General features: G+C 33.8%; 10 protein-coding genes, 1 long non-coding RNA gene and 1 other non-coding gene across 13 annotated transcripts; 5 read left to right on the forward strand and 7 right to left on the reverse strand.

The window, feature by feature from the left end:
• Positions 1-14,344: 14,344 nt before the first annotated feature.
• LOC133790486 (uncharacterized) lies at positions 14,345-17,962 on the reverse strand. 2 transcript variants are annotated; one of them, XM_062228142.1, is made up of 3 exons: positions 17,765-17,962; positions 15,165-17,134; positions 14,345-14,667 (listed from the first exon to the last, which is right to left on the reverse strand). In XM_062228142.1, the coding sequence occupies exon 2, from the start codon at positions 17,127-17,129 to the stop codon at positions 15,192-15,194; it is 1,938 nt and encodes a 645-aa protein (XP_062084126.1). In that variant the 5' UTR covers positions 17,130-17,134; positions 17,765-17,962; the 3' UTR covers positions 14,345-14,667; positions 15,165-15,191. The 2 variants fall into 2 exon arrangements, with proteins under 2 accessions (XP_062084126.1, XP_062084125.1); XM_062228141.1 differs by having other exon boundaries at positions 15,165-17,196.
• Positions 17,963-21,018: 3,056 nt separating this feature from the next.
• On the reverse strand, positions 21,019-26,015 carry LOC133790487 (glutamine--fructose-6-phosphate aminotransferase [isomerizing] 1). Its single transcript, XM_062228143.1, has 11 exons — positions 25,613-26,015; positions 24,603-24,775; positions 24,330-24,438; positions 23,922-24,067; positions 23,299-23,463; positions 22,714-23,074; positions 22,371-22,621; positions 22,181-22,295; positions 21,772-22,027; positions 21,497-21,665; positions 21,019-21,304 (listed from the first exon to the last, which is right to left on the reverse strand). The coding sequence occupies exons 1-11, from the start codon at positions 25,857-25,859 to the stop codon at positions 21,221-21,223; spliced, it is 2,076 nt and encodes a 691-aa protein (XP_062084127.1). The 5' UTR covers positions 25,860-26,015; the 3' UTR covers positions 21,019-21,220.
• A 3,857-nt stretch (positions 26,016-29,872) lies between these two features.
• Positions 29,873-33,024, forward strand: LOC133790488 (uncharacterized). Its single transcript, XR_009874016.1, has 2 exons — positions 29,873-31,724; positions 32,870-33,024. It is a non-coding gene; the product is annotated as an uncharacterized LOC133790488 (long non-coding RNA).
• Positions 33,025-35,522: 2,498 nt separating this feature from the next.
• Positions 35,523-37,171, reverse strand: LOC133790489 (thioredoxin F-type, chloroplastic-like). The gene is made up of 3 exons (XM_062228144.1): positions 36,794-37,171; positions 35,963-36,062; positions 35,523-35,867 (listed from the first exon to the last, which is right to left on the reverse strand). The coding sequence occupies exons 1-3, from the start codon at positions 37,087-37,089 to the stop codon at positions 35,733-35,735; spliced, it is 531 nt and encodes a 176-aa protein (XP_062084128.1). The 5' UTR covers positions 37,090-37,171; the 3' UTR covers positions 35,523-35,732.
• A 4,510-nt stretch (positions 37,172-41,681) lies between these two features.
• On the forward strand, positions 41,682-45,649 carry LOC133790491 (aspartic proteinase 36-like). The gene is made up of 10 exons (XM_062228146.1): positions 41,682-42,238; positions 43,084-43,213; positions 43,388-43,635; positions 43,712-43,936; positions 44,228-44,390; positions 44,492-44,565; positions 44,787-44,877; positions 44,983-45,058; positions 45,233-45,304; positions 45,408-45,649. Exons 1-10 carry the CDS (start codon positions 42,021-42,023, stop codon positions 45,557-45,559), a joined length of 1,449 nt encoding a protein of 482 aa, XP_062084130.1. The 5' UTR covers positions 41,682-42,020; the 3' UTR covers positions 45,560-45,649.
• A 1,042-nt stretch (positions 45,650-46,691) lies between these two features.
• LOC133790493 (uncharacterized) lies at positions 46,692-49,227 on the reverse strand. The gene is made up of 5 exons (XM_062228147.1): positions 49,008-49,227; positions 48,210-48,439; positions 47,975-48,055; positions 47,045-47,395; positions 46,692-46,949 (listed from the first exon to the last, which is right to left on the reverse strand). Exons 1-5 carry the CDS (start codon positions 49,195-49,197, stop codon positions 46,848-46,850), a joined length of 954 nt encoding a protein of 317 aa, XP_062084131.1. The 5' UTR covers positions 49,198-49,227; the 3' UTR covers positions 46,692-46,847.
• A 1,077-nt stretch (positions 49,228-50,304) lies between these two features.
• On the forward strand, positions 50,305-55,108 carry LOC133790490 (serine carboxypeptidase-like 20). Its single transcript, XM_062228145.1, has 14 exons — positions 50,305-50,496; positions 50,830-50,978; positions 51,087-51,163; positions 51,265-51,387; positions 51,506-51,608; positions 51,685-51,725; positions 51,827-51,928; positions 52,046-52,126; positions 52,216-52,458; positions 52,546-52,611; positions 52,722-52,843; positions 52,937-53,053; positions 53,168-53,213; positions 54,855-55,108. Exons 1-14 carry the CDS (start codon positions 50,357-50,359, stop codon positions 54,936-54,938), a joined length of 1,494 nt encoding a protein of 497 aa, XP_062084129.1. The 5' UTR covers positions 50,305-50,356; the 3' UTR covers positions 54,939-55,108.
• Positions 55,109-59,764: 4,656 nt separating this feature from the next.
• On the forward strand, positions 59,765-66,561 carry LOC133790494 (serine carboxypeptidase-like 20). The gene is made up of 14 exons (XM_062228148.1): positions 59,765-60,315; positions 60,417-60,565; positions 61,304-61,380; positions 61,481-61,603; positions 61,713-61,815; positions 61,895-61,932; positions 62,029-62,130; positions 62,530-62,613; positions 62,746-63,012; positions 63,400-63,465; positions 63,580-63,701; positions 64,203-64,316; positions 66,023-66,068; positions 66,206-66,561. Exons 1-14 carry the CDS (start codon positions 60,167-60,169, stop codon positions 66,287-66,289), a joined length of 1,524 nt encoding a protein of 507 aa, XP_062084132.1. The 5' UTR covers positions 59,765-60,166; the 3' UTR covers positions 66,290-66,561.
• A 795-nt stretch (positions 66,562-67,356) lies between these two features.
• Positions 67,357-71,174, reverse strand: LOC133790495 (probable protein phosphatase 2C 33). Its single transcript, XM_062228149.1, has 5 exons — positions 69,769-71,174; positions 68,950-69,342; positions 68,738-68,855; positions 68,188-68,411; positions 67,357-68,080 (listed from the first exon to the last, which is right to left on the reverse strand). The coding sequence occupies exons 1-5, from the start codon at positions 70,021-70,023 to the stop codon at positions 67,619-67,621; spliced, it is 1,452 nt and encodes a 483-aa protein (XP_062084133.1). The 5' UTR covers positions 70,024-71,174; the 3' UTR covers positions 67,357-67,618.
• A 34,246-nt stretch (positions 71,175-105,420) lies between these two features.
• On the forward strand, positions 105,421-105,492 carry TRNAE-UUC (transfer RNA glutamic acid (anticodon UUC)). The gene has a single exon. It is a non-coding gene; the product is annotated as a tRNA-Glu (tRNA).
• A 4,225-nt stretch (positions 105,493-109,717) lies between these two features.
• LOC133790496 (riboflavin biosynthesis protein PYRR, chloroplastic) lies at positions 109,718-114,427 on the reverse strand. Its single transcript, XM_062228150.1, has 9 exons — positions 113,969-114,427; positions 113,751-113,885; positions 112,126-112,225; positions 111,918-112,043; positions 111,532-111,845; positions 111,280-111,399; positions 110,944-111,189; positions 110,734-110,859; positions 109,718-110,376 (listed from the first exon to the last, which is right to left on the reverse strand). Exons 1-9 carry the CDS (start codon positions 114,353-114,355, stop codon positions 110,113-110,115), a joined length of 1,818 nt encoding a protein of 605 aa, XP_062084134.1. The 5' UTR covers positions 114,356-114,427; the 3' UTR covers positions 109,718-110,112.
• Positions 114,428-116,136: 1,709 nt separating this feature from the next.
• LOC133790497 (uncharacterized) lies at positions 116,137-119,476 on the reverse strand. The gene is made up of 8 exons (XM_062228151.1): positions 119,318-119,476; positions 118,685-118,708; positions 118,472-118,577; positions 118,291-118,359; positions 117,388-117,881; positions 116,861-117,122; positions 116,533-116,741; positions 116,137-116,434 (listed from the first exon to the last, which is right to left on the reverse strand). Exons 1-8 carry the CDS (start codon positions 119,320-119,322, stop codon positions 116,368-116,370), a joined length of 1,236 nt encoding a protein of 411 aa, XP_062084135.1. The 5' UTR covers positions 119,323-119,476; the 3' UTR covers positions 116,137-116,367.
• Positions 119,477-144,179: the final 24,703 nt, after the last annotated feature.

A 144,179-nucleotide genomic window follows, 5' to 3' on the forward strand; every position in this document is an offset into this window, starting at 1 on the left:
GGGTGATCACCAACTCGATTGTCCCTATCTCTGCCGACCCTTCTTCGGAGAATCCATACAGCATCAAGGAGGTGACTTTCAACTCGGTCACAGACAAACCCATCTTTTCTAGCGTAGACTGGAACAGCAGGTTCACCAAGCTCCCATTATCGACCAGTATTCTTCTAAGTCGCGTAGACTGGCTTAAATTTTTCTACGGACTTATTCTTCTTTGGGTCGTGCTGGTCGCCTTCGCTGTTCCCATTCCTCTTGACTCCACCCCACTGGTTATTCTATGCAACAGTTTGAGCCGTGTTTACGACGTTCGTTCCCACTCCAGCGGACTGATCAGGGACTTGGCTGGTTCCTGCTACCGATGCTCGCGCCTCCTTCAAGTTTATCCATCCCTGGGCCATATTTAAGAATTCGTTCACGGTGCTGACACCTACTCTCTGTATTTCTTCCCAGAGTCCGCCTCCGACGAGGATCCCAGTCCTTAAAGCCATAAGTTTGGAACTGTCATCTGCGTCTCTGGCCCGAGCAGCAACATTTGGAAATCTGCTCAAGTAAGTTTTTAAAGGCTCGTCGGGCAGTTGCTTTACGTTTGTTAGGGTGCGGCTTTGACGCGAGCGGCCTGAGAAGCTCGGAAGGCCCTTTTGAAGTCGATTGAGAAGGTTTTCCACGAGCTGATGGACTGTTTTTTATTCTGCTTGAACCATTGTCTGGCTGGCCCAGTCAAGGTGGAAGGAAAAATTAAACATCTCAGCTCGGGACCGATGTTGTGGGCCATCATCAGGGTGTTGAACATACCCAGATGATCTGAAGGGTCTCCATCTCCGTTGAACTTGGACAAATGAGGCATACGGAAACCAGGTGGATACGCCGTCGCTGCTATGCTGGGGGCGAAAAGCTCGAGTTCGTCCCCTGAATCATACTCATCTTTTTCTTTTTCCGACAAGAGCTTCTTCATCAGCTCCTCCATCTGAGCCAGACTGTGACGCCCCACGTCACTATGGCTGCTTTGTGGAATGACGACTGGCCCTACAAACCAAGACAAGTCCTTCCAGTGTGCTTTGTCCTCACTCGCACACTTCCTGGGAAAACTTCACAGGAGGTCACCCATCCCTAGATTACTCCAGGCCAAGCACGCTTAACCATGGAGTTCTCAAGTGATGGGCTACCGAAAAGAAGATGCACCTTCCTGATATAGGTAGTACCCATCAATCCATTTAAGCCCTCTTCAACTGTGTAGTCCCATACCTACACAGTCTTAGAATCATTACACTTGACCTTCCCCAGGCGGTGTGGGATTGCACAGCTTACCCGGTCTTTCCCCTTACGGATCACGGGATTCTGACTGTCACAATCACCCCCCCCTTACGGGCCCGACGTCCCCGTCGGCCACACTTTCGGCTGGGTCAAGGCTCTGATACCATTATGTGACGCCCCATGTCACTATGGCTGCTTTGTGGAATGACGACTGGCCCTACAAACCAAGACAAGTCTTTCCAGTGTGCTTTGTCCTCACTCGCACACTTCCTGGGAAAACTTCCCAGGAGGTCACCCATCCCTAGATTACTCCAGGCCAAGCACGCTTAACCATGGAGTTCTCAAGTGATGGGCTACCGAAAAGAAGATGCACCTTCCTGATATAGGTAGTACCCATCAATCCATTTAAGCCCTCTTCAACTGTGTAGTCCCATACCTACACAGTCTTAGAATCATTACACTTGACCTTCCCCAGGCGGTGTGGGATTGCACATCTTACCCGGTCTTTCCCCTTACGGATCACGGGATTCTGACTGTCACACAGATGCTCAAGGGTTTTGTCCTGACTTCCTTGGTTGTTCCAGGGCTGTTCAACAGCTCTGGATCCATTGTACACATTAGGCAGGTTATTGTCCCTCCTATCTTGAGATATGTTATATGGGACGTTCCCGCTGTCACGTACTTCGGACATGTCTTCTCTTTGGCGAGCACGGCTGCCGTTTCCAACTGGGTCTCCTCTCTGAGAGTTTAGGCGATCTCGGAGGTCGCCCCTCGTAGCAGCCTGAGGAATTTGCGCCGAGCTCAAGCGTTGGTGTAGGTCTCCGCCGGAGATGTCACTTTGATGACTCCCGGTCCAGTAGCTTCCATTCGATAAGCTCGGAGCCCGCCACTGGGGATGAGGATCCGGGGCTTCTCTGGGCGCCCGACTAAGATGGGAATGTCCGGTGGAGGGAGGATTTCTCCTTCTGCTCCCGTGAGCCGGAATGTCTCGGACTGGCCGAGAAGGAGACGGGTATCTTATTGGTGAAGGAGGATGTCTGACCGGTGATGCAATCCTAGTCCCGTCAGGGCGGATCAAATTAGGTCGCGGCCGCTCAGTTCTATCATCATCCGCGTCCTGTGCTCAGCGGTCTGAGCGGGGCGCACTTTCGTCGCGAGCCTTCCCCGGATCTTCTTCGCGAGCTTCCTCGAGCCCTCCTGGGTGCATTCGAGGGTGGAAGTGAGCTGGGAGTTGACGTCCGGACCGATCGACTGAATTCCTGCTAGGCCCTAAGGGGCTCCTCAAATGCGGTTGCCTGGTGGTGCGACGTAGGAGTAGAATTGGATGCTGAGGGTCTGATCGTCCGACTAGGCCTGGACCGGTTACCCCGGCGGGACTTATGAGTCTCACCGTGCCTCTTTCCGACGTTATCGTCGGTTGTAAGAGGGGGTAGTCGAGCCAACACCCCTTGAATCTGCTTGTTTGCTTTCGTCAGCTGACTCCTTAACTGTGCATTCTCTATTTCTACCGCTGTGTAGAAATCCGGGTTTAGATTGGGCGACCGGGGAGCCGAGCTTCTAGTGTCATCTTAGCCTATTGGCTGCTTGCCCGGCCGCTGCTGAACCTCAAGGTTCTGTTCATCAGACATGGCGGCATGGTGGGCCTCATGCCCATCATGTTGGTCCGCCTCGATACCATGTCTCGAGCGAGTGACTACCATGGTTGAGTATTTTCGATAACACCAATCTAACAGCTCTCAATGAAAGCACCAAACTGTTGACGCGGTTCTTTGGCAACAGATAATTATACGAATAAGGAGAGGGATTAGTGCTAAATAATGAACCGTAATAGATGAATGATCTCAAAGGAAAATTGTAACACGAATACTTTTTTTAGGTGGTTCAAAGGTTAAAATCCTTCTAGTCCACCAGTCGATATTATTGATATCTCTCTGATATTCTTTACAGGGTGTTTTTTTACAAACTAGAAGCCAACCCCTTGCAACTCCCAAGGTCTCCATATTTATAGGGAGAGGACACCTGGGTGTTGGCAAGGGAGGTCATCCCGTGACCATCCTACCCATCATGTCACTTCTGAGACATTCATGATTAAATCCTAAAACCTGACACTGAAGTGTGGTCTAATCAATAGGTAAGGGGGATAATGGGTCGCATGGCCCAGACTAGTCATGGGACGCCTGAACACGCACGTTTATGCTGCGTGTTCGAGAATTCAAGAATAGGACAGACACGTGATGTCTGATATATGCACGTTTACATTGCGTGGTTGACTTTATAAAATGTCAAAAGTGCCAACTCATACTCGTGCCCCGAGCTTGATGTAGCCTCAGCTCGTGGTGCCCACTCTGCTGACTCGATGCCTTGACAATCGCGATAAACCTTTTGTTACCTCGAGCTGAAAGAGGTAGGACCTTGTAACATCAGCTCCGGGTAGGTGTCTTCCACGTGGCTGATATAATCACGCCCCTTCTCAGCTCACCCATAACCCGTGGATATTTAGGGTGTACATGTACAAAAAAATGCCACAGAAGAATGCTAACAACAACCTCCTATTTCAACCTCTTAGTCAACCTCCGCCTTCGAAAATATGTGCTAGAGTAATTTTTTCCAAATTTTTCTTACGGTGGTGTTTGTTATAGTTATTGTAATGCCCCAAAATCCCTAATAAGGTTTAATGGTTGGATTAGTAGGCCGGGAGGACCATAATTGATTTATTATGCCATTAAATGATTATATGCATGTTTATGTGAATTATATTATTATATGATGATAAATGTATGAATGTGGGTCCATATTTCATTATAAGGGTATTTTTGGTAACTTGGCTTGTTGATGGCATATTTGTATATTTTCATGCATGTTGGTGGATTATTGAATAAGGCCACATTATAATGTGGATTTGTTCGAGCCATTCGGCGTGAGACGATCTTTGAATACTAGTAAGCGGTTTGGTCATAAGAGGTTAATTTCGGGACTCGGGGTGAGTCTCGGGGTAATTTGGTGATTAGAACATTACTGGTAATTAAATGGTAATGAAATATGATTTATTAGTATTTGAGAATAACGGGAATTTGAGGGCGTTGATTATGATTAATGAGATAGGCGAGAAAGGACAATTTTACCCTTTGAAGCCTTAAGAGCTAATTAAATGACCCAGGGGCAATAATGTCTTTTGACCTAAGGATATATATGAACCATTGAAGCTGTAGAAAGCTTAAGAAAATATAGCATAGTTTATTCTTCCCCCGTTCATCTTTTCTCCATCTTTTTTCTTTGAATTTTTTAGCTCCATTTGAAGAATCAAGCTAGGGAAGTGAGCCTTGAGGGTCTAGGGTTGTGTTCCACCATTGAAGTGGGTTCCATACTGAGCTTGAGGTAAGTTTTTAACCATAGAAACTTTGGTTTATGCTCTGTTTTCCTTTTAATGTTCAGTTGGGATTTTGATTAGGATAATGTGAATTGATGGGAGATTTTGGCAATGATTGATTGGGTTATGATGCTTAGGACTTGTAGAGTGGATATTTGGGTTCATTTGGGAGTTTGAATGAAGTTTGGAATCAGGTTTTGAAGCTTGGAAATTGAGAAGTCGAAGGAGGGAAAAATCAGGGCTGAAAAACCCCGGCTGTAGCGCTATGGCGCTAGGGGGGCAGCGCTACCCTGTTTTTCCTAGTTACTATTTTGGGAATTTTTGAGGGTTTTTGGCTCGGGGTTTCAATTTCTAAGGCTCGGGATCGAATCTACTAACCGTTTGGGTACGATTCGAGGTCCCGGGAGTGTGGTTTAGGTCAAGAACCTTTTATTGCTCATTTTCATTGATGGGAGTTATGTTTGGTTATGACTAGGTGACCGCTAAGGGATTGAATGATCGATCGTTCTCAAGGGTCGCTCTTTTAACTTTTTTCTCGCTCGAACCAGAGGTAAGAAAAATACACCCAGTGTGTGATTAGAGGTGAAAAATGCACATTTGTTGATTTTAATTGTCAAAATAAATTAAGTTTTGATTAATATTTTCATGAAATTAATATGATATATTTTATAAATGAAAAGATTTAATTATGATTTAATTTATTGTTATATTGTAGGAAATAAAGTGTATTTTGGCATTTGGAAACAAAGAAAACAAGAAAGCAAGAAGGAAAGAATTAGAATTGGAAATATAGTGGAAATTGTGGCATTTTTTAAGAAACTTGGCCCACATATTCAGCCCAAATCAGCCCAGGCCTGTCCTTCCCCAAGCCCATCGAAGCCCAGGTTCATTTCACCCCAGTGTGCCACGTGGAGCACCCCTGAAGCGCCACTTGTCCGCATCCTTCAGCTCCCCTTCAGCCAAAGGCCCAAGCCATTTTCAATTTCCTCATCAGCTGAAACCCACCTGAAGCCCAACATGACCATCTTCAATCAAGTCTCCAACGTGGCCAGCAAGCCCAACGTGGCCAACCGAAGCACCCAACGTAACCCTCTCCCAGCTAGCACCACGTGGCGCGATCCCATTGGCTGGGAGTGGGTCAAAACCCTCCTCTGCCACAGCCACCTTTCAGCCCATGTTTTGTGCATTTTGGGCTTTGCAAATTACCACTTTGAGCTTTAAAGCTCTTTTTTTTTTTGGTGTTTTTGAAAAAGGGCAATTTGACCATACACCAAAATAACTAGGTTAATATTTATAATAAGATTTGATTTTTTTTCAAAATCATATTTTATTATTAATATTTCAGATTTATTTTGTAAACCCCAAATTATTGTTTAATTTCTTTTTAGTCCTTTTCTCTATCTATAAATAGGGACACTTTCTTCACATTTTCAATGTAATTTTTAGAGTAGAGAAATTATAGCAAAATTTCCACTCACTTTCTTCCCATATTTTCTTCTTAGAATTTTGTGAGAATCATGAGCATAATGGCCTAATCTTCCTAGGAAGGTTATGGATGATTCCATATGCTAGTGATGTTATTTTGCTACTTTGATTTACTAAGTTCTTAATGTAATATATTTGAGTTATTTATGTTCTTTCATCTCTATTTTTATTTTGTTATCTTTATTTGCTTATGCTAATAGTATATAGGATTAGTCATGCTCTTTCTATGTGCTTCTAATTAGTAAAAGTAATATTGATACATAATTTTATGTCTAATCTTCTATTGCATTATTGCCCTTGGGTATTTTGTCATTTTTAGATTTTTCATAAGATCAACATTGTGCTTTTAAAATAAATAACTTTATAACTCAAATGGACTTTTGTTAGAAAAAATATATGGACTTTAATGTTAGATTTTCCAAGTAAATGTTGAGATGTGAACTATTTACTTGTGTATTTTTGTAAATCAAGTAACCAAGTAACTAAACAAGCATATGGATGATTCTTGAAACCTTTCCTTTTCTCAAACTCTTGATTACATCTTACCTTTATTTCACTTATCTCATTTTATCACTTTATCAAAAAGACAATACCAAAATCTCAAACATCTTTTCATTTCCATCTTTTTATTTATTTCTTGTTACTAATTTTTTTTTTTGTGTTATTTTCTAATAATATTTTGATTTTAGGTTACCTCCTTGTGGATTGACCGCCCGATCTTACTACAACTACCGCTTAGTGGTAATCACATTTTGGACGTTAAACAGTGTGTGACATGCATGGTCATTAATGAGGCATGTTGAATGTTATATATGTGGACATTGATTGCATATTAAATGCTTAACAATCTTGCTTATCTGTGAATGGCACTGACCTATGAGTCAGGAATCGGCAATGGTGTTAGTATTGACTGTGAAGTTGTGACGTAATAGTCAAGTTCGGCAGTAGTACCGAGTACTGGTCGTATGGTATTGACTTATAAGTCAAGAACGGTATTTGCGTGCTTAATGCAAGCCGAAAAGATTAGATCTAATTGACATAAGCACTATCGTCATGTTATCGTCATAAGCATGAAATGCTTGACCGAACTTAAGTTCGATGAAAAACAAAAGCGCTTGTCTAGTATAATGGCTAGTTACTTAGAGCCAGGGTCAGAAAGTCCAAGTGACTGCATCGTCACATGGCTTAGGGAGCGAATCCCAGAGATGGACTTATTAGCCATCCATTTAAGGAGCATAACTGATAACTCTACAAAATAGAGTTATTTTACCACTTTTTATGTGCTAATTGTTGCTTAATTCTTGAGTTTTTAATTGATTTATTAAGTTTTTAAGTAATTTTAAATTTATTAGTCTTATCATGATTTATATGTTTTTGTGTGTTTTTATAGTTATTTTGTTGTAGTTTAATTATTTAAATTATTGTGTTTAGTTAGAAGTAAAAAAAATGTGTGTTTTATTGAAACTAAATGTTAAATTAAATTAAGTTTTAATTAATATTTTCAATGAATTAATATGATTTATTTTATAATTGAAAATAGTTGATTTTGATTTAATTTATGTTTATTTTGTAGGGAGTATGTTGTATTTTATTTGCTCTTGAAAAGCAAGAAAAATGATGAAAAAAATGTGGCATTTTTGTGAAAAAAGCAAAGGAAATTGGCATTTTCCCAGCTGTGGGCCTGCCCAGCCTTCAGGCCCGAAGCCTCCCTCTCCAGCTGCTCCCAGACCCAACGCCTGCCTCTCCTAGAGCTGCTCCTTCCAGCCACACGGGCCCAGGCCCAATCCTGCCCACTTCCAGCAGTCGCACACAACCGCACCTCCTGCTCCACGCCAAGCCAGCCAACCAAAGACACACCTGCCACCAAGCCCAGTAGCCTCTAGCCCACGCCAAACCAAGCCTGCCACCAACAGCCACCAAGCCATTTTTTCCTTGTTTTTCTTGAGCCCATAAATTGCACCTTGTCTCCTTGTCCATTTTCTTTAAAAATACCAACTTTTTACCCAAACTTTTCCACACATTTTACCCCAAAATCATTATTACACCTAAAATTTACCCATATTATTATTAATTTAATTAACTTAAATTTATTATTTTAATACTCTCATTTTGACTATAAATGGGGAAATTTCGAGACCATTTAGGGGTGCTTATTTTAGGAGAGGTCATACCACAAAGTTTCTACACTTTCAAACCTCTCTATTCTCTTCATCATCTTCTTCTTTTAGGTTAATTTTCTATGTATTTTTAGAGGAACAATTTGGGGGTTTTCCTCCAAATTTTCTTAAGTTATGTTTGTAATGTTTTTTTTGTATTTTATATTCTAGTTATGAGTTTCTAATCTTTTTAAGATTATAAAGATGATGATGAAACAATATGTAACCAGATAGTATTTATTTTGTATGTTGATTTCCCATTTTGTGCAACAAAGTTTATGGATTTTTTTTTTCCAAATATCTTCTTTCATCTTAAATATCATGTATTTTTTATTGTTAGCGCATTTTACACTTTGTTCTTCATTAATGCAAAAACATAATATTCTTTGTGTAAGATGTGTTATTAAATTGTACACATTCAATGCTTAGAACAAAAATATTATGTTTTGCCTTATAAATAATGTTATTTGATTTTTTTTTTGTTTCATTAGGTTGATTCACATTAAATACTTTGGCATTATACTTTTTGAAAAGTGAAGAAAAATCATATCTTTTTAGAAGTAATTTGTGCTTAAAATTATAAATCTATTTGGAAAATGATAGTTTAATTTATTTTAACTATCACTAAAACTTGGGAATCAATGTACTTATAAATATTATTGAACTTAAATTTTGTGGATTCTAATACCTTAATAATCTTCTTTTACCATCTTGATTTCTACTATTAATTTATTTTTATTCATTATCTTTAATTTCTTTATTATTATTTTTTATTTTATTTTCATGCTACAAAAATCTCATCAATCTTTGGAGCTAGGTTAGAATTTATTAATTTTGGTTTAAAATAGTTTTTTTTTTTCGATTTTAGACAACTCCATTGGGTTCGACATCCTTGCTTACACGATCACTATTCTATATGAACGATTCGTGCGCTTGTGATATAAATATTCAAAACATACCCGTTTTAGGTTCATTAATAACCCTAAAGATGGACTTATTAGCCATCTATACAGGGAACAGATCCTTAGAGATTGATTTATTAGTCACCTGCCCAAGGTTGTGACTCCATAGTTACTCATCTGATTAGGGTGCAGATGTAATGCCCCAAATTTCCTAATAAGGTTTAGGACCTTGATTAGGAGGCCGGGAGGGCCATAATTGATTTATTGTATTATTAAATGATAATATGCATGTTTAGGTGTATTAAATATGCATGTGAACCCATTTGTGATTAATTGGGTGATTTTCATATTCTGGCCATTTCTGGCATTTTTGGCATATATGTGAAATGGGCGTGGTGTTTTGTTATTATTTGGTTATGCCAGGGTTACCCAGCACAAGACGATCCTAGGAGGTAAGCTAGTGGGAAAGTCACAACGGGATTTAAGCTTGACTTGGAATAAGTCAAGGGGTATTTAGAGCATTACCGGGTTATTGGGTAATGAGAATTAATATTTGGTGATAAATTGGGAGTTAGTAAGATCAGGGAGAAATTCATGAGGTTTTGGCTATTTTGTCCCTGGGGGTGTTTTCGGGACCCCGAGTATTAGGATTTGGTTGAGGATACTTAAGCTTGAAGTAACCTTTTAAAAGAATAAAAAGAACGTTCTATACGTTCTCTCTCCCTAAAAGTTCCCTTTTTGTCTCCCGATCGCTTTTTCGAAGATAACTTGAGTTCTAGGACTCGGATTCAAGCGAGGATCGAGGCATAGCGATCCTAGGAAAGATTAGAAGCTTATTAGCCGGAGGATTTAGTTGGAAACAACTCAATCAGAGGTAATTCAAGTTTTGAGTTCTAAGTTTTTAAAGTTTTTAAGCTTGAATTGGATTTTGTGTTTTGATGTGTTTTTGGGTGATTTGAGACTTGGGTTTTATGGATTTTGGATCATGGGGATGTTTGGGAACTTTGATTTTTGAGTTTGGATATATTTGGATATGTTTATGAAAGGATTTTAGATGAAGAAATGGAGGATTCTTGGTTGGGTTCGAGGTTGAGCCGCGGCTCAGTTCTTGGGCGCTGCGACTCAAGCTTGAAGAAGCTGCTGAAAAGGTGCTGATGGGCTATTTGAGCTGCGGCTCTATGGGGTAGAGCTGAGGCTCTAATTGCTGTCAGAGAGTATTTTTGGGCCTGATTTGGGTGGGGCTGCAGCTCTAATGGATGGGGCCGCGGCTCAAAAGAGGAAAAGTGACCAAAATGGGTTTTTAGTCATGGGAACTCAAACCTTAAGCCTCGGGATCATTCCTACTACCCGGATTAGTGAGGATTGATGTCTTGGAGGCTAAGTTTTAGTTCAAGGATTGGTTTTAGAACTTGAACTCATTGGATCACCGTTTGTGATTGTGACTAGGTTATCACTAGAGGCTTGGAATCAGGATCGTGCTTGTTGCTCGTTTGTTGGTAACCTGTGCTTGGACCAAAGGTAAGAAAACTGCACCCTGTGTATATGTGACATGCATGGCTATTAATGATGCATGTTGGTTGATTATTGAGTATGACATGCATGACTATTATTGATGCATGTTGGTTGATTATTATGTATGACATGCATGGCTATTCTTGATGCATGTTGGTTGACTATTAAACGTGACATGCATGGCTGTTATTGGTGCATGTTGGATTGCTGGATATATTGCATATGATGCATGAGAAACATGTGATTAGGACATGCTTTGTATACCGTGAATGATATCGTTCAGAGCTTGAGCCTCTGTGTTTATGCATAGTCCTAATTGTACTAATACCTATTAAGTAAGCATGTTGAATACCTTGTTTATGGATAATAGACATGTGATATATGTTTGGTGGCATGGCTTACCTGTGTATGGCGCTGACTTATTAGTCAGAATCGACAATGGTGTCAAATCCGTCTGTGAAGCTGTGACTTATTAGTTAAGTTCACAACGGGCTGAGCACTGGTCGTGTTGCACTGACCCAAGGGTCAAAAGTGGCAGTGCGTTGTAAACGCCGGGCCAAGTGGAGATTAGATCTAATCGAGGTCGGCATTGAATGACTCATATGGGGTATTAATGCTAGACCGACTGGAAGTCAATGAAAACTATAAGCGCTTGCCTGGTCTACGACCAGATGACTATAGCCAAGGTATATGACCCCGGTGACCATTTGTCACATGGCTAAGGGGCGTTGTCCACAGTTTCGACTCTAGAGTCGTGAGGAAGGTTATGTTGGTGACTAATCACCTTGCACCTGTCCTAATCAAACTTAAGAAAGAATCACTTATCGGTTAAGCCCTGGTGACCCTATCGTCACATGGCTAGAAGGAGCGATGCTCATTATTGTGACTTTTGGCTATTGTCACCTATTTGCTTGGACTGATAGTCCTGAATGGTTACTATGGTTATTGTTGATATTATATCATGTTATTCTGTGTTTTCTTGCTGGGCTTCGGCTCACGGGTGCTACGTGGTGTAGGTAAAGGCAAGAGGAAGCTGAACCATCCATGAGTTGAAGAGCTTAGGTGATGATGTGTACATATGCAGCTGCTCGTCCACCACGGCCGAGGTTTAAAATGGAACTAGGGTTGAACCCTGTTTTGCCGCTTAGAACGGCCTGTTGTAAATATTTTCTGTAATAAACTTTGAAATTATATTTTCGGGATCCCAATGTATATACTAAATGTTTTAGTGAAACGTTACACCCTTACCAAAATGTTTAATCCCTAAACCGCTAATCATACTTAGTTACACATTTTTGGCCAAATGACTCGATTAGCAAGTTTAGCACTGTTTACAAGGCACACCGTAACGGTCCCTGGAGTTTGGGGCGTTACAATAGAGCCCTAGAGATAAACTTATTAGGCATCTATTCAGAGTATGATTTAATAGTCACTTATCTGATTGGGCTGCAAGCCCCAACATGATAATTAGAATTTCGACATTAACGGTTTAGGGCTATAAGCCCAGTATGATTATCATGATCATCAATTGATATTGTATACATGCAGTAATGAGTTTTCTTGCTGAGTCTTGGCTCACGAGTGCTATGTGGTGCAGATAAAGGAAAAGAAAAGCTCACCCAACCTTGAGTGGAGAGCTTAGGTGGCGATATGTACATAGGCGGCCGCTTGACCACCACGGCCAAGGTGTTTCTCAGAGGAACTAGGGGTTAACCCTATTGTTGTCGCTTAGGTTGGCGGGTTGTGATTTTTGCACTGTAATGACCATTTTTTATTGTAAATAACTTGTAAACGCTTTCATGGGCCCATGTACAGTTTTATGTTTTAAATAAAATATATCATTTCCTTTTGATCGAGATTTTCACCTTAGTCTACTAATAACACCTAGATGCACGTTTATAACCAAATAACTCAGTTAGCGAGTTAAGCACGGTTCAAAGTTCACAGTAACAGTCTTGGAGTAACTAGGGCGTTATAGTTACAATATATATTCTGCAAATTTTTAATTAGTTTATAGTGTCCAAAACATGTTAGTATTTTTTTCGAACACGCGTGGTAAACCAGAATATTAAGAAATATTAGGAACTCTGTTTTCAACACTATTTACTATTTGGAATGTTTCGAAAATTTGCAGGAAGGATGTTGTAACTACAACGAACACCGCCATAAAATAAATTGGAAAAAAAAAACTCCAGCATGTATTTTTGGAGGCAAAGGTTGAGTAAGTAGTTGAAATATGAGGTTGATCATGTCACTCATCAACATATTAAAAGAAAAATTAAATCAAAACATTGCCTGTGGTTTTTTTTTTTATATAAATAATAATATAATAACTTTTTAGATCACAAACAATCATATTAATTCAAAGTATAAACACATTTATGATATTATTCAAATCACAATTCAACGATTGAAAAAGTAACTTTGTTCTTGAGAGAAGAGAAATACTATTATATTTCTTATGTAGTTACAGAGTCATACTATTTGTACACACATGACACTTATATATAATATATTTATAATATTTGTTGTTATTTTAATACGAATATATATATTTATATAAGTTAGATTTTTTTCTTTTTAAATATAAATAATATTTTTATAACATTTAAATTTTAATTAATACAATTATTAAATATATAGTCTTGTATTAATTATTATTATAATATTAGAATTTATATTAATATAAATATTAAATATTTATTCCATCAAAATTTTATAAAAATTAAGATTATGCATTATATAATATTGTAATAATAATATTTTATAACATTTTAATTTATATTAATATAATTATTAAATATTTAATTTTATATTATATATTATTATAATAATGACCGTTTATAACATTTAAATTTATATTAATATAATTATTAAATATTTAATTTTATATTAAATATTATTATTATTATAATAATATTTTATAATATTTGAATTTATATTAATATAAATACTAAATATATATTCTTCCATATTTTGTATATTTCTTAAATATTTGTAATATTCCTTTAAAGCTAACAGAAAAAATCGTTAAAACCTAGAATACACACTTTTTATATAAAAGAGATATATAACCCATACATTTTAAGTTGTATGATCATAAATAACGACATATATTGTGTGCATATTTTATGACTACTGTTTCTATATCATTTACACATATTGTTGAGTTTTACGTTTATAGTATCTGAAACTTTAGCTAAAACTAGTCAAATTGACAGTCTAAAATGACTTGGAAGTAGATTTTATGGTGTAACTAATCACAATAAATAGTCAAATTTAATCGGATGTGCTTGTCACTACTCATTGACATTCAAACACTAATTAGTTAAGGCATCAATACTACGTTTTCCACCTAAATTTGAAACTTGTTTTTTTCCCTCTTTAAAAAAAATAATCAAATCATGTCCTTTGCATTAAAAAAAATGACTTGTTATTGTCGTTAGTGTGTTGACCATGTTTCCTTTCCTCGAATTCAAAAATATATACTCAAACAAATAATAATAGTAATTAGATACAAGTGAAAAAGAAACAAAAAAAATAGTTTGGGCATGAAACGACACGTCGTTGACAAAAAAACGACGTGTGGCCAGAAATGTCATAGCATGATCCGATGAAGAACTTGCTTGGTCCAACTAAAGGTTTAGTGTAGAAAATAAATGATGAAAGTCCAATAGTCAACAGAACAAAATTCATTTGGAAATTCTCAGTTTATTTTTGGGTGAAGAATGAAGGAGAAATACACCATCTCCTAGAATCCAAATTATACATATATAAATAAAACCATTAGCACTACATAGTAATACAAGTACAAAATTTTGAAGATAGAGTATGTGCATGCATATCTCAAATAGCTTGTTTAGTTCATTAAGCACTCCCTTGATGGGACTCATCTTCTCAACTCAAGTCATATTTGTAACCTACCTAAGCTTAAACCCCACCAGATGACCAGAAGCTCTTCAACTCCATGTTGATCATTATACCCCAAAAGAAGGACCTGTTGAAGAAACAATATTGAAATATTACAAGAATGTCAAGTCAATGTTGACTACAACTCAACAATATGCTTGTATCATAACAACGGTAATCTATTTCTATAAATGAAAAGCAAAATAAATCTACCAGCACCATTCCACTATAGATAAGGGGCAAGCAAAGACTGTCATAGTTAGCCTAAGCAAGCATCATTTATAAACCCAATTGTCGATTATAGAAAATAAGTGGATGAAAAACATTATTCAAATCCCAAATGTCCAAATCAGTCAACATTAAATGTATGCTTGTTACGCCAATATATTTTCTTCAGGATCAAAAGAAAGTTCAACTATGGTTATTTAGGATAAGAATCAATTAGGTTCCAACTTCACTCTATGATCAGCAGAAACACACGAGTTTAGTTCAGTCACTAGGAAACAGACCAGAAAAAGAATATAAAAGTGTGACAAGACAAGTTAGTCTGGAAAATAAAGGAAAGGAAGTTCATGAAAGAATTACATTTCTTATGCGGTGCCAAAATTGCTGCTAATTTTCAGTGCTTTGCTTCCTCTTAGGCTTTGACTCCCGCTTTTGGTACGCCCCGAGTCGGGTGTTTTCTAGTTTAAATTTAGATTGTTTATGCCTTCTCCTAGCTTGCCTAGACAAATTGCTCTCATCACCAGCAGATTGTTCTAATTCCACTTTACTATCTTCGACTGCAGCCCCTGAAGAAGTTGGCTTGTTAGCATCATCCTTCACTCTCTTCGATTTACCATGTTTTTTCCGATCAAGTTTTCCTCCTCCTCGGAGAAGCTCTTGGGTCATAAGCTTAAACTGGTGTCTCTTACTATTGGGTACCTTCCACTCTTTATCTTTATACGGAGCCATCTGTTTCAGTGACACATACTTATTTAACTCTTTGTCATCTGTAACAAATATCTCAGCAGCACTCAACCCAAACCTATTAGGTTTTATTTTGGAATACTTGAACCTTGTTTTCAAGTCTCCAATTGTATCTTCATAGTCTAATTTATAGTATTCCTCCAACATTGCCTCTTTAGCCTTCTCCAAAAGAGCTGATTTTCGCTTCCTCTTTCGCTTTCCTTCCTTACTAACTTCTTTTGCCTCTCCCTCTTCCTGGTCACTATCACTCTCTACACTCTCTATCTTATGCTTCAAACTTCTTTCCCTTGCAGCTAAGAACCCATCACCAGTCTCACAACTATCCCAATCTTTGGGAAGTCCAAGCAACTCATCTTCTTTGTCAAAATTTGGTTTCTCCTCATCAGCATCACTACCAAAATCTGGTTCAGCATCCTCCGCCTCATAGTACTTGTTGTCAAACGCTTTCTTCATCATTCTATCGTACTCCTCAGGGTCAAACTCATCCTCTAATTCTTTGGCACTCAAGGGGACAACCTCGTCATCTCCAATTCCAGCAGTCTCCATAATTTTCTTAACTCTTTCATCCATCTCCTTCTTCTTCAAATTCTTTAAATGTCTCAACTCCTCCTCCCTCTCCAACCTTGCAATCTCCATCCTCTCCTCCTTATGCTTCCTCTGCTCTTTCCTGGCCTTCACTTTCTTCCTGACCGAGCCCTCCACTTCCCTAGCATGGCCCAAAACTCGATCCCCAGGATTTTCTTGAAATCTATACTCATACTCCTCTTGCTTCTCAATCTCCTTCTCATCTTCTGACAGCAGTTCCAAGTCCTCACCCCCACCAGCCTCATCCGCATCATTATTGTTCTTGTCAAGCCACATCTTATTCATAAAGTACTCCTTCAAAAACACGGCATTTTCGTCTACATCCTCACTACGACCTTCGCCAAAATACTCATCCAATTTCTTCTGAAACTCCTCATTATCACTCTCATCCTGATCCCCTCCACTCTTTTCCTTTAATTTCAACAAATCTCCTTCATCCTCTTCAACCTCACTTCCTTCTACCGCCTCTAGAAAAGCCTTACGTATCTCCTCTTGCTCCTCATTATAAGCAAGTTTTTTCTTGTTATTCCTGTCATCCTTATCAGAGAATTCAGCTCCTTCTTCAATCAAATGCTTAGCTACCACATCCTTCAAATACATAGCCTTCTTCTTCTTTTTCTTCCCCTCTTCTCCTTCTTCCCCATCCTCACCATCAGACTCAGATTCGGACTCAAACAACTTGACATCCTTCTCCTTTAAACTAGGGTCCTGCTTCCTGACCTTGATCAGAGCATCAAAGAATTCCAAATCCTTCTTCTTTAAAACAACATCGTCATCCTCATCAGATGAGGATGATTCTTCAGAAGATTTCTCATCTCCTTCAGCTTCTGGACGTGCTCGTCGAGGAATAAGGCCCTTCTTGTTCAACTCCTCATACCGCTGAAGATCCTCACGCTTCTTGTTGTGCTCGTACCTTCTAGCAAACTCCTTGTCAACCTCAATATTCTCTAAGTCTTCGTTATCTGAATCACTGCCGTCAAACAGCTGCATACCCATTGTTCCTAAAAAAATCACTGAATTAAAATTTAAACCCACTTCTCTAGTTCTAGTTCGCAATGGCGATCTGCAAAAAGTTTCAATACATAAATATGTAAGCATGAACAACAGAAAGAGGCAATAAAATTAATAAGCAAGGATGTAGAACAAATATGATGTTCTAAGTACATGTATAGTTTCATATATATGCGCGTGTGTGTATAAATGTGAGAAAATCTCTTCAACTTCGTTTTTCATTGACCTTTTGTTATTAAGAACAAAACTGAACAGAACAGAGAGAATTGCCTGAAAAAAAAAGCTCTTTATATAATGCAAAAACCAGACAAAGTTTCACATCAAATATACACATGTACGTATAAATGTGTGAAAATTTCTTCAATTTCGTTTTTCATTGATCTTTGTTATTAAGAACAAAGCTGAGCAGAGCAGAAGAGAATTGCCTGAAAAAAAACTCTTTCTATAATGCAAAAACCAGACAAAGTCCATCAATTCATTTACCACCGCCATATTTAAATAACAAAGCAAAGCTTTTACATATACAAAATTCAGAGTGAAATCAAGATTTTACACAGACGTATTCAGAACAGATTTTACATAAAGACTAGAGCAGATTCAAATATAAAGTTCAGTGATACCTTATATGTGGCTTATGGCAACGAACACAAGACAGTCGACGGCGCAGTTGGGAGCGGCGGCGAGTCGACGGAGATGGTCTTGTGAGGTGCGCAGGAAGGGCGGCTACTCTTCTGTCTGTCTTTCACAAATGGTGGAAGTGGGAGAGGAGCAGAGAGAAAGAGAAGATTGGGATTTTGATTTTAGGGTTTTTGTCTATGGATTTTAAGTATTTTTTTATTTATTATTATTATTTTTATGATAAAATTGTATCAAGGACGAGTCTAAGAACACTACATGGAGGAAATGCCTTATTCTAAAAAATAGATAAATATTGATATTAAATTGAGACAATTTTTTTTATAGGAGTTTATTTAAATCTTAACGGTGGTACTTTTAGTGTTTCTCAATCCCTGAACAGTTTTCGGTGTGATTTTTTTTTATGACCGTATATATTGTAGTTGTTTAGAGCATCCTACAAATTTTCAGAAAATTCTGAATAGTTTACTATACCGAAAACTATGTTCAAATATGTTGCTTTCCACGTACATAAAAAAAAAATTAGTCACGCATACAACAACATGTTTAAATTTAGTTTTTGGTATTGTAAATTATTCGGAATTTTCTGAAAATTTGCAACATACTATAAATAGCTACAATATACACAGTCATAAAAAAAATCACGCTGAAAAATATTCACGGATCGAGAACACTGAGAGTCCCACCAATAGTACTTAAAGTGAAGCCCCTATAGGAGAATTCCCCTATAAACTTATATTTTTTTTTATCTAAATAAATAATATTTATCGTGAAAAATTATTTATCAAGCTATAAATATTTTATTATATTTTTACAAACTTTTGTATATATATATAAGTGTGATACTATTATATTTAATTATTTTATTTTTTAACATGAATAAAATATTTAAAAATATATATAATATTTAAATGATGTAGAGAAAAAATAGAAAAGTTGATCTATGATATAATGTAAAAGTTTGAGGTAAATTATAAAAAGGGTTGGTAACCATTTGGTACTCTGTGTTTTTGCAATGTATCATTTTTGTACCCTCTGTTTTCAATAATGCTGATATGGTACCCTGTATTTCACAATCGTACATATTTGGTACCCTAAACTCAAATTTAATTAATAAAATTTTACCAATTTAATCAAACTGCTGTCAATTATGTAAGTTCTAAATTTAAATTTAATTACTTAATTATATATAATTGATGACATTTTGATCATATTAACAAATTTTTATCATTCAAATCTGAGTCTAGGGTATCAAATATGTATAATTTTAAAATACAGGGTACCATATGAGCATTATTGAAAACAGATGGTACCAAAATGATACTTTACAAAAATATAGGGTATCAAATGAGTAAATTCTCTTATAAAAAAAGTATGTTTTGGTGATGTATTTTGTAATATAGAGTAGAACACTCATTGTGAGTACTCTAAGGGGTGTTTGTTTTGAGTAATTGAGTTGTCTTGGAAAGTGTAGCGGGACTTATGATGGATGAAGACAATATTAAACTCTTGTGTACAAAATGATTTACTTTACCTTTAAAATACATGTGGGACCCACATAAATTATTAACTTTACCTCATTAAAATTTGAATCAAACATAAAAAGGCTTTTAGATTCTCATTCTCACATTTACTTTACCACATACTGGGAGTACTAAAGAAAATCTATATTACACATTCTTTTACATTTTTTTCATTCGTACATAATATGTGTATATTATTCAATATTTTATATTTTAATAAATTTTAAAATTATTAGTGGAATACACATGTCATTAATTTATTAAAGAAAGTAAAAAAGAGAATATAATATAGACAAAAAAGAATGTAATATAAAGTGTATTTAATATTTCTCCTGTATCAAGATACACAACCATTCAAGGTAGTGCTTTTTTTTTATACTTTCTAGTCTCACCAATATCCAATTTTGTTTGTTTTACAAACACCCAATGAATAGATTTTTTTACAAGTTAATTTATAGAATACATAGTATTTTTTATCAAAATTATTAAGTTTCTTTAAAAATTCTCTCAAATTATTCATGTTAATAAGTTATATGACTTTTATTAAGTTTCATTCTATTTGGTTAGAATAATGTTATGCTGCGATTTAGATGTTGATGTGTCATTGTCAAATATATAATTTAAAATAAATTAATTACTAAAAATTAATAAATTAAGTTTAACTTATCAATTCTAATGGGCTAAAATTTTTATATTTTTTTGTTCAAAATTGCTCAATTACTGAGTTGGATGTTCTTAAGCTGTATTGTCTAAATATTTGGAATACTTTTGTTGGGAAATTAATTCAATAATACAAATCAGACAAATCTTGATATATAAAGAATTATATTCAAAGTTTGAAGGCAAATTATGATAATCAAATATTAATAAAAAAATTTAAAGATAAAAAATAGAATGACCATAACATAATTTTATCACATGTAATCATCAATATTATGATGAATAAAGACCAAATGAAAGATGAAACACAAAGTTAAGACTATAATTATAAACCCCTTGTAAGTAAAATCTTAAAGCTTGCACAAGAAGGATCTTCATTGTCCAAAATCTCTAACTCCCTTTTAGTTATAATTATCCTAATGTCACAATGAAGATCCTTTCATGTGCAAACTTTAGGGTTCTACTTATTAGGGTTTTTCTTTGTAAGTGTTTTGATTAATTAATTTAATTGTGTTTTCATCTCTCAATTGGTGCTTATTCATCATAATATTGATGATAAAATTATGTTATGATCATTCTATTCTTTTATCACTAATTTTCTCTTTGAATATAATTCTTTAAATAATAAGATTTACCAATATACTATAAGATTAGCTAGGATTTATATTATTGAATCAATTTCTTTAGCCATTGTTAATATATGTTTTCGTAAGCCTTAATTTCCCCAAAACTTTGTCTAATATCAGTTGCTCATATTTTGACTTTGTATACATTTTGGCTATACAATTAACTTGTTGGATGGAATTAATCATTCACTTCTTTTTTTTCCTTAATGTGATTTATCCACTTGTAAAAAAAAGAAAGAAAAAACTCTTGTTTCTTTCTATAGCCATATCTGAATTGACTTAATCAAATTATGAAAGGGAAAGTCTTGGCCAATGTCCAAAGAGGGTATGAAGTGAATCATAAACCTCTGCCAAAGAAACTCCAAAACACAATTTTTTTGACATATTTCTTGGTCTAAATAATGTATTGATTTAGAATCAAACCAAAGGTTAACAAAACAAAAAAGGCATACTCAATATCACAACTTCACTCTGAATAGAGGAAAGCAAAGGACTAGTTAGTAGTGATGTGCCTAATCATTTACAATGGCTCAAATCAAAGGGGTCAAGAATCAACAACGATTAATAACGATGTACAATACTGTTAAAACACGCCATATCTCAAGATGAGCTGTGTAACAATTTAACTTCTCTACTGTGTTGTCACACTCTTTGCAAGATTCCGGGGCTGATCGACGTTGAAACCTCTTAAAACAGTGAGATGATAGGCCAACAACTGCAGCAAAGAAGAACAAATAGTTTGCTAAGTAGAAGGTATCTCAACCACGTCTAGCCCTAGATGGAATGTTCAACAATTCTCATCAAGCAACACATATCAAATGAAAGAAACTAAAGACAAGACATAATACACAGCAACACAAGCACATATTATGTGATGGAATATATCACATTGTAGTGTCAATATTACCTGTAGTGGTACTATATTAACTACTGGTTGAAGACAATCCTCAACTTGTGGAACTTCAATCACTCGGCAAGACCCACCAGGGCACACAGATTCAGCATCTCCTCTTGAACACATCACTATCAAGCGGCCTTTGCGAGCACGAAGCTGCTGGATGACAGACTGTTGCTTGCTGTCAGAGATCAAAATTGTTAGTAACAAAGTAGGCAACTTACTTCAGACCTTGATATGTAATGTAACTACTCCTACTCCTATACAATGTCAATGAGGGAACCAACCTGAAACAAGCATCTCGATTAGCTATGACAACAATGGGAAGATTTTCATCAACTAAAGCCAATGGACCGTGTTTCATTTCACCAGCAAGTATTCCTTCACTATGCATAAGTGCCACTTCCTTTACTTTCAGAGCACCTTCCAGGGCTGTTGCATAATTGTATCCTCTCCCAAAAACGAGAAGTGACTGTTCGGCAATTAGTTGTTTTGCGAGATCTCTCATTTCCTCATCGAGCTTCAGGACCTCTCTGACTTTGTCTGCAAAAATATAACATAAAAAGGAACAGTTGTCAACCAGTTGCCTGTTTGAAAACAGAAAATGTGATTTTGATATTAATTTTTTGCTGAAAAAAACATAAAAATTGACTTGATTGTACCGAAGGTTATGATGATAGATTAATTAGAACTTACTTGGCAAGTCGAATAGACCTTCTATTATAGCCTCTCTTCTTGCTTGATTTGACATTGTGTCACCACCTATTGCTAGTGCTACCATGGCCATCACAACTATTTGACTTGTGTATGCCTAATAATGAGATAAGTAATGATTAAGCAAGTAAATGAAAGACCAAATAAAGACAATATTGCTATAATTGTTTACCTTGGTACTGGCAACACCAATCTCGCAACCCGCATTTATATGCACACCACAGTGTGTGTTCCTGGCTATTATACTACCAACAGTATTTGTAATACCAACACATAATGCACCATTTTCCAAAGCATATTCTAATGCTTGCAGTGTATCTGCTGTTTCACCAGATTGACTAACAAAGACAGCTGTATCTTCTCTGTATATCGGTCCCTGTCGATCCAATAGATCACTAGCGATTTCCATAGTAACAGGGATACCTACATGGTTCGAATGATATAAACAAGATAGAATGAGCTACACATTATCTGGAAACAGCAAAACCAGTCACCAAAATGAAAGGCATACTCACCAGAAAGTTCTTCTAGGATGGGTCTTGCAGCTATAGCAGCATTATAGCTTGTCCCACACCCAATAAATACAATCCTTCTGCTTCGCCTGATCGTTTTCAGATGATCCTTCAGTCCTCCAAGGAGAACAGTCTTGGATTTGCATGAGCCTCGACGGATGAGCCGGCCCCTCATTGTGGTAGTTAGAGAAGCTGGCTGTTCATGAATCTCTTTCTGCATATAATGTTCATATTTGCCTTTGTTTATTTGTTCTACCTCCATCTCAAGTATGGACAATGCACGTTGAATAGATGCAACTCTTGAAAGGGCACCCCCATGTTCTCCTTTTTCTTTATCGAACTTTAGGATAGACACACCTCCATCCTAAAAATATTGGGCATCATAAATGTATGCAAAGAAATTTTATGAGCTCATATCTCAAGCTTGTAAAGCAAAGAAGAAAATTTCTCCCAGGACCAATAGAATCATAATCTAGACTGGCCCCCCAATATTGTGCAAAACTTGAAGAAAGAAACAATAATATTTATTATTTCATTTAATTTACAAGTTCTAGGTGAAAGAAAAGAGCCTCTAGAGGTTCAAAATACCTTAAGATGTACTACTTCACCATCCTCAATCACCAGAACCTTTTTTGTGTGCTCAACGACGGCATTAGCATCACTGGATAAGAAGAGTTCTTTAGGATGCCCATTCTTTGAGAGGAAATTATCATCATGAAATGCAGATCCATGGTTTAAATCTTCCGATAGTTCCTGACATGACATTCAGAAAGTCAATTAAACCTGCAGAAGCACATCTAAACTGTTCGACAAAAACTCAGCTCATGCATCTAAGATGGGTTTTCTAATACACATATATAACATGCATAATTTAGATCAAACTCATAAAATGTGTATAAGAAAATCCCAATAATTAACAGCAACACTGGCTTTCTAGCCTTTTAAAGAAAATTAATATTTGGCTTTTCCATAGGTTTTTGTAATGTGCACATGGAAGAGACAGAGCTCCCTTAAAAAACCGGTGGCACATATTTACATAAGCAAATGTGTGCATATTATGTAAGCATTGGAAGTGAATAAGAAAATATAGAAAGGTCGGCACTGACTAAAAAACTCGAACATTAATAAGTTCAACAAGTTACAGAGCATTTAAAGCTAAGAAATCCTTTTTGTTTAATAAAAACCATGCATATCATTTACATGTAACTCACTTTAACACCAAGAAGCAGTGGACTGCCCCGTTTGCAAGCAATCAACTCGTTAGGATAATGCTGGCTTTTGAAAATAAGCGCATAGGCCCCTTCAAGATGCCTCATAACTTCAAGCACAACTTGACCAAATGTGACAGTCTGATCACCTGTGACAGAAACAATTTACACTTAAGAGTAGAGAAAACACAGTACGACTATGATCCATTAATTGATAGTCAGACCTAACTGCTAAAATATAAGACAATGGAAAGTAATAAGTAAACTATTTCAAAAAAATTCTCCCTGGTAAAAGTACAAGCCATGCAAGAGCTAAAGCAGAAAATACTCATTTTTTCCCTCTTTTGGCTGGGCAAGTTTCACATTGTAATTTACACTTGCAAAAAAAGATGCTCAAACCAAGAAAATTACCTTCTTTATTTGCTTGGTCAAAGACATACTTGGCAAGTTTTGGAATGACTTCTGTGTCTGTTTCAGATTCAAATGTGAACCCATGTCGAAGTAGTGTTTGCTTTAGGACCTGAAAACATGCGGAATCAGAAAGGTCTTGGAAGGAGCCGATTGAGAACTAATTTGATATAACACAACAGATAACATTCTACACGCTCAAAAACTTCAGTCAAGCTCAAAACAAATCCAAAAAAGTGGGGTAGAAAAGACATTTTGCTGAAGTTTTAAGCAAACCTCATAATTTGTAATGACTCCATTATGAACAACCAAAAATTCATTTCCAGGACCAGATGACTGAGGGTGACTATTCCTTGGAGCTGGCTCTCCATGAGTGGCCCAACGGGTATGCGCTATTCCAGCATGGACAGAAAAAGATTCCTCCAAATTAAGTTCCGTTTCAGCAACCTCTGAAAATACCAACATTGCAAGGACTCTATTAAGCATCATGCTGTAACCAGAGTACCATATTGAAAAGCGAAACAGTGATACACAGTAAAAAAAGATAACTTGACATTTGTTAAAGCTTGGAGTACAACAAGAGATTCCCAGCTTTGAACCATTACTGCCCATATCCCATTAAGAACACTGGCGAATAATGGCACCCCAAACTTAAACAGTAAGCAAGCTGTCAGACCTAAACCAAACAAAAGATAAACTTCCAATATCTAAAGTTGTACAATTGTACAAGACTTGAAATGAAAGAAACAAAGAATGAAATCATCAAAAATTGGTCTTTTTCTACCATTTCAAATTTGCCCAAAAACAATTTTTCAATGAAGGGCAAACATTTGAACGCCATGGTAAAAAAAAAGGGGGAAAAGATACAATAATTCAAAAAAAAGTAAGACTGATTTTTCCATATAATTTCTCCCTATTAGTATTGAGTCTACCTGGGCAATATAAAGTGGACCTGAAAGTTATGCACATTAACGAACCCCCATTGGAGAAGTATTATACTGCCTAACTCCACCAATGAATGGTGTCATGTCATATCCCAAATGGAATAATGGAATTGAAATTTTTAATTCAAAATTGCTCATTTTTTATTTACCAAAACAAATAAAAGAAGATGACGAACAAAAAGAGGAGACATACAATTTGCTCCAAGAAAGCGGGCAGATCAACCCGTTCATCACCCGGGTCGACCCGTAAATTAAATAAGAGTACTCTAACTTAAAAGACTAATTTTTTTTCCCATCATTTTCCCGGGAAACGAACAACCCTCTTAGATCCCCAAAACTGACCTTGATAAACCGACTTGACGAGGGACTCGATGTTCCCTTCCTGGCGAAAGACGAGCGGGTGATGAGAGTCGGAACAGGAAGACGATAGAGGAATGTTTGGATCGGAAGAAAAGGAATCATCAATGGAGATCCCAGCTGAATCATAGCCTCTGTACTCCAATCGGCGAAGGCCATTAAAGAGCACTTGAAGAATATAGCTTCTCTCTCTATTGACGTTGTAATTCAAGTAGGCAAAAATCCCACACATTTTTCCTCCTCCTCACACACACACACACTTCTTCTTCTTCTTCTTCTGGTTCTGGTTATGGCTTTAAGCTCCCAAAGATAGGGAATTTAAGCAAGAAGAGAAGGAACCAGCCTGAGATGTTTGACCTTTGACCTTTCTCCTTTCGAAATCCGGATCTGTAAAATTGACCGACAGTCTGTAAAAAATAGACAATGATAAAGACGCAATAATCGGGTCACGGGTCATATCCATGGATCTATCATGGTATGGTTGTTATTTTCCGGTAATTAATAAGGGTATTTTCGTCAATTAGTTTTGAAATACGTAAGTCTCGGCAAATTAGGAAAAAATTAGGGGCATTTTTGTCTTTTCATTCTGCGTCAGTTTGGCCTTAGTGGCGCGTTCTCATTGGCTGGGAAAAAAGATAACATTGGAAAGTGGGGAAGAAAATTCCTTCATCAACGATTTTTTAGATGATTATTTTCTTCTTAAACTTTTTTTTTTTCTTTCTAAATTCTTTGTTACAATGCATATTCTAATATTCCATTTTAGTTTGAAATTTATTTATAGAGATGGGAGAAAATTAAAATGAATTCTTTTTTTTTGGAAAATTATGTGTTGGGACTTGGGATTGACCATCTTTTCTTTACGTTATGTTAATTGACTTTTCTCTTTGAAAAGTATTAAATTGAACTCATCTTTATAGAGCGCATTTTATTTGCACTTTTTTAATTTAACTCTTAAAAGAAAAGTAAAGGTGTTAGTGATCCACTAGTTTTAATAATGGTATATTAGTTTTGAGTGTACATTTCTTGTAAGTAAAACAATAATTTTGATCATAACATCATACCCAAAGTTTTGGGAAATGATTTATATCCTAATTTCTCTTTTATTTAATAAATGTGTATATCATCGAAATTATTAGTTTTAAAGATTTTTTATTTTTTTTATTAGTTTTAATAAAATATTTTTATATATAACATAATATTTTTATATTTAACTATTGTAAAACATTTAAACTTAAATCAAATTAAATAAATAAATTAAAATAAGATATTTTTAAAATATTTTACAATTACAATTATTTAAAAATAATAAAATTATATATTTTATAACTTAAATAAAATTTAATTAAACTTAAACTTATTGTATTAGAATAATATCATATTAAACATTTGACATAATATAATCTATTATCAACTAGAAACAAACTTATTTCCAAAAAAAAAAAATTGCAACAAACTTAAATTTAAAATTCATGTATAATATTAATATGATTGAAGCTCTTTTTTTCATCAAATTCAACATTGGACATTGCGATTTATATTAGAAACTAAAAATAGTTGATGCATGTATACTACTCTACACGATAACTTTTTCTATTATATTATTAATTTCTTTTTAAACATTATTGTAATTTATATATATATATATGTCACGTAGTCATGTAAATATATATATGTCAATGTTGTGTTTAGATGCCATATATGTAGAGATTATTAATATAAATTTTTATATATACTATATAACTGTAGTTAATTCTATTATATATTGAAAAAAAAATGAATCGGTTTTTATAAAAATTATAGACAATGTTTTGCCTTAATTTTTTAATATATTTATGTCATACATTATATTAAACATATTTTATTTATTTAAAATTTATATGATAATTAAAAAATAATAAAAATAAATACATGTTTGAATAAGTATATTTATAACTTTAAAACTAATCGAATGTGCATTGCACGTTAATTTTACTTAGTATAATTAAAAATATAGCAAAGTTAAAAAAATGAAAAGGGTAAATGTTTACTAATGTTAATGGTGTGTTTGTGACGACTCTAAGGTGGGGTACGTCTGCCACATACTCGTAATTCTAGGGTTTGCGAGTATGTTAGGCACTTGACCAAAAAAATTAAATAAAATGATACGAAGAAATACAGAAAAATTTAAATTTTTTATATAAACTTATTAGTATAAATTATTACACGTATGAATACTTTAAATTTAATGTAGTCATATGAAAACTCTAAACCACTATTGCATTGCTACTGAGTCCGTGCTCCACAAGTTGCTTAACAGCTAAAGCCACACCTGGAAAAATGTTGGAAAATAACATAATGAGCTAGCACTCAGTAAGCAAATCTCATGCATACATATACACATGAATGTCGCGAGTTTGTAGTGTACATATACTAATATGCTGACTTATATACTTATGCATTTCATTTATTGCTCATGCACTTTCAAATTTTACTTTTATGCTATTTCTTTTAGTTTCACATTTTTATGGGCCCAATATCACTTGTGCACACTGTTTGATTCGACCAATGCCTGCAGGGCTCGTTACACATATCATATAAAATCTCATGGGTTCTCCTCCAGCTAGCCATCATAACACTCATTTCATCGTTGCCATAATTGCCATACTTATTACAAATATGGAGGAGAAAGACGGGAACATGGCAAACATATCTGAATGGTCAACTCTGACCTAGCACACACTAGTGGGCAGCCACTATAAGCCTTATAGACCTCCGTCTTCTTTACTGAACTTACTTAATTGCTTCATCAAAATAGTGGCACCATTTTTAAACATCTTATTATCACTTTGCTTAAGCCTTGTGTCATTAAAATGTTTAACTTTACATAAGACTTTTCAAGGCATTTCATAACTTTTCTCATATTCATATGCATGGTCTTATATCACATAACTATACATGCCATGCATACATGTAGATGCTGAAATGCCAATGTTCATGTTTGATGGTATTGAATCAAGGCATTGTATCACATCTCATATAACTCAAAACATCTTGAGTCATAATACATGAAACTTTGGGTTGGTGGCGTTGTTATACCTTAACGTAGAGCTATGACTCAGGTCTAAGGTTTCCAGCCTAAAAACTTACATGCTTCATATATCATAACATATAACAAAATCATGAACATAGAAGTAATCCACATATTCATCAACATAAGAATACATACTTGCACATAATTCATATCAATCTTAACCAAGTAAGACATCTTTCACATATCACAAAATTCATCAATTACATATCACACAACACCATTATGATATTCATATAACCATTATTCACATGCTTATCATATGCATCATCATCATCCCATACTTAACTCATCAGATATACATAATCAATGTACTCATGCATCTTACACTTAAGCACAAAAAGTGAGATTTACTTACCTTAGGTCTTAGCTTATTTTAAAACTGCTCACCAAGAGTCAATCAATCAAATCCATACAAATTCTATTCAAGGAACATAATTTATTAAATTCTATCAAAATCGTAAATAAATATTATTGATAGTGTATATTAACAATACCAGAAACTATATAAATGATAATAATTATTATTATCAACGTAATGCAAATAACTCTTCATATAAAACCATGCTTTAAACCTTGCTCATAAGATACTGTACTCTTATGATAATAATAACAACAATAATAATTATCGTCTATAAATAAACTTATTTCAATATTAATAACAAGATACTTCAATAATGATACGTATATGAATGTACATATATATTCAAATAGTCATTTTATAAAAGAAATCATATTTTTAACATAAAATTGTAATAATCGATATAATGATAATAATATAAATATAAATATTTATATTATTATTAATTAGTCATAATATCAATTCCAGTGATATAATAAATATATTTTCTCCAAAATTCACTGGAGAAAGCATACTTTCTTACAAATATCAATAACTATAAGAAACTAATATTTAATATTATTTTAATATTCAAATATTAACAAAAATATTAATATATAATAATAATTGTTAAATAATAAATTTACTATAAATCACATTTTTCATATATATATATATATATATGAAATTATATTTTGATTTACTTAACAAAATAATAACAATAATAATTAAAATTAATTAATCATAATAATTTCCATATTAATGAAAAATCAATTAAATATGTATTTTTATAATTTATTTAATATTTAATATTTTTCTAGAAAATTGGACAGCACAACGTGTAATATCCAACATTTTCATTATACATTTTTTTTATTATAAATCAGAGTTTTAATACATAAAATATACAAGTTTACAAATTTAAGAAATAGTAATGGAAAAATAGTATTTAAAATATCATTTTATGTTTTTAATGAGATTAAAGAGAGAGAAACTTGAATAGTCAAGTATTGGACCCGAATGTCATATAATTTTAATTGGGGATTTTTATAAAATTAAGAAAGTTTTGCTAAATGGCTTATTTGAAAAGAATTTTAGTATTTTGGGTCCAAGTGTAATTTTTAAAAATAATAAAAAATAAAAAATAAAAAAAAAAAAGAAAAGAAAAGGCTTCAGCCTTTCTTTTTACCCGAACCCTCTCTCTCTCTCCTCAGAAAACCTCTCTCTCTCTCTCTCTCTCTCTCTCTCTCTCTCTCTCTCTCTCCTCTGCGTATTACTGTTGCCGACGACGCAGGAGTACTTTCCGGCCACCATTTTTAGCCACGCGCCGGACCGTTGGATTCAGAGGCCTCCGAACTATCGACCCACGCGGGAATCTAGAGCTCACTCGCCGATTAAACGCCTCAACCACTCGATTTAAGTTCGGCCACCCCGCGACTTCAAAGTTGCGATTCGGCCACCTCGGGCATCCGTTTGTCGATCCGTCACCACCATCGTGCTCCTCGTGTTGTGGGCTTCAAAACCCAATAACTTGTTCCTACATCTACCATAGTTGGGTGGTGGGCCCACCACGAGCCACCGCGATCCACCGTAGACCGACGGTCGAAACTTAGTGTTCGAGGTTCCGAAGTACGTTTTGAGTCTCAGAAAATCATCGTTTGACTTGTTGTGGAACCCGATCATTTTGGTATAATTTCTTTAACCTATATATTGTGATTTAATTGTGATTGATTAGAGTAATTGTTATTATGTGTATTTATAGTATATAATTATATATTATTGATATATGGAATATTTTCTGTAAATTACTGGCTGTCTGGGATTATATATATTTTTGATACAGGTTTTGATTTTGGAATTGTCCACTTTATAGCCGTTGTGCTGTCCAATTTTCTAGAAAATATTAGATATTAAATAAAGTATAAAAATACATATTTAATTGATTTTTCCATTAATATGGAAATTATTATGATTAATTAATTTTAATTATTATTGTTATTGTTTTGTTAAGTAAATCAAGAATACAGTTTTATGTATATATATATCTATGAAAAGTGTGATTTATAGTAAACGTATTATTTAACAATTATTCTTATATGTTAATATTTTGTTAATATTTGAATATTAAAATAATATCAAATATTAGTTTCTTACAGTTATTGATATTTGTAAGACCAGTGAATTTTGGAGAAAGTATATTTATTATATCACTGGAATTGATATTATGACTATTTAATAATAATAGAAATATTTATATTTATATTATTATCATTATATTGATTATTACAACTTTATGTTAAAAATATGATTTCTTTTATAAAATGATTATTTGAATATATACATTCATATACGTATTGCTATTAAAGTATTTTGTTATTAATATCGAAATAAGTTTAATTATAGACGATAATTATTATTTTGTTGGGATTATTATTATTATTATCATAAGAGTACATTATCTTATGAGCAAGGTTTAAAGCATTGTTTTATATGAAGAGTTATTTGCATTACGTTGATAATAATTTATTATTATCATTTATATAGTTTCTGGTATTATTAATATACACTATCAATAGTGTATATTTATGATTTTGATAGAATTTAATAAATGATGTGCATTGAATAGGATTTGTATGGATTTGATTGATTGACTCTTGGTGAGGAATTTTAAAATAAGCTAAGGACCTAAGGTAAGTAAATCTCACCTTTTGTGCTTAAGTGTAAGATGCATGACTACATTGATTGTGTACATCTGATGAGTTAAGTATGGTATGATGATGATGCATATGATAAGTATGTGAAGAATGGTTATATGAACACCATAAGGGTGTTGTGTGATATGTAATTGATGAATTCTGTGATATGTGAAAGATGTCTTACTTGGTTAAGAATGATATGAATTATGTGCAAGTATGTATTCTTATGTTGATGGATATGTGGATTACTCTATGTTCATGATTTGTTATATGTTATGATATATGAAGCGTTTAAGTTTTTAGGCTGGAAACCTTAGACCTGAGCCATAGCTCTACGTTAAGGTATAACAACGCCACCAACCCAAAGCTTCATGTATTATGACTAAAGATGTTTTGAGTTATATGAGATGTGATACAATGCCTTGATTGAATACCATCAACATCAGTCATGAACACGAACATTGGCATTTCAGCATCAGCATGTATGCATGGCATGTACATTTATGTGATATAAGACCATGCATATGGATATGAGAAAAGTTATGAAATGTCTTGAAAAGTCTTATGTAAAGTTAAACATTTTAATGACACAAGGCTTAAGCAAAGTGATAATAAGATGTTTAAAAAGGGTGCCACTGTTTTGATGAAGCAATCAAGTAAGTTCAGTAAAGAAGACGGAAGTCTATAAGACTTATAGTGGCTGCCCACTAGTGTGGGCTAGGTCAGAGTTGACCATTCAGATATGTTTGCCATGTTACCGTCTTTCTCCTCCATATGTGTAATAAGTATGGCAGCTATGGCAACGATGAAATGAGTGTTATGATGAGCCTAGCTGAGATGATGGTTAGCCGGAGGAGAACCCATGGGATTCTATATGATATGTGTAACAAGCCCTGCAGGCATTGGCTGAATCAAACAGTGTGCACAAGTGATATTGGGCCCATAAAAATGTGAAACTAAAAGAAAGAGCATAAAAGTAAAGTTTGAAAGTGCATGAGCAATAAATGAAATGCATAAGTATATAAGTCAGCATATTAGTATATGTGCACTACAAACTCACGACATTCATGTGTATGTGTATGCATGAGATTTGCTTACTGAGCGTTAGCTCATTATGTTATTTTCCAACATTTTTCCAGGTGTGGCTTTAGCTGTTGAGCAACTTGTGGAGCACGGACTCAGTAGCAATGCAATAATGGTTTAGAGTTTTCATATGGCTGCCTTAAATTTAAAGTATTCATACGTGTAATAATTTCTTCTAATAAGTTTATATAAAAGTTTAAATTTTTCTGCATTTCTTCGTATCATTTTATTTAATCCTTTTGGTCAAGTGCCTTACATACTCGTAAACCCTAGAATTACGAGTATGTGGCAGACGTACCCTACCTTAGGGACGTTACACAACGGCTATAAAATGGACAATCCCAAAATCAAAACATGTATAAGAAATACATATAATCTCAGACAGTCAGTATAATTACAGAAAAAATTTCAATATATCAAGCATATATAATTATATACTATAAATACACATAATAACAATTACTCTAATCAATCACAAGTAAATCACAATATATATGTCAAATAAATTATACCACAATGATCGGGTTCCACAACAAGTCAAACGATGATTTTCTGAAACTCAAAACGTACTTCGGAACCTCGAACACAAAGTTTCGACCGTCGGTCTACGGTGGATTGCAGTGGCTTGTGGTGGGCCCACCACCCAACTATGGTAGATGTAGGAACAATTTATTGAGTTTTGAAGCCCACGACACGAGGACACACGATGGTGGTGACAGATCGGCAAACGGATGCCCGAGGTGGCCGAATTGCAACTTTGAAGTCGCGGGGTGGCCAAACTTAAATCGAGTGGTTGAGGTGTTTAATCGGCGAGTGAGCTCTAGATTCCAGCTTGGTCGATAGTTCGGAGGCCTCTGAATCCAACGGTCCAGCGCGTGGCTATATGCGGTGGCCAGAAAGTACTCCTGCGTCGTTGGCAACAGTAGCACGCAAATGAGAAAGAGAGAGAAAGAAAGAGGAAGAGAAGGAGAGAGAAAGAGAAGAATATTTTTTTTTGAGGAGAGAGAGAGAGAGGACCGGTTAAAAGGCTGAAGCCTTTTCTTTTTTTTTCTTTATTTTAAATTACACTTGGACCCAAAATATTAAAATTCTTTTCAAATAAGGCAAAACTTTCTTAATTTTTATAAAAATTCTCAATTAAAATTATATGACATTTGGGTCCAATACTTGACTACTCAAATTTCTCTCACTTTAATCTCGTTAATAACATAAAATTATATTTTAAACACTATTTTTCCATTACTATTTCTTAAATTTGTAAATTTGTATATTTTATGTATTGAAACTCTGATTTATAAAAAAATGTATTATGAAAATGTTGGATATTACAGTGTTCTTAATAGGTTAGATTTTATTTTTATTTTTAAGAATTAAATAGGTCAGATATTAAAATATGTAAACTCATATAGCAAATAATATTCTTTTAAAAAAAAATAATTAATTAATCAAATCATGGTGGTATGTGCTTTATTCCATCCCTTTATTGTTTTTTATTTCGATTTTCTAAGAAGCTTTACCTATCAAAATTTGTTTTCAGTCATAATAATAATGTGTTTCTTTTAAGATAGTTATCGTTCTCACTTATGAATATTTCCATATTTTTGGTAAACTAGTAACACTTAGAACAGATTACTCTCAAAATATATAAAAAAATAGTAATCTAATTGATTCTCTATTTTGCTTCTTTTTATTTTTTTTGCCCAAGCTTCCAAGATGAATTGGAATTTTAAACTAAATGTGAAAATTTTAAACTTCTAAAGCAATGCAAGTAAAACAATGCACAAGTACCAAGTGTACTCAAATCTCTTACAACGAATTGTTTCAATCTCACTATCAATCGAATTGTTTGTAAATGTCAACCTACTTTGATACAATAAGAGTAGAAGAATAGGAGTTTAGTACATAATGCCAACTCAATTTGATACACTCGTATGAATAAGATTATATATAGTGCCAACCTCACTTTGTTTATAGTGCCAACTTCATTTTGATACAATATATGACACCTCTCTCATAAAATAAATGACACAATTAAAGTAGAATTAGAACACTTGTAATAGCTTTATACTATGATAATATAATGATATGTTATCTATATAAAGTTTAGAAATGACTCTATTTACATTAATGAAAAATAGTCGTTTAGAGTCGTTATAACCACTCTCTAAAAATCAGAACATGCTTTTGAGGCGAAATATACTTTCGTTTTTATGGACTTAAAAACAATTTTTTACTTATTTTCTAAAAATAAGTTTGTAAACCATTTTAAATGAAAGTCCTTGTCAAAATAACTTATTTTAAAAAAATCTGTTTTCACCAATTACAATTTGTGCAACAAGTAATTTAGCTATTATTGAGTTTAGATTTTAAAAGCATGTATGCAAATTACTTTAAGAAGAATAAAATAATACTGCTTAAGTGTAATTTTCCATAAAAGATAAATAAGTTAGATTTTGATTACAACTTTAATAAGATTATGCATTAAACTAAAAATTTGATTTTGATGACAACTTTGTTATGTTGCTATTCATTTATTCTCCACGTTCATATGGATGGAGGAATAAAAAAGAAATCCAAGACAGACAAGGATGATTTTTTAGAAGAAAAAAAATTCTAGAAATCGAAATGCTCTTATTATTAATTCTATATTTGTATGAATAAAAAAAATAATAGAGAAGCTATATTATTGTGTAAGAAAACAAAACCAAATAAACACAAGGAACCACATCCTAGCTATATATTATCTTTATTAAAGAAGCATATGATATGGTTCCTTTCCATTCCTTAACACTTTCAACTATTTTCACAGAGAAAACATCTCATAAATACATACAAGTACAATCACCAATCAGTTTGAAGTGAACGTTTTCACTATATTCTTAACATTATACAAAGCAACGATCAAAGAGGACCTAATATTCAACTTGATTTGACTGTCTCTATAGCAAGAACTAAATCCTCTAGTTTAGCTCCGGTTACTTCTTTTACAACCTTGTTGTCCTTTAAAATCTTGAAAGTTGGAACCACCTTTATCCCAAGTTCTTTGGCCAATGACTACCAATAAACAAACAAACAAACACAATAAAAAAAGAGAAATGGAGTTAAAAGAGAAATGGAGAGTCATATATATGTGTATATATATAGTATACCTTGTTATCTTGATTACAATCAAGCTTTAGAAAGACAACATCGAGGTACTTCTCTGACAGTTCTTGATACTTTGGAGCTATCACTTTGCAAGGACCACACCTGCATGGTTATGGAGAATCATATATCAAGATAAAAATATGGATAAATGGGCACAAGAAACTTCAACTGAAATGAAACTTTATCCACATCATTGACCATTTTCTATAATATATAGTCTCTTGGCTACAAAGTACAAAGTTGGATTTTGCTATAAGAGTCTTTAGGAAGGTCGAGCAAAATCCCAAGCATGCCCAAATTACACTACTTGTTAGAGAAAGCCTCTTCAACACTTGGCATTATGACATCGAAGTTTAAACCTTATCAAACTATACTAAAAGATCAAGATTATGAACCTCATCAATATAGCTCAATCTAATACTATTATATGAACATAGCCCAATTCTATGATCCAATTTATTTTATATTCCCACTAGTTTCTAGTAATTGATTATATATAGCATCTCTCTAAACTAAACCCACATAACAAAGGTTCAAACTTTCGAAAATTTCACTTTGATTTTCAGTAACTAATGTCTCAAACTTGCACCCATTTTTTAGTATTTGGCCTAAGTTTATTACAGAATTAAGTCACAGTACACCAGAGACCAGACTGTTCGGACACTATCACTACTCCACTGAATTTCATTCCCCCCAAACAAATACCACAATTCGATAATCTATTCACTAAACAAACTAATTGTCTAGGAAAAACGAAGCAATCTTTCGAATTTTCCGAGTAACCAAACAGAAAGATAGTTAAAAAAGGCAAGTGCATACATAAATATATATACCATTGGGTGTACATGTCGAGAACGACGGGCTTATCTCCAGCGGCGTTAACGATCGGCCAGAAGGTATCTTTATCGACCTCGGTCACCTGCCCGACGGTAGGTTCGATGGTCTCCAAGCTTGACCGGACTCTGTAATCCCTCTTTCCAGTACTACTGTTGGAGCTGAAGCTCAAAACCACATTCTTCTTGGAACCGAAGCAAAAAGACGGGAGCGCGATCTGCTGCTTCGCGGCGCAGGGAAAGGACGACGACGGTCGAATGGAGTGAGGAGAGAGAGTGCATGTTCGGAGAGCCATTTTTACCGGCGGCGAGGTGGCGGCGGCGGAGGAGGAGAGATGGAGAGAGAGAGTGAGTGAGTGAGTGAGAGCTTTAGGAGGAGCGAGTGGAGGAGATAGTATTAAGTTTATAATACGTACAGCCAATTGAAATTACTATTTTACCCTTGCTAATATGTGGTGGCTGTTAGATATTCCGGGGCTACTTTCGTCGGTTCGGACAAGAATATCGTAGCGATATGACGAAATTGTACACCAGACCTTTAGTTGCGATGGCATGTGCGGGGGTATTTTGGTCATTTCGTTTGAGTCTTCTTTGGGTGGGGCCTTGGGTCCAAATGAGAGGTGTGGAGAGGCCATAGGAGGGGAAGAGTGATGGGATTGTTTGTGGAAAGACGAAAGTAGCCTTGGGTGTTGATTTTATTGGGGGAAAATCGAAGGGTATTTTGGTCATTTGGTTTAGTTATATATTTTTAGGTGAGGGAATTAGTGTCCACACAAATGGGAAGAAGAAAGGCATTAATGGAAGTTGAGTTGAATCCAAGAAAATACAAATATATTTGTATAATGGTTTGGATTATAAAGTGAGTTAAAAAAAATTATATCACCACAATCCCAAATATGCAATGGAAAATAATTAATTAAATATCAATGATAAATTTGACATCTATGAATTGCCATTCATAAACATTGTCATTGTTACAAGTGCTTATATTTCTTGGTCAAATTGTAAAATGATATATTATTTTATTATTTCTTAGTAAGAAAGTATGAGAATTTTTTAATTATTATTATTATTTGCACTTAGGATTAGAAATTGTAGTCTAACCACTTGGATAATTATAATAATAATAATGATCATCTTGCCAAGTCAATGTAATGTTTTTTATTTGAAAAAGAGTGTTAGAAATCAGAATTAAAAAACTTTTGAGAGTAGAAGAATTGAAATTTTGCATGATATATAATAGATGTAATGGAAAGGCTCATAAATTTTATCTCAAAACTAATTTATAATAAGTGAAGTCATTTAATACTTACAAATAGTTTTAATATTCTTATATCTATTTGATATGGGATCTTCCATTATGTCTTGAGATGGTGGCTCTTTTAAGTACCAATCTTAAATCGAATTTTTAACATATCTTTTTGCCTCCTATTGTTTTGGATTGAGAGCTCATTTGGGTAACTAGGCTCTCATATCATATAAGAATAGACACAAAGATGAAATTTTACATAATAGGATGAAGATTTATAGTGTAAGAATAAAAAAGTTACTTAGTATAGAAGGGATGACAAGATAAGACTAATGGAGTTCAACTTAAAATTATTTTCCAATAAGTAGAATAACCCATGATCTTATACAACCCTTAGCTAAGGTTAGTCAAGCTTATGCTTGGGCCCCAAATAAAAATGGACTAATTTTTTATTTTGAAAAATATCATTTTTCTATACAAAAGGGCCCTTAAATTTTAAAAAATATAATTTTCTATACCGTTGAAAAGCCTTCCCAAAATAATGTTCACATGTAGAGAAAAAAACAACTCTATCCTTCCCTGCAACTTGCACTTCCATAAAATCAACAAGGCCATGAGAATTCAAATATTGTTATTGAATATCATATGATATCCAGTACCATTTTATTTGATATATCATATTGTCATTGGTGTAATTTAATATCAGGTGTCATATATTTTAATTTAAATTATAATATGCATAACTCGGAATTAAATTACAACAATTGCGATATGACGCGTCAAGTGGTATTGAGCTTCGTAGAGTACCTTATAGCAATACTCTAAGAATTTTTGCTAACAAATATAAGTATTTTTTTGAATATATTGTGAGAAGATGTTGGAAAAATGATACTAACTACTTACAAAATCAGGTTGAGGGTTTTTAACCCTAATGTATGTTTTAAGACAAGTACGTTTGGAGACCAATTTACTATTTTATTTTTTATTTTTTTATGAAAATCAACTTGCCAATACACATAAATTTTTTAAGACTATTTGTACAAATAAGTCTACAAATTTTTATTTAAAAGTTCAAAACAATATGATATCTTATGAGTTTATGATGCAATGATTTGGTAGAGCAAAAGTACTCACATGTCCTAATTGTATTATAAGATACCTTAGTAGGTATATTTTGGTCTTTGGGGGTGTTTTGTTGCAAAGTTGAATATGTAGAAACATGAAAAACATCCCATATGACATGAAGTGTGAACTAAACGGCACATTGACTTAGAACCACGGGTGATCTACTTGTTTATGCCTTTTTTTCTTTTTCTTTTTCAAAACATTTATATATCTTAATAATTAGGGTAGGTAACTATTTGGTAATATGTGTTTTTGTAAAGTATTATTTTGGTATCCTATATTTTGAAATCATACATATTTGATATCCTAAACTTAAATTTATTTAATACAATTTTACTAATTTAATCAACCTGCTTTTAATTATGTGAATTTTAAATTCAAATTTAATTATTTAATTACATATAATTTAATCATATTGATAAAATTTAATTTATCAAATATGAGTATAGGGTATAAATATGTATTATTTTAAAATACAAAGTAACATATGAGAATTATTAAAAAAATATGATACTTTGCAAAAACACATGATAGCAAATAATTAAATTCCCTAATAATTATCTTGAATCACACGTAAACTATTCATGAACGTTCTTGAGATATTTAATACTGAAGAAAAAATATAAACATTTTAAAGATTTTTTGTTCATAAATTTTTCTTTTTATAAATTTTAGAATATTTATTTAGCTCTAAACTTTAGGCACCATTACTCTATAGTCACGGAAGGCCTAATTTGAGTTTTTTCATAGGCCTTGTATTATAAGTTTGAAATGTTAATAACTTGAGAAAATTACCACTAAAAAAAAAAGGTCAATGCACAATAAGTCATATAATAATGACTATAAACAATATTATCAAGAAAAAATTGCAGATTACATATTTCGATAGTTAATTTATAATATCATAGATACTTGAAGACAAACAACAACAACCTAAATTGATAGATACAAAAAAGTTTGTTTAACAACATGTTTATATTTTCAAAAGATTGATATATATATATATATATATCAATATATTCATTTGAGCAATATATATAAATAATTGTTTGATTTTCAAATTATTGAAGGATTTGATTGCATAATAAAACTCATGTAAAACCAATTAAAGATAGATTTTTTTTTTGTGTGGGAAAAATAGATATTTATACAAAATATTTATTTAAAACTCACGTAAAACCAATTAAAAAAAGATTTTTTTTTTTGGTGTGTGGGAAAGATAGATATTTATACAAAGTATCTATTTAACTTCTTAAGGTGTCTAAGATCACATGAGGCGATACCCTATGATTGGTTAGCGATACCTCATAATATTTATTAAATTAAAATATACGAGACTTAATATTGGATTGCAACAATAACAGTACTACATCTCCTCCTTGTGGTGTTGGACACCTATAGTGCCCTTAGCAATTTTTTATAGAAAAATGAAAGCCACAAAAAAAAAAATTAACAATCTATAATTATTATTTTGTAGGAAATAATCTATAATTCTATTTATGATATGATTATGGATTTGGAAATCAAGTTTTAGAAAGTCAAAAGCTAGTTTCCAAAGGAGGATGAGAGAGAGAGAGAGAGAGAGAGAGAGAGAGAGAGATTGCTTTAAAGGGTTTCCAAAGTAGGATGAGAGAGAGAATTTTGAAGGGTGAAGAAAAAGAACTAAAGAATCTACATAGAAGAAAGAGAAAGAAACATGAAAGAAGAGAATGTGTATAGTGTATAGTGTATAGATAGAGAAAAGAGAATCATAGAAAAATAGAAGAGGATGGAAAGGGAAGTAGAATAATAATAGACCACTATCCACATGAACATGATTTGACAAAATAAATGCAAAAGGCTTGAGTGCATTGCCAATTAATTGGGTCCCAATTATAGACCATATAACCTTTTGGCATCTTTGAGAGGTCATCATTTCTAATTAATTTTTTTTACTAATACCTTTATTAAGGTAAATTACACTAATTAGAATAAAAAGAAAACCTTAAAACCCATGTTGATGAAACTTTTGTGCTATGTGTGGTTACCATTTTGTACAATTTTTTTATTATTATTACTTTTTCAATGTAATTTGCCATAAAGTGAAGTAAAGGTGTGATTTTTCATCCTCTTCATCTTTAAAAAATCCAAAAAATAATATCTTTCTATATATAAATGGAATAAACGTTTCGAAGTTGTAATCTTTAAGTAATGTATTTACGAGATATTAATTAGAGAAGTCACGAAAGTCATAAAATGTTGCTTAAAATTTGATTATTATGGAGAATTTTTTTTTTTAAATGTTGACTTTATAGGGTATAAACCATAAGCATAATTAAACAAAGATAAAGACCAAAAAAAGGGTCGATTTTTTTTTTTAACTAGAATGTAAAGTTTTGATATTTTTTTAGATGACATAATTTGGATCAAAGATAAATCAAAAGTATTTGTTTTTATTATACAATACAGGTCAATACGAGTAAATAATTGAATATAAAAAGGTTGAAAAACCTAGGAAGAAAAATAAATGGTGAATAAACCAACCACGAGAAAGAAAATATAGCAAGGGTGGAGAACGTTGTTTACTATTTTTTCTGAACAAAGAAAATAACATAAGACGTGTCGTTGGCCATTGAAAACGCGCAAACGGCCTTCTCGTGCGTCCTCTTCCTTTTCGTCTTCTTTCTTTTTTTATTTTCCCTCCTTTCCTGGCCGACCCGTTTCGTCTTCTTCTTCTTCTGAACTCGGCCATGAAATCTACGCAAAACCCACCTGCTTAAACCACCCCAAAAGCTTAAAAAGCTAAGCTTTATACAATTTTTTTATTCTTTTCCATACTGGGTATACATTAGATTTTAAGACTCTTGCGTTCAAATGGATCCTCGAACGAGATTGGCTTTGTTGGGTTTGTTGACGTTTTTGGCTTCCTTTTTGAGTGTTGATGGGAACTTTGTGTTCTCTGTGCACAATAAGTTTAAGGGCAAAGAGCTTTCTATGAGTTCATTGAAAGATCACGATGTCCGTCGCCATCGTAGAATTCTTTCGGCTGTGGATCTGGAATTGGGTGGCAATGGTCTCCCGTCTGAAACCGGGTTGGTTTTCTTCTTATTTTCTATTTTTATTTTAAAAAAAAATTGATATAATTTTGGTGATTTATGCAATTGGGTTAGAATCATGTCTCTTTGGTTTTTGCTATCATTATGATTTGTATAATGATGTTAGATTTTTGTTCTTATGTCAAAGGTGCTTGGTTGACTTGGTTTTATAAGATCCGATTGGTTTCAGTTGTGTACATAATTTCAGGTCTATGGTATCCTTTTCATGTAGATTACAGGATAAACTTTCCGTTTTTGTGTTTTGGATTTTTTTCAAGTTGCAAGTTGGAGGCTATAACGGGAAAGATATTTCTGTTGAGAAATATTTAGTTACAATATTATGTACCTGTTTGAGTCAATAGATTAGATCCATTCCTGCTTGGAATTTTTGGCTTTTTGGATTGTTTATTTAAAGGGATTAATTAATGGGCAATTTTATAATTCTATGCCTTTGAATTAAATGGTAATTGATAAAGCTCCACCCCCACCCACCCTTTTTAGTTAGGTATTCATATATGATAGCATTGAATTTGAATCCACTTATGTTCGATTTAATTAGAGTTTTAAATTCATTTATACAAAAGAATAGCTAAAACAAATTGCCTTTCCCCATTTATGTTCTTGAACAGAGATAAGGAAAGTTTTGAGTTGCATACAGAATAGTGTGAATCTTATGTTTTTCTTCTTACCCTTGACTAGTGAAAACTCTATTCTTTCTTCACTTCTATGGTGTATCACCCTTGGCATATAGCATGGGAAAAATAAATAAACAAATTAACATGATATTTGGAACTTTGTTTTTGTTGGGTTTTGGCTGCTGCTAACTTGGTTGGTTGTTTTAGGCTGTACTTCGCTAGAATAGGGATCGGGTCTCCTTCAACTGATTATTTTGTGCAAGTTGATACTGGAAGTGACATTCTATGGGTGAATTGCATTGGCTGTGAGAAGTGTCCAAAGAAAAGCAATCTTGGTGTAAGTCTCCTTAACTTTATATCAATTCTTTTAGCCATACTTGATTATTTGTCTCCAAAAATTACTTGTAGTTTTGGATTTTAAAAGTATAAAAAACACGAGGCCTACCATGTTTAGCAAACTAGATTATTGGTTCATAAGAAATACGTTTATTATTTGAATCTTATACAACAGATAGATCTCACATTATATGACCCAAAGAGCTCCTCAACTTCTAAATTGGTTAATTGTGATCAAGATTTTTGCACTGCCACATATGATGGCCAACTTCCTGGTTGCAAGCCAGATTTGCTATGCCAATACAATGTTGTTTACGGAGATGGAAGCTCGACTGCTGGCTACTTTGTGAAGGATACTTTACACTTCAATAAAGTGACTGGAAATCGTCAAACGGCAACAACAAATGGCAGTGTAATATTTGGGTGAGTTTTTCTTGTAGCTTTGCACATTACTGTGCTTTTTGGGGAATCTGTTACATAATAACCTCTCGTGGAGCAGTTGTGGAGCTAAACAATCTGGGGAGCTAGGCACATCGTCTGAAGCTCTTGACGGAATACTAGGTTTTGGACAGGCGAATTCATCCATGCTCTCACAGCTTGCTTTAGCTGGAAAGGTGAAAAAGTCATTTGCACACTGCTTAGATACCGCTAATGGTGGGGGAATTTTTGCTATTGGGGAAGTGGTGCAGCCCAAAGTAAAGACAACTCCATTGGTACCAAATCAGTAAGTAATACTGTCTTTGGAGACTTTTTGCTGTATTGTTTGTGTTCTTTTTTATATTCCTTGCATCCACCAATATCATGCAAGAAAGGATGCTGGTGATCCCATATGATGGGATTGGAATGGATTATGTTATCTATACGAGTTTCGTGAATTGTTGAGATATGAAAAATTTTGGCTTGTCAGTAGAGTTTTATGATTCTTATGTTTGTGTAAGAACTGTTATTTTGCATAATCAAGCTTGGTATGTGCTTTCTAATGTTGTCATAATTATACTTCCATCAACTATCTTAGGGCGCATTACAATGTTGTTATGAAGGCAATTGAGGTGGGTGATGATGTTCTCCAACTTCCCACAGATATATTTGATGCTGGAGATGGAAAAGGAACTATAATCGATAGCGGTACAACATTGGCTTATCTTCCAGAGTTGGTTTATGAGGGAGTGATGACTAAGGTACACTGATGTTTTTAAACGCCCTGTCTTATTGTTATTACTTTTTACATGCTTACTTACACGTTATTTTTTTCTTCTTCTCTTTCCTTAATAAATGCTAGATCATGTCTCGGCAACCTAATTTGAAATTACATACCGTTGAAGATCAGTTTTCTTGTTTCCAGTTTACTTCGAAGTAAGGCTTTAACAACTATTCTCTTGTAGTATCTATCTTTGGAAAACTATATTGTTTTAAACTTTTAATTCACCTTTATCACTTAACCAGTTTGCTGCCAATTATGAAGTTAAAGGCTTGTGTTATTATAAAGTTTTTATCAGTGTTGTGATGTATGTTATTTTCAAGGTAAGAAGGCATATAGAAATCACCTTATATGATTTTTTGCTCTGTTCTTGCAGTGTCGATGATGGATTTCCTACTGTAACCTTCAATTTTGACAAGTCTCTTACTTTGACTGCTTATCCTCATGATTATTTATTCCAGATTCGTGTAAGTAAAGTTAGTTTTAAAAGTCCATTTTCGTATACATTGTCATCTTCCTAATGGGTTCTTGGCTAATGAACATGTTTGCATGACATATCTAATTATCTATAGGAGGATATTTGGTGCATTGGTTGGCAGAACAGTGGGTTGCAATCCAAGGATGGAAAGGAAATGACTCTTTTAGGAGGTGAATAATGTCTCGAGTTTCGTATTGTACAAGAAAGCTGAAACATTACATAGCATATTGGAACAGAATTATTATTTGTTGAGCTCCATCTATGGATAGCCTGGTTGGTGATGCGTGTGTATATGTCAAGATAGTTCAGTCAGTTTAACTTTCTGATTGTGTTTGCAATTGCAGATATGGTGCTTTCAAATAAGCTGGTTTTATATGATCTTGAGAATCAAGCTATTGGGTGGACTGAATATAATTGTGAGTATCTTCATCTTAAAGTGTTCTATGAGTTCATCTCTCATTTCAGTTTATCCATGGCTTGTCTGAATCTCTTTTTCTTCTTTTTACTATTTTCTTATAGGCTCTACAAGCATCAAAGTGAAAGATGAAAGTACAGGAGCAATCTACACTGTTGGAGCTCACAATATTTCATCTGCTACCAACCAGATAGTGGGAAAAACCTTGACATTCTTGTTGATAATGATTGCCATGCTGCAAATTTTTACATGTTAGAAACATTTGAACTAGTGACAAAAGACATCCACAATTTTTGCTGTACCATAATTTATTCAATAGAAATTTGTGCGTGATATGATTCTGAAAGTTACTATTCTTTCCATGGTACTTGGTTTGGTGGTTTTTCCTTCTTGCTTTTGAGTTTTTTTTTTTTTTTGTACAACATATTTGTTAAGTCCTCTCTTGTGTATTCTTTTTTTCTTTTGATAGTCAAGGCTTCTAACTATTCATTCTTTCCTAATCATATATTAGCATAATTAACCTCATTTTGAGTATATCTATAGAGTAATGCTATTAAGCCAGACCAAATGTATAATAATTATTAAGTGGTCCACATCATAAATTCAACCCTCTCAGCATCAATAATTCTTTGACATTTGGATCATTAGGTGGGCCACATCATAAACTCAACCCTCTCAATTATTTGACATTCAACATAAATATTTTCTGTACATTTGGAGAATATCTATATCAACCTTTATGAAGTTGGATAACCGATTAGAAAGTAGAGAGGGCAATTTGATCCAGCCTAGTGGTGTGGGGACAGAAGGAGAAAAATAAACTAGGACAGATAATAATAAATGGGGTCAGCTGGTCTTTAATTCTATGGATTTTAAAAAAAAAATTCAAGCATGACCCAAAGTATTTTCATTTTAAAAATCTGTTTTTTTCCACCTTGCAGAAACAAGAGTCATAGTTGGTGAAGCAAAATTTAGATGAAAATGGTGTTACTATTATTAATAGGGTTTATACTTTTTTGGATCCTGTGTTTTGTCTCATTATCTGTTTGGACCCTGTGTTTTGACAAATTACTTCTTGGACCCTATGTTTTGTAAAATAGTTAAAATAGAACTCTAAACTCAATTTTGATGAAGAAAAAATTGAATATAACAACACAGTTTTTAAGCAGAATGATTTTATTTTTGTTCTGAATTGTTAGTTTGGTAAATTATTTGTGATTTTAGTTGAGAAAACATTGACCAAAATTGGATTTAGGGTTTTATTTTAACTATTTTATAAAATATAAAGTCCAAAAAGTAATTTGTCAAAACACAGGGTCCGAACAGGTAATGAGAAAAAACACAGGGTCCAACAAAGTATAAACCCTTATTAATATATATTGTCTAAATGGAATACAAATTGGTTTGATATATATTTTTTCTTTCTTATCTTCTAAACATGTCTAAACCAATATAAATATATGATTGATATGAGTGTATAACATGAGTAATTACATTTATGAATACATATTACAAGTGGTGATAAGCTAGCCTGGCTTTACTTCTTACAAAGTTGTCCTCAAAAACTGTACAACTAAATATAGGACAGCCAGAAGTAGTGCAATTTGGTATGCATCTCTTTGAAAACTGTCATCCCTCTGAAAGAACTGTAAGAAAAGCCAATGGTTTTCACATCTCAACAAAAATTTCATTAACAAGAAGTTTGGTTTTGGAATGAGCAAAAAGCTAGAAAAGAACTCACCTTTGTTGGATCACCAGAAGGGTCTGGATAAATCTCCATGTTTTGTTTTTCTTTTGGGAAACCTCTGGACAAGTTTTTGACAAGATCAGCCAAATCTTTGGCAGCCTCAGTTGTGGCGAAAATTCGACGAGATGCCCAGAAGTAGGCCTGACTGACAGAAGATGAAGATGATAAGTCCCAGGACTCTTCATGCTCAGTCACTTGGCCACTGATCTGGTTTAAGGTAAATTTTGAGTTGATTCTTATCACTAACTCTCCTCCAATACCAGCAATGACAGATTTTGGCTTTCCTTTTATTGTCCACTTGATACTTAGCACACTGGTTGTTAACATGACCATTTCTTGCACACTCTACAAAAACACAAGAACAATGGCAATTGACTTTAATTGGATTGGAATTATTGATAAGATTTGATTCAGTAATTTAAGAGAAAAACTATAAAATAATGAAGGAGTTCACCATTTGCCAATAATAAATTCAAGTTCAATATAAAGTTGTAACTTTTTTTTTCTCATCATTGATAAACATGAAGATGGGGTATTATTGTAAATTTTTCAATGACATTAAGTTAATTAGATTAATGGATTATTTTCTAGAGTAATTGGTAAAATTAAACATTTTTAGAATCATTTTAACAAATTATATTTTTTTTCGATAATTTATTGTAAAATGACTTGAGACAAGGTGTCGAGAATCTTCGATAGGGTGGAGGATAAAATTGACTTGTTAAAGAATGTGTGTGGAAAGTCATTTTGCAAAGAATTATCATAAATAAGACTTGTTAAAAATGATTATAAAATAATAATAATAATAATTTGCCAAGAACCTATTTTCTCTAATCTCAAAGTTATCCAATCAAATTCTATTTTCCAAACATGAACATAGAGAACAAATAGAAACAGAAAAAGCATTGATGATTTTTGACTCACCACAGAAGGTTTTTCCAGTGCCCTAGTTATCCATAGAGGTCTTTTGTACTTTTCACGACCAGTAAAACTTCTAACTGGATCCTGCATTTTCAATCATATCAGACTATGAAACAAAGTCAGAAATGAACAAAATTCACACCAACAACAACAGCTACAACTGCACATATGTTTATGATCATGAATCAGTATCACCATAAGATTACTAAACTAACTATAAATGTAGTTTCTTACTGACCTTGTATTTAACCGAAACAGCATAGGTTCCAATGGCACGGTTGCCTTCCCTAAGCTCTAAGATATCACGAGCGAGCTGTCTAGCTGTTGATTCAACCAAAGGGCTGCTGATACACTCAAACTCATTGCACAGCTCACCAAAGTTCATCCCATCTACTATCTTATCAGCATCATCTGATTTTTCAATGGCTTCTTCTGTGGTGGACACTTCAGTCCTAGAATCATTTTTAACTGCAAGAAATAATCAGAACCAGTACATATACAAGACATAAAACACCAGTATTTCAAATGGGGTTTTCATAAATGTTACATTAACCAGTTGTAAAATGGTAATTTTTACTCCTACAGCAAGAAATGATTGAGTGTGTCTTTAATTAAGTTAATGACTTAATTTATTGTAAACTCTTCATAACAGCATCCAACAAGGCTTATTATGAATCTTTTTAACGGTTCCCAAAGTGTGTATAGATTGAAAAATCGAACATTTAAAACTTGTGTTCTCATTATTTCTGTGTTTGATCCAAAAACCTCAATCAATACCAGTTACTACCATTGCTATTCTAGTATAAGGGGACAATTTAGTTTGGAGGGTGAGAAAATTTAACCGTTAAAGTATGACAATAGTAATAGCCTATTTAGTAAATATGAATTCATGCTTGTTTAATCTGCATATCAATACTGAGTGTGCTCTTTCATTAACATGGATTATGCACTATTCTTCTCTTTTATTACTACAAATTTTCTCAGCAACCGAACAAGGGAGTAACAGAAATAGATTGAGAAAGAGATAGTATCAAACCTCGGAGTGAAAAACTGCGTCTGCAATGGGATGGAGCAATGGAAGGCTTGAAGGTGAAACTAAACTTCTTCCGGCGGATACGGGAGGTGGCGGTGGTGGCTTTGGCCGTGATGGCAACTAGAGCAGAGGACGAAACAGAGGCACTCATCTCTGCCCATACTGCTGGGGACAGGCATTGGTGGCTACTCATACAATAGAATTAGAGCCTCTCCTTCCTCTTTTTCTTTTGTGGTTTTTTTCCCTCTTGCTTTTAGATAAGGTGGGGGCTACCTAACTACACATGTTACGTATATTTTCATATTGTGTTCACTTTTTTTTTTTGTTTAGAATAGAGTTCATTACTATTCAGATTGCAACGTAAGAATCTTCTCCGACCAACAAAACTCATCATCTAGTCTAAGGACATGCTTAGCCAATTTATGGACCGCATTATTAAACTTATCATGGGACAGAAATGCCCTTAGAAAAGTAGACAATAAAATTTTAATATCTGAAAAAATAATCATCAATTCATTTTGATATGTTATGTTATTATTTAAAGCCAAAACAAGAGAAAGAGAGTCAGAAAAAACAATGTCAAGCTGAAGTCCTCTTGGTTCCATTAATTACCACCTTTCTTAATACAATATATCGTTATTGATGTAATTTAATATTGAGTCTCACATATTTTAATTTAATAAATATTATAAATTATCGTAAACTAACCATAGAATGTCACCTCATATTGATAGGACATCAAATATCAACACTCATTTTTACTTGGCCAAAGAAATTGATTTTTTTTTATATATACTTTCTTTTAAGGTCATTTTTCAAAACAGATACAGAGAATTTCAACAAGGTGTCGAATGAATTAGATGAGATTTTAAGTGTGTTTAGAAGGCTATTTTTAAAAGAAATATCAAAAGTAGAATATCATGCAAAGTGAATATAACAAAATATTATTTTGCCAATCACCATAAAAAACAAAAACAGAGAAGATACTCAGTGAAATATGGTTTTTGAGTGCCTAGATATTCACACCTATGAAAGTGATTGTTGAATCAGTAGTACAGTCAGTACGTGGTAAGAAAATGTCTGTATTAGCTTTTTCTTTTCTGGGGAAGAAAAATTCTTACACGCTTTGAGAGAGTTATTTACTAGACAATGCCCTTTGACAAAACTTGATTCTTTCTATCTGAGCTTAACTTTTCAGTGTTTACTGAATTGAATACCATTTTCCTTTTGACCATTATGGTATCTTTTTGTCTCTTCCTGCCATTATTTCTACACTTGTTTTCCCACTTCCCCATGTCTTTATAGAGTTGGTTTAAGCTGTCCAAAACTTGGTAGCAAAATCACCATTAGCCATGGACTACAAACTCTTCTTCATCATATTATCAATAGCTCTTGGCCTTGCTGCAATGCAGACTAAAGCAGCTCCTAAAGATGCTCTCATCACATCCCTTCCAGGCTTCAATGGTACATTCCAATCAAAACACTACTCTGGGTGAGTTTCATATGGTGTTCCTGATATGTACTGTCTGCAGTTTTGAAGCATTTGAACTCAGTTGGATTGAACTCTCAACCTGTTGTGATTGTGATTCGAATTCTATTTGACTTGGTCTGAAGAGCCATCGGTATGACAGAGAGATCAGACTGAACCAATTAGTTTTTCTACCGTTTCCTTTTTTTGTATGTTGTTGACATAATGAATTTTCTCTCCTCAGTCCTTGGTTTTTTCTCGAAAGGGTCTCCACATAAAATAAAATAGTGTTCTTATTTTCTTTTCTATTGTTGATTTGTTTGTCTCTATTTTGACACAATATTTGAGATGTTGCAGGTATGTGACTCTGAAAGGTAAGCCTCATCATCAGTATCTTTTCTACTACTTTGTTGAATCGGAACGAAATCCATCCAAAGATCCTGTGGTTTTGTGGCTCAATGGTGGACCTGGATGCTCTAGCATGGATGGATTTGTCTATGAACATGGTAACTTATATGATAACATGGTCACAGAATTCAGTTCTTTGTTTCTAATACCAAGTTCTAAGTAACATTCTTGGAAAGTTTTGTTATTGAGTTCCTTTGTTTCTTCAGGGCCATTCAATTTTAAAGCTGGAAAGACACATGGTACCTTGCCCACATTGCATATCAATCCTTATAGTTGGTCCAAGGTTTCAAATATCTCTTTTTTTCTTTCTTTTTTCCTAGTGTTATATCAAATTTTGAGTCATTTTCTCAGCTTGCATTTACTTTTTTTGGCTTGAATTTTCAGGTTTCAAACATCATCTATTTGGATTCTCCTGCTGGTGTTGGCTTCTCTTACTCTAAAAGCACTAATCTTTATGAAACAGGCGACCTCGAAGCAGCTTCATACACACATAAGTTTCTTCTCAAGGTGACAATAATATGAACTGAAATCAACCAAAAAAAAAATACATATTACTTTCTTAAAGATGATTGATTTTTAGACTGAAATTGTTCTGTCTTTTGGTTTTTTTTTTTGGAAAACAAAGTGGTTCAAAAAGTTTCCAGAGTTCATTTCAAATCCATTTTATATAGCTGGAGAATCTTATGCTGGAGTTTATGTACCTACTCTTGCTGCTGAGATAGTGACAGGTAAGACCAGCTATCAAAATTTTGAAAAACACCATAATGCAATGGAGTTATTGATATAATTTTGCTTCTCATGCAGGAAATGGTAGTAATGGAACAAGTCCTATAATCAATCTCAAGGCAAGAAACTATAACTCTTTCATATTCAAAGAATTCTGAGCTTTGTACATCCTAATCATTTCAACCAAAAAGAAATGAAAGTTCATATCCATTCCATGCAGGGTTACATGGTTGGAAATGGAGTCACTGATCAGAGTTTTGATGATAATGCTCTTGTCCCATTTGCACATGGCATGGGACTAATATCAGAGGAAATATTCGAGGTGCTCGAGCAACATAATCCCTTGACTCCTAATGAAGTTTTGGAAACTGTTTCCATTTACAATGAACAGATTTGTTGTCAAGGATATTAACTTATGAAAAACCAAAAACTCTTGTAGGAAGTTGATGCTGCTTGTGGAGCAGATTATCACAACCACCCCAGCGAACACTGCTCGAAAATGCTTAACAAAGTTTTCGATGTAAGCTTCTCTACCTTATTTCCTTTGTCAGATAGCCAATTCAACCATGTCCTTGTTTACCTTTGATTGTTTTTTTAATTTGAAAACAGTCTCTTGTTGGTCTCAATGTGTATGATATACTTGAGCCTTGCTTCCATAACTCAAATGGGGAAGAGGATTTAAATAAAAACAAGAGCCTGCCAAGTAGTTTCAAACAACTAGGGAAAACAGACAAGCCTCTTCCTGTGAGAAAAAGAATGTTCGGTCGCGCTTGGCCTTTTCAGGCACCAGTAAGAGATGGAACTCTTCCATCATGGCCTGAGTTGATCACCAATGTTGAAGTTGAGTGCATTGTAAGTCTAGTCTTGCCATGAACTAAAAAAACATCTTATGATCAAGTGAGTTAGTTCAAATTTCATGCTTGTGTTCATTTATACCAGAATGATAGAGTTGCATCAGCTTGGCTAAACGATGAAAAAGTCAGGAAAGCAATCCATGCTGGAGCGGTACAACACTACACATTACTAGATTTGAACTTAATAAACAAATGCCCTTCTTCATCTGATATTGTTTTTTTCTTCTTCTTTACTATGTTTTAATGTTTATTTGAGCTCAGGAAAGTGAGATAGGTGAGTGGGAGTTGTGTTGTGATGATTTATCTTATGATCATGATGCTGGAAGTATGATCCCTTATCATAAAAACTTAACAAGTCTTGGTTTTAGAGTACTCATATTCAGGTTAATCTTTGATCTTTTATACATGATTATACATCTTTTGAGATTAATTATCAAGTAATGTATTTTTTTGTTTTTTGTTTTACTTAATTGCAGTGGAGACCATGATATGTGTGTACCATACACAGGGAGCCAAGCTTGGACAAGATCACTTGGATATAAGACTGTAGATGAATGGAGGCCTTGGAGTTCATCAATTGACCAAGTTGCAGGGTATCTATATTTTTCAATGACATTATTATATATATTCTATTTAAAAAAATAATAACATATTTTTGAACTTGAATATTATAAGTTTTGTTGTTAATTTTGTACTGTCGTTTTCAGTTATGTACAGGGATACGACAACAACCTCACCTTTGTCACCATAAAGGTAATATAATTAGTCAAGAGTAACTAATACACTTGGTTTTCTGTTTGAAAAATAGACAAGAGTAGGTAATAATAAGTTAATAGAAAAATTCTAATAGAGTTACTGTAAAGAACTGAACAGTATTAGTATGGACTGATCAAGTCAATAACTCATAAAATATCTCAAAATAATGCTGAAGTTAATAACTTATAAAACATACATAGATTTATGTAGAAAACTTTTGACTAAAAATAACCACATGTTCTGTCAAAAAAGTTGGTATAAAATGTGATAGTGCATGGTGGTTATTTTTTATACTTTGATAAATTTTTTTCCAATTTTTTTTTATATGACGTTGTACATTGTAGTCATCTAAGGCATCTTGTAAATTTTCAAGAAATTCAAAACAATTTACAATGCCGAAAACAAGGCTTAAACAGTTGTTACATGCATACTTATTTTTTTGCACATATGTGTAAAATTCAACTGTTTGAGCTTTGTTTTCGGTACTGTAAATTATTTGGAATTTCATGAAAATTTGCAAAATATCTTAAATGATTACATTACACCATTTAAAAAAATAGAAAAAAAAAATTATCAAGGTATAGGAAATAAAAAATAGTTGTACACTAGTGCATTGAAAAAAGTCTTAGCCTATATATGTACATGGAAGATTTCTCAATGGTTACTACCCATAAATGGGTACTAACAATTATGATGATGTGGCAACATAGTGACTTGGTATAACAAGTCATCGTCAGGTAAATATTTTGTTTCTATATTAATTTCGAATTTAGTTTTTTTTTGTCATAATTAATGTTGTTTCAAACCAACGAGACATACTAGCTATATTTAGAAATTGACATGCATTTGAAAAATGAAAAGTTTAGAATATTATATTTTCATAATAAATACACATTTTTCATCAAGTAACCCTTCCCAAAATTTGAAAAAAATCAAAATTTGTTTTTAGAAATATTAATTAACAACTATAAATATGGATAATTGATTTTAATCCAATGATTAATATTAAAGTAACCATCAATGAATAGTAACCATTAAGAGTGCATTATATATATGAAAGACTTCTCAATGATTACTACTCATAGATGAGTACTGACAATTATGAAGATGTGGCAACATGGGTATGTACCGGTGCATACCTTTTGTGTTTCTTAGCTCGTGAATAGTTTTCGGTGCGATTTTTTTTTATGATCGTATTTGTTGTAGTTATTTAGCGTACTGCAAATTTTCTAGAAAATCCGAATAATTTACAGTGCCACAAACTAGATTCAAACAGGTTGTTGCACGTATGACTAATTTTTTTTATGAACAACATATTTTAACCTAGTTTTCGGCATTGTAAATTATTCAGAATTTCCTAAAAATTTACAGGATGCTCTAAATAACTACAATATACACGATCATAACAAAATTGTACCAAAAACTATTCACGAACCAAGAAACACAAAAGATATGCATCATAAAATTATCCTATTTATATATAAACTACAAACTCCAAAAATTCCTAGCACTTGAGAACTCTTGGATCTATTTTAAAGGAATTTGGGTGATCATACTCCAACATTTTCATAATCATGTATTATCTCTAAACTAATTAAATTCTATAATTTAAGATGAAATGTTAGTGTGGTGGTGCAGGGAGCTGGGCATACTGTTCCTGAATACAAGCCAAGGGAGTCATTAGATTTCTACAGTCGTTGGTTAGAAGGAAGACCAATATGAGTGATATCATATTATGGACTAATAATACTATGGTTTCCTTTCTTTGAGTTTATAAATGAGGAAGAAAATGTAATAATAAAATAAAAACATTGCTCCATTATTGATTACTATAATGGTAGGTACTATTAAGTAACCTTATTTTTATTATTATTCCAAAATAAATAGTCTTATCATCCTTTGAATTCTAATAAATAAATGAACCAGTTTTCTTAGAAGTTGACATTATTAAAATCATCAGCATATCATGTGATGATGTGATTAAATAGGTTGTTGGTGATCAATTCAAGATTGATACTACGTTATACTTACTTTTCACATCATTTAATACTTAGCATATAGTTCTGCATTAAAACCAGGGCAGTGACTTGTCTAATAAGTAATAACATTTTATTCTAATGATAAAAATAGAATTGACTAGACATGCACCACACAACCAATGCCTGAGCCATGGTCTCTCTAATTTTTTATTTAAAAAAATATATATTTTAATACAAATATTTTTAAATATATATATAAAAGTAGTTAAAAATAAAGTCCGACGTAAGTTTGCGTAATTTTAAAGTTATAAACATGTTTATTCAAATATGTATTTATTTTTATTATTTTTAATTATCATATAAATTTTAAATAAATAAATAATATCATAAAAATAAATAAAATATATTTAATATAATGTATGATATAAATGTATTTAAAAAATAAGGCAACAAATTATCTATAATTTTAATAAAAATTGATTCACTTTTTTTCTTCAATATATATAATGGAATGAATTACAATTCTATAGTATATATAAATATTTATATCAATAATCTCTACATATATGACATCTAAACACAACATTGACATAGATATATATTTACATGGCTACATGACATATATATAAATTGCAATAATATTTAAAAAGAAATTAATAATAGAAAAAGTCATAGTGTGGAGTAGTATATACATGCATCAACTATTTTTAGTTTCTAATGTATCTCGCAATGTCCTTTGGTGAATTTGATGAAAAAAAAGAGCTTCAATCACTTGATAAAAAAAATGATATGTATGGCTTTATTATTTTAAAATAAATATGATTTAATTATTTAAATTATTATAAAATATCTTCAAATATCATATTTTAATTAATTAATTTTTGTTTAAGTTTGTTTTAGTTTAAGTTTATGTTTGTTCAAATAAATAAAATATCTTCAAATATCATATCATATTAGAAAAACGTTTTTGAATTTGGCAATAACAACAATAGATTATATATTATACATGGATTTTAAATTTAAGTTTGTTGCTAATTTTTTTTTAAAAGAAGTTTGTTTCTAGTTGATAGTAGATAATATTATGTTATATATTTAATATGATATTATTCTAATACGTGAAGTTTAAGTTTGATTAAATTTTATTTAATTTATAAAATGTATCATTTTATTATTTTTAAATAATTGTCATTGTAAAATATCTCAAAAATATCATATTTTAATTTGTTTAATTATTTATTTATTTATTTTGATTTAAGTTTAAATTATGTTTGCAATCTACCGTTAAATATAAGAATATTCTGTTATATATAAGAATATTTTGTTAAATTTAACAAAAAAAATAAAAAACTGTTAAAACTAAGAATTTCCGTTATCTATACACTTATTATATAAAAGAGATATACATACATATATATATATATATATCAATAATCTCTACATATATGACATCTAAATACAACATTGACATATATATATATATTTACAAGGCTACATGACATATATATATAAATTACAATAATATTTAAAAAGAAATTAATAATAGAAATAAAATAAAAATAGAAAAAGTCATACTGTAGAGTAGTATACATGCATCAACTATTTTGATTAATTAATTAATTTTTGTTTAAGTTTATGTTTGTTTTAGTTTTTAAATTTGGTAGTGACAACAAGAGATTTTATATTATATGTTTAATATAATATTAATATTATACGTGAATTTTAAAGTTAAGTTTGTTGCTAGTTGCTAGTTGATAGTAGATTATATTATATTATATGTTTAATATGATATTATTCTAATATGTAAAGTTTAAATTTAAGTTTAATTAAATTTTATTTAAGTTATAAAACGTATGGTTTTATTATTTTTAAATAATTATGATTCTATTTTTATTTATTTATTTATTTAATTTTAAACCAATATCTCAAAAATATCCTATTTTAATTTTTTTAATTATTTGTTTATTAAATTTTATTTAAGTTTAAATTATATTTATAATTTATTATTAAATATAAGAATATTCTGTTAAATATAAGAATATTCCGTTAAAGTTAACGAAAAAAAACTGTAAAATTACAGTTATCTACACACTTTTTATATAGAAGAGATAAATCTACTTTGACCTCCCTATTTTTTAATATATTTTTTTACAAAATATGTATATTTTATATATGTAGTATATACCCACTGAATTCTTAATAAAAAAAATTGTATATAAATAAGATTAGCAAAAAATATGTATATAGAGTCAAAGCCCCCACTCTTATTGGTTCGAAGCTTAATACTATTCTATTAAATATAGACTCCAATTTCTATATAAGTTCAATTTGAATAAAATTATCAACTCTTGATTTTAATTTGTTAAAAAAAATTATTATCATTTTATTCAAACAAAATAAATATTTTTAATGTATATTTTTTCATTAAAAAAACACATCGATTTCTTTTTGTTTTTTTCCTAATATAATCTATATTAAAATAAAAATTTGGTTTTCCCTCTACAAGCTCTGTTAGTGCACACAGCTTATTAAAGTGAAAAGTGAAGTACACTTATTATCTTATGAAAAATGGTTCTCTTTCAAATTTTCAACAACTTTATTTTCTAATCCACTAATCATTCTTTTTCTTATTTAGAATTGTTAGAGTATTGAGTCTCGCGTGGAACAACGATAAAAATATTGAAACATTAATAAGACCACGAGTAACTTTACTAATTACAAATTAGTTTTTAAATGAAGACCAGTAATAATCTTGTAAAAAATTGTCAAACTTTCAAACCAAATTATCTTTTATATATATTTATATAATATACAACTAATTTGGTTTTGTAGCTTTGGAATGAGTACCTGAGTTTGTTGAGTATACTCTTAATTAGGTAGAACAAAAAATAGAAGTACAAAACATAGAGTTTTCTCGTCAACTGCCACAACTAAAAACTCAACAAAATCCAAGTTTTCACATTTGTTTTCATCCTCCACAAAAGAATAAAAAATATTTTCATCACTAAAAGGAAATTTCTTGGCCCCTATTGGCCAATGGCCAGAGCCCTTCTTTGGAGTTTTCACCCTAGCAAGTCATTTTCTTCTGCCTCAACTCACCATTGTTTTCCCTTTCAATGTCATGGTTATAATTCTCCAACTTTCTCTATTGTTTTTTTTTTTTGTCTCTAGGTAAAATAAATTAAAAAAAAATCATAATAATATGTAGCCACCAAGAAAAGATAAAGAACAAATGTTTTCTTTGTATATATCATTGATTAATTTTTGCAACATTTTGTAACTTTTAGGAGTCAATACAATGTATGGTGTTACACTTTAATTATTATACCAAAATTATCAAACCTAACTTGTTTCCCAAAATACAAGAATTTTCATAACACACACCACTTTCCTATCATAATCACTAAATTAATATATCTTTCACAAATTATTGTTTCATTGTGACCCTACTAATTACCAAATAAATAAATGAAAAATTATAACCCCTACTTTTTGATCAAGATAGACTTTCCATATATGACATAATTCTAAAAACAATTCAACATAAATTTGGTGGTATCATAAAGACTAGTAACCAAACACATGAATTATTTCCCAACGTTTAAATCAAATAATTATTAGTGTATCATCATCATCCCTTTTCATAATAAATACTAATAAACATAGTTTGTATCACTACATTGTATTATGTTTGTTCTATATGGCTCAACAGAGACAAAGAAAAAATTAAAAAAAATATATTTATATAATAAATAAAGGTTTTTACAATGCTGAATAATCTTTCTATCTTTGTAATACTAATTTAGACATTTAATTTTAAATAATTACAAACACACCCTTTTAGTGTATAAATTGAAAATATATATATATGTACATAATGGACAATTTTTTTTTATAGGGGCTTCACTTTAAGTCGTATCGGTGGGGCTTTCAGTGTTTCTCGACCCGTGAACAGTTTTCGATATGATTTTTTTTAATGATTGTGTATATTGTAGCTATTTAGAGCATCCTGCAAATTTTCAGAAAATTCCGAATAGTTTACAGTACCGAAAATTATGTTCAAACATGTTGTTTTCCACGCGCATAAAAAAATTAGTCACGCATGCAACAATATGTTTAAACTTAGTTTTCGGTACTGTAAACTATTCAGAATTTTCTGAAAAATTTGCAGGATGTTCTAAATAGTTACAATATACACGGTCATACAAAATAATCGCGCCGAAAACTGTCTACGGGTCGAGAACACTGAGAAACCACCCGTAGGACTTAAATTGAAGCCAATACATATATAGCTTAACAACTCATACTCTTAATTATTTTTTATTTTTCTAATTTATAAAATAAAGCATCCCATTTGTAATTATTTGAAACTGAAGATTTCTAACATGTATTTAAATTAAATAAACCCTAAAAAATAAATAAAATTCCCATATAGAGTGAAACCTCTTATTTCTACCATATGGTACATAAACTCATGATTGAAGATGATTGGACAAAGCACTTGGTTTGGTCTTGCTTCTTGGCATGAGGATATGGTCCACAATTCATCATCTCCTTCAAAATTTGATACCACTGCTCACTTGTCATAGTTGTCTTCAAGCTGAGTCTTTTTCCCTCCAATTTTTTCTTTTTCAATACCTTTTCATGCCAACTGTTTTCCTCCTTTTTTCTGACCTGAGATGAGAAACTGAACTTTTTCTGCTTCTCTGGTTCAAGTAATTTTTCACTTTTTCTTTTTTCTTTCTTGTCAACATATATAGCTCCCTATATAACTACTCTCTTCTCCTTTCATTTCATTGTCTATTATCACCTTCATTCCCCACTCACTCACACTTGCTTGTCTCTCTCTTTCAAAACAAACATATACACATACAACAACACAATAAGCCTTGAACTATATAGCCATATATAGCTATATATACACACTTGTTCAAACCTCTAACTTGTTGTACCAACCATAACAGTCTTATTCCCATGGCAGAACATTATTCCAAATTCTTCTTTCTCTTCTTCATATTCTCTCTTTATTGCATTCTTTTATCTTCTGAAGCTGCTCCTTCAGGCTCTCTTGTCACAAAACTTCCTGGCTTTACTGGTACTTTTCCATCCAAACACTACTCAGGGTAAGTTTCTTTATACACATACATGTATATATAGCATGAAAAGATTGAATATTTACAACACTATATGTAAGTATATGAGTTTTGGTATGTGGGATTTGCAGATACATAAACATAGATGGGAATCCAAGTGGGAAAAATCTCTTCTATTACTTTGTTTCTTCTGAGAGAAACCCAACAAGTGATCCAGTAGTTTTGTGGTTAAATGGAGGACCTGGTTGCTCTAGCTTTGATGCTTTTGTGTATGAACATGGTACGGTCATTTTGGTACAGTTTATCATATATAGCTTTGGTATCTGAACCACTAACCTTTTTAGCTATTTTTCTGCTTCAAATTCAGATGTACTGTACTGTACCACTATTTCAATGTTGCATTGCACTGTTCACAAGTCATACTTTGTAAAAGAATATACTTTTTACTTTATGTGTTTATCATTGTTTGATTAATTAATTGAAATGGCATATTTTATTGGCATGAGGTTTGTCAATTATTAGAGTAAAGGGAGAAAAAAGAAGAAGTTTCTTTTAGATGGGTTGGGGTTAGTTTAAAGATAGATAGAACATGAAGAAGATAGGCTCTTCTTTTTTTCTTTTTCTTTTTTGAAATTTTTTTTAACTTTTATTGATTTCATAGAAAAGGTCCTGTCTTTTCCATTTGTTTTATATATGTGCACCAGACAAATGCTGTTTTTTTTGTTTTCATTTTTCTTGTGTTTTGGTTGTTTTAAATAAAATTGTCTATATATTTTAGTTAAGTGTGAAAAGAAATGATTCTTCACTTTTAATACCTTTATCTATTTAGACTCACCTTGATTAATACAACCCTCATCTTATATGTGTGCCATATCATGCCACATCATCTAATCTATGCTTTGTTTGTCATTATACTATTTTTCATGGTTTTATTATATTATTAATATTCATTCTTAAACATTTTTTGGAGTAGAGATATGTGGTCTCATTTCATTTGCATAATCAACTAATAATGCAGGACCATTCAGCTTTGAAGAGGGAAAGCCAAAAGGAAGCTTACCCAAGTTACATCTAAATCCATTTAGTTGGTCAAAGGTCAAAGTTATTGATAAGAATATTTTCATGGAAAATTTTAATAATTTCTTTGGTTTATTATATATTTATATCAACAAACAACACAATTCAATTATTTCAGGTTTCAAATATTATATATTTGGATTCTCCAACTGGTGTTGGCTTTTCTTATTCCAAAGATCCAACCAAATACATAACTGGAGATCTACAAACTGCTTCTGATACACACACTTTCCTCCTCAAGGTAGTTAATTAGGGACTTAATTATTATAAAGACTAATAATAATAAAATTGTTTAATTATATAAAAATACTAATAATTAATGAGTTTTTATATGCTATCTTTACTATCAGTGGTTTAAGCAATTCCCAGAGTTCATTTCAAACCCATTTTACATTGCTGGAGAGTCTTTTGCTGGAATATATGTGCCCACACTTGCTTCTGAAGTTGCAAAAGGTATTGATTAATTACATTTTAAAAGTTTGTAATTAATAATTTGTGGGGTATTAAATTTAAGTTTGTTTCTCTTTTGCAGGAATAAAAAATGGGAACAAACCAGTCATCAATTTTAAGGTACTTAACACTATAAATTGGGCAGGAAAATCCCATTAATAAAGAAAAAAACTTTGAGCTAATTAAATTATATATTTCACTAATTGTTGTGAGTAGGGTTACATGGTTGGAAATGGAGTGACTGACCCAAATTTTGATGGCAATGCTCTTGTCCCATTTGCCCATGGTATGGCCCTCATCTCAGATGATATCTATGAGGTAAGAAATTATTTCTTTTTGTTTTTTTTTGGTCACATGAACAATTGAAATTTGAAATTTTGATTGTATTTCACTTCAAAATTTTACATGCTTTCATATCTATCAAGTGTGAAATTATTGGGTTTTGTTTTTTGGTCACATGGGCAATTGAAATTTGAAATTTTGATTGTATTTCACTTCAAAAGTTACATGCTTTCACATGTTTTTGAAATTAGACTGATTTTAACACTTCAAAGTTACATGCTTTCACATCTATGGGGTATGAAATTATTGGTTTTTTGTTTTTTTGGTCACGTGGGCAATTGATACTTAGAATTTTGATTGTATTTCACTTCAAAAGCAAGATACTTTCACATGTTTTTTGGAATTAGACTGATTTTAACACCTTGTGACTACTAGGCAGCCAGAGCTGCTTGTAAAGGAAATTACCATGCTAACTATGATGAACCCATTTGCAGACAGAAACTTGAGAGAGTAAGCCAGGTATATCTATCTATCTATCTATTTACATATAAACATGTATATGTGATTATATATATTCTATGAAACAAAAAAGAGGCAAATAGGTACATCAATGTAATGGGTTGTCTTTTTCTTAATCTGAGGGGTTAATAGGCTCTTGATGGACTAAACATATACGATATATTGGAGCCATGTTACCATAGTCCAGACACTGCTAAACAAAATGCCAAAGGAAACTCAAGCTTACCCCTAAGTTTCCAGCAACTGGGGATGACTGATAAGCCTCTCCCAGTTAGAAAAAGGATATTTGGCCGAGCTTGGCCTTTCGAGGCACCAGTAAGAGATGGCATTGTCCCTTTGTGGCCCCAACTCGCTGCCTCTTCTGCTGTTACTACTTCAAGTATCACAGTTCCATGTTTTGTAAGTTTATTTACTTCTGCTACTATTCTCTCTCGAGTCTTGACTAGGCAAGCTTGTATTTTTGAGTGTATATGTAATAAAATTACTATTTTACCAAATGGGTTCTCATCAAACCACTAAAAATGCATATAGCATTGTTTGTCTTTTCCCAAGTTTTTGTTTCCTTCTGTATATTTGTGTTATAATTAGTAAAAGCTGTTGTTTTTGGATGTTTCGATGTGCCAAGTTTAATGCCTTGCTTTTTATACCCCATGCCAACTAAATGTCAGCAAAAAACTCAGTTGCAAGTTGTGACCTTTAAAGGGCATATTCCCTTAATACATGTACATACATATATATATATATATATATTGTTTTGATTTACACTTTTCTTTTTTCCAACTGTAGGATGATAAAGTTGCAACAGCATGGCTGAATGACAAAGCAGTAAGGGAAGCAATACATGCAGCACCAGTAAGAGCTTGCTTATCTGATATCTTTAAGTAGCTGGTTTCAAGTACTGTTAATTTGAAGATTTGAAGTGTAACTTTGCATATTCTTGCCTATATGTATTTATGTTGTTATTAGGAAAGTGTGAGTGGTGCTTGGGATTTATGTACAAGCAGAATAAGCTACGATCATGATGCTGGAAGTATGATCCCTTACCACAAAAACCTCACAATGCAAGGTTACCAAGCCCTCATTTTCAGGTGCTTCATAATAGTGCTTGCTTACTATTGTGTTCTATATATTTATATACATAGAGACCGACTACAATCCTAATTCGAATTAGAGGGTCCCCGGTGCACTCACACACAGTAACTGTGTACATTGTAGTTATCTAAAACATCTTACAAATTTTTAAGAAATTCTGAATAAATTATAGTACCGAAAACAGAGTTCAAACAGCTTGTTGCACTCGTGCTTATTTTTTTGTATACGCGTGTAAAAGTCAACTGTTTAAACCTTGTTTTCAGCATTGTAAATTATTCAAAATTTCTTAAAATTTTACATGGTGTCTTAAATAATTACAATGTACACTGTCATATAAAAAAAACATTGGAAAAAAAATTATCGAAACGTAGAAAACACAAACTGGCTGCACTAGTATTGTCAAAAAAAAGTAGATGCACTCTAATCGCACTCTATAAATATATGATAAGATTTGAATGTTGATAGTGTGTTTTTACTGTTGTGTTTTTTGTTGGCAGTGGAGACCATGATATGTGTGTGCCATTTACTGGAAGCCAGGCATGGACAAGATCAATTGGATATAAGATTATAGATGAGTGGAGGCCTTGGATTTCCAATTCTCAAGTTGCAGGGTAACTTTTCTTTTCTTTTCATGCCTAACACATAATCTCCTCCACTCACTTTTAATCTAATTCAATATACCTTTTATACAATTACTCACCTTCACTCATTGATTCATATAGAATTGATAAATAAATATATATATATATATACATGTATATACTAGTAAAGATTGCACATGCCTTAGGCATGTGCCCATAGGTAAAAAAATGTTTGTTGTTTTGATTTTAAGGTAAAAAAGATAGTTTAACTTTAATTTAAATAGGAGCTGTCCCATTGTACAACCTTTTTTTTTTAAATATTATAATTTCACACAAAACAAAAATAGTTGAATGAACTATTATTCATGCTCTTCTATATATTTAATAGATATATATATACTAGTGAAAGAATATATGCTTTGAGGCAGGTACTTTTAATTAAAAAATAATATTAAAACTAATTAATTTGATATTTATTAAGTTATATTATTTATTATTAAAAAATTAAATTAGTAATAATTGTTATTAGAATATTAATTTTGTATTTGTTAGGTTACAAAATAAATTTGTCTTATTATTTTTTACTTTAACATAAAAATAAAATACTAATTATTAAAATAAAGAACAATTTATTTTAAGGGTTTATTTTATAATAAATCTACATAATTTAAAAAATATATATAAAATATATCCTAATTAAAAAATAATTATTGGTTTTTAAAGCTTATTAATAAGTAATATATATATATATAAATATTAATATATAGAAGCATGGATGTTTGGTGTAACCCATCAACTATTTTGTCTTTAATTTATTTACTTTCTCAATAATTTTTATTTAAATAAATAATTTGTCTTTCTTATTAACTGGAAAATTTATATATTGTCTTTTCTTGCATACAGTGTTTATCATAACATATATTGCTATTTTTTTTGTTTTTTGTTTTTTTGGGAGTTTCTATTAGCATTTACTTTTTTTTATCTTTCTCTTAAATAAAAGAAATACATTAATATTAAAAAATAATCAATTTTAACTTGAAACTTCAAGTAAATTTAGTATTTCATATGTTGATTTTTAAATTTAATAAAAACTACTTTTACACTTACTCAAAAAATTGACCATTAATAATAAAAATAATAGATCAAATTTTTTTAATAATAAATAAAATTTCACATTTATAAAATCAACTATTCTTTTTCACAATTTTTAAATAAAATTAATAACAAAAAAACTAATTCTTTCAAATAACAAATATAAGTTTATTAACATAAAATTAATTCTTTTTTATATAGGGAGAATTTTAGGTAACTGTAGGAGCTTTTTTATTTTCAGTACTTGGATAAATTATGACCTAATTTTTTTTATATGATGGCATACATTATAATAGGCATCCTGCCAATTTTAAAAAAATTCTGAATAATTTACAGTGCTGAAATCAAAGTTCAAATAGTATATTTTCCACGCGTATAAAAAAAATCAGGCACAACTGACTGTTAGAACTCTAATTTTTGTACCATAAATTGTTCAGAATTTTCCGAAAATTGACGAGAAGCATGTTGTAACTATAATGTATGTCATAAACAAAAAAAATTGGATTATAATTTCTCCAAATACCAAAAATAAAATACGCGCAGGCAATAGTGATGTCCTACCTAAAAGAAAATTCATATTTATATATATAAGACAATATTTATAAACTACTTTGAAAAGAAACTGTTCTATTGGTTGGCTGCAGATACTTACAAGGGTATGACCACAACCTCACATTCCTCACCATCAAGGTTTGTATTTATCCCCTTAAATGTTATTTGGCAATGTTTTCCATTAAGATATGAATCTTTTTTCTACTTATGATAACAGTTCAAATACCCTTCTAAAGATTGAAATTAGTAAAAAAAAAATTATTTGATGGTGACAGGGAGCAGGGCATACTGTTCCTGAATACAAGCCCCTTGAGGCTTTGGACTTCTTTAGCCGTTGGTTGGAGGGAAAACCCATATGAAACAATTATTATTTGTCCCCAAAAAAAATGACAGAATTGAAGAAGCATATTTTATCTCTCCAAGTACATTTTTTTTATCATATTTTTCCTATGAAAGAAATTCAAGGCAACTAATCCAATAAACAGCTTCAATTTATAGGCCAAATAGAAAAGAATCTTATCTTCAAACTGTAAGTTGTAATTTTTTTTTGACCTGTTCAAGAATGCCATGGCCAATGGATTAATGATAATGTTTTGGTATTCATAGCTATATATATAGATTCTTACCACTATTTAACTCTATAATAATAGGTCCCCTCCTCAACCACTAATTTGGATTTTTATTCATAAATCTACTCTTTGAACATGAGGTACATGAAGCAATTGACCCACTTTCTATTCTTTTTTTATTATTATTATTATTATTTCTCCTTTTTTTTTTTGAGAAATGTAAATGTAAGATAAGAATAAGATGAATTGTGTCATAAGTTGAGATTCCCATCACCCAAAGCTGTATTATATTTTGTCACCTTTTGCTTAAGCATATCATCTCATCAACCAAGGAATAGTCTTCCTCAATGTCCTTGTTATAATTTATAAATATAATATATATATATATATATATATAAATATATGTTATGGAGGGAAGAAACTTTGAGTTGGAACAAAGAAGTCAGAATATGGGGATTGCATTACTTGGGTTCTCTCAGCCACTCATCTAAAGCAAGCTTTTCACATTCTGCAAGTGTTTTTAAGATATGAAGTCATGACAAATTGGCAACTTGGATAGCACCTATAAGAAAAAGATATTTCATTGAAACAATTCAATTCAAACCACAAAGAAGAAAGATTCAACATTTTCTTGTATTGGAAAGACATAACAAAGAATAGAGAATCTGACAGCTCAAAAAAGTCAAAGAGTAGAGATTAAAATGAAGAAGAAGAAGAAGAAGATTCATTGAACTTCCAGCCAAAAAAAAATTACAGTGCATTATCACAAGATTATTATTAACATCATTACAAAACAACAAATATCAGATGAGACACTTTGAAGCACAAATTTTTTTTTTTTATTTAAAAAAAAATAAAAAGAAGAGGAGAGTTGGTTTTACAAAAATTCTAATCCTATCCACACAAGAGAGAGGACACTTTCCCCAGACATTGCTAATATAGCCGGGCCAACTTCTCCTGTCCAAGTTCTAATATTGAGGGCCCTACAAATATCTCTGAATTCCCATCTATAGAAAATAATAAAATTTGAAATGGAAAAATGAAACAAAAATTTGAAGGAAAAAAAAAATAATCCAGGAAAGAAGGTAAAACTGACTGGCTTCTTCTTCCCTAGTATTATTATTTGTGGGGTTCGGTTTCATTTTCACCAGGAACAAACCTTGGCAGTGTCAATAATGTATTAACACGAGAAACTCCTTCCAAAGCAGACCAATCCTTACCTGGCTCTGAATTCATAACATCTGAGCCATCTTCTGGATGAATCTCTTCACATGTTCGGACAGTACCTGACCGGTCCAAACCAGTAGGACACGAGAAATCTTCTTCTTTCTCTGTTGCAGAGTTAACCTCGTATGCAGTAGTGAGTTGTTCCTTGGGCCTAGTATTTGCAGCAACGGACAAATTGTCCATGTCTGAGTCAAGGAAGAGGCAAACGACAGCGCAGTCATCTACTTTTGATGTGGGATACTTGTGTCTCCACGCTCGAACTGCTGTCTCAACTAATGCTCGAGCTGCTGTAGAACGAGATGGAGCTGAAGCTATTATGTCTACAACTTCTTTGTTTGTGAGGACATCCCATATCTAACAAGGGAAAATAAATTTGTAAGGATAATATTGGAAGCAGAGGAAATGACATCCAGTAAAGAAATTTTTTCTTAAATTAGTTTTTTTTTTTTTTTTGGTCATACCCCATCTGTAGCCAAGACTATGAACTCATCTTTTTCAGTGGTTCTCCTATAGGATATTTCAGGCACAGAGATTAGACCGAAATCCTTGAGGCAAAAATCACCAAAAGCACGAGCCATGGCAAGGCCAGGTGAATCGTTGTTTGGCAGCCAAACTCGAGCAACTTCAGGTTCATCATGAAGAGCGAATACACGCCCTCTACACTTACGAATCCTCTCAGCTTCCGCTGTATAGCATAGAAAAGAAAAAAAATTAAAAGGGGATTTAAGTAGAAAGTATTATGATTCAAAAAACAAAGTTTGCTAGAAAGAACTTGATGGTAAAAGGATGCTACTAATAATCCAAGACTCAACCATTTCATGATTAATTCTAATTATCAAAACACAAAGCCCTTGAGCTTTTTCGTGCAAGAAAGCACACAGAGCAAATAGCTAATTACATTGTTAATATTTTAGCATCATAATTGTGGAAGCTATGTTAGATCCTGGTCCTGATTTTAGGTCAAGGAACAACACTCTTCTCTAAGTCCAGAAATCAGGGTGAGAGAATCACCTGGGAGATTTGGTTTGAGATCCACAGTCAACTGAACTGGAACTAGGGAATTGTCATTGTCTCTCGTACCGAGTACTGCTCTTGAGTCCCCAACATTTCCAATGACAATATCCCGACCCTACAAAGCAGGATTACAGCTCATGGTCAAGATGGGAATCTTACAAAAGGTCAACAAAGTAACCAAAAAGTTTTTTTAATGGCTATTAGCTCACCTGCTTAACGAGAGTTACAGCTGTAGTCCCGCTACAGAAGCAATCTATACTTGCTTGTGTTCTCAGTTCCCTATCCATGACTTTGAAAGCCTTCAAAAATGACTCTTTCAGTGTCTGAAAGAAATCAGGGCGTTTTTCTGCTTCCCCCAAATCAATGGAGGTCCTCGGTTCTTCATCAGCAGATGCCAGGGCCATCGTATCTTCGGAATTCATGCTTCCTGCAGTGTTCAGGCTGATCTCTTTGAGAACATCCCCACTATTTATGTTCACTTCCCAGTGTGCACTCAATTTCAGAGGAAGAGAATCCCTCACTCTTTTCGCAACCATATGACCAAAAGGACCGTGACCATCGAAAACACCACAGAAAACTGTGTCTGTTCTGGAACCAAAGTTCTGAAATGAAAAGTCAAGAGAGATAGTAATTATGAAAGACAAAGAAACAAAACAAAAAATTAATACCCAAAAACATGAATTTTAAGTTTTCTTTTGTCCTTTTAAAGTGATGCCAAAGCAAAACTACAAGTTAGTAACATCGAACCTATAATTAAGACAACAAAAACGTATAGATACTTGAAAAAACAAAATTAGCGGATCCCTTAAAAAGCCAATGATCCTAAAAATTGCATATGGAGATTCAAGTCCAGAAATAGCATACTCTATAATTCAGGATACACGAGGGCTTAGTAGTAGTTCCACTATTTTTGCATACCAAAATAAATCAAATATATTTAAATTTACCGTGAATTGAATATCTAAAGATAAACACAATAATAACCCGAGTAGAGATGACCATTTTTAACAAGATAAGAAAGAACTAACCTCCCAAACAAGCATGGCATCCTGATTGGTCCCTTTCTTGCCCTGTTGAGTAAAAAGTGAAGCAACTTCACTTGACCCATTTAAGAACATCCTCCCAGGAATCCTGTGCAGTGGCTCTTCCCTCCTATAGTCAAAAGATGAGTTTCGAGACCCAGGTTTCTTTCTGGAGTTCTTCCTTTTCCTGACCCCCAGTGAGGGAGACAACGGCGAACTGCCATGAGGGCCCCTGCTTTCTGCAGATAAGCAGGACCCCATTCTCAGGGCCCTGATTATATTAAATATGCACTCCAGACCAGCCAAACAACCACAACCCCTATTTTCAATTGAAGGATCCGTCAGAAAAGCTTGGTGATGAACCTTAAAAAAACCTCTCCTTTTTCTCTTTTCTAAGAGGTAAAACTCTTACAAAATTGCAGCTTTTGACTCTTCAATCACAACTATAGAGAGAACCCTTTTGAGCTCAAAGGCTGAGAATCAAATTAAAAAGCTCTTTGGTCTTCAACCTGTAGAATTACGATCAGTAACCGAAGAAAATTGTCCAAATCCAGATACCCTTTTGCATTCAAGTGTCACTTGTCAGAATAACCGACGAATTCGCCTTACAACCACTTAAATTATGCTAAAATTACAAAAATATGATCCCTCCCCCACTAGGAACCAATCCAGAATTCAATACCAGCCCCTTTCAGCTTTCCTTGGATTGTAAAGAAAAGCAACTTTCTTTTTCTTTGTTGTTCAAGCTCTTGCCTTTATTTGTTTATATTTAATCATGAAAATATTATAAAAAGTATAAGGCGAATATGGATAAAGAGAGCAGATCTATGACACTTTTTTCACCAAAAAAACCCAACTTGATATCCCAACAACATCGTATACGAAAATTCAAAGAAAACAAAGAAAGAAAACCAATCAATTCCAATTACTGCTCGTTCAAACCTCAAAAGGGTGTCCCAAAGTTGTGATCTTGAGTCAAAACCACAGCGCGTCAAACGATATAATTCTTCTGGGATCAAACCAATGAACCGAAGAAACTCATGCAGATATAGCCAAACGGAGGCAGAGAAAATGTGCAGAAAAAACAGAACAGCTCATTCGCCAACTTGGCATACAGAAAAAGATACCCTTTTTCTGACTCTTTTACTTTTCTGGAGAAAGCTATAGCACAATACCACTGGGGGAAAGAAAGAGAGAAACCCAGTTCCCTAATGGAGAAAAAAAATGTGTGCAGTGGGAGTAGATAGAGATGGGTTTGGAAAAATGGACAATGAGAGAGAGAGAGGAGAGAGACTGGGTTGCTATATGGAAAAATTATGGTGAGGGCAACCACCAGCACCAGAAAAATAGACGAGAAGAGATACCAAGATTGCAAAATACCCGCTCTATTATAACAATAAATAAAAGGCCATGACTTTCTCTAGAGGGAGAGAGAGAGAGAGAGGACTTGTTTTTTAGAGAGAGAAAGAGTGTGAATTGGATTGGTATATGAAAGGAAGGAATAGAATAAGTTCCTTTTTCCATTTCTGTAACTTAAAAAATCTTTAGATAAGATGAGATTTATTTTGGTAGGAAGAGGTTTATTAAGGATAATGATGAGATAAATAGTTTTTAAAAAATAAATTAATTTGTTTTTATTATGTGTGGAAATAATTTTTTTTAGTTACAATATTGCAAATTATTGTTGGAGGTTTTTGACTAGTTGTTTATTATTATAATTATTAATTAGAGAGGTTTTAATGGTTATATTTGAAGATCAAAGCTCGTGGCTTTGACTCTAATTCATTCATATGTAGTTTCAAAATTTTCGTTTTTACATTAATATATTACATTCTTTTTCATACACGTTTCAAGTATTACCTTTTTTTTTCTTCTTGTTACTATGAAGAAAAAAAAATCATTATTTTCATTATTTTTGTAGTTATAAGTTGAAACTCTTTACTGTGTTAATTATTTTTATTTTAAGTGGAAAATTTTATATAATTGGCTGTTTTATAGATGTGTTGTCCTTTCAAAAAATATATATATAATTTTTTTCTACTCTTTGTGTGGGCTAGATTCCTCTCATCGCTTTCAACTTAATAAACATAATAGGAGTATTATATGGTAGGATCTTCAAAAAGAGTCATATTTTGTATTTTCTATCCATAAATAATTTTTGGTACGATATTTTTTTTTATGATTGTGTATACTATAATTATTTAGAGCATCTTGCAAATTTTTAGAAAATTTTGAATAATTTAACATGCTGAAAACTAGGTTCAAACATGTTATTTTTAACTTGCATACAAAAATTAGTCACACATAGAACAACCTATTTTTAAACTAGTTTTCTACACTGTAAATTATTCAGAATTTTCTGAAAATTTGTAGGATGCTTTAAATAATTTCAATATACACGATCATAAAAGAAATCGTACCGAAAATTATTCACAAATTAGAAATACGAAAAAGTCCAATCGATATTATCTTTTTAAAACCCCTACCACAGAATCATGCTATATTTGTCTTTTTTCCATATACTTTTTAATGTAAAAAAGTGATTCATTATAAATTTAAAATTACATTATATGCATTAATAATAACACAAAAACAATTATGTGGTTTTGGTCATTTAGTCTTTTCTTTTCCACACCTCTCCATATTCTTCGTTTCTTTTCCTATTACATTTTACATATCAAATTATTATTTTTCCATTTGTGTCATTTTCTCTTTTTACTTTTTTATGTCATGATGATGTCTAGTATCATATTTTATATAATAATTTTTTTTAATATTTCTAAAAAAGGAATAACTAATAAATTTTGTTTAGTATTACACATCTTTAATATTTTTAAGCTCAAAATATTCTCTCTAATTTTTACAAAATGCTTTCTTTAAAAATTTGGTATATACACTTTTTAAAGAGCTTTTTATTAATGTATAAATCACTTTTAAAATTTTATCCAAAAACACATTAAAAATAACTTTGAAAAAATATATAAAAAGTGTGTAAATAATAATTTTTTTTTGTTTTAACGAATTGTATTGTTAATTTTAATTGGATATTCTAAATATTTAACAAAATATACTTAAACTAACTAAAAATATATATTTATTAATTATATTAATATAAATTCAAATTCAAATGTTATAAAATATTATTATTATAATAATATATAATACAAACTAAATATTTAATAATTATATTAATATAAATTTAAATGTTATAAAATATTATTGTGATAATATTATATAATCTTAATGTTTTTTATTAATTATATTAATACGAATTTAAACATTATAAAATATTATTGTTATAATAATATTTAATACAAGATTAGACATTAAATACTTATATTAATATAAATTTAAATATTATAAAATATCATTATAATAATATATAATAAATAATCTTAATTTTTATTAAAAAAAATTATCATTTATGTTTAAAAATGTTATCATATTATATATATATTTAAAAAAATCATAAACAATGTTTTTGTTTAATTTTTCATTTAATATGTTTATGTCATTCTTTTATATATAATATTGTTTATTTATTTGAAATTTATATTACGATTATATAAATTTAATAAAAATAATTAATAAATTTTATAAATAAAATTAAACAAATATGCATTGTGTGTTGCTTGTATCTAATGTATATATGTGTATTTGGTATCATACGCAGACTGTATTTTTATAGAAAAAAATCTTATTTATGAAAAGAAAAAGAAATTGTAAAAAAATTAAAAATAAAAATAAGTTATTTTTTAAGAAAATTCAATAATTTCTAATATTTAAAAAAATCAAAATTATGTTAAGCACTCAACACATGGACTGAGAGAGTGTAGGATCTCATTTATATAAATTTATATGCATGATATTTATAAATATATATTCAAAACAATATACATAGTAGAAATCATAAAATCATACAAGCATGTGAATATTACATAGATACATAAATACAATAACAAAACCCTTAGAGTACTTACGAGATGCGTAGCGAAACAATGATTACACTATTTGGATTTCCTAACATTTTGTCTTTGTTGAATACTAGGTATTATAAGGAATCCAAACTGCTTTGAAACAAGACCACGGTCTTCAAAGTCTTTTTCTAAAACAACCTAGTGTTTGTGTGGGCAAGTCTCAACACATGAGAAGATAATTCTTAGAGATAAAACTAAGAGAGAGTGGACGGCTATAGGTATAGAATATTAATAGTGAATTTTTACATTGTCAAATTCATCTGACCTAATGCATTCTATACACTAGTATATATATATATATATAAGCAATTGCTAGTACATAAAATAGGCTTTTGTTTCCCATTTTATTTTTAATTATTTAATAATTATAATTAATTAAATACTTGTCAAAATTAACCAATTATAATTTTGACATTTATTTAATTCATTTTATTAATATTAATACCAACCTATCAATATTAACAAAATTGTCTCAATTGGCTATAATACTCTCTTTTTGAGACTTTGCAATAAAAATCTCAAAGTTTCTTCTATCAATAAATAATTTAACATTATTTATTTTCATTATCCTAGTCAATACGATATTTTAATAACTAATAATTAAATTAATTATTCAAGACTACTAGGTTCATTTTGATAAGAGATGACATAGGGACCATAGATCCATGAACTCAAGCTCCAATAAGTTACTGTGAGTTTATTTATAACTAATAATCTTATTACTTTATTAATTCATCGTAACTCCACTATAAACTCAGAATTGCACTCTTTAATTCATAGAACACCTTACACCAAATGTAAATACGTTATCCATTGTTATAATCATAATCATCATTCAATCATCTATAAATGATCTACTAATGAGACGGGTGAAAATTATCATTTTACCCCTCATTGGTATTTTATTCTTAACTCTCACAAAGTTTTTTGTAAATGATATTTTCGTAAATTTAATTATATAAATTAGTACTCTATCATTTAACACTTGAACCAATCTATAAGGAATTCATCGTTTTACTTCTTACGTAGAAGTTATAGATTTCATATCTATGATAAATACTCCCACTCAATTACACTACCAAATTTCCAATATGTAAGTATGAGCTAGTCAGTAGGATAAGCTAATAACGAACAAATCAAAAGACTTAAATAATACAGTTAGCAGAATATTAATCACTCAGAATTAAGATTGAATTGACTTATGGCCAATGTTGTGATATGATTAGATTATATAATAACGATATTTACTTATCTTGTCAATAATCAATATCGGTCAAATCCAATGTAACAAAATACATCAAATCTTATCTACTTGGTCAATGTCCTGGATATGACATCACACCAAATGTGTAAGTAGATCTTATAATAGATTACCCAATCAGTAAAAATATAGTGTACTGATTTATTCTTATGACAAAATGTTTTTGAATTATGTAATTACAATTATAATCCACTGTGATTGAGTCGCTATAATTGTAACTATACATATGTTCGAGATTTTATAAATGTTTGTATTAATAATAATTAATCATGTAATAAAACATGTAAACAACACAATTAGATTGAACAAAATGATTTCTACTACTTTATTGATAATGAATGAATTAGATAAGAAATGTGGTTTTATAAGGGCATAAAACCCAACAAACTCCCACTTGCACTTTTAAAACAAATGCAACATTTCTCTCAAACTCATTCCCTCTATATGCTTTAGAAACGTTGTCTCTTCCAGTGTCCTTGTGAAGGGATCCACAAGATTGTCCTCAGATGCAATCTTCATGACCTTCACTTCTCCCTTTGCCACATATCCTCTGAGTGATACTTCCTCTCTATATGCTTCATTCTTTTGTGGTTCCGAGATTCTTTAGAATTGGTTATCACCCCATTTTGTCACAATACAAAATGAGGGGTTTATCCATTTCTGGAATAACGCCAAGATTTGTATAGAACTTCCTCAGCCAGACTATTTCCTTAGCTGCCTCAGAAGTATCTATGTACTCAACCTCCATGATAGAATCTGAGATCTCGGATTGCTTACGTTTCTCCATATCACAACTCCACCCCCAAGAGTAAACACAATTCTAGAAGTTGACTCATGTCATCGACATCAGTCTGAAAATCAGAATCAGTGTAGCCTAACAGAAAAAGTGTCTCCAAATTAAATAAATAAATTCAAAATAAGGAAAAAGTAATAAAACTAAAATTATTTAGTTGGACCTTGTTTGGATATTGAATTTTACTACAGAAAAATTTATGAGGAAAAAAGTATAGAGAAAAAACAAAGATATATATTCTCCAAAAAATTTAAAAGAGACTTTTTTTTTCTTAAATATTTTCTCATTTTGAATATATTTATAATTATTTTCAGTTTTATAAAATTATAATGTATTTAAGTTTAATACATTTCATAAATCAATTTCGATCGTAATCGTTAATCATGTGTCTTAAAAAAATACGAGTTGTTCATAATAATAATATATTAATTTTCACATTAAAATCTCTTAGTATATATAATGTATTTTGGCCTTATATTATACAGTTCATGTCAAAGAATTAATTAAATAAGTAAAAGTAGTAGATGTCTCTTTCAAACGTGAATCGCGTGGTCAATATATTTAATTAATTAATAATAATTAAAATGTAGTTTAATGATAATAAACAAATAATTAAAATGATATCTAATCACATGCACAGCACCGTTCACAGCTGTTAAGCTCTTATTTGGTGCATGAGAATTATTCATGCACTTCCTAACCCTATAAAAATTAATAATCCTACCTACTTCTATAGATCTTGAATATAAGTTTTGTACTATATATTATATATAATAGGGTAGAAGTGTCTTAGGAGACTCTCTCTCTATATTATATATATATATATTTTTTTTTTTACTCTCTTTTTAATCTAGTGACACGTGCCATTTTTTAAATAATATATATTTTTATATGTTAATTAGTCATAATATTTTAACTTTATTACAATTATGTCATTATAATTAAATAACTCAACTCAACTCACTTTTTTTTTTTAAGGAACTCATTTCTTTTTCTATAATTCCCCAATAAATTTATAGGACAATTATTTTATAAAAGCTTCATTTTAAGTACTACTGGTAGGACTCTCAGTGTTTCTCGACCTGTGAACAATTTTTTGCGCAATTTTTTTTTATGATCGTGTATATTGTAGCTATTTAGAGCATCCTGCAAATTTTCAGAAAATTTCAAATAGTTTACAGTATCGAAAACTAAGTTCAAACATGTTGTTTTCCACCCGCATAAAAAAATTAGTCACGCGTGCAACAACATGTTTGAACCTAGTTTTCAGTACTGTAAACTATTCGGAATTTTCTGAAAATTTGCAAGATGCTCTAAATAGCTACAATATACACGGTCATAAAAAAAGTCACGCCGAAAACTGTTCACGGGTCGAGAACACTGAGAGCCCTACCGGTAGGGCTTAAAGTGAAGCCCCTATAGGAGAATTCCCCTAAATTTATATACCATACAAAATTTTAACAAAATTAAAATTGGTAAATTATTACTCAAAAAGTGTATATGCCACGCTAACAAAACTATATACCACTATTAAGATGAATATATTATACTAACATAATTATATATCATTGTTATATATAACTAGATAGAAACTAAATTTTATCTACAAAAAAATTATATAGCATACCACAAAATATATATATATTGAGTTGAAAAATAATATACCAACACTTGAAAAATAAAAAATAAAATTATTACTCAAAAAATATATATAACATTCTAACAACATTATATACCACCATTAAAATGTATATACAATGCTAACAAAATTATATACAACTATTAAAATGTATATACAATGCTAACATGATTATATACCACTATTATGTATAACAAGATAAAAACTAAATATCATCTAAAAAAAAAAATTAACATAACACAAAAAACATATATACTGAGTTGAAAAATAATATATCAACAACAATTAAAAAGTTATTACTAAAAAAATTTATATACCATGCTAACAATATTATATACCCCAATTAAAATGTATATACCATGCTAACAAAATTATATACCACCATTACATATAACAAGATAAAACCTAATCATCATCTAAAAAAAATATACCATACCACAAAATACATATACTAAGTTGAAAAATAATATACCAACAATAATTACAAAATTATTGTTCAAAAATGTATATATTATGCTAACAAAATTATATACTACCATTAAAATGTATATATCATGATATAAAATTATATACTACCATTATGTATAGCAAGATAGAAACTAAATATCATCCACAAAAAACGATATACCATATCACAAAAAATATATACACTAGTTAGAACATAATAAACCAACAATCCATAAAAAACAAAAATAAAAAATCAATATAACTTTAAAATAAAAACTAATTGAACAAAATTGATATACATATTCTACGATACTAAAGTCATATGCTTCTAAATGATAGAAAAGAGTAAGTTGAAAAAATAAAAATATAATAAAATTTAAATTTTGAAAATAAAATATTTTTTTCTAACTTAAAAATAAGTGACATTTATTAATTATCATCTTGAAATTGTGCCTAGAGGTCCCAATCAAAAGGGGTCCTAAAAATATTTTTGTTCTAAAATACAATTTTTTATTAGAAAAATACGGTATTTATATCTAATAACAAACAAATTAACACATATATATATATATATAAAAATTATGTAACGCTCCACGTCACTATGACTGCTTTCTTGAATGACGACTGACCCTGCAAACCAACACGAGTCTTTCCAGCATACTTTGTCCTCACTCGCACGCAGTCTGGGAAAACTTCCCAGGAGTTTACCCATCATGAGACTACTCCATGTCAAGTACGCTTAACTTTGGAGTTCTCAAGTGATGGGCTACCGAAAAGAAGATGCATCTTGTTGGCATAAGTAGTACCCATCAATCCATTTAAGCATTCTTCAACTGTGTAGTCTCATACCTACACAGTCTTAGAATCATCACACTTGACCTTTCTCAGGCGATGTGGGATTGCACAGCTTTTACCCGATCTTTCCCCTTGCGGATCACGAGATTTTTAGTGTCACAATCACGCCCCTTTAGGGGTCCAACGTCCCTGTCGGCCACAATTCCGGCGGAGTCAAGACTCTGATACCATTTGTAACGCCCCACGTCACTATGACTGCTTCCTGGAATTACGATTGGCCCTACAAGCCAACACAAGTCATTCCAGCGTGCTTTCTCCTCACTCGCACGCTTCCTACGAAAACTTTCCAAGAGGTCACCCATCATGAGACTACTCTAAGTCAAGCACACTTAACTTTGGAATTTTCAAGTGATGGGCTACCGAAAAGAAGATGCATCTTGTTGGCATAGGTAGTACTCAGCAATCAATTTAAGCCATCTTCAACTGTGTAATCTCATACCTACACAGTCTTAGAATCATCACACTTGACATTCCCCAAGTGATGTGGGATTGCACATCTTTACTCGGTCTTTCCCCTTACGGATCACGGGATAATGACTGTCACAATCACCCCCCCTTTGGGGTCCGATGTCCCCGTCAACCACACTTCCGGCTGGGTAAAGACTCTGATACCATTTGTAACGCCCTACGTCACTATGGTTACTTCTTAGAATGATGATTGGCACTACAAACCAACACGATTTATTCCAGCTTGCTCTGTCCTCACTCACACGCTTCCTGGGAAAACTTCCCAGGGGGTCACCCATCGCTTGGGAACTCCAAAGTTAAGTGTGCTTGATCTGGAGTAGTTTCATGATGGGTGACCTCCTGGGAAGTTTTCCCAGGAAGCGTGCGAGTGAGGACAAAGCACGCTGGAATGACTCATGTTGGTTTGTAGGGCCAGTCGTCATTCCAGGAAGCAGTCATAGTGACGTGGGGCATTACAAATTATATTAAAAATGATCAAATATCCCATATAGTTATTCTTTTGTATAAAAAAAATAATATATAAATATATATTAATTATAGGATATATACATTTTTAGACCTTATGTTTTGCCTCATTATCTGTTTGGACCCTGTGTTTTGACAAATTATTTTTTGGACCCTGTGTTTTGTAAAATGGTTTAAATAGGCCCCTAAACCTGATTTTGATGAACAAAAAATTGAATATAACAACACAGTTCTTAGGCAGAATGATTGTATTTTTGTTCTAAGTTGTTAGTTTAATTAATTATTTATGATTTTAATTAAAAAAAACTTTGATCGAAATCGGGTTTAGGGGTCTATTTAAACTATTTTAGAAAACACAAGTTCCAAAAAGTAATTTGTCAAAATACAGGGTCCAATAAGGTAATGAGACAAAACACAGGGTCTAAACATGTATAAACCCTTCATTATATTAGGAGATTAATATAATTTAAAAAATTACTATGTGTTTAAAAAATTATCTGTTACCTATTTAATGAATTATTAAGATACTTATTAAAATCATTATATATATTTGGTTACTAAAGTTATAGTTAGGCCAGGTATCACGTGAACTCACACTCATCCAAAAACTTTTTTTTTTCTTCCTTTTTTAAGGAAAGAAGATGTAACTAATTATAAGGTTTAAGAATAAACAACTATGTTAATTGTATTTGTTTGGAAACTCAATAACCTAGAAGAAAATACAAAACTTGGTACCATAAAAGTAAACTATTTCTAGAAACCATATGATGAATATACTGATGTTTGTGGATAATTATAAATAATTGATTTATGAAAATAATGTTTTCAAAGCACTATCAGAGGAAGAAAAGTAAATGAGATAGAATTTGTAAGACTATAATTAAAACATAGTAATTAATTATTAGTAACATCTTATTATTATTAGTCACCCCTCTCTAGTTATTTTAATTTATTGTCTAGTCTAACTCACCAATTTTTCTTTTGAAAACCTTTGATTTGATTTTAAATTCTAAATTGATGATGGTAATAATGAATCTATATTCAAGTTGTTCAGTCAAAAGTTTACAAAGTCTGTTTCATTTTGAAATATTGGTGGGTTAATCTAAAATTTTGTCTATTGCGTTTAGATCTGATCTAACATTTTTGCTTCTAACTAATTCAATTCAATTAAAGGTTGGAAGTATGAAATGAGCATCCAATCCAATCTAATTTGGCTTCAAAAACCAATACAACTATAATTGGATTGTAACGATTTTTTTAATCAATTTTTTTTATCTCTAAACTTAAATTTTATTATTAAAAAGATTAACAAATAAAAAATTATACAAAAAAAAAAAAAAATTATACAAAAAACTAACGATATTTACTAATAATAATACATTAAGACCTTAAATTATCACATTAAATCATTAACATGATGTATTTACATAATAAGATATATTGTATGACAGGCAATATAAAATTTTATAATTAAATATATTTATATTTAATATAATATATAAATATTTTAATAATTGTTGGATTTGATTGGTTCCTAATTAGATTTTTAGAGTATCATCCAATAACCGATCCAATCCAATTAACATCAAAATTTTCAAATCCAATCTAATCCAATTGTAGTTTGATATCCAATCTTTTGTAATGAGATTGGTTGGGATTGGTTCGGAGTAATTGGATTGGTTTGGATCCTGAGCACCCCAAATTGCGTTTCAAATTGGCATGCATATTATTTTCATATGCACATTTATTTGACTAAATTATCTCATTCTTCATCAACATTTTTAAAAAATGTTTATATTTTTTTGGACCATATATTTTGCCTCATTATTTTTTTGGATTCTGTGTTTTGACAAATTACTTTTTGGATCTTGTGTTTTGTAAAATGGTTCAAATGGACCCTAAATCCAATTTATTATATAGTTATTATAAAGAATGATTGTGTTTTTGTTCTGAATTATTAGTTCGGTGAATTATTTGTAATTTTAGTTAAAAAAACTGTTATACCCAGATTTCGAGCCTTGAGAATTATAATCTCGAAAGCTGGGTTCGTCAGGTGTGAGCTCGCAACATTTAGAATACGTGTTCGCAGCCTAGGCGCCGAATCTTCACAGTGGTGGCAACCTCGAAGATAGGTAACCTCGAAGTTCTTATAAGCTAGAAAGACAGACATCGGAAGGCGTCCGTTTTCAGGGGTGACCTCGGATCAATTGGCCCGAGCTTGGGCGTGAGTGTGAGCTCGGGGAAAGGCAGCCTCGGTGATATTCACCCTTTCAGAGTTGATCTTGAAAAAACAAGGCAACTCGTACTTCATTCAGAGACTTAGACGGGCATGATGCTGATTGCTGATCTCGAATTGCTTAACAGATCACTTGAAGAGATCCAGTCCATGCATTCAAGAAATATTGTTGTTGTAACTTCCCTATAATAAAGGGATATTTATTAGTCAGTTACACGCCCCCTGGTCTTCAGGGGACGTTTCCTTGTATATAGGAGTTACAGGCTTTAAAGCCATTAAATTTATTAATGTACAGAATAACTTCCCGGAGGGTGTGGGATAGTATTTTGAGACTTCCTCTATAAATAGAGAAGTCATGTACCTTTGTAAAGGACCGAAATTTGTGATCTTGAGAGAAACTCTGGAGGATTCATCCTTGAAGAATTTTTAGAAATTTCCTAAGTTCTATTAAAAAAGACTCGTGGACTAGGCAGAGTTAACTGCTGAACCACGTTAAAAATCTTCCTTGTTTTATTGTATTTTCTGGCCATAAATATTTACTGTTTACGTGCTCTACATTTAAAGTTGACGAAAAACGGCGTCAACAGTTTGGTGCTTTCGTTGAGAGACTTAAGCAGTGCGATCCTTGAACAAGTTATGGCCGCAAACGATCAAAACATTCTTGAAGAAAACTATCCGAGACGCCCCGGGAAGCAGCCAATGGTAAACCCGGATGCTGAAGAGAGAAGCGAGTCCTCCAATTCTCGGGGACCACCAGCACCTCCAAGGGATGAGGATTTGTACTACAATCCTGAGCGGTACGTTCCCATTGTGGAACTTGAAAACCGGCAGCTGAAACAGCAGTTGGCTGAAGCCAACAAGCGAAATGAGGAGTTGGCTAGGATAGTCGCGGAGGCTTAGGCGGCTCAGCCCCCGCCTCCGCGTGAAAATCAAGCCCCTCCTCCGAGGGACGTGCATGTCCCTCCCCGCAGGCCTCGGGGACGTCCGCGAAAAAATGCTGCCAAAAGGGGGCCAGAGCAACCTCCAGCACCAGCGGAGCCATCCGCTCCCACGAGACCCCGACGAAGTACCCGTGACAAGGCTCCGGTTTATCCAACTGTGGGGGTACCAGTGGGAACTGAGAACAACCGAGCCCCTGCAGAGGCTCGGACTCAAATCCCTGGAAACACACAGAATGCAACCAACCCATCTCGGGCAAACTCCAGACCGTCTAGGCCGCGAAATGGGTGGCATCCACCATCGCCCATACGATTCCCTCCATCGCCTATAAGATACCCTTCACCTCCTAACAGGAATGCTCAACCATTTCGAGATAATGAGGAAAGACATGCGGGAAGGAGGCAAGGGAACAGAGAAGCTTTCCGGGAGTGGAGAGTCACCCCATCTGAAAGAAGTCAAACATCCCGATCTCGCACTGCAGAGACGAGGCGACATGAAAGAAACCCATCTCGAAATAATCGTGCGACAAGTCTTACTAGTGACGACTCTGGAGATACCAGATCAGTCAGTATGCATGATCGAGGTCGAAAGAATACTGGGAGCCGCAGGAATCGCTCCGACCTACGGGAACACTTGAATCAGAATCGGGGTAATGTTAACCCGACAAACCCGGACCTGAGGGATCGTCTAAATAGGCGTAAAGACCCCCTGCTGAGGCGCGAACCTGGAATTGTGATCGACGACAACCAATTTCAGGCAAGACCCCTCGCGAACCTGGTCCAGGAAAGAATTGATCAGTTGGAAAACGTCTTTAGGCTTTTGAAAAATGAGCAAGGTCAGGGTCGATATGAAGATTCTGACGAGGAGCTTGAACCGTTCGCTCCCCATATTTCCAATACTCCATTTCCTCAAGGATTTCGGATCCCTCAGGTTCCAACTTTTGAGGGAAAGTCCGACCCATACAGCCATTTAAGTACATTCAACACCATAATGAGAGCAAGTAACGTGGGTTATGAGCTCAGATGCATGTTATTTCCAGCATCGCTGACGGGACCAGCCAAAAGCTGGTTCGAGAAATATAGAAGACACTCAATCACTTCTTGGGATCAGCTATCTAAGGACTTCAAGAAGCAGTTCATAGCCATGATGGGGATTAGACCTGAGGCATCAACTCTGACTAACGTCCAGCAGCAGCCAGGTGAGGCATTAAAAAGTTACCTTACAAGGTTTAACTTGGAAGTTGCCCGAGCTCGAAATGTGGATGACAGTGGTCATTTAATGGTTGTCCAAGCTGGAGTGATGCCAGGATGCGCTCTCTGGGACGACATGCAGAGAAAACCGGTGAGGTCCCTAACCGAGTTTAACAAACGAGCGCAGAGGTTTGTCAATGTAGAGGAAGCGAGGTCGACACTTAATGTGACTTCATAGCCCGTAACTACAATGATAAACGTAAACTCTGCCTCAACCTCGGCGAACCCATTAGCTTCAAAGCCTGCTGCGGAAAACCCTTCCAAGAGAAAGAAGAACGAAGGGAGTAACCCCGAGGTCGAGGGAGGAAAGAAAAAGAAGGGGGAAAGATACTTCTCTGTGTACAGAGTGTACACCGAGCTCAACGAGTCTCGGGAGAACATATATCTGGCTAATGAAAACCAGGTCCCCTTCAGACGTCCAGACCCAATGAGAAATCAGAAGTCCAAGAGGGATTCCAAGAAATATTGTCGATTTCATAGAGACACCGGGTACACTACTGATGAATGTCGACAGTTGAAAGACAAGATTGAAGGATTAATCTTGAGAGGCTATTTCAGACAGTATGTCAAAAACCATAATACTAATCAGGCGTCTACGACCCAAAGGGCAGCCGTGCCACAGCCTGCACAGAATAACAATTCCCGAACAAGGGACGAAGATAGGCCCCCGCCGATTGATGGAGAAGACATAATAACCATCTCGGGCGGACCTCATCTCGCTGGAACGGGCAGGAATGCCCAAAAGCGATATGTGAATGAGCTAAAGACTGGGGACGGGTCTCCTTATGAACCCAAACCTAGAGCTCCAAAAAGCCAAAAGATAGAATCTCAACCAATAACTTTTACCGAAGACGATGCGTCCCATGTCCAATTCCCTCACCATGACCCACTGGTCATCACTCTTCAACTCGCAATTAAAAGAGTTCACCGAGTTCCCATAGACAATGGGAGCTCAGTAAACATTCTTTATAAAGCCACCTTGGAGAAAATGGGACTTACTCTTCGCGACCTGAAAGCATGCGCAACAACGTTGTATGGCTTTTCAGGAGAAGGGACTGCTTGTATGGGGTCCATCGAACTCCCCGTGACCTTGGGGGACTACCCAGTCTCAACAACCAAGATGATGGAGTTCGTAGTAGTAGACTTACCTTTGGCCTACAATGTGCTGCTCGGAAGACCCGCCCTGGTTGGGCTGGAGGCAGTCTCGTCCGTAAGGCATCTGTCCATTAAGTTCCCGACCCCTAGTGGCATCGGGACGTTGAAGGGAGATCAGTTAGCTGGAAGGGAATGCTACAACATTTCCTTAAGAGGAAAGAAACAGACGAGCGCACAAGCACTCGTCATTGTTCAAAATAAAGATGGGACGGTCTTAGAGATTGATGAAGAAATCGATCCAAGGGTCGAGGAGAAAGTTGATCTCGAGCCGTTAGAAGAGCTCGAAGAGATCCAGCTCAAAGATTCTGATCCCTCGAAGAAGGTAAAGGTTGGGAAACACCTCCAAGAAGAGACCAAATAGCAACTAATTTGCTTTTTGAAGAGAAACCAGGATGTCTTCGCATGGTCACATTCTGATATGGTAGGAATAAATCCAAACATAGTGAGCCACGCACTAAATATCGATAAAAGCTTCCCACCGAAGCAACAAAAGCGAAGACAACTGGATGACGACAGGAAAAAGGCACTGAAGGAGGAGGTTGACAGGTTAAAAGCAAACCGGTTCATTAGGGATGCCTTTTACCTTGACTGGGTAGCCAATCTGATATTGGTCCTGAAGCCAAATGGGACATGGCAAACCTGCATCGACTATTCCGACCTCAACAAGGCATGTCCAAAGGACTGCTTTCCCTTACCGAGGATTGACCAGCTCGTGGATGCCACGGCAGGGCATGGACTGATGTCATTCATGGATGCCTATTCTGGATATAACCAGATTTCCATGCATGCCCCTGACCAGGAACATACGAGCTTCATAACGGACAAGGGGCTACACTGTTATAATGTCATGCCATTCGGGCTCAAAAATGCTGGGGCCACAAACCAGCAGCTCGTGAATATGATGTTTTCGGAGCAAATAGGGAACAACATGGAAGTTTATGTTGATGACATGCTAGTCAAGTCTCAACTTAACGATAACTATGTTGACGACCTCGAAGAGTGCTTTGACGTGCTCCGGAAATATAACATGAAACTAAATCCTCAGAAGTGCTCCTTCGGGGTATCATCAGGAAAATTCCTGGGCTTTATTGTAAACGCTCGTGGAATAGAAGCCAACCCAGACAAGATCCAGGCCCTGATCGACATGCCCTCACCTCGAAAACACAAAGATGTCCAAAGTTTGACCGGTAGGATGGCGGCACTAAGTAGGTTTGTCTCGAAATCTACGGACCGTTGTCTTCCGTTCTTCAACCTATTGAGGGGAGGCAAAAAATTTGAATGGACGGAAGAGTGCGAGCTGGCCTTTCAGGAGCTTAAAAAGCACCTCGCAGAGCCCCCCCATCTTATCAAATCCTGTTACGGGAGAAGTACTATACTTATATCTTGCCACTACCGAACATGCAATAAGTGCAGTGCTCGTGCGAGAAGAAAAAAAGGTACAGAAGCACGTGTATTACATCAGTAAAAGATTACTGGGGGCAGAGTCGAGATATCCCTTGATGGAGAAGCTAGCTCTCAGCTTAATTCATTCATCTCGCAAATTACGACCCTACTTTCAGGCGTACCCAATCCATATTTTAACCAATCAACCGCTTAGGCAAGTCTTGTCTAAGCCAGAAGCTTCAGGTCGAATTCTTAAATGGGCGGTTGAACTCGGGCAATTCGAGATCACCTACCACCTGAGGACGACCATTAGGGCACAGGCCCTGGCGGACTTTATAGTGGAATGTACTGGCATGACCAACGACAAAGTTATAACCCCGGCCCACGAGCTGTGGAAACTTTACGTCGACGGGTCATCTAATGAAAATGGATCGGGAGCAGGGGTCATTTTGATTACTCCCGCAGGAAGCAGATTTCATTCGGCCTTAAGATTCGACTTCAACGCATCGAATAACAAGGCAGAATACAAGGCTTTACTGGCGGGACTCCGTATAGCCAAAGAGCTCAAAGCCAAAGCAATACATTGCTACAGCGACTCCCAGCTTGTGGTTAACCAAATTTTGGGAGAATACCAGGCTCGTGGCACAAAAATGGCAGCTTACTTAGAAAAAGCCAAGTCCGCATTGGAACATTTCAAGTTTTATACGATCTAACAAGTTCCCCGAGAGCAAAACTCAAATGCAGATGCCTTAGCTCGACTCTCTACTTCCACCGAGAGTGATGAGCTAAATGTTGTGCCAATAGAACATCTCTCGGCGCCTAGCATTAACGATCCGGAGCAGGAAGACGTATGTATGATTGATTCTGAGCCTACCTGGATGACCCCAATAGTCAAATATCTCGAGACCGGCGTCCTTCTGAAAAATCGAAACCAGGCTCGAAAGTTAATGTATCAGCTTCCCCGTTACACCATTTTGGATGGAAAGTTGTATAGAAGGGGATATTCCATGCCATTACTTCGGTGTGTGACTCCATCCGAAGCCAAGAAGATCATTGAAGAAATTCATGAAGGGTTCTGTGGAGACCATAATGGGGGGCATAGCTTGTCTAAGAAAATCATACGCCAAGGCTATTTCTGGCCTACCATAAAATCGGATTCTTTCGAGTATGTAAAGAAATGTGATAAGTGCCAGCGGTTCTCCACGATTCCTCGAGCTCCACCATCCGAGCTGACCATGATGACTTCCCCATGGCCATTTGCGGTATGGGGAATCGACCTCATAGGCTCTCTCCCAATTGGCAAGGGCGGCGTGAAGTATGCTGTAGTTGCCGTAGATTACTTCACAAAGTGGACAGAGGCTGAACCGTTAGGAACAATAACTTCCAAGAAAGTCCTTGACTTTGTGGTAAAGAACATCGTATGCTGATATGGGATGCCGAGGAAAATTGTATCCGACAACAGAACCCAGTTCGATAGCGACTTGTTCACCAACTTTTGCGAGAAGAATGGAATAATAAAGAGTTTTTCATCAATAGCTCATCCCTAGGCGAATGGCCAGGTCAAAGCTGTAAACAAAACTCTCAAAAGTACGCTAAAGAAAAAATTGGAGGAAGCAAAAGGACGATGGCCCGGAGTCCTATGGGGATATAGGACTATAGCTCGAACATCAATAGGACATACCCCGTTCTCTCTGGCATACGGTTGCTGTAATGCCCCGAATTCTCCGATATGGTTTAATGGCGGGATTAGTAGGCCGGGAGGGTCATACTTGTTTAATTAAGCCATTAAATTATAATATGCATGTATATGTGAGTTATATTATGATATGATGTTATATTCATGCATGTGGGTCCACATTTGTGTTAATTGAACTGATTTGATAATTTGGCCCATTGAGGGTAAATTTGTGTATTTGGGTGCATGATGTGATTTGTGACTGAGATTTCATTATTATGGAGATATATTCGAGCTACTCGGCATGAGACAGTTATATTTAGTAGATTAGCGGTTTTGTCATAACGGGGTCAATTTTGGGGTAATAGGAATGTTTATTTGATGATAAATTGGGAGATATTGAGATCAGGGTGAAATTCTGGGAGTTTTGACTATAGTGTCCCCGGGGGTGTTTTCGGGACCCCGAGCACACTAGGTTTTATTTGAGGTTACTTAAGCTTGAAGTAGCTTATAAGATAGAACGTATGATAGAAAACCTCTCGTTCTCCCTTTCCAAAGTCTGTTTTACCGTTCAAGCTTTTCCGAAGAAATCTCGAGTTCTAGGAGTCGGAATCGAGCGAAGATCGAGGCATAGCGATCCTAGGAAATATTAGAAGCTTCTTAACCGAAGGATTTGACAGAAAACAACCCAATCGAAGGTAATCAAAGTTTAAGTTTTGAGTTTTTCGAGTTTCTAAGCTTTGAATTGATTTTGTAAATTGTTGAGTTTTTGGTTCGTTCGAACCTTGGGTTTTGAGGGTTTTGGAGCATTGGGAAGCTTGGGAACTTTGTTTTGATGATTGGGGGAATGTTTGGGTATGATTTTGGAGGCTTTGGAGTGTTAAAAACACGTTTGGGAATGGCCCAGAGTTGAAGGTCGCGGCCCTGTTCTTGGGGTGCCGCGGCCCTGCTTCGAAGAAGCAGGTGGGGGAAAATGTACCTGCTGGGCGCCGTGGCCCTTGATGGAGGGCACCGCGCTCCTTGCTTCAGGGAACTCTGGGGGCCGCGGCCCAAGGTGCTAGGGCCGCAGCCCTTGCCCAGTTTTCGCCCCGTTTGCTCGTTTTGACCCCGGGAACCTAGTTTTGGGCCTCGAGAGTGTCCCTACTACTTGGATTAGTTTGGATTGATCTCTTGGAGGCTAGATAATGGTTTGAGAACCTTTGATTATCATGTTATTGATGGTATCCTATAATGTGTTATGATTAGGTAACCGCTAAAGGACTAAAAGCTAAACCGTTCTCAAGGGTCGTTCTTTTGTTCATTCTAGCTCGAATCAGAGGTAAGAAAACTGCACCCCATATGTGACATGCATGGTTATTCATGAGGCATGTTGGTTGTGTAAATGTGGACATGGATTGATTATTGGATGCTTAGCAAATGTTGCTCACTTGTGCATGGTACTGACTCATTAGTCAGATTTGGCAAAGGTGCTAGTATCAACTATGAAGCTGTGACTTATTAGTCAGGTTCGGCAGTGGTACTGGGCATTGGTCACATAGCGCTGACCTATTAGTCAGGACGGCCTTAGCGTGTTCAACACAAGCCAATAAAGATTAGATCTAATCGACTTTCTGCATTGAATGACTCAAAGAGCATTAATGCCAGACCGACCTCAAGTTCGATGAATATTATAAGCGCTTGTGCGGCTTACCCATCAGTCACTCACTTGTTGAAATAGAGACTTACCCATCAGTCTCTCATTTGTTGAAGGCTAGTGGCTTACCTAGCAGCCACTCTTCCATTTGAATTAGTGACCTGCTTATCAGTCACTCAGTATGGTTTATCAGAACCTCAAGTGATATTCACTCATCTGTTTGAGAGCTATGAGTTATGTGTGATTATAATGATAATCATTTGATAACGTTTACTTATAATGCTATGTTTTCTTGCTGGGCTTTGGCTCATGGGTGCTATGTGGTGCAGGTAAAGGGAAAGAAAAGCTCACCCAGCCTTGAGTGGAGAGCTTAGGCGGTGATGTGTACATATGCGGCCGCTTGACCACCACGTCCAAGGAGTTCTCAGAGGAACTAGGGGGTTTACCCTATTTTTGCCGCTTAGGTCGGCGGGTTTGTAATTTTGAAACAGTAATGACCTTTTTGAGTTATAAATAACTTGTAAATGTTCTTGTGGGCCCATGAACGATTTTATGTATCAAATAAAATATATCATTTCCTTTTTATTGGTTTTCACCTTAGCCTGTTAATACTACTTAGAACACGTTTTAACCAAAGGACTCAGGCAATGAGTCAAATTTCCAGTTCACCGTAACTGTTCTGGGGTAACCAGGGCGTTATAGTTGCGAAGCTATGTTGCCTATCGAGGTCGAGATACCTACAATCCGAACTCACGCTTATGACCAAAGCTCGAACCACACTCAGCTCGGAGAAACCTTAGACTTGATCGAAGAAAGAAGAAACAAAGCTCAACTGAGGAACGCTGCCTACCAGCAGCGAGCTACCAGGTACTTCAACAAGAGGGTTCGAGATCAAAAGTTTGGTGTGGGAGATCTGGTCTTAAGGCGTGTATTTCTGGCAACGCGAGACCCAGCAGCTGGCGTGCTCGGGCCCAATTGGGAAGGATCGTACCAGATAGAGTCAATCATCCGACCCAGTGTCTACAAGCTAGCGAGATTGGATTGGAGCCTAATACCGCGAGCATGGAATGGCGAACACCTAAAACCTTACTATCACTAGTGTAGGAAGGATGTTGCCTGTAACCATGCTTGTCTATTTGTACTGTTTTGTCTACTCTCGAATTTTATCAAATAAAGAGTTATTTCGTCTGATATGATTTATTTTTGCAATCTCTCTTAATCTAATAACCTATGGTCACATTCATAGGATATTAAGGGGGCATCATTGGTATATATATATATATAAATACCACCAGCTTGAAAATAAATTAAGATATACGAAAAGCATAAGTGTTTGGATGTAACCAAATGCGCGAGTTAAGATAATTTGGATATAACCAAATTATTAAAAACATAAGTGTTTGGATGTAACCAAATGCGCGAGTTAAGATAGTTTGGATAAAACCGAATTATCAAAAAAGCATATAAGTGTATGGATTACAAACCAATCACGACCTTAAAAGGTTTGGAGCAAACCAGCTAAAACTAATCGACGATAAGTTGGAACATAAACCTACTTCGAGTTAAGTCGAGATCGAGGCTAGAGTATCTTATAAAAAATAGTTTCGAACTCATAACCTCGGAGAGATAACCGAGGACGAGAAAAAGTAACTAAAAAAAGAAGAAGATATAACTAAACCGTTTGCATTACACACCATATAAGTACTCTCGAGTTCATGGTTAAAGTAATATCCGACCTTGACAAATAACGAGATCGAAATTGGATAATTCGAGCAAACTGTGCATGAATGCATTGAGCCTCGAGCTTAAGTCCAAAATTATGTTTGCGCGAATAAACAAGCATACGCGATTCTTTAAATAAAATACGCAAAATATTTCGAATCAAGAAATGTAAAGCATATATATTAAAAGAGAGAAAGAAAATGAAATTGTATCAGCCCTACGGGCATAAGTTAAAACAATTACAAAAATAAAGGGACACAGCCTCGAGGTGGGATTCAAGAAGGAGCAGTGTCTTTAGCCTTCTCAACACCAGCCACACTAGACTCTCTACGACAAATAACATGACTATCCTTCTGAGCAGCCTCCCGAGCAGCCTCCCGACTAGCCTCATCCGCCTCAAGTCGGGCATTCCACCGCTCTACGAACTTCGCCTCAAGAGGACCTAGGAAGCTGGTGTCGAGGTCAGCATTATCGACCCAGATCTTGTACATGGCTTGGTCGACCGCTTTTTCCTTCTTCTCTTTGAACTCGTTAAGGAGGCAGGCCTTCTCATTTTCGATTATCTCGAAAGTGGCAGCTTTCTCCTCCTCGAGTTTGGCATTAACCTTCTCCAGCTCCGCAAGATGAGTTTTCACCTTTTCAAGCTTGGCCTTCGAGTCTTTGAGTTCATCAGCCGTTTTAAGCTGGAGATCCCTTGACTGTTGGGCCAGAGACATGCTCGTGTGCACCTCATTGGTCAGCTTATAATTAAGCTGTGCCAAGACGACGAGGCCCTAAAACACAAAGAGATTGAATTAGAGCATAAGCCAAGACATAAGCAATTGAAGGTAAGTTACGAAAATTACCACGGCAGTAAGTTCAATACTCTTATCATAGTCTGGGGCCTTATTCACAAAATCCCAGTGATCAGCACCGAATCGTGAAAGACTTTGACCCACTCGAGAAAGAACGTCTGAGCCAAGTACGGCTCCGTGGGTCCCAGCAGTACCATCAAGCACGAACTCTTCAACATGAGGTCGGGCCGACGGCAGGAGTGCCTTGGAGATTGAGGGTTTCTTCGGGGGTCGGCCGAGTGTTGGGAGAGTTGCGGCTGGAGGAAGCGTGGCAGGCGCGGTCGAGACAGATGCATCGACCTAGGCATTCGGATCCTCAGCTGTGCTCCTAGCAGTTGGAGCCGGTGGGGTCTTCTCAGTGCGCCTGGGGATTTTAGAGGGTCGATCTGACTTCCGCGAGCCTCTCGGGAGCTTACTCTTTTGAGCTCCCTCATCGCTGAAGAGCACGGCGTCAAGGTCGGAGTCCATAGCACCTGCACAGTTCTAATCGAGGTTAAGCATAGTGCTAACAAACTTAGAAGATATATATATATAAAAAAGAAACAAGTGGAGAAAGACCTAACTGGAACTCTCCCCCGAGCTTGAGCTCGGAGACCATGAAATTCCCCTATCTTCAGAAGAGGCGAGGGGAGTACCTTCCCTATATGTGGATGTCAACCTCGAAAGGTCCCTATAGTCATTGGTCCCGTATTGGACGGCTATTTCGTTCCATACCTCGTTCAGGCTATACATAGTATCGTATTGCTCGAGCCAGCTATCGAACCTATGAACCCGTTCATCTACCCAAGTCCACACATAAAAGTGGTTCCTATCGTCTTCACACAGAACTAGCCTATCGAGTTTGTGCTTTAACAGGGTGGGGGACCACATTTTCGACCTTAGGATGACTGTACCTTGATCATCCGAGCCCGAGCTCGAGGCTTCATCGTTGACCACGTTCCTTGATTGCGGGCTCCTTCGGCGAACTGGAGGCGGGGGTCTTACCTCTCTCCTCGGAGGGAGGATTCCTGTTGGCAGGGGCACAAGCTCCCAGTGGTCATATTTTTTGTTGGACCAGTCCGAGGTGGACTGGCCATTTCCCAAGAGCCCGCAAGCTCGAAGTTTATCCTCGTTCAAAAGGTATGAGAGGGATCTCCGGCCATAAGGGAGTTGGAGCAGGGCCTCCCTGCGCTCCTTCATCTCGGCAGAAGAAGTGGGGTGACGATAGTTGGCTGGAAAATAAAACACATTTCAACTAAGTGTAAGCCTATAGATAAATGTTCGAGCACAGAGATAAAGGAGGTGGGGTACTTAAGGATCCGTCTGAACGAATAGTATCGTGACGGAGACAGGCCATCAGTCCAAAAGAAAGCCTTCTTAAAGTCAGGAGGATGATTGGGAAGATCCTCAAACATCTTCTTCTCCTTCGGGTAGCTCGAAAGGTAGTAGAAGTCGTCTCCTCCCCAAGCTCGGGAGGGATTGCTTTTTAAGCAGAAAAGATACATAATCTCCTTTGGCCTCGGTCCTTCCCACTTCAGCTCGTGGTGTATCGACCTCAAGGCAGACAGAACCCTATATGAATTAGTGTTGAGCTGGAATGGAGCCAACCCAACGAAGTCCGTGAAGTCCTTGAAGAAAGACTTCGAAGGCAGTAACGCTCCTGCCTTCATATGCTCCTGGCTCCAAGCCACATACCTCAGCTTGTTATCAGGATTTCCATCTCCTGGGGCATAGCGGCTTCGCTCGCTGGAAGTAGAGGCTCGACACCTTAAGGAGCCTGACAGTCTGAGACCGTGGAAGGCCAGGATATCGTTTATCTGACCTAGCGAGGTAACCGAGCTCCAGTAGTGCTCGGCCTCGAAGAACTCCCTCCTCGGCTGTGAGGTAGAGGGCTCCCCCATCAGTGAGAATTGGAGCTCTCCCGGGTTGTACGCGATGGTCACTTTTAACCTAGGATCAAGGGTAGGGCTGGCAATTTTCGATACGACACGATGACACGACTCGAAAACGACACGAAATAAATGGGTTTGGGTGACACATTTAATTTTCGTGTCATAATCGTGTCGACACGTTTAACACGTTTATTAAACGTGTCATTTTCGGGTCAACCCGCTTAACCCGAAAATGACACGCTTAAGACACGTTTAAGATTATATAAACATTTTAATTTATTTATATTATATTAATCATGTCAATTTCGTGTCGTGTCAATTTCGTGTCGTGTCATTACACGTTTAATTGTGTATTAATCGTGTCAGTTTTAGATTTGTGTCAAATGACAAATTTATTAAACGTGTTATCGTGTCGACACGTGTGACCCGCTAAGATAATCGTGTCGTGTACGGGTTTGGATTTCTGACACGAATAATAATCGTGTCGTGTACGGATTTACTCTAATCGTGTCGTGTCATAATCGTGTCGACACGATTATGACACGATAACACGAATTGCCACCCCTAATCAAGGGGGATCGGCCTGGGCCCTGAATCAGATTCCGGATAAAGAGCCTCTCGAAGGATTATTCTCTTCTTTTCTATGACCTCGAAGATTTGGCGGCGATAGTGAGCTCGAGTTTCTTCCTATTCGCGCGAGAGATCGTATTCACGAATCAGACGTTGGTTCCGAGCAAACAGCGATTCTGGGCTCGGAGTTTTTGGCGAGTACAAAATTGCAAGCAGCGACCCCCACCGTCTTTCCAGATTCTGTGACATCTAGCAAGAAAGAAAAAATGGTGAGGGCCATGCAAGCAAGGAATTAAGAATATCGAGCTTGGTGAAACAAGCTCGGGAATGCTTGGGTACGAGATGTGTTCGATCCTGGAGACCCGATTAAGTGTCACGACGTGTATTTCACGAAAAAGGGAAGGAAGTGGATTTAATTTTTGAGAATCCTGAAATATCAGGGAAAAAGGTGGTGGTTATTTAAAAATTGTATTTTTGGGTATCGTGCATTCTTTAAAATCAAGATTTTGTACCCGATATCTTGGTGTACAAGATATGTCCTCCAAAATTTGAAAACCCAAAAAAGAAAACCATATTTGAGTCTTCCTACATTTGAACTGGATTCTAAACCAGTAATGGGGAACCTAAGCAATTATCTATCGATCAAAATATACTAGTACATCAAATTAAAGAATAAATCAGCACATTCCCATAAATGCAGAAGCAACAAAGGCAGAAACTGGCGTAGAGAAAAAGAAGATATACATACAAGTAAGATTAGACACTTACACACTAAAAATGGTGGTTGCAGAGAAACTGATGACTGAAGAGGCAGGTATGATCTCACGATCTCGAACAGGCTGGTGGTCCTTTGCTTCTTTGGCTGGGAAAACATGCAAAAGCGAAAGCTTCCTGGGCTGGTCTCTGGTTTTTTCTCTCTTCTTTTTTCTCTGGTAAACGTAAAAGTAAGAAGAAGAGGATGACTGAAGCCTTATATATAGATAATCAGAAGTGGTAAAAAGGGGATTAATCCGAGCCATTGGCCAGGATCCTTATCAAATCCGACGGCCAGGGATAAATGACAAGATGGTGCCGAAAAGATGGCAGGCGAACGATCGTGAGCAGGTTTCCAAGGTACTCGAGTACTTTGAGTGAGCAATACCCAACTGACGCGTGTCCAAGCTCATAACCCACGTTACTCGAGTGTGTGTAACGGTGCAGTTCCCGAAGAAAGTAGTTCAAAAGTTGCATTCTCATAGGATTCGAACAAATACTTTTGAGGGGGCAAAATGTTATACCCAGATTTCAAGCCTTGAGAATTATAATCTCGAAAGTTAGGTTCGTCAGGTGTGAGCTCGCAACATTTAGAATACGTGTTCGCAGCCTAGGCGCCGAATCTTCACAGTGGTGGCAACCTCGAAGATAGGTAACCTCAAAGTTCTTATAAGCTCGAAAGACAGACATCGGAAGGCGTCCGTTTTCGAGGGTGACCTCAGAGCAATTGGCCCGAGCTTGGGCGTGAGTGTGAGCTCGGGGAAAGGCAGCCTCGGTGATATTCACCCTTTCCGAGTTGATCTTGAGAAAACAAGGCAACTCGTACTTCATTCAGAGACTTAGACGGGCATGATGCTGATTGCTGATCTCGAATTGCTTAACAGATCACTTGAAGAGACCCAGTCCATGCATTAAAGAAATATTGTTGTTGTAACTTCCCTATATTAAAGGGATATTTATTAGTTAGTTACAAAAACTTTGACTAAAATTGGGTTTAATGGTCTTTTTGATCTATTTTATAAAATAAAGGATCTTAAAAATAATTTATCAAAACATAGAGTCCAAACAATAATAAAACAAAACACATAATTAAAAATTATAAAATATTTCCATATTGATTATTGATGACATACATATTAATTTAATACAGACATAGTGTTAATTATACCAAATATGACTAATAAATATAATTTTTCGTCAATTTTAAAAATTATAAATATTTTGACTTTTTTTTTTTGCAACATAAAATCTTTTGATATTGATTATTATAATTTTACTTCGACTTTTACACCAATAAATACTGTTGCAGAAAATTGATCATCTAATAACTTAAACTAAAACACATGTTTTTTTTAATGTATGCATAAAACTTGTGTTTTAATTTCAGTCATTAGATTAACTTGATATTTTTATATTTATTACTATTTGATTTATATATTTTTTGTTAAATTTATTATGGAATTTTAAGTCAATGATGAATTTATATAAATTAAAATAGATAAGAGAAATTTGTAATTAGTATAATTTATAAATTAGAATATCTAATATGATATAAACACTCATATGGAAAGTTTATTTGCTTATTTTTATAGAGATATATATATATATATATATATATATAGTTAATTAACTTATAAGGATGAGAATAAACAACAAGTCAAATAAGAAGGAAAAATAATGTTAGACCAAACAAACACAATTGGGAAAAAAAATTCCTGATTTTTTTATTTGGTCTTTGTCCCAAATCATGATACATGTTCTATTGCCATAATTCATATTTTCTTAAATTAATTCTATTAATTTAATTAGGTATGATATATATATATATATATGTGTGCACATATATATGCGACATAAATCGTATAAATATGTACATGTGTACCTTACAACAACTAGCCAAAAGAAGAACATGTTAGTAAACCATACAAAGATTCTATCAATCAACTATATAATATACAATTAATAATTTTCTAGCTATATCTATATATATATATATGTACAAAATATTACCCCATGTGACAGACATGTAATTTTGTCCCATCAAAATGAATGGGGTCTCTTTGTATAATTCTTATATATATAAATATTTATATGATCTAAAAATACACAGGGGTTTCTTTGTTAGGGTTTTCAAAAAGAGCCTACCGTAGGGTTTTTTTGTGTTTCTCCACCTTTGAACAGTTTTCGGTGCGATTTTTTTTTATGACCGTGTATATTGTAGTTATTTAGAGCATCCTACAAATTTTCAGAAAATTCTGAATAATTTACAGTGCCGAAACACAAAAGAGCCCGAGCTCTTTTGTGTTTCGGCATGCAATAATCTGTTTTCGGCACTGTAAATTATTCGAAATTTTCTGAAAATTTGCAGGATGCTCTAAATAACTACAATATACATGATCATAAAAAAAAAATCGCGCCGAAAACTGTTCACGGGTTGAAAAACACAAAAAAGCCCTACGGTAGGGCTCTTTTTGAAAGCCCTACCAAAGAATTACCCAAAATATATATATATATATTTATATATAGATAATGTGGTTGTCACAAGCTGTATAATATATAGTTCATCATCATCGCATTGATTTAACTAACTTGTACGTTTCTTGGAAGCTCACACTCATATCAATAATTCTGCCCAAAATAAATTTAAAAATTTATAAAAATTATTGATTTTTTTTTTTCTGTCCAAATTAATAAATCATGCAAAAGAATATATACGCAACATATCATATCATATCATCGCCTAGTCAAAACTCATAATAATTACATATTAGTCCAAGTTGTCCAACCAGTCCAGCAGTAGTATTGGTCGGTCAGCCAAATTTTTTTTGTTTTTTCAACTTTAGTTTCTATGATAACATCACTTGAATTTCATAAACTTTGGATAAGATATGATTCATAGGTTCAATTCTCCTATTTATTTATATATTTATTATTATTATTTTTTTAGGAAATAAATATTATACATGGTTTCATTTAGTTTTTTACTGTTAAATTTTACAGTGCTTATTTCAAAATCAATTAATAATAAGTAAACTGATTCATCACTTTTATAATTATATTATTTGTGTCTATATTTTATGATTGTTTTTTTTAAATGATAATCAAATAATTTCACCATTTTTTTCCTACTATATTATGCATTTTCTTAATAGTCTAAAAAAAAAAAAGAAGAAGAAGAATTAATTAAACACGTTACATAATAACTTCATTTTGATAAATTTTTACAAAATAATTTTCCAGCCACACTCGATATTTTGCTGAAAATTCTTAACACCTTGACTTGAAGCTATTTTACAAAAAATATCAAAAGAAAGTAATTTTACAAGGCGACATTAAAAAAAAAACATTTTCACCAATTAATCTTATTTATAATTTAAGTATCTAAAGATCGATTTTTAAATGACATTAAAAATTTGTTTATTATCACCAATTGCTCTTTATAATTGAAGATTTTGTTGCTTTTGATATATTAACATTTTGCCATCTCCGTAGTGACTCTTGTTGTTTTGTTCCTAGAGATAAATCTCTGCAACTCACTCGCTAGTGATAGGGATGGAAACGGGGCGGGTAATTAGTCTCATCTCCATTTTAATCCTTGTCCCCTACCCCATCTCCACATATTTTCTGTTGGGGGCGGGGACCGGAGGAATCCCGGTTTGGGAGGATTCTTATGGGTACCTATTTATTTAAAAATAAATTAAAAAAAATAGATTTCATAAAATGAATGTATTTTGCATTATATTAATAGTTTAAAGTATTAAATATTGTCTAAAATATTTTAAAAAAAATACTAATATACTAAAAAATCACATAAAGAAGCATACAAAATAAATTAAAGATATTATAAAATGATTAATTAAATTAAATAGGGCTCGTTAGGGCGGGGAGTACTATTTAACATTCAATGATAGAAAATGATTCAAGCCTTGTTCCTCGTTTAGGCAGGAAATCTCCACCCCCGCTCCTATGAAGAAAATCTAGCTAGCACATCTAGCTATTTTATTTTGAAAATATTTTGGATTAGATAGATTCCTTTGTGTATTTCCCACATAAAATCCAATCTTTCCTAAAAAATAATCATTAAATCAATACTATATAGCAATATCGAAAATCACATAATAATTAAATTTTGATTTTTCATAACATTTTTCAACTAGAAATCATGGGACGGTGGTCCTCTTTCATTGTCGCATGAACTTTGATTGATATGAAAAAATTACCCTTTCTTCATTTCTGATATTATGCATTAAAATTCGTATGCGAAAAAAAAAATCATTAAAATGAGATACAAACATACCATTAATTAATCATGTTCATGTGATGGTGATATATATAAATATTCATATACATCGTTTTGAGGAGAGTGATGTTGATACTTAAACTACTCCAGAAATGAAATTTAATTACGTTTTTATTCATCTCGATCCAACAATTGATGGTTTTGTTGTCCACCATTGAAAATAATGTATAAATAAATAAATAAATAAATATATATATATATATATATATATATATATATATATATATATATAAAACAAGGCTCTAGTTGATGATAAAATAAAAGCAAAATTTTCTAGTTTTGTGCGTAGAGATAACATTTTTTGTATTTATTTATTTTTATGAAAAGAGATAACAATTTATTAGTTGACCATATACGTATCATAAATTTGGGAGAGCATATAGCCCATTCTTGATGAGTCACAATACAGGAATGGAACATCTATGACTTGTCCCCTTCATTAATATATACAATATATATATATATTTATATATTTGTTCATCACATAATAATGGTCCTAGATCTTTTTATATATATCTTATATATATAATAAGTGTGTAACAATTTTTTTTGGTTTTAATAGTTTATTTTTGTTAACTTTAATGGAATATTCAAAATATTTAATGGAATATAAAGTTAAAATTAAATTAAAAATAGATATTTATCAATTATATTAATATAAATTAAAATTTTATAAAATATTATTATAATAATATTTAATATAAGACTACAAATATAATAATTATATTAATATAAATTCAAATGTTATAATATATCATTATTATAATAATATATAATACAAGATTAGATATTTAATAACTATATTAATATAAATTTAAATATTATAAAATATTATTATGATAATAATATATAATCTTATTTTTTATTAATTATATTAATATGAATTCAAATATTATAAGATAGTATTGTTATAATAATATTTAATACAAGACTATATATTTAATATAACTTTAAATATTATAAAATATCATAATAATAATAATATATAAAAAAACATAAACAATATTTTGAGTTAATTTTCCTTTTAATATGTTTATGTTATTTTTTTATATATAATTATTTATATATTTGAAATTTATATGACAATGATACAAATTTAATAAATATAATTAATAAATTATATAAATAAAGTTAAACAAAGTATCTAGTATATATATAAATATAAATATTATTTTTTTGGTTGAAGTCACTATAAATAAAGTAATATTCTAATTAATTAGTTATTATGCAAAATATATCCACTACTTTATTCTTATTACTTTCTCTTTTCATTTTCATGTCAAACAAACAGATTGAAAAGAGAGAAAAAAAGAAAAAGAGTTTTTTTTCTTTTTTTTACCAGTAATGGATGTGTATTAAAAATAAAAAGGGGGATATTACTTACTTATTATAGAATTGATGGGACAAAACTCAACTTTCATCATCAATATGTCTTGGAAAAGCTTTAGGTAGCTCAATAATAGAAATTTACAAACTTTATTAGCTTAAGTTTGTGGATCCAATCCAATATTATTTTTTTAAAAAAATTATCTATATTTTTCTCTATATGATCAACACCCCATTCTTTTATAATTAATAATAAGTTATATAGGACAAAATAATTGCAATACAAACGTTTTTCTTATTTTGGTAGGGCAAATCATCTAACTCGTTTGGTTGTACTAGAATGAATATATATATATATATGCTTAGTAAATAATTACTTATATATATATATATAAATTTATACATATATATGTGTGGAAGGGATGTGTCCATGTAGTATATATTAGCTGTATAGTAGTGTACTTTGATATATACATGCATGCATATTTATTCCATTTCATAATAATGAAGGGCAGTCCTACATATTTGTAGGTTATATGTCCTACAATTATATTTTATATAGTCAACCAAAAAATAACATAAAAAACCATCCATTTTCATTGTTTTTATTGAAAATTTAACCAAGCTATATTTATATTTTATATATGAATGAGACATGTAGTGATATATAAAGTCTGTGGCCGACACAGGATTCAACCAAAAAAATATTATTAAGAAATTGACGACATATAAATATTGAATATCAAATCATTTAAATTAATACTAAATAATAAAAAATATACACAATACAATTAAATTTTAACAAACAAAAAATTAATTTTTAACTCATTATATTGTGCTAATTTAAATGTTAAAAATCAAACCATTTAAATGGATACTAAATAATAAAAAAATATACACAATACAATTAAATCTTAAAAAAAAAAATCTATTTTAACTCATTTTATTGTGCTAATTCTAAATTGCATATAAATAAAAAGAAAATGCCATTGCTCGAATTTTAACCATTTGCTTTATAATTTATATAAATGAGTTTGATCATTATGCCAAAAATTTTATTATTAAATAATAATTTTAATTAAAAATATATACATTAATTAATTAAAATACATATATTTTTTTCACCCAGAGCATCTGCCTACTCTAAGCTCTATGTGAGTCCGCCCATGTATTGTTACACTTTATATCATTGTCAAAATTTCTTTTTCTAACCATATAATTACCAATACATCTATAGTGATTCCTAATAATAAAAATAAGGATAAGTATTCATATAATTTATGAAGTCTCTTTTAAAAATTCCAATCTAGAAAAATAAGTAATTCCATATGTTCATAAAAAAAATAGTTTTAACTTGAGATCAAATATAAATATGAATAAATAAAATAAAAATAAAAATAAAAATTTAGAATAAAATAAAATATTTATCTCAAATTATTTTAAACAATAATTTATCATTTGAAATTGTTGTCAAATCTTCAAATTTGTTAATAGATAATAATTTGCCAATATTGACTCATTATTATTAAATTTATATTATTTTTAACTACATCTCTATTAAGTTATATAACATCTACATAGTAATTAAATACATTAACCATAATAGTGTTACTCTATTTATATACAAATTCTTACATATTGTTCCGTTAATATTATAAAATAGGTTAAAAGTATCAATTATCATTTTAACATATAATTTAATTTTAGTCATTAACTCAATTTAATCTAATCACTGAAAAAAATATAGACTTTATTATAAGCGTAAATAAAAATAATTTTTACATATAAATATACAGATATCTTAAATGTTAATATTGGTTGGCAATTTTTTGTGGATTTTTCTAACTTAATTAAGTAAATATTATTTTTATTAATATATAAAATTGAATTTAAACACATGTCCATTTGATATTTATGTTTGTATAATATAATGTGTGTTTAAGGAATATGATTAGGGTTTTTTTTTTTTTTTTTTTGAGATAGATTAGGTAAGATTTCTTCTTCATCAAAGTAGAGTTTTCATCCTTAAGCTACTCCAAGGTCATATCAATAGGGTGACTAAAGTTACTTTAGTCTTTAATAATATGCTAGACAACTATATATATATATATATAGATGTGCATTATTGTGGTCCATTCATATAAATATATTTCTTTAATTATACATGATAAAATCAGCAACCAGAACAAAATCAGTGAATCATCTAATTAATCAAAAGAAATCTACTAATAATGTTACACAAATCTTAAGCACAATTAAACTAAGTACTAATTAAAGTTGGCAAAACGAATAATTATTCCATCACTATCACAACCAAATACTATTACTATCTACATATAAAGATTTAGAGCATGTGAAAAAAATGGACATATTATATATTATCTCTATTGCATTTTATTGAGAAAGGGGATATAAAATTGTAGGAAATTTGGTAGGGATTTCAAAAAGAGTTTTTATTGGTGGAGCACTTTTGTGTTCTTGACCTATGAATAATTTTTAGTGCATTTTTTTTAAAAGAAATTAGTGAAAATGACATCGTTTTTAAGTGATTTTGCACTCTGGCCTACTTTTGATATTTTTTTGCAAAATGACTTCTGTCTAAAATTCGACCAGTTGTCTAAATTTTTTCGACCAGCTGTCTAAAATTTTTGACCGGCTATTTGAATTTTTCGACCACTAGTCTAAATTTTCGACTAGCTATCTAAATTATAAGAGATCATTTTGCAAATAATTATTAAAACTAAGCTAGAGTGCAAAATGACTTTAAAAAATAGATCATTTTGGCAAGGGACTATTTTTTTATGATCGTATATATTATAGTTATTTAGAGTATTCTGCAAATTTTCAGAAAATTTTGAATAATTTACAGTGTCGAAAACTAAGTTCAAACAGGTTGTTGCACTCGTGACTAATTTTTTTATGAGCGTGGAAAACAGCATATTTGAACTTAGTTTTCGGCACTGTAAATTATTCGAAATTTTCTAAAAATTTGCAGGATGCTCTAACTAAATAACTACAATATACACGGTCATAAAAAAATCACGCCGAAAACGATTCGCATGTCGAAAATACAAAAGAATCCCACCGGCGATGGTCTTTTTAAAACCCCTACCATAGAATCCTCCTATAATTGTATGTGTATAATTCAATAATGGAAGGTAAAAAAACAATTAGGAAAACTCTACTTTTGCCCCTACCAGTATACCAGTTGGGGTATCTTTGTTTTCAACACGTGTAAAAATTATAAATTAAATTGGTTTATATGACATCGTACATTGTAATTATACCAGATAACCCATTAATTTTTGAATTTTTTTTGTTTTTTTTTATCAGTTCAACTAACTATTATGAGTTCTATTTTTCAGCATCATTAATTATTCAAATATTTCAAAAATTAGTGGGATGACTATTATAACTACAAAGTACACCAGTTTATAATTTTTCTGCATGTCAAACAGAAACGCAAGTAAAGAGGACTCCCCATTATAAAGTTTTCCAAAAAAAAGTTATATTCGACAAAGTCCACAACTACTTTTCTTTAGAAAACACAAAACATCTATTATTTCCATTACTGCCATACAAACTTATCAAAGTAAAAATCTAAAGGGCCAATGAAATCAAAGAATATTTAACTCATTTTTCATGCGGAAATTTTTGTTATCTTGTTATAATTTACATATTCATCATGGGGCTAAATATATTCACTATTTTTTTTTTCCATTATGGTGTTCTAGACTTTAGTAATAATTGTCTTCAAATTTGACCAAATTATAACTAAATTAATAATTTCCCAAATCCATTTATTTTATTTTATTGAGTACTGTATGTGTGGTCTTCTTCTAATGCTCATAGATTTTATTGGATCTGGAAAATAAAGTTTTGATTAATCAATTCATTCTTTAGTCCAAAAAAATTGGGACCTCCCACCCAGCACCATTCCCAATAGTTCCTATCCTTTGGTCAAATTTTCACTACAAATTAAATAATTATTGATATATTTTAAAAATTGAGAGCCTTGTTAGAAATAAAAAATAAAATTATATATTTGAAAATCCTGTAGCAATAATTTAGATATTAATTTAATAAGAATAGAAATATTATCACTAATCCGTTGTCGTCCAGCGGTTAGGATATCTGGCTTTCACCCAGGAGACCCGGGTTCGATTCCCGGCAACGGAACTTTTTCCAAAATTTATTTTTTTATTTTATTTTTATTTAATCACAGCCAAATTTAGGTTGGTAACAAAACAGTAAACACAATGGTCTAGTTTCTGATCAGAATCTGATTTTTTGAATTAAAAAAATTAATAATAAATTTCTTATAGTTACTAAGCAAAACATGAAATAAAATAAACACAGCAAACCAAAAAGTCAGCATAAAATCCAATGCATGTAAGATTTTTATTTGTTTCGTTTTTTTTAATCATTGAAGTTAAATAAAATTAAGACGTAAATAGATTAATTATTTGATAATCAATATAAGATATTAAGATTTTATTTTCTTTGTCAATTAACAATATTCACTAAAAATATATCTCAATTAATAAATTGTTATATTTGAATAGATTGCTAGTAAAAAAAATAATATACTATATTTTGAAAGAAAAACATGGCAAAAAATTAATTATTAAAATTTAAAAATTTACACAAAAATGTTGATTTTGATATATAGATTTCAAATTCCCTTGTTGTGTTTTGCCCTATGCCATATCTGATATCCAGCTTCTTCTTGAATCTATGATCAAATTTCATTAAAATATAAAATAAAAAATACCATGAAGAACTCATGAAAACTGAAAAGCTTTCATGTTGAAGTTTAGGCTTTAAAATGTCAAGATCAATGTTGAAGTTTACCACTCTTTACTAAAAGCAAAGCATTCTTTTATACCTTTCATAACATGTATTATCAATTATTATGCAATATTATTGTGAAGAGTTCATTCTTTTTTTTCTTCCCTTGTTCATGATTTTTAGTCCAGTTCCACCCTATGAAAAGGTCGGCATCAACATTGACCTGAAACACTTGCATTGTTCAGCAACACAAATCACTGTTTAACCAGTTAATTACTTATAGGGTAACCAGTTATAGAAAACAATACACAAGTTACAGAACATTTAAGTTTGAGAATTTACACATTTAGTACCTTTTGTTTTTGCAAAGTATCATTCTGGTATTCCATGTTTTCAATAATATTCATATGTTAACTCGTATTTTGAAAACATAAATATCTGGTATCCAAATTGATAAAATTTTGTCTATATAACCAAATTGTCAACAGTTATATATAATTTGTAGTTCGTATGATTGAGAGTAATTTGATTAAATTGTTAAAAATTTATTAATTAAATTTGAGTTTATGATACCAAATATGCACAATTTTAAAATACAGTATACCAAATATGTACGATTTTAAAATGCAGGGTACCAAATAAGCATTATTTATAAACACAGGGTACCAAGATGATATTTTGCAAAAACATAGGGTAACAAATAGTTACCTATCCTTTAAGTTTTTATAAGCAAATACATGAGTATAAAATCAGAGTTAAGACCAAGTTACAGAACATGCTTATGCACACAAATTGTGAGCAAAAAAGTACTTATGTAGTACTAGTGTTGTTGAGAGTATAATTTGTAGTCCAGAGGCCTGGGATTATAGTAGTCTTCTTGGCTTGAATGTGGCAAAGCTGTACCTGCTGGGACTCTATGGAAAAAATTGAAACGTCTTGAATAAGACACATTTTGGTAGAAGCCATCCCAACCCCCCATAAGCCTAGTTTCAACATCAAGACTTGATGACTCGGTCAATTCTGGACACAGCAAAAACTCATCCGGCGAAGATTTAAAATTGATACAGCGCCAGAGGCTAACATAATCTAGAGAACGTATGTTATGGAGGCTGCTTGGGACAGACTCAAGATTATAACACATTTCTAGGTGCAAAGATTGAAGGCCGACTAGATTCTCAATGGACGGGTGGAGCTCTTTAATCGCTGTTCTATCTAACTCGAGTTCCACTAGGCGTTCCATAGGCTCTAAGATTTCTGGGAAGTTTTTGAAACTCATGCATCCGGAGAGGTAAAGACTTTGTAATTTTTTTAACTTACAAATGCTTGTGGGAAGACTCTCAAGGTTTGAACAATTAGTAAGATCAAATATCTCAAGACAAGATACATACTCAATTGATGAAGGCACTTCTTTAATGGATATTGTGCTTGAGTTTAAGCTTGTTATATTCATGTGAGATATTTTTCTCTAACATACCTCTACAAGATAGTGGCTATTTTTTGCTCACCAATCTTGGACGGCTTGATCGTAACTAGTTATTTGGCTCTTTTCGACTCACTATTCCCGAATCACAATGACTCTTTTTGGACCGATTTTGGATTTGGATTGTGTTTAGCTTTGACTCATGATACCATGTTAAAATGTGGTCTAAAATTATAATGGGGTGTATAATAAGAAACATGAGATTCCATCTCAAAACCAATTAGTGATGAGTGGAATAATCCATGCAGCCCCCACACACTTTTCACATGTCATAACGAACTAGACATATCTAATACAATGAACTAAAGTAAATACACAGACATAGGCATACCTGGCTTCCATTCCAAAGCCGATCAACCTGACTATTAGGCATGACAAGTTCCACAAGATTATTTGGAACAAAACTTTCTGGCAAAAATCTAGAACAGCATCCATCCCATTGAAGATATACAAGCTTATCAGAGAAATACACTAGATCTTCATAAGGGCACACATTGCTCTCCCGGTAATAATTGTAAATTTTCAAATATCTTAGATTATACATCTTTTGGAAGACCTCAGGGTTGAAATTGATATCTCTAGTCTTAGACATGTCTAAACATATTTCTTCAACTGCTTCAGTCCCCTAATAATAATATAATATTATTAATTAAGAAAAAGGAAGAGGAAACAAGGTTTATACGAAGCTCTCTTCTGTTCTCTCCTTGTATTTAGATAGAATATTGTAACATCTTTTCATAGTGAATTCCTCACAGCCTTGTCCGTGGAAGTAGCCATAATTGGGTGAGCTAAAGTAAATTTTGTGTCTTATTCTCACTATTTCCTAGAACCAAATTGCCTCTTAACAAAGCTGGGATATAATGTAAAAAATTCAATCCCAGAAGTCAAACATATCAAAAAAACTTTGATTTAATTTTTTAACTATACAAAACAATTGAGAGATAAATAAAACGTCAATGCCTTTAGAAGGCCATGAGTTTCATCACAATGCGTTATTGTGTAAGTTTCCATTTTCAAGTTTTCTGGATGGTCGTTGAGATATAAGATGTCTTCCAATTGTTCTTTCTTACAGATAAACTCGCAGATGACTTTAGTTAAATATAAAATTATGAACGAAATAGGTGTGAGCATCTAAACCGGCAAACCGCGGCGATCGACTGCACCGCGGTGTGAAAAGTAGAATGGTTCGGTATGGTTTGTATCTTAGCTAAACCGCGCGGTGTGGTGTGGTGCGTGGTTTGGCGGTGTGAAATTTTGGTTTGCATCATACCGCACCGTATACTTACAAATATGTTAAAAAAAATTAAATTTTACAATATAAAACTAGGAGCCCACTTAAATTAAGGTATAACCTTATTCTCTAACACATCATACACAATAACAACTTCTTCCTCTCTTATCTCATTTGCGCCTCCTCCCTATCACCATCTCTATCTTACACATTTTTTAACACACTTACACCGTGGAAAACCACCCAAACCACACCGCAAAAAATGGTTTGGTTTGATCGGTTTGGTGCAACGAAATCACACCGCACGGTGTGTTCTAGCTACTACACCGCAGTTGTGGCGTGGTATATTAAAAAATGTTCAAATCGTCCAAACCTCACCGTGACAAACTATATGCTACAGGCATGTAAAATAGAGAAGAAGAAGATCATCAGTAACATTAGACAACTCAACAATATTACCTAAACACTAACAAAATAAGATTAAGTATGATCACTTCTACCGTTTTGGTAGTTACATAAACTATATATTAATTTGTTCGGTTGTTTATTCTTTCCTTCTCCTGTTTCTCTGAGTTCTTTTTTTTTTTTTTGAAAAGGCTGTTTCTTTGAGTTGAACAAGAGTTTATAAGGAATAAATTTGTATTATCATTTCATTAATTTAAAAAATTGGATGGTGAATTCCCAAAATACAGAATTATTTATTGAAATAAAGTAAATAATAAAAAATAAGGTCAATTGTGTAGTATTTCCAAGAACACTATGGTCGATTTTCATCTCTGTACAACCAACTGATCTCAGACTCAGGCAGTCTTTTATACCATATGGCACACAGGAGCAGAATCTTAACTTGAGGCTACTTCGCAGACCTCTGTTATTCTTTACGAGGCGTCCAAAAACCTAAATAACAACTTTTCGATTAACATATTTCACTGTTTATAAGTTGAAATCTTGAGAGCAAGCCAAAGAAATACAATGGCAAACATTCAACAGACCAGTGAAATCAAACACTAATCGCCTGTTACAAGAAGATGTTCATCTTCACTTATACAATGTACTTCAAATTAAAAACTTGTAAAAGTGACAATGTACTTCAAACATTTGAATTCTTCTGCATGTTTTAAGTTAGACTAGAATATTGAACCCTCTGCACCCTTCTAGCTACTTTGGCTAAGACTTTATGTCCACAATTAGGTTCTAAAATTTTCTTATATCAAATGAAAACTCTGACTCTGTTGTAACAATATTAAGGTTGCAAGAAAGAACTCGTGAATCAAGAATACTAGCTTTGCTGCTACTGCTACCCAACTACAAAAGTGTTTTGATTAGATGCAGGGGACTCACCGAGAAACTCGGATCTTAATTGCATTAAAAGCCGCCCCAAATAGTTTAATCCTTCTCCATCTCGGCCTCCACCCCAGAAAAGATCATGCGGTGAAGCTTCAACAAGAACAGATCCAGCAGTAGAAAGCAACATCGAATTCAGATGCGGATAAATTGAGAACTTACATTTCACTGCCTTGTACATAGCATTGATCTTGGCACTTTCCCAATCAGATCTTACCTGAAACAGATTACAATTTCATAAGTGTTCGATGAAATTGATGTATGGCAAATCTAAAACTTTATCACGATTTCATGAATGGAATTTAATATCATGTTGCTTGCACAATAAATTAGCTAGAAATGCATTCCTCTGGCTGTGCAAATGATTAATGAATATTATATATTTAGTTGCAACCTTTAGATCTTCTGTAGGCAACCTTCATAACAAAAGATAAAAAGTAATAATTTTTGGTGTCTTCTATCAGGTTTATAAAATCATTGAATGACCTTTAGTTTTAGACATATATTATATAGTAACTTAGACATACAGTGAATACAATTACACTAATTAAAAATACACTAGCATAAACTATACCAGATCAGGGCGCTGCCTCTGCATTGATCTTCCTAATCTTGCAGCCTCCTCCGGACTTTTAGCTGACTTTATCCTTGCTACACAATCTTGAGCCAGAGGATCATCGACCTCAATAAACTTCTTAGCCTGATTATCAACAATAAATCTGTAATGGCATTGAAAAAAATGTTTAGAATGAGAAAATAAGAGTCATTTGGGAAAATATGGTACCTGGTAGTAATGTTCCACACTCGACCAGGTGACATAATCACCATTGTCATCAGGCATCTGAATTGGATGAGGAGAAAAATTTGAAAAAGCACCATAAAGGTCCCATGTTTTGTAAAAGAAAATGACTTTTGATTCATATGGAGTAACGGTCTGATCAATTGCATAAGTTTCTTCAACTGATGGAATAACAGGTGTTACATCCGGTATGGGCTGAAGAAACCCGCTAATAAGGATGTCTGGTCCAACCTGTTGAACAAGTAGCAAGAGCACAATTAAGGCTGATTTAATGAGAAAAAAATTGTTTTGCTGATGTATGGAGCATAGACTACTGCCAACCTGCTCATAGCAAACATCAATCAAATCTAAAGCTTGTGACATCTCAACCATCCCAAGTTCACCTACAGGAGATGGAGCGTATTTTCCACCTATAATCTTAGGAGCAACGAATGCGAAAACCTGCAAGATAACAGCAGCATCTGATGATGTCAATGATAATTGAGCAGTGGTACCTTATGATACCAAATAAAAACAAACTCACCAAGAAAAAAGAGGGGGAAGAAGGGAGAGAAAAGAAAAGTGAGGAAGGACCTTGTGTATTACTCCAGCTGAAATTGCAGACGCAGCTAATGTTCCACCACATTCCCACAAAACCGAAAGATATCCACGATCATGAAAATATTCCATAACATCTCTAGGATTTAAGATGTCAAACTCAACTACTTCAACTCCTTTAGAAGCAAGTAATTTCTGGAAACTTCTTCTAGCACCCCTTTGGGTTGCAACTATGGTAGATGCATCTGACACATCCCAAAGATTTGCTTCCTCGGGTAGATCAAGAGTCTGTGACATTACAATCCGCATGGGCATATGCCCACCTCCATGTCTTGCGGTCAGTTTCGGATCTAAATTAGAAAACAAATCAGAACATATCTTCACCATACATCAGTTTACACACTAGTAAAGTCACTACTTACTGTCCCTCCGAACTGTATTCCCTCCAACAACAACAGCATCACTCCTACCCCGCATTTCAAAAACTCGACTTCTAGAGACTTTGCTGCTTACCCACGATGCATGTCCACTACTAGTAGCAATTTTCCCTGTTTGTCCAAAGAAAGACTATCAAAAAACCCACCTTTATTCTGAACTTAGAGGCCTCTGCATTTACATTAATAAGCTCACCATCAAGGGTCATTGCAAACTTGGAAACAGAGAAGGGAACTCGGGAAGCTGCTCTACAAATCACAGGTGCATTGACTAGGAGGCATGATTTTCGAACATTCTACAAGAGACACAAACATGGACGTGTTATACTGAATACTGCAAATGAAGACAAAAATTTCTTTCAAACTATTACTACATAACTAACAACTATACCAATAAAGAATAATCGGTAAAAATAGATTTTTTTTCTAATGTCATCGAGGAAAATGGCATTCTTTTAATAATTCTTGACAAATTAACATTTTTTAGTGTTTTTGACAAGCATAGAGTATATGGGAAATGCTGATTTGTAAATAATTATATATAAGAAAAATGTCATTTTGCATAATGACGTTAAAAGAAAAAATATCTATTTTTGTCAAACGCCTCATATCAAATAACTCATCTAAGGCATCACATTCATGATTCCACATGGGTTTTAGTTCATGATCGTTGTGATTCACCAAAATTTGGAAGTTTAGAAATGGTAATTTTGGATTTAGATGGGACACACTCGTTAGAGTTTACCATTGTTGTTATATCAGTCCTAAATAAACCAATCACTGAAAGACTATGATGACATGGCATGGATCAAGCCAGCTCGAATTGGTCAGTCTAGAAGATTAGTTATTCTTTCTGTTATTAGTTAAGTTTATTAAATTCTGTTTGTAACTTGGATCCTTGGTCTATAAAAGGATGCCTTGTCTTATGTTTTAAACTTAGTGCAGAAATTAAATGGAGAGATGTGAAGATTGGTCCTCATTTTTAACATGCCATGTCACTCTTTTCTCATTGGTTACATCTCTCTAGCTTCAGTCTTCGGTCAAGTAGACTAGGCCTATTTTTATTTTTGTTGTAAACCTTGTATATATATATATAGTCTTGTTTTCCCTTTGCTGATTGTAACGTAACAGATTGTGCTTTTCAGATTGTATTGTGAGAGAGAGTCTTAGTTGGAGAGAGTTTCCCTGTAAGTGAGTTGAGAGAGCTCTAAGTATACGTTTTGTGTACTCTGTTTTGGGAAGGGCCTGGTTAAGGGTTTGTAACAAAGAAGCTAGTGTGGTGTGACTCTCTCAAGGGGAGTTCAAAGAGGATTAGGCTTTCATTTTGAAAGCTGAACCTCTATAAAATTTCTCGGTGTTCTTGTTATTTTCTTTCCTTTTGCATTATTATTCTGGGTTCTTTTTGCTGGTTTTTTGTTTTCTTTCTTTATTGCAGGAAGAAGTTGGTGTGAGGATTGCAAATCCTTACAGTGGTATCAAGAGCTAGGTCTGTCGGCAAAGATCAACTTCAAAACTAGCTTCAACAAAGTGAGAAGAACTGGATTCATCAAGATCTTCATCGGACACAGACAAGGAAGACGAACAAGTTGAAGAAAAGCCTCAAGAACTAGGCCCAAAATCACAAGAACGTGCTCAAGAAAGTGCTAGCTACGGAAGTTATCAAGCAATATGAAGCTGGACAAGAAAAGTTCGACGGAAATGGTGATTTTAGAATTTGGAGAAGAAAGATCAAGGGTATGTTAGCATCTCAGAAACTCCTGCGAGTTTTGGAAGACCCAATTTCATGGCTTACAACCAATATTTCTAAATCTAATAACTTACCTCAATGGTTTTGCTTTTGAGGTCCTCTCCAAGCACATCGACCTGCACTCCCTGACCTCTCAACGCCCGCACAGCATTGCCTCTGAGATGCTGCAGAGGATGCCTAATCCCAACCACAACCCTCGCAATCCCTGCCTAATCCACACAACAAAACCATCAATCAATCAATCAATCAATCACAAAACAATCCAATTCCCTCCCACCCAAAATAAACAAACCTCAATGAGAGCAGAGACGGCGGCATGGTCGCCGTGGCAATCACCGGGCTCCATATTGAGATAAGCAGTGGACGTTCGGCAAAACTCGCCGGCAGCCTCGACGGCGAGAACCTCTGCAGGTTTAGTCCCCTGGGCGTAGAGGAATCCCTCGCCGGCAACGGTGCCGGAAGATGTAGCGATAACGCAGCCGAAATTAGGATGAGGGGAAGTGAAGCCGGCGGACATATCGGCGAGGTCAACGGCGCGTCGTATGTAAGCGGCGTCGCGCGCGTGAGAAATGGAGGGCGAGGCAATATTGGCGTGGTTGGGACTGTGGCCATCGTTAGAAGCGGCTCTGCATAGTAAGGGAGAGACACGGAGTGTTCCTATTCCTATAGACAATGCCATCACAAACTAAAAAAACATATTCTACTCTTTCTTTCTTTCTTCTTATTAGTAATAAACTCTTCCCTTACGTACTAGTATTTTGTTTAGTTATGTGTTTTTTTTTTAATATTTATTAACATTATCAAAACTTTAATTTACATCTTTCAATCTCTTACGAATAAAAAATAACAATTACAATTTTAATGTAAAAAAAAAGAGTAATTGGTAAAAATCTTTTTTTTTTTTTTTTCAAGTTATTTTGTTTTTTAACTTAGTTTTTGATAAAAAAAATTTTGTAAAATGACATCTGTCTAAAATTTTGCCATCTGTCTACAATACTGGAAATGATTTTATAAAAAAATTATCAAAATTAGGACAGAGCACAAAATAATCTCAAAAAATAGACTATTTGCAAAAAGATAAAAAAAAAAATTGATATTTTTAATGTTACGATTGGCAAATTTTTTTGTAGTACGAGTTGGAGCTGCAATTCATGTTGCGACCAAGTGTGTGGTGGGGCCTGGGGGCCTTGGCTAGGCAAATGGAGCATGGGTTTACTCGTAGTGTGGTTGAATGTTTAGCTTTTGGTGAAGGGCTAAAGTTTGTTGTAGAGGTTGGTGTGTCTCCAATTGTGAAATTAGCAAACAAATGTATTTATTGCTTTACACAACCAAGTTTTTGGAGCCGACCCACTGTAGGAAACTTTGCTTGTTCAGTGACGGTTTAAGCAACATTGAAAAAATTAACTCATATCTTAGTCCAATTAGTAGTTCATAAAATAGACTGGTAATTTCTTAGGAAGTCAATTTGACCTGCCTCGCCTTGAATAGGGATGGAAATTTTCTGGAAAATATGCGAAGATGGAAACTAAAATAGCTAACGGGGATAGGGGCAAGGGAGCACCATTTCCAATTACTCATCTCATTTTCATCCTGCTGGCACCTACCTTAATGGGGGGACAGGGGGAGGGGGACATGAGTCCCTTCTCGAACCTACCCTATTTATATTTTCTAATAATATATATTTAAAAAAAAATTATTTTATATTAAAAAGTATTGATTTTTTCATTTATTTTATTAATTTAAAAAAATAAAATTAAACTTTTTTAACTAAATAAGTACCCCATTGAGGTGGTTGGAGCCCCCAACTCACCTCGTGGAGGAGTCATTGCCGACCCCAACCTGCCCTGCCCCCATTTACTTCTTTAATTTCGATATGCCTTGAATAAAGTTAATATTTTTCTTTAAAAAAAACACATTTTCATCTAGAAAATTCACTTAAAACAATAACTATAAAATATATAAATATATATATATATAAACTCGCCCTCAAATTAGATAAAAGCCCCTAATATTAATATAAATACATGGAATTTCTTCAAACCAAAAAAAATTATCAACATTTCAAAAAAATAAATAAATAAATTTAGCATATCTTAAAATTTTGCGTACATATTACATAATCCATGAGAAAAAATTACAATTTTGTATTTGGCTTATAAATTATTAAATTAAAATTCACTTAAAATGCCTTCTTTTAGCTATCACTATTATAAATCAATAATGTTTTCCCTTTCAAAAAATAAAAACAAATCAATAATGTTAAAAACACAAATTTTAAACAAAATATACATGTGAAGTGTTTTAAATCACAAAAATTAATATAACTGTGCATACTTTGACAAGTATAACATTATCATATTTAAAAATAAAATCAAAAATCTTAAACAACATGCTACATTTGGTTATCATAAAACTTGTTCTTTTTAGGAAAATTGGATGCCAAGAAATATGAAAAATGTGAATAAAAAGGGGAAAATTCAAAATTTGATATCAAAGCAAAAAAAGTTAAATTAATTATTCAAAATAATAAAGCATGAGAGTCGTCATAGCAACAGCACAGGACAGCACACATTTTTTTTTTTTTTGAGTTTTACATCTCAGCAGCAAATTTAAGGGAACGCTACTAAACAGAGAGCTACCCAACGCCACACGCCATAGCATAGCATGGCCTTGGTTGTTCTGCTTGCTCTATTATTCCTCCTCTTCTGCCTCTTCCAGCCAGTTCACGAATGGCTCCAGGGCCTTCACAAAAGTTTGCCTGCAACGTTTTCCACCACCAGATCACATTATTATTAACCAGCCCCATAAGAAGAGAAGAAGAAGAAGAAGAATCAAAAACCAGATAGATCATCATACCTGCCCTTGGGATTGGTTCCTTTGCGGAACCAATGAAGAATGGTGTCCTCAGCAAGAACATCCTGGTCATAGAGGGATCTTACAATCTCGGGGAACAGTTTCATAAGCTTGGCGTCCTCGTAGCACTGCATCTGAACTTTGTATATCAGTTCCAACTCAAGCTTCCCGCTCGTACAGAAGGCGTTCAACAGTTTTGCCCATGTTTTCACCTGTGCCATACAAACATATATGATCAACCCTTTTGACTACACAAATATTATAAAATCAAAACATTTGTTTGACAAAGATTTAAAAGTTCACATCTTTAATGCATTGTATTGTTCTGTACCTGGCGAAGAGCTGAATTGGCATTCTGCTGCTGGTTCTTTCCAGACCACTGAACGGCATCCATTATGACATCCCACAGAATTCGCACCACCTCAATGTCAGGTAGTTTAGCATCTCTCACCCGCTGCTTCACGGTCTCGATGACTACTGATATATCAGTTTCCTCTGTTATCTGGGTTGTCAGGGCAGATTTCATCTCCTTCAGCTTCACTTCAAATATCTTCTTATCATTGTATTCAACCAATGGCACCAACCCTTCTTTACTGAGAATTTTATAAAATAAAAACACAAAGGTAAAGTTCCACGAACATATTATCAAAACAATTCTAATTATCAAAGGATTTCCATTTAGACTTCACCTTACTCTATATAAGGTAATACAAATAGATGTTATCACACTATACAAACACAGGGTGCATTGTATTCGTATGATAACTGCAAAAGTTTAGATATTAGATAAATGAAAACGTTTCAAACCAATGAACTATACACAAGCAAAGTTCAATATCACAGAGAGTTGTAACTCACGTGAAATGTTCAGAGAAGCCTTCAGCAGAGCGCTTTGCAGATGGGAAGAACTCCAGAAGATTTTCCTCCACTTTACCCCGTTTCAAAATTGAAATCAAGTCATCAAGGCTATTATCAACCAGGTACTCCTTGAAAAAGTCAGTTATAAAGGAAAGGACTAGCCCTTTGCCAACAAGATTGTCCTTGAGCAGTGGCTGGAACACAGTCTCCGGCGGAAGACCGGATAGCTTCTGCGAGAATGCAAGGGCAGTAAAAATTGCCAGCTTCTTCCTTTCATTTTCCTCAAAAAGCTCCAAGGACTGAAGGAACTTTCGCATGACATTTTCGAGGTTTTTTATGAGAAATGGCCTCCGTCTCAGAATTTTCTGTATGTAGATAACAGATGGTAAAATGACCTCACGTGTGGCCTCATAATCTAATATAGAGTACGGGTGGCGCTCCCCCTCATCAGGTTTGGTTGTTCCGGGTTGTGTACGACCCCCAGTGAAAATAACCTGCAATTGATTAAATATAAAGTAAATAATTACCCAAGACTTGGAGAAGAAAGGTAAGAAATTACATAAACCAATAAACTTCAGGTGTTTACAAAATATGGCAAAAATTAAACTATCCAGGGAATGATTTCTAACCCCACGTGCAACGAAACATTTCTAAATAAACTCGAGCCAGATATCCAGCACAATCAAGTACGAAAATTCACTTTTACAAATTGTATGTTATCCATTTATAAACGAACTATGAGCAAATCACATAGTACTGCTGCCCTATCATAGTTCTCAATGGAGCTGTAGAGCTCCATTTCTTACAAATTAAAACCCGCACAACTGGTAAAAAGACCATCAAAGCTCTTACAAAATAGACAAATAATTAAATAAGAAACCAATGAATCACAAAGATACTTGCCTCAAAAAAGGTGTCACCGTATCTAGAGAAGTTAAGGTCTGAAGATTCGATGCTCTTGGCAATAGCTTCCTGCATATGCATACGGAAAAGACTTGTTCATGTTCACCAAGATGCCAAAAATGTCATAGCATTAAAGCTCACAGATACTAGCTGAAATCCAACAAATGCATAAGATACTTACCAGATCACCAGCATTATCCAAATAAATCTGGACCACTGCATCCGCAAAAGCTGCAGGGTCCAGTGGCGCTGCTATGTTCCGTTTGCGGGTCTTAATCCGCGTACCACTGCATACAGACAGAATCATGAAAATTAATTAATTAAGCTTACAACTTCAATAGTAACAACAACAACAACAAGGTTATAAAGAAATAAAAGCAAAGTCAAGACTTACCCGAGAGTGGGTCTCTCCTTCGAGCTGCACGTTAAAAAAAGACAATGATTTAGTTAAATATATTATTTAGGTCAACCGAAAAAACATTCAACAGTCAATTAAAAGAATGAAAATTACACCAAATTGATGATAAAAAAATACGCCCAAGAAAAAAGCTACTTTTTAAAAAAATAAAATAAAATAAAGTCTCCCAGTTATATAGATAAGACGCCCAAGAAAGTAAAGTTTCAAGTACCAACTTTCGACCTAAATTCAATATGCACTTGAATGAAAGATGGATCGCAAGGGGAAAACAAGAAAATACCATCAAATTTCCCCCTTTTATTATTTTCTACAGAGCAATTACGAGAGTTTTTCCTTTAATAAGTTATGAATACCATAAAAACTCACCCAAAACCCTCTGCAATAAAGCTAAACCATACAAGATCAATCAAAAAGCTCAAAACCAAACAAACCCATCATGTAAATTCCAAACCTAAATACCCTCCGATCAAAAAGAAAAATACTTTGAAAGGAATAGTTATGTAAAGACTAAATAACCAGATCTGCGACCAAGAACGAAAATTTAAAAGCCTAAATCAAAAGGGTTTGAAAGCAGAAATCGAAGGGTAAATAAGAAAAGGTGATACAGACCTCATAAACCAAGACGAAGAAGGATCGGAGAGGCGGTGAGTCTGAGACTGAGTTTTGGGCCTTGGAGATTTGAGGTTGAGAGAGAAGAAGAAAAAGGGAAAGGGAAGTATAGATGGGTCTGTTTGTGTGTTTTCGACTCTGATATTTATGGAAAGAGAAGATTACTTTAATACCTAGGGGAAATTTTTGGATATCTTTGTCTTCAAATTTTTTTGTCGTTTTTATGTAAACGACAATACTTTTTGATAAGCGACATTCACTTTTTCTTTCGAGGAAATAAACGACAACCCCTTTCTAATAAACTCAACAATATAAAAACTTGTTTAGCAAGTTTGTACATCTAGATGTAATAATGTGTAATATAATTATAAATATATAATACAACTTTATATTATTTGCGATTAAACTATATAAATATTATTACATATTATTAATACAATTTATAACAAGACCGAATTGTAGAAAAATACTTTAAGATATAAATAAATGAAAAAATAAGGTTGAGCTGATATTTACGGAACAATGCTACATGTCGTTTGTATATAATGTAGAAGTTAGTTTGTCTGAATGACGACATGTCGTTGAGCGTAAAAACTCTGCTTGTTACATTAAAACGACATGTCGTATATGTATCCTACATGAATATAAATTTCTCAGTCTCAGATTATTTATAATAGCTGATGGGGTTGACCACTTCTTGGGGATGTGGAATGAATCATTGCTCTGCCAAGTGTTCGATGAAATCTCAGCAAGCAACATCTGAGAAAATAACAAGTTAATATAATAGTTTTTCTTTTTTTTTTGAACAATCAATATTTCATTGAAAATAATCTCTTTAATACATCTTTATTAGATGTAAAATCATTCATTCATACAAGTTCACCATCTACCATGAATGAGATGTATATTTGCTTGGCAGAAAAGTTTCTATTTTTGTATCATTATATCTTTTTGCCATGTTAACTTCAAATGCTATTTTTGGTAGATAATATGCTGGCCAGAAAATTTGTGAAAGTACAAAAACTCCACCTTTAAAAACTAAACAAGATTCTGCCATGCATATATGAAATCACTCTATCAAAATAGGCTTCTTGGTTCACATAATCCAAATCATAGCCTCTGATGTTTAAAAAGTTTAATGTACTTACTTGTACAGCCAAAAGAAGGAAAATGATTACATGAATTGATGAACTGCTTAAAATCTGTGGTACCAAAGAAAGAATAGTCTTTCTCATAAAAGTCTTGCCTTGAAAATGATTAGTCTTACCTACTACTTTATGGAATAACTTTGGCTGTGATATAGTTCTAATATAACTATGTTCAAAATGAAGAAAGACAGGTGAGACCAGACAAAGAAAGAAGAAAGGCATGAATCTTTTACACCTTTTCTTGAGAAAATATGTGCATTGATGTTTCTGCTGTCTAAATTTCAAATGACAATTTCCTTGCATTCCACTTTTTATTCTTGTCTTTTTACATGTAAATATTCGTTTTCCTTTTATTTTTCTTTTTTGTTTTTTTTATGAGTATGTCTTCTTATGGAGGGTTTTATGATAAGAAAAAGTATGAATTGGAAAATAACAGTCACAACAATATTAAAAGACCCCTATCTAAGACATGTTGTGGTCGTGGTAAAAGTAAATCAATGATTTTGGACCAATTACGAAACAGAAAAAAACAATGAAAATGACAACGACAATAAAAGAAAGTTCTAATGTCAAAAACGACAGCTTAAGGACTAAAGACTTCAATTCCCCAATAAGAGTAAATGGAATAACAACTTTTGTCAGTGGGTTTTATTAGTTCAGAATTAAATCACAGCCACAAAGCTCAAATGCCCTCCAAGTGGGAAGTGAGGACAAGGCAATAAGGTTTGCTATTCTTCATCCTATACCACGATGTTTTATCACACCTTAAATTGTTCTTAAATGGATGACAAACTTAAAAAAAATGCAATAAACATGCCTCAACATAAAGTAATTCCAATCACTTGCAAAATAAAAAACTCAATCAGAAACTTGTGTCCTCCAATGGCCGATGGAGACAATATAATTCTCATGTGAAGCAATATAAACTAAGAATTTAATTTCCTTAAGTATCTGTAAAATGGTTTACTAAATCCTCATTTCATTTCTCCCTGCAAATGCTCTTTTAAATGTGATCAATGAAAAGTGTAAAAAATTAATGAAAACCATAAGACATCATCAAATTTATGCTGTGCAAAAAATGAAGGAAACCCAATTGAGTATCCACATTTTGTACTCTTTTATAGAATGTGTCATTGTGCAAAACATTGCAATTGAGGTAAAGAAACTAAGCACTCAGAGCTAACAGGCACCCATTATTGGCAACGCATTAATATACCATTGCTAAAGATAGTATCTTCAGACATTAAGAACATCTAAAAATATGCAAACTAACAACAAAATAAGTCTTCAGGTGGTCACTCAGGACTTTGATCAAACAGGTGGAGATCACTCCCCCAAAAACCAGAAAACCAAATCAACAGAAGCTGGGATCGATGTCAAACCTATCAATCGTCTTCTCGAATCACTTGGGGATCGTCCATGAGCGATTCAGAAGGAGGGTTTTGCTGCTGTTGATGGTTTTGTTGTTCTGCATTCATAAAAGTCTCCATGTCTCTCATCCTCGTTCTTACCACACTCGTAACCAGAACTGCCAAGAGAAATATCCATGGATGAGACTACGCAACACATCTACATACAATATTATATATATATATATAGAGAGAGAGAGAGAGAGAGTACTGGCTGCTGTTCCGATGGTCCAAACCCAGAGGATCTTCAAGCCGGGACTCGTCTCCCGCGGCATAACTACGAGACTCTTTTAGTTGGGAGTTCTGGGTCGGGCTTGGCAAAGCTATACTTAGAAAATCTCACTTTCACTTGTAATTGAAAAAACAGATTTATATTTGGTTCTAAACTTGCACAAATATCATTTTATTTGGAAAATTGCTTAGGTTGTGTGTGTAAAATTTTTGTTTTTGAATTTTTTTAACACAAAAATGAAAATATTATTTTATTTTTGTTTCTTTATTTTTAAAAAATAAAAATATGTTTGGTAACTATTTTTGTATTTTGTTTAAGAATATGAAGTGTTGATTTGAAAGAAAAAAAAGTCGAAAATGGTTTAAAAAAAAATTGAAAGTGAAAAAATTATATTTTCAAAATTTAATAAATTTTAATTAAAATTTAAAAAAATAATAAATAAAAATAGAGTTACCAAATAGATTTTATGTTTAATTGTCAAATTTTTAATTAATTAAATAAATAATATTTTTTTTTTTTTTTTTTGACAAAGATATAAACTTTCATTAGAAATGCAAATCTTGCAATAATACAGATAATAGTTCAGAGGGCACATTAGAGATACCCCAATGACGATCAGAAATTACACTTGTGGATCTCGCTAGAAAGTGAGCCACAGTATTAGCAGATCGTTTAATAAAGTTAATAGAAACAAATCTTGATTGTAATTCTTCCATAAGGCTCCTGCATTCAGTAATAATTCTCCCAAAGTAGGAATATAGAGGTGTTGTACTCCGAATCGCTTGTACTGCGACCAGGCAATCGGACTCGATCTGTACTCTGCTCCATTGTTTCTCCTTGACCCAACTTAATGCCTCTTTGATGCCTAAAGCTTCAGCCAGCTCAGGAGTTACAGTACCCCGATCATTCTTAGCAAAAGCTTCTATCAAAGAACCTTTGGAGTCCCGAGCTACACAAGAGAAGCTGAAAGTTTGGGAAGCTTCAAAAATAGCTGCATCAGTATTAAGCTTAATCATTCCATCTGCTCGGGGGTTCTAGTGCTCGCTGCCATCAAACTGAGTAACAAAACCCATTGAGAGATCAAAGGATCTGTCTTGAGCACTAATCCATTGATTAAGCACAGTCTTAGCCAATGCAATCACTTCGTCCACTTCATTTCCACTTTGCTTCCAAACAATATCGTTTCTGCTTTTCCACAATGCCCACAGTAACATGACAGCCCATTGCCTCTTTTCTCCTGAGTACAGCGATAATATAGAGGAGAGCCAGCTAGAAAATGTACCTTGAGGGTAGGGAATACTGCCAATACCGAGTCTATTCCAGCAGGCCTGGGCAAAAGAACATGTAATGAGAACATGGTAAATAGATTCGCGGTCTGTATTGCACAAAGGGCAGAGAACGTTCACAGCAACATGTCTCGTTTGCAGTAGCTCTTTTGTTGGTAAACAGTCGGAGGAAGCCTGCCAGAGAAAGTTTTTTATTTTTGGAGGCACCTTAAGTTGCCATAAACTCCTCCAAAAGCCAGAATTGTCACTGTTAGCATGTGCATTCTTCTCAGCCTGAATAGCGGCATAAGCACTCTTAACAGTATAAATGCCACGATGCTCAAACCTCCAATACCAGGAATCGGGCTCTGTCTCATTAATGGGGATGCTGCTAATCAAATCCACATCTCTAGCAATAAAAATATCCTGTAAAATGTCCTCATCCCATTGGTGTTGTCCATGTATCATTAGTTGAGAAACATTTGAGTTGACCAAAGAGGGGTGTGATGTATGAATGTAGGGATCTTCAACATTAGGTAGCCACGGGTCCTCAAGAATAGAAATTGTTCTACCTGACCCCACTCTGACCGATGCACCTTTTTTTACAAGCTGCTGAGCCTCCACAATACTGCGCCATATAAAGCTTGGTGAGCCACCTAACTTTGCTGAGAGAAAATTATCACGGGGGAAATAGCGAGCTTTATATACCCTGCTTACTAAAGAATTGGGATGTAGTAAGAGACGCCAACCTTGTTTGCCAAGTAGAGCTAAGTTGAAGTCACGAAGCGATCTAAAACCGAGCCCCCCAATAGCTTTAGGTTTACTCATTCGAGCCCAACTCATCCAATGAATACTATTTTTGTTAGCCGAAGATTGCCACCAATATTTACACATTAGGCGCTCAATATCTTTGCACAATTCAGAGGGAAGTAGAAATACGCTCATAGCATAATTAGGTAGGGCTTGAGCTACTGTTTTGAGTAAAATTTCTTTGCCTGCGCGAGATAGGAACCGCCCCTCCCACCCATGAATGCGCTGCTGAATACGGTCTTTCAAATAGCCCAGAATTACAGATTTTTTGCGACCTAGAATGTTGGGTAGTCCCAAATAAGTACTAGTATCATCGGCCTCATGAATCCCCACTTCTCCACAAATACTATCACGTAATCTCACCTCGGTATTGCGACTGAAGAAGATAGACGACTTATCATAATTGATCTTTTGGCCTGATGCCCTTTCGAACACTGATAGGAGGTGCAATACATGCTCGGCATCTTCAATAGTAGCTTTACAAAATATATAAGTGTCATCTGCAAACATATGGGATAGTATCGGGGCACCTCGAGCTACCTGAACTCCTCTGAACATCCTCCTGCGCTCATAATCTCTCAGAAGGGCTGAAAATCCTTCAGTGCAAATGTAATGCCCCAAATTTCCTAATAAGGTTTAGAACCTTGATTAGGAGGCCGGGAGGGCCATAATTGATTTAATATGATATATAATGATTATATGCATGTTTACGTGAATTATATTATTATATGATGGTGAATGCATGCATATGGGTGTATTTATTATTATAAGGGCATTTTGGTAATTTGGCCTGTTGATGGCATATTTGTAAATTGGGTGCATATTGTAATTTGTGAATGAGATTTAATTATGATGGAGATATATTCGAGCTATTCGACATGAGACGGTCATATATAATGGATTAGCGGTTTTGTCATACCGGGGTCAATTTTGGGATAATAGAAATGTTTATTTGGTGATAGATTGGGAATATTTGAGATCAGGGTGAAATTCTGGAAGTTTTGACTATAGTGTCCCCGGGGGTGTTTTCGGGACCCCGAGCACTAGGTTTTATTTGAGGTTACTTAAGCTTGAAGTAGCTTCCCAGATAAGAACGTACGTTAGAAACTTCTCGTTCTCTCTCAAAACAGTCCGTTTTACGGTTTGAGCCTTTTTGAGGAAATCTTGAGTTCTGGGAGTCGGAATCAAGCGAGGGTCGAGGCATAGCGATCCTAGGAAAGAGTAGAAGCTTCTTAACCGAAGGATTTGATGAGAAACAACCCAATCAAAGGTAATCTAAGTTTGAAGTTTTAAGTTTTTAAAGTTTCTAAGCTTAGAATTGGACTTTGTTAATTGTTGAGTTTTTGGTCGGTTTGAGCTTTGGGTTTTGAGGGTTTTGGAGTATTGGGAAGCTTGGGAACTTTGATTTGATGATTGGGGAATGTTTGGGTATGTTTTTGGAGGATTTGGAGTGCTTGAAACACGTTTGGGAATGGCCCAGGGTTGGGGGCCGCGACCCTAGTTCGAAGAAGCAGGTGTCTGGAAGTGACCCTTGCTGGGCGCCGCGGCCCTAGCCTCAGAGAACCCTGGGGGCCGCGGCCCAAGGTGCTAGGGCCGCAGCCCTTGCCCTGTTTTCACCTCGTTTGCTCGTTTTGACCCCGGGAACTTAGTTATGGGCCTCGAGAGTGTCCCTACTACTTGGATTAGTTTGGATTGATCTCTTGGGGGCTAGATATTGGTGTGGAACCTTTGATTATCATGTTATTGATGGTGTTCCATATTTGGTTATGATTAGGTGACCGCTAAGGGCTTAAAGGTTGATCGTTCTCAAGGGTCGTTCTTATATTGGTTCTAGCTCGAATCTGAGGTAAGAAAACTGCACCCTGTGTATATGAGACATGCATGGTTATTATTGATGCATGTCGATTGATTATTATGTATGAGACATGCATGGTTATTATTGATGCATGCCAGTTGGTTATTATGTATGAGACATGCATGGTTATTATTGGTGCATGTCGGTTGATTGTTATGTATGACATGCGTGGTTATTATGATGCATGTTGGTTGATTAATGAGTATGACATGCATGGTTATTATTGAAGTATGTCGTTTGATTATTATGTATGACATGCATGGCTATTCTTGACGCATGCTGGTTGACTATTAAACGTGACATGCATGGCTGTTACTAGTGCATGTTAGATTGCTGGATTTATTGCATATGATGTATGAGAAACATGTGATTGGGACATGCTTTATATACCGAGTATGATTTCGTTCAGAGCTTGAGTCTCTGTGTTGATGCATGGCCCTAATAGTACTAATACCTGTTTAGTAAGCATGCTAAATACCTCGTTTATGGATATGGAATATGTGATATGTGATTGGTGGCATGTCTTACTAGTGAAAGACACTGACTAGTCAGGGACCGACTCTAAAGTCGAGAATCACGCATTGAATGGCTCTATGGCATTAATGCTAGACCGACCCTAAAGTCGAAGAACTTATAAGCGCTTGCCTGGTCTACGACCAGATGACTATAGCCAAGGTATATGACCCCGGTGACCGTTTGTCACATGGCTAAGGGACGTTGTCCATAGTTTCGACTCTAGAGTCGTGAGGAAGGTTATGTTGGTGACTAATCACCTTGCACCTGTCCTAAACAAACTTAAGAAAGAATCACTTATCGGATAAGCCCTGGTGACCCTATCGTCACATGGCTAGAAGGAGCGATGCTCATTATTGTGACTTTTGGCTATTGTCACCTATTTGCCTGGACTGATAGTCCTGAATGGTTATTATGATCGTTGTTGATATTATATCATGTTTTATTGTGTTTTCTTGCTGGGCTTTGGCTCACGGGTGCTACATGGTGCAGGTAAAGGCAAGAGGAAGCTGGACCATCCTTGAGTTGGAGAGCTTAGGTGATGACGTGTACATATGCAGCTGCTCGACCACCACGGCCGAGGTTTAAAGTGGAACTAGGGTTGAACCCTGTTTTGCCGCTTAGAACGGCCTGTTGTAAATGTTTTCTGTAATAGACTCTGAAACTTTATTTTCGGGATCCCAATGTATATATTAAACGTTTTAGTGAAACGTTACATCCTAACCAAATTTTTAATCCCTAAACCGCTAATCATACTTAGTTTCACGATTTTGGCCAAATGACTCGATTAGCGAGTTTAGCACTGTTTACAAGGCACACCGTAATGGTCCTTGGAGTTTGGGGCGTTACAGCAAATAATAAAGAGGTAAGAAGATAGAGGGTCTCCTTGACGCAAACCTCGCTCTGGAATGATGTGCCCAAACTCTCGCCCAGCATTAGAAATCTGATATCTGGCAGAGGTAACACAATGCATGAATAAAGATACCAGCTTTCTATCAAATCCCATTTTGGATAGAAAAGCTCTTAAATAACACTCAACCCGATCGTAAGCTTTACTCATGTACAATTTTAAAGCCATACATCCCTTCTTGCCCTTAGTTTTCCGCTTCAAATAATGCATGATCTCGTACGATATCATTATGTTGTCTGTTATAAGGCGCCCTGGTATGAAAGCTGACTGAGCTTCAGATATGACACAATCAATAACCTGCTTGAGACGGTTTGCTAGTACCTTAGACATAATCTTATACAACACATTACATAGCGAGATAGGGCGTAAGTCAAGCATGGACATAGGCCTATTTTTCTTTGGCACCAAGACAATATTAGTAAGGGGTAGTTGCGCATTAAATGTCTCGGTTTGCCAGAAACTCTTCATCTCGTGAATAACATCTTGCCCAACAATAGGCCAAAACTTCTGATAGAAGCCAGGACTCATCCCATCCGGCCCAGGAGACTTGTCTGGGTGCATATGAAACAATGCCGATTTAACTTCATCGTCCTCTATTGGAGCCAACAACATCGCATTCTGATTAGGGGTTATGGTCGGTGCAATACAGTCAACAACTTCGTCCCATTCATCAACTGAAGACTTGAACAGAGTCTGAAAATACTCCACCATAAGATGCTCAAGGTCAGACTTCCAATCCACCATCTCACCTGTAGCATTTCGGAGACTCTCAATATGATTAGCACGTCTACGGGTTCTGGCCGAGGCATGAAAGTACTTGGAGTTTAAATCCCCTTCACGCAACCACAACTGTTTGGATCTCTGCTTCCAAAATACTTCCTGCTGTGTAAGAATCTCAAATAGCGATGTAGAGGCTTCTTGGAACTTCTTTATAGAATGACTGTCATGGAGAGGTTTCAGAAGCTTCAAGGTTCGATTACATTGGTCCAATCTTCTCTTAAAACTCCCTGTAATATCGTGACCCCAAGGGCCCAAAACTTCGGCACAAATGGCAATTTTCTTCTGAATAGGATGATGCCGATTAGCTTGCCAGACCTCTTCAACAATTTGACGACACATGGGCTCGCGAAGCCAAGCATTTTCAAATTTAAAATGCCTAGCAACAGAAAATCTGGTAGTGGGGATCGGAGACAATATAATGGGGCAGTGATCTGAGGTAGAAATTTCATGGTTGCTGAGTATAGCTTCTGGGAAAGAATGAATCTGATGGACCCAAAACGGGTATGTTTTAAATATTTATACTCGCAAGCGCACGAATCGTATTTATAGAATAGTTTTCGTGTAAGCACGAGATCGAACCCAAAGGAGTTGTCTAAAATCGAAAATAAAACTATTTTAAATCAAAATTAATAAATTCTAACCTAGTTCCAAAGATTGATAAGAATTTGTAACAATAAAAATAAAATAAAAGATAATAATAAAGAAATTAAAGACAATATATATAACATAAATTAATAATAGAAATGAAGATGGTAAAATAAGATTATTAAGGATTAGAATCCACAAAATATAAGTTCAATAATATTTATAAGTACATTGATTCCCAAGTTTTAGTGATAGTTAAAAGAAATCAAACTATCATTTTCTAAATAAATTTATAATTTTAAGCACAAATTATTTCTAAAAAGATAGGATTTTTCTTCACTTTTCAAAGTTATAATTTCAAAGCATTTAGTGTAAATCAATCTAATGAAATAACAAATAAATCAATGAACATTATTTATAAGGGAAAACATAATATTTTTGTTCTAAGCATGGATGTGTACAATTTAATGACACATCTTACACAAAGAATATTATGTATTTGCACTAATGAAGAACAAAGTTTAAATATGTGCTAACAATCCAAAATACATGATATTTAAGATGAAAGAAGATATTTGAAGAAGAAAATTCCATAAACTTTGTTGCACAAAATGGGAAATCAACATACAAAATAAATACTATCTAGTTACAAAATGTTTCATCATCACCTTAATAATCTTAAAAAGATTAGAAACACATAACTAGAATAGCAAATACACACTAAAAATTACAAACATAAATAGGAAAATTTGGAGGAGAAACCCCCAAAATTTCCTCTAAAAATACATAGAAAATAATCAAAAAGAAGAAGAAGAAGAAGAGAATTGAGAGGTTTTGAATGTGTAGAAATTATGGTATAGTAACCTCTCCCCAAAAATGGACACCAAACTCCCTTATTTATAGCCAAAAAATGGTTTTAAAATAATCAATTCAAATTAATTAAATTGATTAAATTAATTGAATTAATTATAATATGGCAAATAGGGGTAAATTATAGAGTGTAATAATTATGTTTTGGGGTAAAATGTGTAGAAAGTGGGGCAAAAATGTGGTATTTTTAGACAAGGGGACAAGGATACAAAAGTGTATTTGTTGGGCTCAAAAATTAGCTTTGTGGCTGTTGGGTCTATGTGGGAGGCTGAAGGCAGGCGTAGGCCTGGGCAGTTGGGCCTGGTGTACGGCTGGGACCTGGTTGGGCAGCTGCTGGCCGAAGGGTGTATGTGAAGAGGAAGTCTTTAGCTGGCTTGGAAGTCTTCAGGTGGTGAAGCTGCTGGAGAGGTGGAGTCAACGTGGTTGATTGCTGAAGGAGTTGGTGGTCTTGGTGAGCTTCTTAGCTTGCTGAAGGTGGCATTGTGGGCTTAAGTGTGTGAGCCTAAGAGAAAATGCCAAATTTCTTTGCTATTTTTCACAAAAATACCACTTTTTTTTCATCATTTCTATTGCTTTTCAAGAGCATAAATCCCTACAAAATAAATATAAAATAAATCATAATACAATATTTTCAATTGTAAAATAAATCAATTTAATTATTTGAAAATATTAATTATAACTTAATTATATTTTACATTTAAGTTCAATAATACAACATTTTTTTACCACTAACTTAACAATAACAATTCAAATAATTAACTACAACATTTTACAACAAAATAATTATAAAAACACACAAAAGTATATAAAACCATGATAAGACTAATAAATTCAAAATTACTTAAAAACTTAATAAATTATTTAAAAACTCAAGAATTAAGCAACAATTAGCACATAAAAAGTGGTAAAATAACTCTATTTTGTAGAGTTATCAGAATCCAACTAGAATTAGCAAGGGCTCGATCAAGTCGTATTTCTATGAGATTTGAGCTGTTTCTACCTCTCTTCCACGTATATGGATACCCATGAAGCTCCAAGTCGAATAAACCACAATTTTGAAGAGCACTGGCAAAACCATTAATGAGCCATTGAGGATATGGTTGACCGCCTCTTTTATCTTGCTGGCTAAGGACATTGTTCATGTCACCAATGATGCACCAAGGGAGAGGAGAGATGTTGACCAGAGATTCAAGCAAGGACCATGTATATTGACGATTAGACCTGTTTGGCTCACCGTATAAACCAGTGAGGCGGTACCTAGGGCTGCCACGTGAGTCAATGACTAGGTCAATATGAGATGTACTAAAATTCATGAGCTGGGCTTCCTCGGCATATCTCCAAAGAAAAGCAATACCACCCTTATGACCCTGGGCCTCAACAACAAACAGGCCAGCAAAGCCCAAGCTAGATTTGAGCTTTTCAACTTTATCTTTTCTACACATAATTTCACAAAGAAAAACGAAATTGGGTTTCTTGCGGAGAACTAGCTCCTTTAGGAATTGAACGTTCCACGGGGTCCCAAGCCCGCGGCAATTCCAACTTAATATGCTCATAATTCCTGGCGGGACCGCGAAACGTGGCCCGCCGTGTGCAAGTTTTTTTGGTGGCATTTTTCAACTTCCTTTGTTTGGGAATGGTCTTCAGCAAAAGAGTCATGGCCCATTTCAGTAATCATCATTTGGGTTGTATCAAGGCCCGTAAGCTGGGCAGTTCTCCTTTTTTTGGACTCCACAATGATGGGCCTTTGACTTGGGTCCAAAGTTGTCTTTGCCAGCTCATTACTCTGTGGAATTAAGTTTGTAGAAAGTTGACTAGAGTCCGAAACCAATGCAGATTCTCCTAATAACTGCTGCCCACGATTTGGGGGCATTAAGTGTGAGGCCGGATTTTTAGGGATAGGGTGAAAACGACTAGACCCACTAGATGAACCACCATACACGGCCGCCGGAGTTGTACTATGAGTAAACTGAGGACTATCCTCCTCCCTCGGACTGCTTCTCAACCATTGAGCCCCAATGAGTTTAGTTTGGCAGCGGAGAGGGGCTCTCATCCACTCACCATAAGGTTGAATCAACTCATCTTCTGGGATTTCAAATCGTTTTGGGCAAAATTTCTCTGAGTGACCTATCAATCCACATATGAAACAGAAGGTAGGTACATTTTCATACTTGAAATTTGTCCATAACCACTCATCACTACCCCTCTTCAGACGCATTCTTCTCTTCAATGGAATGTTTAGATCCACAGAGACACGGATCCTCATATAATCACGCCAAGTACCCATAAAATTTTTATCACAAGACTCCTTGAATACTCCAATGTAGCCGCCTATGGCTTCCAGTATTCTAGATGTTGTAAAGCCAATAGGGAGATCATGAATCTGTACCCATAAATCCAGCCTATTCAGGGGTAAGATGCGGGGGTTTATGTCACAATCCATTCTTGCAATTACCAGTACCTTCCTATTAAAATACCATGGACTTCCCTCCACCACTTGTTTGATATCAATCTCATGGTAGAACTGGAATAGGAACTTGTTGGTGTCCAGTTCTTTAATATAAACCCCTTTACCTGGTCGCCATAGTGCTGCCAATGTTTGCTGCATCGCTTGAAAGTCCAGAGCCCCAGGGGCGATGAATCTGCCCACTATACACAATCTCCAATCAAAGATAGCATCTTCTTCCTGTTCGCCTGTGAAATCCTGTAGTGTCAATCCACCAGTTTCTTCCTCTGACAAACTGATATTATTAATGGCTTGTTGTATATTACTAGGAGAAGCCATTCAGGGATGCGAAAAACCAAAATACGACAAAGAGAATAAGGACAATAACAAAGAGCACTACAAACTTAGACCATGACAAAAGTCAAGACAAATAATTATTTTTTTAAGTATTACAAAAATGCACCAAAATTTTTACCAAAAACAACCAATTGTATATTATTTATATAGGCTAACACATTTGGATGGTAGCATGTATGATTTGCCAACATTTTTTATAAACAAAAACAAGTTTGTTAAAGCCAACTTTCAATGCACTTTTTCATTCAAACAAGTCACAAATTTGTTTTATACCAAGTTTTACAACAATAGCACATTTTCAAAGAGCTTTTGAAAAAGATCACATATTCATTTTATGTTAATAATCTCTACAATTTATCATAATTATAACAATTACGTTTAAGTTGGTTAAGCAAGCACGTACAATGAAATAGAGCATATTACAAATACTATCTTGGTTTTTATATCTTTGAAGTTGTAATTATATTATGATTATTTAAGAAAAATTTACATAAATATTGGAAAAAGTAGATGAATTTCTATATTTATGTATATAAAATATAAAAAATGATTACTATAATTTTACACCAAACTCTTTCACACTCTCTCATCCTCTCCTCTCTTCCTCACAAAATCTATCTTCATTTTCTCATTTTTTCCTTTCTCTTTCCCCACTTGGTTCTTTCTTATTAGCCTTTTACCAGAGACATGACCTCTGCCCTCAGTCGGCGATGTAGCCCCCCACCCCCCAACGATGATGCAACTCCACTACCTTTTGGTTCTTCTCCTTCTGGTTTTAATGTTATTCTTTTTTGTTATTCTTGTTCTTTTTTACATTTAATTTTGCGTTTTAAATATGATTTTGCACTTTAGATCTGATTTTTTTTCTTTCAGCCTTAACTGTATTTGGTTTCAGACCTAGCTATAACCAATTACGATAACGATAAATTTATATTTTTTTTATTTAGATTTAATTTTATTTCCAGGTCTGCAAAAGTAACAAATTACCATTGCAACTGGTTCTTTTTTTTAGATTTGATTTTTTTTTTCAAACATAAATGTAACTAATTACGATTATGATTAGTTTAGATTTTTTGTTAGGAGTTTATTTAATTTCCACGTATGGATAAGTAATCCGGTTACCATCACAACTGATTCTTTTTTTTTAGATTTTTTTCTCAATTCTAGCTGTAACCAATTATCTTCACAATCAATTTAATTTATTTTTGTTATATCTGTTTTTTTTCCAGATCTGACTAAGTAACCAGTTACAATTCAGTTGGTATTTTGATCGTGGTAGTACATTACAAAAAAATCAAAATTATTTTATAGTTGTAACGAGATACCACCACATCACTTAAAAAATAAAAATGATTTTGATAGTGGTAATGGTTACCACACATCACTAAAATAAATTATTGTGGCATGCGATTACTACCACATCAAATAAAAAAAAAATCAAAATTGTTTTGATAGTGGTAACCGATTATTGCGTAAAAATATTGAAAATAATTGAAGAGAATATGAAGAAGAAAATTGGAATAAAAAACATGGTGAAAAAAGTCTTAGTTTTTTTTTTAATGTATAAAATATTTTATAAAATCTAAATGATAAAAAATATTAAAATTATAAAAATAACATAAAAATATTTTAAAACTAGCTACTAAAACTGTATAAAATTAGAATATGGTTTACAAATAAAATATGGAAAAAAAACTCCCATAAAAATGTAAACAAAAAAAATATGCCATAAGAAACTTAAAAAAAAAAAACCACCATATTTTTCAAAGTTAAAAAAAAAAAAGGTATAATTTCCTCATTCTTTAACTTCCAACTACAAGTACAAACATTTAAGTGGCATTATTTACATTAATTTTCAACCTTGATATATTTCTGTTGGATAATGGAGCATATCTTCTGACTTTTAAGATCATGTGAAACTTGTGATCCTTATTGTGTGATTTTAGTACTACATTTTTTTAACAAATAAATAAATATGTACTTTGTATGCCATTTATTTGAATATATATGGCCAAGGTGACAAAATTGACTAGAGACTAATTTAATTTTTGGATTTTTCTAGGCAACTCTATTATGTAATTTACATTACATGTGTCATGTGTGTTCTTAATTATATTGTTGTCGGATAGTTTTTGGAGTTCGGATATTGAACAATGAACTTAGCTATCCTTTTTAATATATATATATATATATATATTTATATACTTACATATCATAAATGCAAGTTTAATAAAAATTGTTGGTTTCCGTTAGAGTACACATTTTTTTATTGTTTTCTAAAACTGTTAGTTTTAGATAAATTTGAGTTTTCATGCTTAACGAGGGATTCTAAGTCAAAAAAATGATATGCATTTAAGTCATTTAAATAAAAAAAATGTCAATTCTTTTGACAATACTCAAAATACCCCTCTCATAATTTTTCTCATCCACTTCTTCTTCTCTCTTCCCTCTCCCTCAACCAATTCCTCTCAACTCCCTCTCTGAAAAAAAAATTAATGGCTAAGGTAAAATATAATAGAACTCAATGTAACGGCAAGTATTCATTACTTAGGACATTAAAATATTACATTTCGAACAGATCTGGACATGATTTTTGGGTTTTTTTTATGATTTTTTTTCAGGTATGAAACTTTAAAATCTGCGGCAAATCGAAGTGGTTCAATGGTGGTTCGATGGTGCTCGATGGGGCCTTCAAAATCAAGATTTTCATGAAAAAATCGATATTGCTCGATGGTGGTTCGATGCGATTCTGGCAAGATACACAATTTTTCACTCGAGTGTCCGTTTGAGGTGATTTTTTTATTTTTTTTATTTTTTTCAAGATCTACACGTTTGAGATGTGTATATACACATTTGGGAAATGTAAATCTTAAAATAAATGCAAAATTCAAAACATATCTCATGTTCAAGATATGTTTTGGTATGTTTTCAAGTTATAAATTTTTAAAATGTGTATGTGAACATCTAAAACGTGTAGATCTAAAAAAAAAATCACCACAAACGGACACTCGAGTGAAAAATTATGTGTAGCGTCCAAAATTTGCTAATAAGACTTAAGGCCTTGATTAGCGTGCCTGGATGGCAATAATTGATTTACTATGTTAATATGTGAATTTGATAAATATGTGATTAGAAATGCATGTTTAGGTGAATTAAATATGCATGTGGGCCCCATTTAGTTATTAGGGGCATGTTTGTAATTTTAGCCCGCTGAGGGCATAAATGCAATTTTTGTGTATATTGTGATTGATACCACGAGTGAGTAGTAATATATTTGTGTTGCACGATCTTAGACGGTCCTAGGGAGCAGTTTAGCTGGAAAGTCATTACGGGGTCAAATACCCGGCTTGGGAAGAGCCTAGGGGTATTTTGGGTATATAACATGAGTTTTGGATTAATTAAGTATCGGGTAGTAATTTAGTAATGATTTGAGTATGCGGGATTAATGGAGATTTTTAGGTATACTCGAAAATTTAGTGGGATGTGTCAACTGACTAAACTACCCTTGGTGATATTTGAGGACTTAGGTTAACTTAAGGGGCAACTAAGTCATTTTGGCAAGTGGATATACTCAGTAGGAGCTGGGAATTCTAGAGGCATCTAGGCAAAACAGAGGAAAAGGAACCAAAATCTCTCTCAGCCTCTCCCATTTGGTTCTCTCTCTCACTCACCATAGAGCTTGATTGTGAAGGATCCTAGGCCAGAGATTCAAGTATTCAGAAGCTTAGTTAAGATCAAGGGTAAGTTTCCTAGTTAATTCTCTGTTGAATTTCTGCTGGAGGTGTTAGATTAGTAAGTTGAATTGTGCTTTTGCTTGTGGGTTATTGGAGTGAAGATTCAACTTGGGAATCAGAGGATTTGAGCTTGGAACTGGAATTGAAAGATTCTTAAGAATTCCATGCATTTCTGAAGTTTATATTCTGATGTGGTTTAAGTTTTTTGGAGAGTGGTTTAAAATTTGTAAAGTGTGGTTTAAGTTTTGTGGAGTTTTAAACCACTAGGTGATTCTTGGGTTTGGTTGAGTGTTTGAGTTTGTTGCTGCTATTTCTGAGTTGTCATACTGTTTATTTGAGGTTTTAGGCCGAATTGGGACTTGGGTGTACCTTGGTATTGAATTGGTTAAGTACTGGCTTGGGAAAAATGTTGGGAAAAACCCAGTTTTCTGGGTTCACGTATGAGCGTCGTGGCCCTGTTCTTCTGTGTCGCGGCGCTGGGTTGAACCAGGACAAGGGAGCCCTGCTGGGCGCCGTTGCCCCTATGGGGCAATGCCGCGACGCTAGGCCATTTTCAGGATAGGGATTTTTGTGTTTTTAGGGTTTTGGCTCAGGGGGTTCGGGGGATGCTTCCGCCACTTTGTGTGGGGAAACGAGAAGTCCCGAGAGCACAGGATTGGTTCCGGGGTACAATTGTGAATTGGTTAGTAACGAGAGTGTTACTTGCGTGTTGTGACTAGGTTTTCAGCGAAACTCGGGTAAAAGGACTGTGCTCAGGATTTTGATGCCCAAGAAGCTCGGGACACAGGTAAGAGAACTGTTGTACCCACAGAGTAGGGCGTGGCCCTATAGTTTATATTGCAGGGCACAACCCTATGTGATTATGATGCAGGGTGTAGCCCTATTGTGTACGCCTGTATTTGTTTAAGTATCTGTTAAGTTTATGCTATGTGTTGCATATTTGTAAATGTACGGCTAGGGCCGGGAATGGCGAAGGCCGAGAACGGCAAGGCCGGGTACGACAAAGGGCTGGGAATGGCATCAAGCACGTGGAGTGCAAGGCCGAGAACTGCAAGGGGCAGGGAGCGGCGGTAAGCACGCGGAGTGCAAGTCGCTAGGGTGAGACCCTTCTCGGATGCCTGAGACATCCTCACGGTGTAGACCGCGAACCCAGGGCCTGGTAAAGTGCCTGAGATGACATGGTCATTATGTGTTTAGCTTGTTGGCGACTTTATTGTATGCTAAATGATAGTTATGCATATGTTGATTGTTTATGTTGAGTTTTCTTGCTAGGCTTCGGCTCACGGGTGCTCTATGGTGCAGGTAAGGGCAAGGGAAATGTCGACCAACCATGAGTACGGAGAGTGTGAAGCGGCGTGTACATGTTTGGCCTGCTTGGCTGCCACGACAAAGGGTATTTTTGGGAGATGTTTGTATTAGTTCGAATTTTGTCGTCTAGTCGACTTAAATCATATTTTGAGTTGTAAATATTTCTAAACAGTATTTTGGGATCCCAAATGTGTAACACTTTATAATTTTCAATGAATGAATATGTTTTCAACTTATGTGACTTTTAATTACAGTTTAGCTACAGTTCTACCCTAAAATCTCGATTAGCAGGTTAATTGCACGTTTTAAACTCACTTAGTAATGACTCTAAGGAAGTAGGGTGTTACAATATGTCTCTTACAATAATGGCATTGAACCACCATCGAGCAACGTCAGTTTTTTTCATGAAAATCTTGATTTTGAAGGCCCCATCGAGGTGGCATCGAATACCATCGAGCTGGGCATGCCTAGATCTATTCGAAATACAATATTTTAGTGTCCTAAGTAAGGAATATTTGCTATTACATTGAGTTATCTTATATTTTACCTTACCCATGGATTTTTTTTCTAGAGAGAGAGGGAAGAGAGAAGAGGATGTGGATGGGAAAAATTATGGAATGGGCATTGTAAAAAAATTGGCATTTTTTTGAAATGATTAGAAAGCCTATCATTTTTTTATTTAAGACATCTTATTAAGCATAAAAACTCAAAATTTCTTAGTTTTATAGTCATCTAAATAATGTAAATAAATTTAAAAAAAAAATTAAAAATTAAAAAATAATCTAAATAAGGTACATAAATTAAAAATAAAAAGTAATAAATGAGTCATAATAATTTCTTATCACATATTTTAAAATTTCATATTAAATAATTTAAATTACTCTATCAATTATATTTTCAGAATTATAACCGAAAAATATTTATGTACTTAAATTTATTCTTTTCTTCCTTTCATTCTTTTATTAATTATTTATTTTGTCATTTAATGTATTTTTTTTATCCAAACAAATATGTAATAGTGACGTAAAACATATATACATATTTCTTATTTTGTCGTTTAGTTTTTTTTTTAATGAGAAACTACTTATGTTACACCCAAATTTCGAGGATGAATAAATTGGTCTCGAAGTGTAGGCTCGTAAATCGTAAGCTCGAAAATAACAATCAGTGGTTGAACACTTGTATAAATATGCATGATTCCTGACCTGTTCTTTTTGGCGATCGAGCACAAGTTTAAAAGGTTCGAGCTTAAGCTTCAAGCTCGAAAGAAAGAATCTTCTCCAAAGCATATGGGTGTTATTCGAGCCTTAGTTGCAAGCTCGATGAAATCACTAGTGATAGCTCTACAAAATAGAGTTATTTTACCATATTTTTTATGCTAATTGTTTCTTAGTCGTTGAGTTCTTAAGTAATTTATTAAGTTTTTAAGTAATTTTGAATTTATTAGTCTTATCATGATTTTATATATTTTTGCATGTTTTATAGGTATTTTATTATAATATATTGTAGTTTTATTATTTGAAATTTGTGTTGTTAGATTAAAAGTTAAAAATGTGATTTTATTGAACATAATTGCCAAATTAAATTAAATTTTAATTAATATTTTCATGGACTTAATATGAGTTCTTTTATAATTGAAAATAATTGATTATAATTTAATGTTTACTTATTTTGTAGAATGTACTTTGCAATTTTTATGCTTGAAAATGAAGAAAAGAAAAGTAAAGAAAAGTGGTAGATTTGAAAGAAAAGAAAGACAAAATGGTGATTTTGAAGCCAAGGCCCTGCCACCAAGACCAAGCCAAAGCCCAGCCACCTCGGCCCGTGCCTCCCTGCACCACAGAAGCCTGGCACCCTTCAATCGTGCTCCCCTAGCCTTCCCACCTCCTTCGAGCCCGAGCCATGCCACCAGGCCCAAGCCGAAGCCCAGCACCCTTCAGCCGTGCTCCCTTAGCCTTCCCACCTCCTTCGGGCCCGAGCCCTGCCACCAGGCCCAACGCCATCTCCTGCCCAGCCGAAGTCCTCCCAGCTGCCTCTAAGGGCGCACGCCCAGATCCGGCCCACCTGCCACCCAGCCACCTGCCAGCCCACCAAGCCACTTTTCCCTTGTTCTTCTTGAGCCCATCAAATACACCAATTGACTCCTTGTCCCATTTACCCAAAAATGCCAACTTTTTACCCAAACTTTTCCACAAATTTGACTCAAAAATCATCATTACACCTTAAATTTTATCCATATTTTCCATATTATTATTATTAATTTAATTTTAATTTTAATTAATTATTTTAATACTCTCATTTTGGCTATAAATAGGGAATTTTCAAGACCATTTGGGGGGTGCTTAATTTTTTGGTGACCATCTTTTTTCTACTATTTTCTCTCTTCCATTTTGGGTTTTTCAAGATAATTTTCAAGTATGTATTTTGTTTATTTTGTAATTTCTATTCTAGTTGTGTGCTTCTAATCTTTTTCATGAGATTATTAAGATAATGATGAAGCAACTTGTAACTAGATAATATTTATGTTGTATGTTGATTTCTCTTGTAATGCAACAAAGTTTATGGATTTTTCTTCGTCATATTTGTCTTTCATCTTTAATATCTCATAATTTGTATTGTTAGATAATATGCACTTTGTTCTTCATTTTGCAAAACATAATATTCTTTGTGTAAGATGTGTCATTAAATTGTACACATCCAATGCTTTGAACAAAAATATTATGTTTTGCCTTATAAATAATGTTATTTGATTTTTTTGTTGTTTCATCAGGTTTATTCACATTAAATACTTTGAAATTATACTTTTTGAAAAGTGAAGAAAAATCCTATTTTTTTTAGAAGTAATTTGTGCTTAAAATTATAAATCTATTTAGAAAATTATAGTTTGACTTATTTTAACCATCACTAAAACTTGAGAATCAATATACTAATAAATATTATTAAACTTAGATTTTGTGGATTCCAGTATCTTAATAATCTTTCATTTTAACACTTATTTTCAAATCATTATTGGTTTATTTTTATTCTCTTATATAGCTTTATTTTCAATATTTTATTTTATGTTCATAACATTAAAACTCATCAATCTTTGGAGCTAGGTTAGAATTTATTAATTTTAGTTTAAAATAGTTTTCTTTTTTTATTTTAGACAACTCATTTGGGTTTAATCTCGTGCTTACACGAACACTATACTTCATATACGATTCGTGCGCTTGCGAGTTATAAATTTTTAAAACATACATGTTTTGGGTCCATCAACTAGCTAAGGAGGAGGCTAACTGGAATAACGAGCTCGAAGTATTGGTCGATCTTGAAAACACATTAACCATGCGTTCGAGGTTAGCAATGTGTTTTGCACACAATAGTTGTTAGGAGATCCCTATTCCTTAGGGATTTATTGTTATCTGATATTAAATCTTGATTATCATGAGATATTATGTATTTAATGTATTATTTACATTTATTTCATATTGGAATAATTGGTTGTAACTTCCCTGAATAAAGAAAAGATATTCTCCCAACCAGGCTTATAAATAGTCTGGTAATTTTCATTTGTATTCATGCACAAATTACTACTGAGAATACTCTGTCAAATTGCTCTGAGAAAGCTTTGAGAGAATATTAATATCAATAATACTAACTCGTGGACTAGGTATATTTTAACTACTGAACCACATAAAAGTTTTGTGGTCCTTTAATTTTTTTATGAAATATTGTTTAGTGCTCTTCAAATTCAAGTTGACAAAAAATGGCATCAACAACTTATTTTAATTGCTCTAGTCATTAATCAAATAATATATATTTACATATATATATAGGGATATTTGCGGCAATAATGCATATGTAGTTAAGTATGTTGCACTTAAATGCTTATGTAACAATTTTTGCGGCAATAATGCCTACCGTTAATGTTTTGGTGCAGCCGTTGGTCCCTTAGCCGTTAAAGGTAAACATGGTACACGTGGCATAACCCAGTTGGGTTAAATTATTAAATTTTAAAAAATAAATATACATATTTCTATTTTCTATTAAATATATAAAAAGAAAAAATAAATGAGAAAAAAAAATATAGGAAAAAAATTATAGGTAGAGGTCGTGTCTGTGTGTTAGGGATTTATCATGTTCTCTTCTTCACAAAGTCCCCAGCCGCTGCCTCCAATCCGATCACCACCACCCCTTGCACACCACTCCGGCAAAGCACGCCCACCGTTCCAGGCACAAGAATCTGGCCACGCAACTCCAGTCACCGCTGGTCGACTCATTCTCCAAACGCACAGCTACGTAGCTCCGGCGTCTTCTCCGTCGCGTATCAAGAACTCAGGCGAGCGTTGCGGGTGTCTTCTTCGACCACGGTACAGCTCCGAACACATCCCCATTCGCTCTAAGGGCACATACATCTTCGGCCTGTGCTGTTTCAATTTGACCTTCGTCCCCCATTGATTCCGACTGAGTAGAGGTGCCAGAATTTGATTTTATTTTTCTGCTTGTGTGTTGTAATTTTCGATTGGTTAGGGAGCCAATTTGTGCAGTTTTTCTTTGTTGGGTTCTTGTTTATATTTTGCGCATTATTTTTGGTAAAAAATCTGGGTTACTAAGATGAAATTTTTTGTTTATATTGTTATTAGGATTGAGTTATATTCTGGGTAAAGAATTTTTAGATTTTTTTGTTTTAGATTAGTTTTATAAATGTTATTAAGATATTAAAAAAAACTCAAATTTTGTTAGTGGTTAGTTTTTTTTGTTTTAGATTAGAAAACAGAAATATGTATATTTATTTTTTTAAATTTAATAATTTAACCCAATTGAGTTGTGCCACGTGTACCATGTTTACCTCTAACGGCTCAAGGACCAACGGTTGCACCAAAACATTAACGGTAGGCATTATTGCCGCCAAAATTTTTACATAAGCATTTAAATGCAACAAACTTAACTACATAGGTATTATTGCCGCAAATATCCTTATATATATAATAACTTTTTGTTGGCTTTAAATTAAGTAATTAAAATTTGATCAAATAAACTTAAATTCTAGTTTTAATTTAGAATTTTTGAATATTGAATATTTAATATTTTTATAAAAGAAAATTATAAAAAAATATTTAATTTTAAAACTATAATCACCATATATAATATATAAATTAAAACATATAAAATATCAAAATTTAAATTATTATGAACACTAAATTTTAAACTAATAAACATCATCAAATAATTTTCTTTGAAAATAGAATGCACCATGTCTATATATGTAAAAAGTGTCTTTCTAACGAATTAAAAATAAAATATCATATTTGTTTACCGAGGTTTTCAGAAACTATACTAATGAATATTAGCTAAGATTAGAGATATGGAATTTAGAAGATTAACACAGAATTTTTACGTAGTTGGGGCGTTAATGAGCCTTAGTCCACAAGTCAGTTGTATTAGAGCTTGGAAAGTCTTTTACAATGGAAGTTCTCTCTATCTTTTGACAGAGTAACTGTATACAAGTCCCAGAGAGATCATTTTTCCAGTGCTCTATCGCCTGTATTTATAGGCTCATAGGAACACTGGACCTAGGCCGGGTATGACCCGGGCCCATCAAAGATGTGGATACTCTTGGCTTCTCTGGCGGAAGCCCAATACAAAAGATAAAAATACAGAGGCCCAAGAATAATTAAGGCCCAAAGGGGGCGGCCCAAGAACTATATTTCGCCCAACAAAACGGTACTTTTGGTCTGGGCACTCCGAGTTACGAAGCAGATTCAGGGGACAAACCCAGTCAGTGTATTTGGCAGTGCAGGTCTGAAACAGCGGCGTGCAATCCCGAGGTGGCCTTTTCAGCAGGTGAAAAATGGGGACAACCCCCACGCGTCGTGGGGCGGCTTCAGGGTCACAGATGCTTTTCCTTGCCAACCGGGAGGAATTGATCCAGGTTCGTTTACCTCTGTCTCTCTTCGTTTACTAGGGGCCCGGACCGTTCACCGGGCTCCGGGATCGTCTTTGCATGCACTCCGACCGTAATCCCAGCTGACCATACATCGCCTGGGCGACTGTCCTGGATCACCTTCCCGGACACCATCCGGGTCCGGAACTACACTTGGACCGTAGCCCTTGATTACTCCCGTACCAAGCGGGCCAGGGCTGGGCCCATATCCGAACGCCCAGCCCCATGGGCCAGGACCATCATCCCGGGCCCACGACAGGAAATGAGGATAACAATATTATTTAAAAAAAACTATAGACGATATTTTGGCTTAATTTTTTTTAATAGGTATATATCATACTTTTATAATATATGTCATTGTTTATTTATTTAAAATTCAAATTATAATTAAAAAACTATAATAAAAATAAACTAATACATATTCTAAATAAAATCAAGCATACCTAGTACATATATATATTTATTATATTATATATAAATTTTCAATGCTAGTTGATTTTAACATTTTTGGTACATTCGTAAGCAGGTCTTAACGTCTCGTGTTTTTTCATGAGTGTTGACCATGATTTTGGCCAATTGCGAGTAGACGCAAAAACGATAATAAACATTAAATGGAAAATAAATAACACAAGTAATTTTACGTGGTTCAGTCCCAATTTGTTGGTAATAGCCTGATAACTCTACAAAATAGAGTTATTTTACCACTTTTTCTGTGCT

This window comes from Humulus lupulus, chromosome 7 (genome assembly GCF_963169125.1).
Source record: "Humulus lupulus chromosome 7, drHumLupu1.1, whole genome shotgun sequence".
Taxonomy (NCBI): Eukaryota; Viridiplantae; Streptophyta; class Magnoliopsida; order Rosales; family Cannabaceae; genus Humulus; species Humulus lupulus.

Excerpts from the sequence above, each read along its gene's own strand:
- LOC133790486 (XM_062228142.1), bottom strand. The coding sequence starts at position 17,129 with ATGGGTATGCAGCTGTTTGACGGCAGTGATTCAGATAACGAAGACTTA.
- LOC133790487 (XM_062228143.1), bottom strand. The coding sequence starts at position 25,859 with ATGTGTGGGATTTTTGCCTACTTGAATTACAACGTCAATAGAGAGAGA. Across the intron at positions 22,622-22,713 it reads CATCCTAGAAGAACTTTCTG|GTATCCCTGTTACTATGGAA; the intron begins GTGAGTATGCCT and ends CGAACCATGTAG. Across the intron at positions 21,305-21,496 it reads TTAATATAGTACCACTACAG|TTGTTGGCCTATCATCTCAC; the intron begins GTAATATTGACA and ends TCTTTGCTGCAG.
- LOC133790489 (XM_062228144.1), bottom strand. The coding sequence starts at position 37,089 with ATGGCTCTCCGAACATGCACTCTCTCTCCTCACTCCATTCGACCGTCG. Across the intron at positions 36,063-36,793 it reads CTCGACATGTACACCCAATG|GTGTGGTCCTTGCAAAGTGA; the intron begins GTATATATATTT and ends ATAACCATGCAG. Across the intron at positions 35,868-35,962 it reads ATTGTAATCAAGATAACAAG|TCATTGGCCAAAGAACTTGG; the intron begins GTATACTATATA and ends GTTTATTGGTAG.
- LOC133790491 (XM_062228146.1), top strand. The coding sequence starts at position 42,021 with ATGGATCCTCGAACGAGATTGGCTTTGTTGGGTTTGTTGACGTTTTTG. Across the intron at positions 43,937-44,227 it reads ACTCCATTGGTACCAAATCA|GGCGCATTACAATGTTGTTA; the intron begins GTAAGTAATACT and ends CAACTATCTTAG. Across the intron at positions 44,878-44,982 it reads ATTATTTATTCCAGATTCGT|GAGGATATTTGGTGCATTGG; the intron begins GTAAGTAAAGTT and ends AATTATCTATAG.
- LOC133790493 (XM_062228147.1), bottom strand. The coding sequence starts at position 49,197 with ATGAGTAGCCACCAATGCCTGTCCCCAGCAGTATGGGCAGAGATGAGT. Across the intron at positions 48,056-48,209 it reads CTGTTTCGGTTAAATACAAG|GATCCAGTTAGAAGTTTTAC; the intron begins GTCAGTAAGAAA and ends TTGAAAATGCAG. Across the intron at positions 47,396-47,974 it reads CACTGGAAAAACCTTCTGTG|AGTGTGCAAGAAATGGTCAT; the intron begins GTGAGTCAAAAA and ends GTGTTTTTGTAG.
- LOC133790490 (XM_062228145.1), top strand. The coding sequence starts at position 50,357 with ATGGACTACAAACTCTTCTTCATCATATTATCAATAGCTCTTGGCCTT. Across the intron at positions 50,979-51,086 it reads TGGATTTGTCTATGAACATG|GGCCATTCAATTTTAAAGCT; the intron begins GTAACTTATATG and ends TTGTTTCTTCAG. Across the intron at positions 51,388-51,505 it reads CACATAAGTTTCTTCTCAAG|TGGTTCAAAAAGTTTCCAGA; the intron begins GTGACAATAATA and ends TGGAAAACAAAG.
- LOC133790494 (XM_062228148.1), top strand. The coding sequence starts at position 60,167 with ATGGCAGAACATTATTCCAAATTCTTCTTTCTCTTCTTCATATTCTCT. Across the intron at positions 60,316-60,416 it reads CCATCCAAACACTACTCAGG|ATACATAAACATAGATGGGA; the intron begins GTAAGTTTCTTT and ends TGGGATTTGCAG. Across the intron at positions 61,604-61,712 it reads CACACACTTTCCTCCTCAAG|TGGTTTAAGCAATTCCCAGA; the intron begins GTAGTTAATTAG and ends CTTTACTATCAG.
- LOC133790495 (XM_062228149.1), bottom strand. The coding sequence starts at position 70,023 with ATGGGGTCCTGCTTATCTGCAGAAAGCAGGGGCCCTCATGGCAGTTCG. Across the intron at positions 69,343-69,768 it reads ATGCCATGCTTGTTTGGGAG|AACTTTGGTTCCAGAACAGA; the intron begins GTTAGTTCTTTC and ends TTTTCATTTCAG. Across the intron at positions 68,081-68,187 it reads TAGTCTTGGCTACAGATGGG|ATATGGGATGTCCTCACAAA; the intron begins GTATGACCAAAA and ends TTCCCTTGTTAG.
- LOC133790496 (XM_062228150.1), bottom strand. The coding sequence starts at position 114,355 with ATGGCATTGTCTATAGGAATAGGAACACTCCGTGTCTCTCCCTTACTA. Across the intron at positions 113,886-113,968 it reads CCGTCTCTGCTCTCATTGAG|GCAGGGATTGCGAGGGTTGT; the intron begins GTTTGTTTATTT and ends TGTGTGGATTAG. Across the intron at positions 110,377-110,733 it reads AGAGGCAGCGCCCTGATCTG|GTAAGATCTGATTGGGAAAG; the intron begins GTATAGTTTATG and ends AATCTGTTTCAG.
- LOC133790497 (XM_062228151.1), bottom strand. Across the intron at positions 118,578-118,684 it reads AAGGAGAGACCCACTCTCGG|TGGTACGCGGATTAAGACCC; the intron begins GTAAGTCTTGAC and ends GTCTGTATGCAG. Across the intron at positions 117,882-118,290 it reads ACGGTGACACCTTTTTTGAG|GTTATTTTCACTGGGGGTCG; the intron begins GCAAGTATCTTT and ends AATCAATTGCAG.